The sequence below is a fragment of a genome, unplaced genomic scaffold (genome assembly GCF_019419815.1).
Source record: "Pyrus x bretschneideri cultivar Hongxiangsu unplaced genomic scaffold, Pyrus_bretschneideri_v1 Contig49, whole genome shotgun sequence".
NCBI lineage: Eukaryota > Viridiplantae > Streptophyta > Magnoliopsida > Rosales > Rosaceae > Pyrus > Pyrus x bretschneideri.
In genome coordinates this window covers 1,676,010-1,798,042 of record NW_025999786.1, presented here as the reverse complement: position 1 = coordinate 1,798,042, position 122,033 = coordinate 1,676,010, and the positions used below count along the sequence as shown (strand labels likewise).

At 37.7% G+C, this 122,033-nt stretch overlaps 9 protein-coding genes and 2 long non-coding RNA genes across 21 annotated transcripts; 9 read left to right on the top strand and 2 right to left on the bottom strand.

The window, feature by feature from the left end:
• Positions 1–3,692: 3,692 nt before the first annotated feature.
• On the top strand, positions 3,693–12,083 carry LOC103931337 (protein HIRA). Of its 8 annotated transcripts, none has more exons than XM_018643527.2 (12): positions 3,693–3,878; positions 4,773–4,963; positions 5,101–5,230; positions 6,471–6,749; positions 7,087–7,338; positions 7,414–7,814; positions 7,948–8,923; positions 9,591–9,801; positions 9,981–10,221; positions 10,328–10,450; positions 10,940–11,057; positions 11,430–12,083. In XM_018643527.2, exons 3-12 carry the CDS (start codon positions 5,123–5,125, stop codon positions 11,820–11,822), a joined length of 3,102 nt encoding a protein of 1,033 aa, XP_018499043.2. In that variant the 5' UTR covers positions 3,693–3,878; positions 4,773–4,963; positions 5,101–5,122; the 3' UTR covers positions 11,823–12,083. The 8 variants fall into 8 exon arrangements, with proteins under 8 accessions (XP_018499043.2, XP_048424679.1, XP_018499042.2 ...); XM_048568722.1 differs by having other exon boundaries at positions 5,083–5,230; XM_018643526.2 differs by having other exon boundaries at positions 4,773–4,971.
• Positions 12,084–40,081: 27,998 nt separating this feature from the next.
• LOC103931939 (putative 1-phosphatidylinositol-3-phosphate 5-kinase FAB1D) lies at positions 40,082–49,974 on the top strand. Of its 4 annotated transcripts, XM_009341468.3 has the most exons (14): positions 40,082–40,315; positions 40,646–40,668; positions 41,265–41,497; positions 41,602–41,635; positions 41,727–42,434; positions 43,056–43,200; positions 43,275–43,610; positions 44,206–45,045; positions 45,700–46,031; positions 46,409–46,535; positions 46,684–46,839; positions 47,378–48,754; positions 48,825–49,091; positions 49,259–49,974. In XM_009341468.3, the coding sequence occupies exons 3-14, from the start codon at positions 41,266–41,268 to the stop codon at positions 49,592–49,594; spliced, it is 4,890 nt and encodes a 1,629-aa protein (XP_009339743.2). In that variant the 5' UTR covers positions 40,082–40,315; positions 40,646–40,668; position 41,265; the 3' UTR covers positions 49,595–49,974. The 4 variants fall into 4 exon arrangements, with proteins under 4 accessions (XP_009339743.2, XP_048424755.1, XP_009339742.2 ...); XM_048568798.1 differs by lacking the exon at positions 40,646–40,668 and having other exon boundaries at positions 41,214–41,497; XM_009341467.3 differs by lacking the exon at positions 40,646–40,668 and having other exon boundaries at positions 40,083–40,315.
• Positions 49,975–51,369: 1,395 nt separating this feature from the next.
• Positions 51,370–51,966, top strand: LOC103931959 (protein DMP5-like). Its single transcript, XM_009341489.2, has one exon. The coding sequence runs from the start codon at positions 51,370–51,372 to the stop codon at positions 51,964–51,966; it is 597 nt and encodes a 198-aa protein (XP_009339764.2).
• Positions 51,967–52,037: 71 nt separating this feature from the next.
• LOC103931340 (probable arabinosyltransferase ARAD1) lies at positions 52,038–54,492 on the bottom strand. Its single transcript, XM_009340796.3, has 3 exons — positions 53,767–54,492; positions 53,086–53,339; positions 52,038–52,720 (listed from the first exon to the last, which is right to left on the bottom strand). The coding sequence occupies exons 1-3, from the start codon at positions 54,422–54,424 to the stop codon at positions 52,169–52,171; spliced, it is 1,464 nt and encodes a 487-aa protein (XP_009339071.2). The 5' UTR covers positions 54,425–54,492; the 3' UTR covers positions 52,038–52,168.
• Positions 54,493–57,183: 2,691 nt separating this feature from the next.
• Positions 57,184–61,114, bottom strand: LOC103931341. The gene is made up of 2 exons (XM_009340797.3): positions 60,939–61,114; positions 57,184–57,769 (listed from the first exon to the last, which is right to left on the bottom strand). The coding sequence occupies exons 1-2, from the start codon at positions 61,073–61,075 to the stop codon at positions 57,433–57,435; spliced, it is 474 nt and encodes a 157-aa protein (XP_009339072.2). The 5' UTR covers positions 61,076–61,114; the 3' UTR covers positions 57,184–57,432.
• A 27,182-nt stretch (positions 61,115–88,296) lies between these two features.
• Positions 88,297–90,210, top strand: LOC103931349 (LRR receptor-like serine/threonine-protein kinase GSO1). The gene has a single exon (XM_009340811.2). It carries the CDS (start codon positions 88,297–88,299, stop codon positions 90,208–90,210), a length of 1,914 nt encoding a protein of 637 aa, XP_009339086.2.
• Positions 90,211–94,195: 3,985 nt separating this feature from the next.
• Positions 94,196–97,353, top strand: LOC103931342 (GDSL esterase/lipase At1g29670-like). The gene is made up of 5 exons (XM_009340800.3): positions 94,196–94,697; positions 95,400–95,636; positions 96,001–96,247; positions 96,893–96,943; positions 97,032–97,353. Exons 1-5 carry the CDS (start codon positions 94,281–94,283, stop codon positions 97,217–97,219), a joined length of 1,140 nt encoding a protein of 379 aa, XP_009339075.2. The 5' UTR covers positions 94,196–94,280; the 3' UTR covers positions 97,220–97,353.
• Positions 97,354–100,029: 2,676 nt separating this feature from the next.
• On the top strand, positions 100,030–102,735 carry LOC103931350 (G-type lectin S-receptor-like serine/threonine-protein kinase At1g34300). Its single transcript, XM_048568699.1, has one exon. It carries the CDS (start codon positions 100,030–100,032, stop codon positions 102,565–102,567), a length of 2,538 nt encoding a protein of 845 aa, XP_048424656.1. The 3' UTR covers positions 102,568–102,735.
• A 272-nt stretch (positions 102,736–103,007) lies between these two features.
• LOC103931344 lies at positions 103,008–116,870 on the top strand. Its single transcript, XR_007252407.1, has 3 exons — positions 103,008–103,022; positions 115,284–115,342; positions 115,646–116,870. It is a non-coding gene; the product is annotated as an uncharacterized LOC103931344 (long non-coding RNA).
• LOC125470169 lies at positions 103,032–103,765 on the top strand. Its single transcript, XR_007252408.1, has 2 exons — positions 103,032–103,467; positions 103,548–103,765. It is a non-coding gene; the product is annotated as an uncharacterized LOC125470169 (long non-coding RNA).
• LOC103940045 (G-type lectin S-receptor-like serine/threonine-protein kinase At1g34300) lies at positions 111,409–114,442 on the top strand. The gene has a single exon (XM_048568766.1). It carries the CDS (start codon positions 111,588–111,590, stop codon positions 114,123–114,125), a length of 2,538 nt encoding a protein of 845 aa, XP_048424723.1. The 5' UTR covers positions 111,409–111,587; the 3' UTR covers positions 114,126–114,442.
• Positions 116,871–122,033: the final 5,163 nt, after the last annotated feature.

The window sequence follows — 122,033 nt, the reverse complement described above, 5'->3', positions numbered from 1 at the left end:
ATAACCCTTCCAGCCCCATTGAATAGAGCTATGATAAGGTGAGTGAAAGAGAGTAGATGATCATTTGTTTACGCTATAGAGTTGTAACGATACAAGGGGAGATGCAAACATTCAGAAGATTGCTCAACGGAGGTTCTAATCCAGATAAGTGTTTTTAGTTGATTATGAATTTCATTCCAACAACAATGAATAGCAATAGTATAGTTCAAATTCGTCTTTAACGAGAATTGAACGTAAGACTCCTCATTTACAATTGAACATGAATACCGCTAAACCAGTACTACGTAGCTTGTTGGAAACTTCTTTTAAAACAACTAAAATGTTAAACATGGTTTAGACACTCATGAGTGATTTCGGTTGAAAGCGCTTTTATTAGAATACCACTAAACCAGTACTAAGGAGCTTGTTTGAAATTCCTTTTAAAACATCTAAAATGTTAAACATGGTTAAACACTCATGAATGATTGCGGTTGAAAACGCTTTAATTAGAAGTGAATTATTTTTATTTAGATGAGATTAGACCATGACCATATATGAAGTAAATTCATTTCTTTGTTGGAAAATAAAATAACAGGATAATGTTAGAGAAATTAAACCTATGAATTGAATTTTGTAAACAAAATGACATACAAGCTGATGATTTGATTATTACTTAAATGTTGATTAATGTGCTTATTTCTTAGTGGTAAAACATCATTTAGTTTGTAAATTTAGTCTACCTAACATTACCCAAAATATTAAGATTCTCACCTTAAATCTTAACGTATGATAAAAAACACATCAGGAAAGATAAAAATTATAAATAAAAAAAGGAGTTCCAACAAGCCTCAAACCGGTGACCTCATAATGCAAAAAAGCCTCAAACATATGTACAACAAAGAAAGAAGAAAGACAAATACAATGAGAGCTTGGATGAAATATGAATGAAGGATTAAAGCACCTGAACGGGCTTTGAAAATCCATGAATATTGATATGTATATTCCATAAAAAAAAAAATTAAAATTTCATAATTATTTGTTTCTGAGTCACCGATTTTTTTTTTAATAGACGATATTACCTACACCAATGGGGTGGAGCAATGGGCTAAGGCCTCGCAATGACTAACAATAATTTGGCTCAAATTCGCCTTTGTAAAAAATCGAACCTAAGATCTCACCCTTACAAATGGAGAGAAATACTATTACACCGTAGTACTATGTGGCACTGATTCTTATTTCTTTTCTTTAAGAAGTTCAAACAAGCCTCAAACTGGTGACCTCATAATGCAAGAAAGCCCTAAAGCTTGCACTTATTTTCACAACAAAGCCCTAAAGCTTACACTTAATAGCCACATAATATTGTGACACAAGGCAACCACGACCTCATATAGCCAACATGAAAAAAAAAATCCACCTCTCTAAAAAGTCTCCCATTTTCTCTCTATAACTCTCTTCGTGAACCATAATCCCAATAACTTTTGCCGCTGGCCCTAGCCTTTGGCTTAGGTGCCTGAGGCATCCACCCCTCATTCCTTCCTTCCTTCCTTATTTTCTTCTATCCTCTCTCTTCTTTGTTTTGTCCTGAGTTTTTCTCAGTTCTCTCTCCTTTGCCCTTTCTCTTTTCCTCTCATTTCATCTCCTTTGTTTCTTTTCCCCTTTCAGCTTCCTTCCTCATCTTCCTTCACCTTTTCTAGTTTTCTCACTTCATTTTTTAATTCTCAGTTTTCCCTTGAGTTTAATCTTAGTTTTCTTTAGTCGAGTCTCAACTATCCCTGGCTTCATGCCCTTTATTGCTTTATGTCTTTTAATTTTCTGTCCTCCCCTCTCCCTAGTTGTGTTGCTTCATCATCATTCCACCATGTCCCTGGATTGACGGGCTCCGATCAGATATTGGATACCAGATCCACTTTCCTCCCTTACTTCCCCTTCTTCAATTGTTATGTTGGATCCCCATCGAGGCCAAGTGTTGGTTATTTTACATACCCCTTAACCTCACTCTCTATCCATATGTTACTTTATTTGTATATATTTGCAGGAGTTCGTGAAGGGACCTTAGATCTGGTGTCTATTTTCTCGATTCTAAGTTTGGCTTTCTCCGAGGATATGACAACGGCGGCGATGTGGTCTTTGCTGCTTGAGAGTAGGGTTTTTATTGTTTGTTTTTGCAACCTTTAGGCCCAAGCTGATGTGGGCCTCTTGTTGTTTCTTGGGTTGTCGCTCACATTTTGCTTGAGCCTTTTACTTTCTCTGTAGTTGTCTACCCGGTTCTTTTTGGGCCTGTACTAGTTTTTAATGTAATGAAAGTTATCTTCATGATAAAAGAAAAAAGAAAAAAAAATTCACTTTTTGGTTTTCATATTGTAATGAGTTCGGAAATTTTAAGCTCAAATTAATGTGATAAGGCACAATTGACCTAAACTATTAGGATGAGAATATTTTTGCTCACCATTCTTAAGTGAATGTGATACTCGTTACTTTATTTGTCACAGTTGTTTGAATTTAAACTTTGAGATCTGTGTAGTGAATAAACATAAATCTCAAAATTTAAACTCATTTAATGATCATAAATAAAGTGGTGAGTATTACCAACACTTGAGAATGCACTACAAGACAACAACTCATCTACCAAGACAATTTTACCACGGCCCTTACGAGCACCTTATAAAAAGTACAAATTAATTTTTTTACCACAAATTAATTTCGCCTGTTGTAAAATAATAGCGAATGATTATGTGCAAAGTTGCACGTTATAAATATACTAAACCATCATGAGCAATGCTCGTAGTCAATATTGTTATTATCCACATAACCATTTTGTTATATACAACATGCATATTGTGTGATAAAATCATACATGCTTATGAGCTCACCTAACATGAATTAGTGGGTTAAAGTTTTACAAGTCATTAGTTAACAGAGCAAAGTTAATGGTTAAGTTAACAAAATATCAAAGTGGCGAAAAAAATCAAAACCTAAGTATAAAAGTGAGATGAAAAAAGTAAATGTAGTAAATTACGATTGTAACAAACAGTAGTAAAATGCACACTAATATGCCTCAAAATGAATTTGCATAACATATACTAAAGAGTGAACTGCTAATTTAGTTCTTAAATTATCATTTGAGTGAAAATTAGATCTTTAAACTATTTTTTTTCTTCAGAAAAATTAGTCATTGAATTATAAAAATCTACTAATTACATCCATAATATTATATTCAAAGCTACTGTACTCAATTTTCCGCGAATTTAAGTCACGTTATTTGCATGCGATACACATCAGAGAGTAGATTGGTGATTTTACAAATAGTGTGTGGAGTTAACTTGGGAGGATAAATTAAACGTTAGATTTGCAACCTATATGAAATGTTAAGAGCTTATAGGCGAAAAAAGAGCGGTATTACACTCCAAATTGTGTCTAGTGACTTAGGTTGACAAAAAATTGGATAAAATAGTTTTGAATATAATAGTCAATATGAAATTAACAATTTTTAATGAATTTAGGAACTTATTTGACCGAAAAAAAACTAATTCAGAATCTTATTTTCGTTGAGATGATAGTTCAATAACTAAATCGACACTTCATCCTATACTAATTATCAATAAGAGCAGAAAATCACATGTGCCAAAAAGTTTAAGAATATTTAAACACTTGTAACATATATAAACTTTTGAATTCTGTTCACAACTTCCAATATTATTTCGATTCCGAAAGTTCTGAATTTCAAAATTGTAGAGGATCCCGTTCCCGAAATTTTGGATGGAAATTGAAAACGTTGTTTAAATACCAGAAACACCCGTTTAAGAGAAAGAAAGAAAGGACCTCACTCTCACAACAGTCTCTCAGAATCTCTCAAATCTCCCAATCTCTCTCAAATCTCCAGCCTCTTCTGCCACACAAAGGTATGCAAGCAATCTCTTCAAAACTTTCGATTCTAGGGTTTCAAATCCTCTCAATCTTCCTTATTTTATTTATTTTTTATGCGCCTTTGTTTTTTTCTGTGTTTTTTCGTTTCCTTTTTGTTGGGCGATTTGTTCAGTTCTGTAAACTTAAGGTTCAATGGTATTGTAATTTAATCGATTTGTGCTCAATGGTGCTCCTCATTTCGTTTGTTTTGATGCCAGACCCTAACTCCCACGCTAGGGTTTCCAAACAGGTTTGAAATTTTAATTTTTAGGGTTCTTGCGGATTCTAGGTACAATGCTTCATGGGTATTTTTTACTTATTGGCCTGTGATCGACCTTTTGTGGCGTTCTTCGATTCGTCAGCTTTGAATTTAGATTCAACGTTGCAGCACAGTGAGTTTTTTTTTTTACTGTGGAATTGAAATCCAAGGATTTCCTTGTTATTAATTAAGCTTCTCTATGGTTTCCTCAAGTTTGTTTTCAATTGAATTCGTGTTAAGCTTCTTGTTACCACATGCACGTGACACGATTCAGTTTAGTTTAGAATCCTATGCTGATTGGCGAAATTGGTAGGAAGGGATCTTCTAGGGTTACTTCCTTTCACAAACATATTCTTTTGTTATCAAATTTTGAATCCTGCCTGATGTGTGTTTTTGTGCTCTTTAATCTTCTTGTAATCAGAAAGCATATGAGTAAATAACTATGATGTTAACAACTCTATCCCTTCTATTCCTACGCAAATAAAAAGTAATTGACCCCAAAAATATTTCTATGATGCAAAAAATTCATCGTGGTTTGCAATTTTCCAAGAGCGGTTATCCCTTGATTTTCTCATCCTTACTCCTCTAGCCCAAGCACTAATGTTTGGCTTATTATATGTCATTAATGTAGGGTTTTCCAGCTCCAAACCACTGAATCTTGCATAACCTTCTGGCTTGGTGCTATGCCACGGCAACAAGTTAAAATCCTTTCTTGAGCGAGATCTTGTTTCTTTGTCTCAGCTGGCCCTTTGTGAGGCACTTTATAGGGCTTATGTTGGTTTAAAAACCATGAATTTGCATACCTGTTTTATATGATGTCAAGTAAGGAGGTGGTTTTTTTGTTTTATTGGCTTATGTTTTTGGTTTGTTAACTCAAATATGTCTTTTTTTTTATTTTTTTGTTGTTTCCCCTCCAGTAGTCTGAATTTTGGGATCATCAGGTGGTATTGTTTTGTTAGGTTCTGGAAATAAGTAGCAGAGATGATTGCAGAGAAGCCCAGTTGGATCAGACATGAGGGAATGCAAATTTTTTCCATTGACGTCCAACCTGGTGGACTTAGGCTTGCAACTGGTGGGGGTGATCACAAGGTTCAATTCCTCTCCTCCTTTTACTCTTGCTTAGGAAATGTAGGAAATAGGTTGTGATGTATATCTAATGATGTGTTTGGATTGTGTTTTTAGAAGGGGTCTGAGTTCTTATTAGGAATTGTGTTGTGTTAGTAAAAAAAAAAAAAAACAAACTGAAATAGGGCAGAGCTCAAATACACAGGAAAACGGTGGTTAATTTTATTGTTTGAATCACACTTTGGTTTCCTCCGAATCAGTGATAGATAAAACTAATTTTTTTATCTTACGTAACGTTTGATGAAAACAAATTAAACCATGTAGTCAAATATAAATCCACCATTCTAAATCTACGCAGCAGGATGCAGACTAACTTTTAAATCCATAAACTAAGGATCTTATAATTTTTAACGTTTTAGAGCATAACTTGTTTGTAGGGCTGCATCATTTTCCAGTTTGTGTTGGTAAAAGTTTCAGCAGGTATTTATTGAATATTTTTTATTTTCATTATGTTTCTTGTCTGCTAGTATGAAACCCTTTTGTGGGTTTTTATATATATATATATTTTATTATTTTTAACTAAGTTTTTCGTATTTCAAAAATGGTTATTGAAGAATTCGCAATTGAAATTGAAATGCAATAGATGAAAAACATTAATAGTTCAAGGTAGAATCTCATGTATGGCACATAACTCGTCTACTCAAAGTCTGAAACTGGTGTGGCAAAGGTCTACCATAGTTTTAAAGTAATATCTCCACTTTAGTTGTAGTCCATGCTATGTGCGTTCTTTAAGACCATGACGCTATTTCGGACAATATATGTTTTTCTTTCACAAAGTTAGACAAATATAAAATAAACTTCGTGTTTTTTATTTCCTTAATTGTTTTTAGTGTTCTGGACCTGAAGTAAATCATGTCATTGTATTTGTGCTATCATATTCTAGTACTAGAATTCATTGAAAATACTTTTCCATGAAAAATTAGAAAAACAACTCACTCCAAATACTTGAAAGGGTGGCGTCAATAATATTGAGGGCATTGTGTGCATACATTCAAATTTTTCATAAAACTATGTTTTATAATTCTTTATTGCACATGGTGTTTGAACACCAACATAATGTCATTGACGGACATCTTGTTTTAGACAAGTTTGGTCATAGTCACGTTTATATTTATTTTATGTTGACATTTGTTGCAAAAATTTACATGATATCATTTGTTATACCATGGAAGTGATTTATTCCCCCCCACTTTACTAATTACAGGTGCGGGTATGGAACATGAAATCCCTTGGCAGGGATTTGGATAATGAAGAATCATCAGCCCAGAGGCTACTTGCAACTCTCCGTGATCACTTTGGTTCTGTGAATTGCGTTAGGTGGGCTAAGCATGGTCGGTTTGTTGCATCAGGATCAGATGACCAAGTGATTCTAATTCATGAGAGAAAGCCTGGTTCAGGAACCACTGAGTTTGGCAGTGGAGAGCCACCTGACCTTGAAAATTGGAAAGTTGCAATGACTTTGAGAGGGCATACTGCAGATGTGGTAATGACATTGCTTTTACTATTTGGGAGTCAGACCACCTAAATAATTTCTTTCATCTTATAGTTTGTTGAAATCGAGTATGGTTTGCTTCATGAATATGATCCACCTTTTGCTCAAAAAATAAGGTCATCTTGCTTTCCGGGGATTATCTTGAGCTTCAGTGAATTGGGTCTTTGAAGTTACGTTGTATGATTACAGCTGCCCTACCAAAGAAAAAAACATGGATAATTTAGTTGTGTTTTATTTAAATTTTCCTAAAATGAATGCTATGGAATCCCGTTATAGTTCCTGGTGGGTATTGTCTTACTGAGGTGCTGTTTTTCCATGCTTAAAGTAGGTGGATCTTAATTGGTCTCCAGATGACTCAATGTTGGCCAGTGGAAGTTTAGATAACACTATACACATCTGGAACATGAGCAATGGTATTTGCACTGCTGTTCTGAGGGGTCACTCTAGCCTGGTTAAAGGAGTTACTTGGGATCCTATTGGCTCCTTCATAGCAAGTCAGTCAGATGATAAGACTGTAATTATTTGGCGAACAAGTGACTGGAGTCTTGTGCACAGGACAGACGGCCATTGGCAAAAATCAGTATGTCAATTGTGTCACTGAGGTTTCTTTATACAAGTTCAGATATCATTTTCTAACATGCTTGTGTTTCTTCAGCTTGGATCTACCTTTTTCAGGCGGTTGGGATGGTCCCCTTGTGGCCACTTCATTACTACCACTCACGGATTCCAGAAACCAAGGCATTCTGCCCCTGTTCTAGAGAGAGGGGAATGGTCTGCTACATTTGACTTCTTAGGACATAATGCCCCTGTGATCGTAGTGAAGTTTAACCATTCAATGTTTAGGAGGAACGTTTCCAATGCTCAGGAAAAAGCTGCACCTGTTGGGTGGACTAATGGTGCTTCAAAGACTGGTGGAAAAGAGAAAGAACCACAACCTTATAATGTCATTGCTATTGGGAGTCAGGACCGGACTATAACAGTATGGACTACTGCAAGTCCCCGACCCCTCTTTGTAGCAAAGCATTTCTTTACTCAAAGTGTTGTGGATTTATCCTGGTATGGTTTCCGTTTTCCTATAAAGATCTACCATTTAGTACTTTTTCATATTCTACATCATTTTAATTAGCTTTTTTATTCATTTTATGTTTATTCCTTTATATAATGTGTTTTTTTTTTCTCGTCGAAACAGGAGCCCTGATGGTTATTCACTTTTTGCGTGTTCTTTGGATGGTTCAGTGGCAACTTTCCATTTTGATGTTAAAGAACTTGGCAACCGTTTAAGTGATGCTGAACTGGATGAATTGAAGAGAAACCGTTATGGCGATGTTAGGGGTCGGCAAGCAAATTTAGCTGAAAGCCCAGCTCAATTATTGCTTGAAGCAGCATCCGCTAAGCAAGCCCCAAGCAAAAAAGTGGTTCTGGATGTTCAGCAAAACCAGACAGTTGTAAAACCTTCTGTCGATGCAACGGTTGCAACCAAAACTTCTGCAGATGGCTTAAATAAGGTTTCTATGCCTGCCAGAATTTCCAGTCCTGTGAAGCAGAGGGAATATAGACGCCCTGATGGTAGAAAGAGGATTATTCCAGAAGCAGTTGGGGTGCCTCTGCAGCAGGAAAATATTTCTGCTGGGGTTCAGACCCAGGCACCTGACTTCCCTTCTATGCCTTCTGATAGAAAAAACGATGAGAATGGGTTAATTGCAGCTGATAGTGGCATCAAAGAAACATCTGTTAGGGGAGCAATTGGCAGAAGCGCGGAAATAAAGGAGGGACATGGGGTAACTGCTAGAGCTATGATTACCAAAAGCCTTGTTATCGAGAAGGTTCCTGCCTCCACAGGTGGAGATGAAAGCATAGCTGTGGAACAGTCGGGGAATTTGAAGTCTTCTACTTCGGCAGGTTCTTCATGTTCCACTCTTTCAATTAGGGTGTTAGATAGGAAAGAAGGAGAAGGCAATGCACCGATTTGCTTGGAAGCTCGACCTCGGGAACACGCTGCAAACGACATTGTTGGCATGGGAAATACATTTATCATGAAAGAAACAGAAATTACTTGCACAAGAGGGTTGCAAACTCTTTGGTCAGATAGGATATCTGGGAAAGTCACTGTTTTAGCTGGAAACGCTAACTTCTGGGCTGTTGGGTGTGAAGATGGATGCATACAGGTGAAATCTATATTGGTTTTGCACTTGTATACGTACAAGTTTTCTCCTTTTCTTCGTTTTTTTCCACCAAGTGTTATTAGTAGATTTATTTCTCATTAAGTTCAAAACTCCACATAATATAATTCGATTTGTTTTCTAGGCAGTTGCACTCCTCATATCTCATTTAAAGTTTAGCATACTTATTACTAGAATATTTCTTTCCACAGTGACTTTGTGATACATTATGACAAACACCTTGGTACTAGGATTCTGATGCCAACTTATTCTTTTTAATCAATCTTTTATACTGAATTACCCTTAAGCTATAGCATTTTATTTCCTTTGCAGCATTTGATTTTTAAGTGATTGTAACTGACAAAGATGCTAATGTCCCATAGGCCAGAACTTAGCATTCGTTTTCTTTCAAGGTAGTTAAGAAAATCCATAAAAAAAGGTTTTGAACAATTAGTTAGCTTAAGCTCTTGGTTGGGCATATGGTTCATTCAAGGGGGCGGAATACCCTAAGGTCCTAATTCTCGAAAGTGAGTTCAATCTCCTTAACTATTCTGACAAGCATCATGCCATTTATGTTCATTATAGATTTTTAGATACAAATATATTACCACCAAGCTTGTTATAAGTGGTTGAATTTATTTAACTTATCAACGTTTTTGGTTCCCTTGAGTAGGTTTACACAAAGTGTGGGAGGCGTGCTATGCCAACTATGATGGTAGGATCTGCAGCAATATTTATAGACTGTGACGAGTGCTGGAAATTATTTTTGGTCACAAGAAAAGGATCCTTTTATGTATGGGATCTATTAAAGCGGAATTGCCTCCTCCATGACTCATTGGCATCTCTGGTCGCTTCAAACCCAAACCCATCTGCAAAAGACGCAGGTACAACATTGCACTTGTCTTTTCAACCCTTGAAGTGTCTTTTTGGATCTCTAGTTGGTGGATAGTCATAATCCATGTCTTGTCAGCATTCGGTCTAGATGTGCTTAACATCCTGACCACTGTGGCTGTTGGTATTGTTTTCTCCTTTTATTTCTGATCTTTTTATCCATGCTTTCCAGGTGTGATCAAAGTTATATCAGCAAAGCTATCAAGATCTGGTTCTCCTCTTGTTGTTCTTGCCACTCGCCATGCCTTCCTCTTTGACATGGGCCTGATGTGTTGGCTTAGGGTTGCAGATGACTGCTTTCCTGGGTCAAACTTTGCAAGCTCTTGGCATTCGGGTTCAACTCAGGGTGGTGAGCTGGCTGCTTTGCAGGTTGATGTTAGGAAATATGTGGCCAGAAAGCCAGGTTGGAGCAGGTTTGTACTGATAAATATGGAATTGTTAAGATTATAATATTTGCTGACCTGCATACTACAGTCTAGTATCCTGCTTTTGGAATTGATCTGTTTTACTTTCCTGTAGGGTGACAGACGATGGAGTGCAGACACGTGCTCACTTGGAGGCTCAGTTGGCTTCCTCGCTAGCATTAAAGTCAGCTAAAGATTATCGCCAATGCCTTCTATCATATATACGCTTTCTTGCAAGGTATTTCTTTTCTTTTGTGCTCGTATTATTAAATATAGGAAGACCTATATGTCCTTGCACTCCTGCTGCCCCTTTTTTGTGCTATATGTGCATATATTTCTACTAATGTTGAGTACTCTTATTATTATAATGTTCCTTGGTGGTTCTTCTCTTAAGTAATACTCGTATGCTATGCTTCTGCTTTTTCTTTTGTTGTTGGCATAATCTTTTACCCTTTATACGGCAGAAAACATGAGGGATGAATTTGGTTTTACAAATTTGACGCTAATTTGCTTATTTGGTATCTTGAAAAATGAGGTATATTTATGTCCTTGCAGTGGATGTTGCATGGGGGCTCTGCATGTCTGTTCTTAAGATGTGATGCCAACATTATATATGTATGTGTGTGTGGGATGTTTAACAATTTTAAAACTTTTGATGCATAATAACTTTAGCTTCTGCAGCAATATATATATATATATTATGACTTTTTGTTTTCACTGGTTTCAGGGAAGCAGATGAGTCTCGTTTACGAGAAGTGTGTGAGAGTTTTCTTGGACCTCCAACTGGGATGGTAGACGATACAACTTTAGATTTAAACAACTCGGCATGGGATCCTTGTGTACTTGTAAGACTTTCCATACAGTTCTTTAGGTGTCTTTTGCTATTTTTCAACCCATTTTTCCCCTAGTGTTTCTTACCCCCATTTGTTCTGTTATATGGCATTAATGATACACTTCTTGAGTCTAAATTTCTGCTGCTTTTACTCATTCTGGTTGCATGGTGAGGGTTAAGCAGTATGTGTGAGCAATTTGTAAATTTCACATGCAGTTTGGTTGATTGCAGGGCGAAATTTCAATGGTGTATATAACATGACACATACTCTTTTAACAATTGCCATCCAATCTTTGCGACTCGATTGTTACTAGGCTTTAGCTTTTTATTAAGCCTTTGGAAGGTTGTTTATACATGTTTTTCACTTGTGCTTTTGCTTTTGCAGGGAATGAGGAAACATAAACTTTTACGAGAAGATATCCTTCCGGCAATGGCTTCAAATAGAAAAGTACAGAGATTGCTTAATGAATTCATGGATCTCATTTCTGAATATGAAAGCGCTGAAACAAATATAGAGAAAAAGATTCAAACTTCGCTGACAGGACGTCAACCGGCAGCTGATGAAATGGACTCTGCTCCTTATAGGACAAATGAAATGGACATTGTACCTGCAGCACCAGAGAAAACGAAGTCTGTTCCTGCTTCAACTGACCAAAAGGACTCTTCCCAGCTAGCAACAGATGAAGAAAATTCTGCTCCGGTAGCAGAAGACAAAGTTAATTCAGATCCACCAATGGGCAATCAAGTTGGTGAAGCTGCACAAGATGCAGGTTCTTGAGTTTTTCATCTCGAAGTGCAGAAAATCAGACTTTCCAAATGAAGTGTATCATATGTAGCCAGCTTGGTGGATCTTGCTTGTACATTATTCGGCGTTATCTGAATTAAGGTGGTTTTCTCCTAAAAAAAACTTGTTGAGTGTCCTACTAGGAGAGCCTGCCATAAGGCGCCGATGAACACCTCTCTCTGTACGATTACGTTGTGTAATTTATTGATAATATTTTTTCTTAAATTATTCATAATATTTTACTCGTTTAAGGAATCAGGCTTTTTGGTTGCCAATAGTGGTTGGAAGTAGGCTGTTAAAAAGTTGTGATGGCTTTGTGGCTTCGGGTTTTAATTGAACTCCAAACGGGAAAGCCCCAAACCTAAATTGATCATCGTGGGTAATGATGCAAACTCCCAATTGAATGGTAACCACAAGCCCATGAACCTGCAAGCCATCAGTGTCACGTAGCTAGGTTACCACTCTATTCAAACGATAACTTGTGTACCTTATTAAATTTGAATGACAATCTTTTACATCACATGCTAACGTATTAAATAATTAGATAGGCTTAAACCGATCTCATCTATGAAAGCCACTATTGTTGATGCAAATTTTTGCCATCTTTAGTCTTGACGAAAATGCACTTGCAAAACAATCAACACTTTTGATCAAAGACCTAAGTCTCACGCGCCCACGATGTAAGAGGGTTTAGACCAATGAATCTCCAATGCCTAAGTCAGTTTCTCTAAGAAAGTAAAGTATTTAGGGCTTTTTTAGGGGTAGCAAAAGCTCTTGAAAATTGGTATTATATGGGGTATTTATAGGGATCGGGGCGAGCATAGTGTTAGGGTTTTACCCTACATGTGGTGGCATCCTATTGGCCAAGTGTTTTGTGGAGAAATATTCTCTAAATATTCTCAAGATATTAAATAGAAAATAATATCTTGAGATAATGGGGGTAATTATCCCTAATTTATTTAAATTGAGATTACTTGATTGGAGTGAATCTTCAATTGGGAATGTATTAAATATAGGATTTGGGTAATTAATCCATATCTTTAATGCTTTGACTTTTCCTTGCCAAGGGCAGGTGAGCTGTGGGCAGTCGTATTCAACTGCTAGGACCTCCAGGGATGTGAGCTGCGCTTGGGAACATCTGAGAAGCCTGCCCATTTATTGAGAGCAATCTTGTCTTTCTTGAGAAAAAATTCACGTGTCGCGTCTAGAATTTTTTGAATTATTTTAAGCTCCACAACTATTATGTGACACAAAAAAGATCTCAAGATGCACCGTTTGGTTACAATCACAGGAAGCAAATACAATTACTGCCGACCTCAATTCTTTGTCTTTGGATGTCATAAATTAGTATTTTTGAAATATTAAAATGAATACATTTCTCTTCCATATTTTTCTCCAAACCACCATTATTTGAGATTGCTAGTATAAATTATATGTATTTTGCTCAAGCGAGCTTTTAGTTTAAATACCAAATCTAAAGTAACTTTAAGTTAAAATACCATATTTTAAATTTCGATACTAATTGAAAAATCAAACTACTTTGTTGGTTAAAATGGCAAATTGTCCAACCAATCATCAAAAGGCCATATATGCCATTAACTTCCTCACTGAATTGTGGCTAACATGCATACGTAACTCTTTTTCTTTTTAAAGTAAGCCCTAAGCCCTATGCTCCTACCAAAGACATGCTAAAACTCTAACCCAAAATTATCAACACCAGTCCTTGACGAACCTTCTAAAACCGTAAAACATTTCACCCACGCTCTAACAGACTTTTTTGAAATATAAAAGAAATAAGCTTGAAACAAGATGGAAATCTCCCCTATCTTTTATTTAGTTACTGGTCACCTTGCAATAAAGTTTGGGAGTATCCTTTAATATTTAGTGGGGTATGATATCCACACATTTCTTTTTATTTCTCACACACCTATCTAATTTGCAGCCGTCAGATTATATGAATTGAAAATGATCATATGACATAATTTAACAAATGGTGTGTGAGAAGTAACAAGAGTGTGTGGATAGCACACGCTATATTTAGTTAGACTTTATTTTTCCTTAAAACCTATGTCCTACTTGGTATTTAATTTAATTTACCTTTTGTTGAAAGTTGTGTCAATCAGGAACTCGTATTTTTCCTTATTTTCCTTAAACATGGTATTTTTCCTTAAAACCTAAGTCCAACTTGATACTTAATCTGAATTTAGCTTTTGTTTAAAGTTGTGTCTATCAAGAGAGCTGCATAGCTGTTGAGTTTGTGTACAGGGTACTCTGTGATCCAATAGTGTAATTTTAGGCATGCACTTCTCACTTCTCAGTATCCTATATATGTAAAGTAACAGTACAAGTTTCAAAATTTGTCCTTTTGAAAGCATCAATTATGGACACTACAAAATCTGAGACTTTATGTTAAAATTGGATAACTTGCCAAAACATGTGATACCTTGAAATTGAAAAGATGGCCGTGGATCATGTGAAGTGCAACAGATGTCCCCTCCTCTCTCCTGCCACATTTAAAACCATTCCCTCCCTTTGCCTCCTATTTTCCATTTAATATTTTTCTCCCTATATAAATTATGTATATATTTACCCCCTTGGATATCCCTCATTGTGCACCTTCTACTTCTTCTTCCTCTTATTATCTCTCTCTGCTTAGCTTTTCTTTAAGTCTTCCTTCCTTTGTAATGAAATCTCTTCTCAGGGTTTGCCTTTAGTAGTCCAAACTATCAAGTGGTCTGACTTTTTAAACAATTTTTTACCGTTTGGATTTCTTAAAGTCATATCTTCACCGTTTATTATTTCTCAGGCTACTGAGTAGTTCCTCTTATTTGTTAGTTAATTTCAGTCACTATAAGAATTACAAGTTACAAAGAAAGTATGAAGAAGAGATTGCCTGTTGGAGTTGCAGCCCACACAAGTTTCCTCCTTGTGGTTTTCTTCATGCTAATTACGATAGGCAGAAGCCTACGTGTTTGGCCTCCCCACGTCCCTCGTATGGATTATCATTATCTCATTAATTGATATTGGTTACATAAATAATCACTCATGTATTATCATTATCCTATACGTGTTAGGTCTAAACCAAACTTCCTATTTTTTTAATTAATGTCTCCCTTGATGCTTCAGTAAACCTTCAAAGAGATGTCGCAGCTGGTAACAGAGAGAACCTGTACCGAAGCGAGGAAGGAAATGAGGAAAGAGGAAAGGAAGAAGCGAGGAAGGACCTATACCAAAGCGGATCGAGGTTGCCGGACTGTTCACATGCGTGCGGACCGTGCTTTCCATGTAAAAGAGTGATGGTGAGCTTCAAGTGCTCCACTTCAGAGTCATGCCCAATAGTCTACAGGTGCATGTGTAAAGGGAAGTATTACCATGTTCCCTCTAACTAGTATTCATCTTCAGATCTCCACCTTGCGACGGCCTCCGCTACTGCCAGCTAATTATATGCGTGCATGGGGATTCTTTCCTAAGAACAATGTTAACTAATTTGTGCCCTTGACATTTTTGGGCCCCGTGAGGTCGCCCTGCTCACCCTAAGTCACGGCCGGCCCTATGAGGATGCATGTTAACTTGTGCAACTGGATTTTTCTTAGTTACGTACGATTAATTTGTTTAGGGTTTAATTGTAGTTTAGAGTCTTTGGATGAGCAGAAGAAAAGTTGTATTGCAGGGGAGAGTTAATTTGTATATTGCTTATCATCACGAGTTTCTTGCTTTTCCTTTTTCCTAGCCAATTATTAGATTTGAATTTTTTATGTTCCTTGTCACTCTCCCTGTATCTCTCTCTTTCTTTGATTGTATCCATCATATAACAACTTAATTTTGGTAAGTCTCAACGAATTTAGCATGTGAAAGTCATGTGATTTTTTCTACCTCCGAAAAGTTTAATTTACTTTTACATATGCTTTCAGTAAAATAGATGACAAAACTATTGTCCTTAATTTGCAACAATTAATAAGAAACAAGGAATGACAAATTGACGAAACACAATATATGATGAAATCGAACGATAACCCTTAGGCTACAATCCACTAGCAAATCCTAGAATCCACTAGGAAGAAATAGAGAGAAACTCACGTGTATTGATAATAGTTCAAAGATGCTTGAATCACAACCCTAAAAGTTGTTTATATAGTCTTAGGAAATCTTAATTAGCTCCTAAAATATAAGAAACTTTGGAAATATAAGAAACTTCGGAATACATATTTCTGGCAAAATGGTCCCGAGATCGATAATCCAAAAATTAGCATCTAAATTTCTAGAAAACAAGTCTTGAGACTTAAAACCATAAATTTGCCAAATCGAGTTTACTTTGTTGTCTGCTTGTCAAGTTGCTCCATGAACATCTCGGCTAGCTATTGTACATCAGTCTCCTTCACTTTGAAAGAACTCCACCCCGAGTTATATCATCTGGATACAAAAACTCATCACATTGAAACTTGATGACATCATCTTTATACATGTACTATTCCCTTATTTCCTACATTTTATGCTGCTATGCTTTTTTTGTGAGATTGGTTGTTTAATGCGTCGAACGAGTGTTTAGTAGATAATCGACCTTAGAAATGATTTTGGAGCTAATATGGTGATTTTAAGGCTAAAAGGGTCAAAGCTGGGAAGAAATGAAGTCTAAGAAGTATTTCAAACTAAATCATCAGTGTCTAATTGGACGTTCAATCTGCAAATTAAAGGTTGCTGTTTGGAAATTGCAACTGGAGCTGGAACTTCTTCTGCAAATTGTCATATTTGTTGGGCTGTTAGAAATTCATCAGGACTAACTGGATTTTGTGCGTCGGTGCCACGTATTTTGGAAAGTTTTGGATGTTTAGTTTTCACAAAATTTTATACCACATTTCAATACCACTTTAGGTAGCATATAAGTTGGATATGCCCACATCAACTTAATAGCATTTCTCTAAAACTATACACATCACTCGCAAAGTTCAAAAAAACCAAAAACAGAAATCGTTCTTGTCCTTAATTTGCTACAACTAATACACTACAACAGCTTCTAAAAGAATAAAAAAAACTGTAGGGGGAAAATGGTGACAAATGAATTACAAGGGATAATGTTTGTGGTAGCATATCCTCATTCTCAATTTTGATTTACCAGCTTTTTTGTCATGCTGCATCGACTTGTGTATAGGGTGCTGGGTCAAATCATCTATAATTAAAGAAAGATGCTCGGATCTTTCTCGGCTACCCAAGAATGAGTAGATATTTTTACTCAAATAAATTCTGTTTGTCCAATTAATACAATTTAGTATTTATCATCAGAATTTTTCATATTATAAATCACTTTGTAAATATCATATCTGTAAGTAAAATAAAATAAAATAAAATAAAAATAAAACCAAGGTCGTTTAGTAAATCAAGTTGAGCAAATAAATAGGCAGTTCATAATAGGTTTACCAATTTCTTTCATCTGTTTTATACAATTCGATTTCTTTCACACCTTGGACTCAGGGTTGGTAAAAAAAATAATAAATCCTGCATTCGTTCCACAAATACCAGTAAAAATAAAAATAAACAGAATACGAAATTAAAAATAAATGTCTTTTATACAAATAACCGAAATCCTTGTAAGTGTACAAAAAAAAAATTTAAAAAAAAAAAAAAATCTGTAGTCTACCACAAACTCAGCTATCTAGTCCCTATCTTGCCAAATAACTCATCTGAAAAATAAAAGGATGAAGGATAAGTAATAATCAACGTCACTTGGTGAGTTCAATATGTAATATGTCAAGGGATGTTGTTTTACAAACTCTAGAAAATAGAGTACTGAAATAAATTCATATATTACATAATTTCATATCATATCATCCCTTTACATATTCATTATATACTTCATCAAATTTAATTTCCCACGTGACCCCTAATATTCCTTGTGTGCAATTGACATTTATCCCTCGGAATAATACAATACTAAATAAAGTTCTCACGTTCCGTGAATAAGCACAAGAGTTACACACATAATGTATATGTTCTCATGAAAACAATACACGAAATCAACCATGCTTGACTTGAGATAGAGATATTTGTAAAAAGAAAAAAAATCCCAAATTTTCAAGTCATCGAAAAATAAAAAGTTTTAGAACATACTACATACCACTCATCTCGATTATGAGGCGTCCGGCAAGACAACCAACCTATTGGTCCCACACATTGATATCACCTCCTTTATTTCAAGAAATTTTTCATTGTGATAGGAATACAAGTGGTACACCATGTATTTTAATAGAAGTGGTGGAAAATTTTATTTTTTAAGTTATTAACTTTTTAGCACATATATTCTATTAATTGTATAGTGACACGTGGTGTACCACATCGTGTACCGGTCACACTGAAAAATCTCTCCTTTATTTCCCTCTCTTTTCTGTATCTCTATCACTCTCTATGTGCACTTCTTTGCATGCAGTCGCGTGCAATCTCAACTAACACACTCTGATCTCTCTCTCTCTCTCTCTCTCTCTGTTCTCTTCTCTCTTCCCCATATTTTTTTTTTCTTTCCCACGAGCCACTCAAAACCCCAATTAAAACTAATGGTTGAAGTAAATTAAATGGTTAGGAGGAGGATTTGCCACATTTACATTGATTAATCCCAATTACTATAGTGATTAATCTAAAATACAAAAGACAAAACTTAGAGGAACATTTACATTGCCTATTTATTCAACTTCTAACACTAGATTAATTATACATATTGAATGCTATTTAAATCATAGTGTGTAACTCATGTCCTATTGGTATTCACCCTGCGCCTATCAAGCTGTGCTTCAAATTCCTCCGCTAAATGTTCTACGTCATGCCACCTCCAAATAATAGGATTGACACCTCCAAGTTACATGAAATGCTATTATCAGATGTTGACAACTAGCTAAAGGGTGTTGAAAGGTAAAAACTGACACGCCCAACCACGATATCCTCCAAACACCAGGGTAGGTACGTGCTGGCTGACACCTAAGGGTGATGAAACCATATTAACATGCATGTAAAAAATATGAAGAAAGAATGAACGTAAAATAAAACACGTAAACTTAACTATAATGAATATGCAAATGTGGAAACGTGTTCAGAGCATACAACTAATCAAGAATAATGTAGAAGGAATATTATGAAAAGGTACAAACAAAGGAATGGGTCCTACACCGAGAAGACTCGAAGATACCGATGCAGGAGTGCTTTGATGCCGGGATTGTACGCCTCGATTCTAAGTCCTAAAGGGGGCGCAAAACAAAGCGTGAGTGGGCCAAGTTTATATATAGTAATACTAAAACGATTACTCTTCAAATGTACTAACCCCCAATTTTAGAAAAACTCATATAGCTAGTAAGTAATAGGTTTTCCAAAAACCCTAGTATGCCATAAAACCTTCATAAAACATATATCGTATATAGTGTGCTTAGTAGTGGTATCATAATCGCTCAAAGGCCCTGCATCGCTGATAGGAGCATATTTATGCTACTTAGTTATGATGTTTCCTTACATTTAGTGAGTTAATTACTATGTATTTCAGTCTTTTAAGTTATTTTCGTATGTTTTTAGGTCCTAATGGCAAAATGAGCAAGAAAGTGCATTTTGAGGCTATTTGGAGCATTTTTGGGCATGGATTGGATAGCTCAACCATGGAGCAAAGAGGATGGACGAAATTGAAGACAAGAAGAGCTAGGAAAGGCTACAAATCTGGTGGAAGAAGTTCTACTACAATGAAGATAAGGAAGAAGCAAGAAACAAGGGACCTTATCCAACCTTATCTTATCCTATCCTAGAAACCTTATCATATCCTAACTATAACATTATCCTATTCTATCCTATCCAAATCAGGTTGGGACTTAAACCTAGCTAATTAGAGGGAATTAATTACACATCTAAACACCTATTTCAGTTTCTAGAAGACTTATCCATTTAAATGCCGCAAGACACCATTCCTTGTGGGTTTAGGAATTACAATCCTTCTCCTACTCTTATATCACATGTCCTAGGCCCTTTAGGATTAGGAATCTGCCTTAAACACTTCTTCTAGAACACCTTATCCTATCCCTACATGTGTGCCGCACCTAACCTTTTATAACTCCCTAAATCCTAGCCGCACTACCTATTCCAATTCCCAATTGATTTCTGCCTTGAATTAACCCTTTTTCGATGGGATTGTATAATCCTTTTCCTTCACTAAGTGTGCCAAACTAGCCTATATAAACAGCCTTGCCGTGCCATTTAATCACCACCCCCTTTCTCACAACATTCATTCATAAACACATTCAACCCTTGCCGCACCCTTGCAACCTACCTTCCATCATTCCCCTACTTCCAAACCTCTATCCAAACCTCCATACACCACCATCAAACCCTTGCCGCACCACCCCACCTGCCTAAATCCATCCAAAACCCAGAAAATCATCCACAAAACCATCCTAGACCTTGTGCCGTGACTTAGCAAGGAAGAGGAGAAGGAAGACCAAGCCTTGGGCGTTTGTGCATTCGAGTTGGAGTGTTGGACGTTTTTAGGTGTAATCTATCTTTTATTTTCAATGTTTAATTCTATGTTGCTTTGTTTTGTCATGAACATGAGAGGCTAAACTCGTTTTAGCCTAGGGATGCTTTGAAACCATGATTACATTTATAATATGAGTTGATTAAGTCCAGTTGTGATTTCATAAATTGTGAACGCAATTTACTTAACCGTTTGATGGATAACTTATTCTTGTATGTTTATTAGGGAGGCCTACTTAATTTGCATGCTTGAATTTGGGGCTAGAATAGAAGGGTGTTTCACATAATCATCACAAACTTATATTCACAAGTAGTTAAGGTTGTTTTCACAATCATGTTAAGTAAATTCCTAGCACGAGTATCATGATGTCATAGTTATAAGTGCTTTGTCAATACTTATGATTTCTATTGAACGTAATGATCTTTCACAGTATCTCTATTATGATGTCATGTAGGGGACTTTTGAAGAATGCTTTGGGTTGTCGTATGATGTCATCCAATCCACTAACTTAAGGGAAATCTGAGGGTTAATTAGTGATGTCACGGTTAATCTGGGGTGTTGAGGTTCATGGTTTATCGAAAAAGCAACTGGAATGTGATAAAAGAGGGTTTAATTGATACATTCAAACATAAATTGATTTCCAGTTGCTTTTTTGATAAACCATGAACCTCAACACCCCAGATTAACCGTGACATCACTAATTAACCCTTAGATTTACCTTAAGTTAGTGGATTAGATGACATCATACGACAACCCAAAGCATTCTTCAAAAGTCCCCTACATGACATTATAATAGAGATACGGTCAAAGATCATTACGTTCAATAGAAATCATAAGTATTGACAAAGCACTTATAACTATGACATCATGATACTCGTGCTAGGAATTTACTTAACATGATTGTGAAAACAACCTTAACTACTTGTGAATATAAGTTTGTGATGATTATGTGAAACACCCTTCTATTCTAGCCCCAAATTCAAGCATGCAAATTAAGTAGGCCTCCCTAATAAACATACAAGAATAAGTTATCCATCAAACGGTTAAGTAAATTGTGTTCACAATTTATGAAATCACAACTGGACTTAATCAACTCATATTATAAATGTAATCATGGTTTCAAAGCATCCCTAGGCTAAAACGAGTTTAGCCTCTCATGTTCATGACAAAACAAAGCAACATAGAATTAAACATTGAAAATAAAAGATAGATTACACCTAAAAACGTCCAACACTCCAACTCAAATGCACAAACGCCCAAGGCTTGGTCTTCCTTCTCCTCTTCCTTGCTAAGTCACGGCACAAGGTCTAGGGTGGTTTTGTGGATGATTTTCTGGGTTTTGGATGGATTTAGGCAGGTGGGGTGGTGCGGCAAGGGTTTGATGGTGGTGTATGGAGGTTTGGATGGAGGTTTGGAAGTAGGGGAATGATGGAAGGTAGGTTGCAAGGGTGCGGCAAGGGTTGAATGTGTTTATGAATGAATGTTGTGAGAAAGGGGGTGGTGATTAAATGGCACGGCAAGGCTGTTTATATAGGCTAGTTTGGCACACTTAGTGAAGGAAAAGGATTATACAATCCCATCGAAAAAGGGTTAATTCAAGGGAGAAATCAATTGGGAATTGGAATAGGTAGTGCGGCTAGGATTTAGGGAGTTCTAGAAGGTTAGGTGCGGCACATATGTAGGGATAGGATAAGGTGTTCTAGAAGAAGTGTTTAAGGCAGCTTCCTAATCCTAAAGGGCATAGGACATGTGATATTGTAAACACGAAAAATTCCTGAAACAAGAGACAAGAATACGTGTACAAAATATATTTTCTGTATTAATGATTTTGGGGTTACAATCTCTTTGTAATTTGGTCCTCTGATTCTATCTTCGTAGGGTGTAGGTTTGTGGATGAGTTGTTGATCCAAAGGGTCGTCGGGGCTTGATCTAAGGATGAACAGTTGATGAATGGATCTTCAAGGGGCGTTGGGCTTGATCTTGAAGAATGGGTGTATGAGTTTGTTGAGGTTGTTGATCCAAAGGGTCGTTGGGGCTTGATCTTAGGATGAACGGATGATGAATGATGAACACTTTCTTCAAGGGGCCGTCGGGGCTTGATCTTGAGTTGGTGGAAGTTCTTCAAGGGCCGTTGGGGCTTGATCTTGAAGGTTTGATGGATGAGCGGATCTTCAAGGGCTTTTGGGCTTAATCTTGAAGAACGATTGGATGTGTGGATTTGTTGAGGTTGTTGATCCAAAGGGCCGTTGGGGCTTGATCTTAGGATGAACGGATGATGAACAATGAACACTTTCTTCAAGGGGCTGTCGGGGCTTGATCTTGAGTTGGTGGAAGTTCTTCAAAGGCCGTTGGGGCTTGATCTTGAAGGAGGATTTGACGAAGAACGAAGAGTGCTTTCTTGATCCTTCGGGATTTGCTTGAGAGCTTTAGAGTTTCAAAGCTTCAAGGTTTTGGTGTGATATCAATTTCCCTTCCTTTATTTCTTCTTTCTTTCTTCCTTTCTTCCCCCAAAATGAATGCCTTGGCTTCCTATTTATAGAATTCCAAAACTTGATTTTTGGATTTAAATAATCAGATGAAATAAATCATTTCTGCCAGGTATTGACACGTGTCATATTTGATGACTTTTCCAATTTATTTCGATTTTTCGTTGAATCACGCGCTACATGTAAAATTTATGTGACACGTGAGCGTTGAAATTTTAATTATTGGTCAACATTCATTTCACCGAAATTTTGATGTCTACAGATATAAGAGTAGGAGAAGGATTGTAATTCCTAAACCTACAAGGAATGGTGTCTTGCGGCATTTAAATGGATAAGTCTTCTAGAAACTGAAATAGGTGTTTAGATGTGTAATTAATTCCCTCTAATTAGCTAGGTTTAAGTCCCAACCTGATTTGGATAGGATAGAATATGATAATGTTAGAGTTAGGATAGGATAAGGTTTCTAGGATAGGATAAGATAAGGTTGGATAAGGTCCCTTGTTTCTTGCTTCTTCCTTATCTTCATTGTAGTAGAACTTCTTCCACCAGATTTGTAGCCTTTCCTAGCTCTTCTTGTCTTCAATTTCGTCCATCCTCTTTGCTCCATGGTTAAGCTATCCAATCCATGCCCAAAAATGCTCCAAATAGCCTCAAAATGCACTTTCTTGCTCCTTTTGCCATTAGGACCTAAAAACATACGAAAATAACTTAAAAGACTGAAATACATAGTAATTAACTCACTAAATGTAAGGAAACATCATAACTAAGTAGCATAAATATGCTCTTATCAGGTCACGAAGGCATATATAAATCTTATGCCCGAAGGCCCTACATCACCTTCCCGAAGACATATAAAATCTTTCGCCTGAAGGCCCTACATTGCCTGCCCAAAAGCATATATAAATCTTCCACCCGAAGGCCCTACATCACCCCCCCAAAGGCATATATAAATGAATATCCACTAAGTAAGCACAGAAAATCATAAACATAATCTTTCCAAAATATATCTCATCGGAGCTTAATAGCTCAAACATCAAATCATAAATCATATTCATAAAATATCTCAATAACGTAAATTCGATAAAGCATGATATTTCATAAAGCGTAAATCTGATAAGTCATTAAACGTTTCATAAAACATAGTCATAAAATCATGTTTTTAATGTACGCATTTCTAGTAATTAAATCATGCATTTTGGAAGGGGTCCACTCGTAGATACTTCGTCACCAAAGAGCCATTCGAACAAGGGAGGACGAAATCGCCACTAATAAACGCACATAAGCACATAAAGAGACCAAATAAGTAAAACCCTACTAAAACAATTGAATTTGGGAAAATGGAACGTATATTTGGAATCAAGGCGTTGAATTGCCCTAAGAGGGGTCCCGAACAAATTTCATAAAAGTCAACGCAAGGAATATTCCATGAATTTTCTAGAGAATATTCCAGAAATATTCCAGGAATATTTCAGGAATATTATCTAGAGAATATTTTGAAGAATATTCCATCAGGTTAGGATTGAGTTGGAACTGGGCCAGATCTGGTTCAAATCTGGGTCTAGGGTAGTCTGGTTGGGTCAACCCGATTTCAAGCCATCAGTCGGTCGGCTTCCATGAAGAAGAAAGTGGGAGCTTGGAAAGCTCCGTTCATCCCCAAAACTCGACTAAAACTAGTCATTCAATATACCAAATTGAAGCCTAAGGAATAAGGAAGAATATTATACCTATCTTGTGGCCAGCCATGGCCGGAGTTAACCGGAAAATGGCCTAGAAGGCTTGGGTTATCATTAGAATCTTGGGAAGTCTCCTTGAGCAGTTTATGCGATGCTTCGATGTGCAAAACACACATGAATGAGTTAGTCTTCAATAAAAGATGAGGGAAAGACAATTCGAATAGTTTAGAACCTTACCCTTCGTTGGGAACGACACTATCTCGCTGTGACTCGTCGGGGAAGACGATGAACAATGCCTCACTGTGCAAAGGGGGAGAGACCAGCGCGCTCGAGGCTCGTCCATTCATTTCTGGATGCGGGAATGGGTAGGGAAGAAGGGGTTGGGGTATCATAGTCTCGCCGGGGTAGTGAGGGTGGCTCGGTGTTTGCACTTGTAGAGAAATGAGAAGGACGAGAGATGTGAGAGAGTCCAAAAGAGGGACTGTGAGTGAACTCAAAGGAAAAGGGAGAGATTTGTAGTTAGAGAGCAACCGGAGAGGGAAAGATGAGATAGATGAGGAAGTTAAAGAGAAGGGAAATGAGAGAGAGGGCCGGGAGACAAGGGAACATGTGGGCCCCTAGTGGCTCACAAAACAAGGTTCATTAAAGACAAAAATACAAATGTCCCAAACATGAAATTACAAAATTACCTTTGATGTTCCGTGTTTAGTAAAATCTGGGACGAGTCATTACAAAAACTATCCAAAGAGCTTAGTCAAGCTTAATTGCTACAAACTTGCTGGCCTAACTATTACAATTTATAGTGATATTATGTGGTAAAGAGAGAAAATCTTTGAATTTCCATCACTTACAAGGATCCTGCAAATGACAAGCACAACAATGGGCCTTTCAAAAGTTGTTGGCTTGTACTAGTTTTCCCAGCAGACCACACCACTACAACTTGCAATATTAAGATATTATATATATATATATATATATATATATAGGTTGGGTAATGAGTCTTTTTCTTTTTGGTGAAAGGGTTGGTTAAAGAGTCTAAACACCAAAGAGTGGATAATCCTCTTGAATAGCAAGTTGGAAATTGATTAACCCACTTTGAGGGATAATATAGTTAACTTGCATATGTGTAATAATATATATTGGAAGTCAAAATGAGCATAACGAACGACAAAGATCATTTAGAGGTCAATTCGGTACTACATAGCCATTAGATGTTGTAAGTTTAGATGACTTGAATTCACGGAACCAAATGAAATAATCCAACTCAATCCAGATCATTCAAGGCTCGTGGCATTTAATGCCACGTGCATGAAAAAAATTTCCCCTTATTGAACTAACTTTTCATCCAGAATTTCTACCACTTTTTTTTTTTTTTTTGAAAACGAATTTCTACTACTTTGATATTTGGTAAAAACATATGCAAGTGAGGATTTTTTTAGTTTATTACTCTCGAAACGGAGAGAAAAAAAAAATCATTGGGAGTCTGGATGAGGATCAAGGTTTGTGCATGTGCTGGGTAGTAGAATAAATAGTAGAAAAATGATTTGCCATTAGCCTTACCGGAAAATAATTATATACCGTATCATCAAGCTTTTTGTGTTTTCGTAAAACATTTTAAGATGTGCTGAATTGTTTTAGTGAATATAGCATTCCTCCTTAACCACTTTGTTCCGAATTTAAGTTAATAAAAGTAATTATCCACAACATATAAGTACTAGTTTAAAATCAAGCAGCTCGAAACACATGTGTGAAAATTTAAAATATTAGACTATATGCTACTCACATGAAATTTAAAAGTGAAGAATTGAGAAAGGGAGTAAAAAAGAATTTAAAAACTTTTAAGCCAAAAGCCGTCGAGGAAAAGTGGAAAATGCAGACAAAAGCCGTCATTGCGGGCGGCTGAATGACATTGGGCAGCGTCATAAAGCTTTTGACCCTCCAATTTTCTATTTTAATGTGAAAAATCCACTTATGCAGTGGTATCCTCAGAATAGAATAAAGAAATGGAGCAATACCAATCTTATTACAATTCCTGAGTAACATATCAGATTTAGTTTCAACTTAATAAAATATTGGTATACGTCAATGTATATCATGATTGATGAAATTAACCATGTGCATGATAAATTTTGAAAAAGGATTAATTATATTTTGTCCCTTTCAGTTCGGATGCAAAATGCCATACCTCATTTTCAAACAATATGCTTGCATTAAAATATTTGTTAAATTGATGGGCAAATTTTGAGCCCACGTTTTTACCAACGTGGAGACCAAATTTGTTTATGTTGATAATAAAAAATTAAAAGTAAAAAATTTAATTATTGTTGTAGTCTATTTTACTGAAAGGAGAGAGAGCACGGCAGAGCAGGATGGAGAAGGGCATGAGGGTGTTATTGAGCATCGGTATCTACGTTGTGAATAAAAAAAATTAGTTAATTAAATTGAAGAAACAGAAAATTGAAATGAAATTTAAAAAACTTACTAGAAATTTCGGGCTACGACAGTAATAGTAGAGCTAGTGCCACTCGTCCATCCTTTCCATAAATTTCGGAATTGGATTTGTCAAAGCTTCAACAGGAGATGCACAAGTCCTGTAGTACTTATGCAGCTTTGAACTTCACTCTTTGAATCGATTAGCCCTCACCTGGTTTATGTACTCAGGCATAGCCGACTCTTCCATGTCGATCGCAAAGTTAACTTGAAATAGACAAAAAAAAATGTTAATTTAAAAAATACACTAAGTAAGTAAAATTAGTACAAATAATAAATTTAAAAAAACAATACACTTATTGTTATCTCTGTCATCACCCTTCACCTCGGGGCGAGCTTCTTTCATGTAGGGGCAATCATGGGACAATTTGGTGCATATGAAGGCTCCAATGTCGTAAGCCAATAGGTTATGAACTTTGACATTCGCTCGTCGAGTAAATGGATCGTAAACGACCACCATCTTGCCTTGTGTTATGCGGTGATCAATTGCAATGACGATATGTGGAAGAAAAAAAAAACCACAATAAAGAAACAATAATTCACATTAAATTCACAGTAATTTCAAAAGAACTATTGAATGACCTTATTTCATAAGATTCAATATACTAACATTTTTATTAAATGACATTATTTCATAAGGGGATAAGATCTAAGATCTTCTACTATCCTAAACACAATCTACTAATGGTTTACACATTGTGATATAATTAATATCACGACACTCCCCTTGAGTGTGTAAATACCCAAGTAGTTGTTGCATTAGATCTTCATGGATGATATAGAAGGAGTTGATGAAGTCGTCTCGTCTAATCGGCACAAGTAGTGAATGTGAGTCTTTATTGGCGATTGCATATAAGAGTATATCTCATCAAAATCTGCCCATGGTAAAACCTAATGTGATAAACCCATAGTCTAAGGAGTAAAGATGAGTTAATGCAACATGTCGATACTTAACATTTTCAGGATGTAAGTAGTAAAAAACACACACAAGGGTCTGACCACTCTGATGTGGGTGCCTTGTCAACACCTCGTCAAGTAAGCAAAAACACATTGGGAAAATGCTCATGATCTAAGTGAAAAATAATACATTAAGGTATACTTTAGCAAAACCCCTTGAGTTCGACAAAACTCCCTCTAAGAACTACCAAAGTTGCAAATGAGATAATTACACATACCAATTCTTCGAACAAGTTTCTAGAAGGTTGACGTCAGCAATGACTTCGTGAAAATGTCGGCAAGGTTGTTTTGGGATCAGATTTTCTTGACTTCAATATTTTGATGCTTTTCTAATGTGGGAAGGACACAATAACCTTGATGTTGACTGTGGAGCCAAAAATAATTACAAGGCAACACGTGAATTTTTGGATATAAAAGGACAAAAATACCCTTGAGGCATATCGAGATTCCTATGCGCGAGGAGCAGGCAGTCATCCCTCAACCAAGTTAAAAGTGCCCAAAATAGGTAACAATTCAAAACCTATTTCATCCATCCTATCAACTCTTCTCCACAAGTTAACCTCCAAAACATTCCTTTTAAATTATGTTAATTGGCTAATTAATGGATTTATTACCTAATTAATCTATTAATGGCCAATTAAACTACCAATTACACCCCAAAAATACACAAAAGGCTGGTCGCCTTCTTTCCCAAAGGGGCCGGCCATGCCCTATATATTCTACCTCATTTTCTCTAAAAGCTAAGTTTTCACTCTTGATAAACACTAAAAAATTCTCCAAACACTTTTCCCTCAAAATTCTAACTTTGGCATAAGAGGTTCTTATGCCAAAGCCTTATATATTCTACCAAGTACACTACCAATTAAACTACCAATTACACCCAAATAATACACAAAAGGCCGGTCACCTTCTTTCCCAAAGGGGCCGGCCATGCCTTATATATTATACCTCATTTTCTCTAAAAAGCTAAGTTTTCACTCTTGATAAACACTAAAAAAATTCTCCAAACACTTTTCCCTCAAAATTCTAACTTTGGCATCAGAGGTTCTATGGCCAAAGCCACCCCCTCCACCATTCATCGTGGGCACGCGAGGCTTTTGGCCTTGAACTAAAATGTTATTTGTTTTGCAGGTGCAATTTTTTTCCAAGAACAAGGAGGAAGAAATTTGCATCCACAAATTGGTGCTTTCATTGAGAGCTTGAGTCCCACACTTGTAGAAGACTTTTGCATCCAAGGTTTTTTCTATTTTCTTGTCCATTTGTAGATTTTTTTGTACGTTTTTATTATTAGAAATTTTTATTTGCAAAAATTCTTAGATAAAATGTAAAAAAGAAGTACAATGGCTAGAAATTTGGAAAATTCAACAAGTGAAAATTCTAATATTCAAGAGATGGGACTGCGGTGATCCACAAGGCTAAATGTGACAATGAGTGAAGCGACACCACCACCATGAGGTTCTACCACAGGAACCATTGTGGTAGCCACCATGGTGGCCATCCGCGGTGAGGTCCATGGTGTCACCACCACGGCCCGAGCCATGTCATCTAAGGCTCAAGGCATCAAAGCCATGGCCCAAGCCATGTCATTCCATTCCCAATGCGAGCCCAAAGCGTTGCCAAGCCGAGCCCAAGCCGAGCACTCGCGTGCATCACATGCCGAGCAGCCTGCTTCCGTGGTCCAGCCTGCAACCTACTCTTGTGGTTTCCCAAGCAGTCCAAGTCGCCCCAAGATTATCTCAACCATCCAGACCAACCATTGAGCTGGGGGCATTTTCACCACATTTCTCTGCCGATTTGACATTTTCCAATTCAAATCTCGCGCCCGGAGTCTACCACCATTCCACTGCTTAAGGAGGCACATTCCTTCGAAGCTCTTCTAATCCGAATGACAAACAACACTTATCCCAACAAGTCATAGAGTTGACGAGCGACCTTGCACAACATGCTACCTTGGTGAATCAACTCTTGCAACGCATCGAGATCTAACGTGCCCCAGACAAGGTGTCCCGAAGTAGGACAACGGCAAACGAGAAACCTTTTCAGCAACATCTTGGCAAACAGCCACTCAACCAGCCACGAACTGAGCATTCAAGTAGCGTACACTCTCAATTGGGCCCCCGAGATAGCGTATATTCTCGTCTTAGCACGCAGAGAAACGTGCAATCTCGATTAGGCTCACGAGCAAGTATACACTCACAGTTGAGGCCACACTCTGATGATTAACATGAGCAACAATCCAGGCGAAGCGTTTATTTGTAGTTAGGCCCACAAAAAGCATCATCCACATCACATCGAAACAGACAGCACGAAGGACGGAAAGAAGCAGTCACTCAATCAGGCTCAAGTTCAACCGACAGCTTACGAAGAATCCCCTCGCCTACTAGGAACGGATCACATGCACCGCTACCATGGCATAGACGAGCCGAGAATATAGAAGAGCAGCCTAGACCAGCAGGTCAAGACTAGGGGCAGCCGAGAGCTCCACTACCTCAATAAAGGCAAATCCAAGAAGAATAGAGAGACTCTTTAACAAACTATGGTGTGATTTCCAACACAACGAAGTGGCCGATGAAGCACTACGGTGGGATATGACCAACATGAGCAGGTCACCCTCCATGGACGAGATAGAATAGGCAGAGCCTTCACACAAGTTTAGCATGCCAAACTTCACATATATCAAAGGAGATAGAGATCTGAAGAGGCACTTGAAGCACTGTCGAAACGTGATGGTCCTTTATCAGAACAACAATGCCCTTATGAGCAAAATATTTGCCACCACTCTACATGGCGAGGCGCAAGATTGGTTTCACACCTTGCCACCACAATCCATGGTTTTCACCAAAGAATACTCATGCTACAGCTCGATCAAGAAAAAGTCCGACCACTTGTTCAACGTGAAGAAAAACCCAAAAGAATCATTCTGCGAGTATGTGAAGAGGTTCAAAGCAGATAAGGAAAAAATCGTCAGATGCGACGACTCGATAGCAAGTGCAGCCTTCTAAAAAAGACTCTTAGCAGACCACACACTGTTTAAAGAAATGATCATGAAAGAAGATTTAACTCTAGCAGATTCCTTTGCCCTGGCAGAGAAGTATGCATTTTGGGACGAGGCTCGACGAGCAGAAAAGGCGCTTGAACAACCTCGAAAAGAGTCGGCAGTGGCTCAAAGGAAGGAGAACGGGAAACAGTCCAACAAGGGCAAGCAAGAGGCCAAGCGTAGGGACTGACCCTTGACCAAAGAAGGCCTGATGACCAAGAACTATTCTAAGTTCTCAATTCTGTTCCATCAAATCCTTTGCGACATTAAGAACGAGCTGTGGTTCAAGCTGTTAAAACAATCAAAATGATATACTTCCAAGTTGAACCACACCAAATATTGCGCATTCCACCGAGGTTATGGTCACATAACTGATGGCTGCTACACTTGGAAGAACTACCTAGAGAAGCTTGTGAAAGAAGGCAAGGTCAACAGATACTTGGACAAGCCAGCTGCGCAGCCAAGAAGGAACGTAGACGACGACGAAGAGCCACAAACTGAGACGATTCGAATCAATGGTATCTTCGTCGAGTCTAAGCACTTAGGGGCCACTAGCAACTTTAAAAAAAGGAAGATCCAGCAAGCTCTACTAGTCTCATAAGTCCAAGCAGTTGACACCCAACCTAGACCCATTATTGGCTTCACCAAGCAAGATGCAGAAGGCGTCGATTTCCCACACGACGACGCACTAGTAGTATCTGTCTAACTAGCCCATGCTATAATTGACAGAATGATGGTTGACAACATAAGTGCAGTTAACCTACTTCAATTTTTAATTATTTAGAATATGGGCCTGGAAATCACAATCATATGCCAAGCAGAGATATTCACCGGATTCAACGGACACACCTCAACTGTCATCGGCCACATCACACTTGACGTGAAAACATCGCCAGTTGTCTCAAAGCAGACGTTCACGATCGTAAGCGACCCATCTCTCTACAATTGGATTCTTAGAAGACCTTGGTTGATCAAGCTAGATGTCGTCACTTCCGTCAAGTATCAAAAAATATGATTCCATATCCCGGGAGGAGGAGTCGGAGAGATCAAGTCTGACCAAGCCGCATCCTGACGATGCATTGTGCAAGTGTTAAAATACTCAAAGAAGAACACTTTTACCTTCTTGGAGGCTACCAAAGTCCAAAAGGACGAAGAAGGTACCAAATAGCAATTACAGCAAATGGATTGAGAAGATGGCGCCTAAGCATACGAGATAGGATGGAAACCCGAGGAGGACGTTGAAGACATCATTCTTGATCATCAGCAGTTGAAAAAGACAGCTAAAATCGGCTCACGTCTAAGCTTATTCGAGAAAGAAAAACTCATGGCTTTCCTTAGAGAAAACCTAGACATCTTTGCATGGTCTCCATCCAACATGCCCTGCATCAGCACCAAAGTGGCCTGCCAGAAGCTGCACGTCGACCCCGCTGCAAAACTGGTGATCCAAAAGAGAAGACATTTCGTATCCGAGCGAGTGGCAATCATCGAGGTGGAAATTGACAAACTATTGAAGGCCAGATTCATAGAAGAGGTAGCACACTCAGCATGGCTTGCCAACATCATGCTAGTCATGAAGAAAGAGAAGGGCAAATTGAGGGTTTATGTAGATTACACCGACCTCGAGAAAGCATGCCCAAATGATCCTTATCCTATCTCTTGGATCGATCTATTGGTATATTCAACTTCAGGGAACTAGCTGCTCAGCTTCTTGGATGCATACTCCAACTACAACTAAATAGCTATGTACGAGCTCAACAAGGAGAAAACCACGTTCGTGATCGAAAAAGACACTTACTGTTATAGGATCATGCCCTTTAGCCTTAAGAACGCGGGAGCTACTTACCAAATGTTAGTAAACATGATGTTCAAAAAGAAAATTGGGGTAACCATGGAGATCTATGTTGACGATATCATTGTAAAGGGCAAGCAGCGGTCAGACCACATCCACGACTTGGCGGAAACATTCAATATTCTTAGAAAGTACAAGATGAAGCTCAACCCCATCAAATGCACGTTTGGAGTATCTTTAGGTCGATTCATAGGGTACTTAGTAACCCAACAAGGAATTGAAGCATATCCCAAGAAAATCTGAGCGATCCTAGAGATAAAGTCTCCAACTACCTTGAAGAAGATTCAAAGCTTGATCGGACGAGCAGCTGCCCTCAACCGCTTTCTCTCGCGGTCCATCGATCGATGCAAGCCTTTTTTCAAGGCTATCAAGAGGGCACAACATAACAAATAGGATGAAGAGTACGGAAAAACCTTCCAAGACCTAAAGAAATATCTTACATCACCTCCCTTACTATCCATGCCGGAAGCAGTGGAGGATTTATACATCTATTTGGCAATCTTTGAAGTAGCAATGAGCTCTACCCTCATACGAGAAAAGCTGAGGGCCCAACTATCGGTATTCTACACTTCTAAATCTCTTCTCGATACTGAAACAAGATATCCGAAGATCAAAAAATTAATTTTGGCGCTAGTTGTTGCGGCTCGAAAGCTCAAACCATACTTTCAAGCTTATACAGCCATCGTCATGACTCAGCATCCTCTACGATTAATCTTATATGATCTAGACGCTTCTCAACGAGTGATGAAGTGGGTGTTGGAACTTGGCCAATACGGTTTAGCTTTCTGACCCCGCATGGCGATAAAGGCCTAAGCCTTAGCGAACTTCATACAAGAATTTATGCCTAGGTTAGGCGACGTAACAAAGCAGCCCAACAACGCACCAGAAGCAGGCGAGCACACCTTAGTCGTACATGCTCCCCCTAACGGAGATTTCTGGCATTTTCATGTCGACAGTGCATCTAACTACAAAGGCTCGGGAGCAGGCGTGGTCCTTGTTACGCTAGACGATTCAATGCTCGAGTAAGCGATCACTCTAGGCTTTAAAACATCCAACAACGAAGTAGAGTATGAGGCAGACCTTTAAATGGCAAAAGACTTGGCGGTGAAGAAGCTTGCAATTCATTCCGATTCTCAGCTAATCACTAGCCAGACTACTAGGGAGTACATGGCAAAACATCCAAGGATGACGCAATACCTAAAGAAGGTACGTGAGTAGCTTGAGGTATTTCAGACTTACACTTTTACACAAGTTTCGCAGGTAGACAATGCTCATGCAGATGCGCTTGCTGGCCTAAAGATAGCCTTCAACCACCAACTCAAATGCTCTATTTCAGTGGAATATCTAGACAAGCGAAGCATAGAGACGAAGTTGATAGCCGAAGTGTCACAGGTTAGTATAACTTCTAACTGGCCAAGTTTTATTATAAATTACTTGGTCAACGGCACACTCCTCTCGGAAAGACTGGAGTCTAGAAAGCTCCAAATCAATGCAGCACGCTACTACATGTGGAATAGCATTCTCATCCGAAGATCTTATACTGGACCACATCTCCACTGCCTAGCGCATCCCGATAACTTGAAGGTTCTAAGTTTAATCCACGATGGCGTTTATGGAAATCACTTCAGAAGTCAATCCTTAGCACAGAAGACTCTTAACACAGGCTACTACTGGCCTACCATACACTAAGATGCTAAGGAGTAAATACAAAAGTGCGACCGTTGCCAACGTTACAAGCCGGTATCAGCACTGCCTGCCAGCAAGTTACACTTGCATACGAGTCTTTGGCCTTTCATGTAGTGGGCAATCGACCTGGTAGGGCCTATGCCGTATGTTACTGGGAGCAGAAACATGATGATTGTGGCAACCGACTACTTCACCAAATGGGTAGAAGCAAAGCCCGTAACGACCACGACTCAGACGAACATAAAGCGCTTCATATGGAGGAACATCATTTGCCGATTTGGCATCCTTCAGTCCATTGTCGATAACAACCTGCAATTTATGGGTAAAGATTTGGTGAAGTTCTTCCAAAAGTATGGCATCAAGCAGCACATGTCCACACCAAGATATCCTCAAGACAATAGGCAGGCCAAAGCATCCAACAATAATTTTTGACTATTTTAAGAAATTCCTCAATTACAAGAAGGGAAAATGGTCAGATGAACTCCCCGGATGTCTATGGGCATATCGCACTACCAAAAGACGAGCAACGGGTGAGACTTCTTTCTCTTTGGCATTTGGTTTGGAAGCAATCATTCCTCCCAACATCATCGTGCTAAGCATCAACACTCTACTACTAAGCATTGAGCAGAACAGTAAAGAGATGGCCACAAGCTTAGTTTTGGTAGAGCAGAAGCGCAAGCAGACCATCATCCATATCTCAGCCTACCAGCAGTAACTCCTCTCTAGCTACAACAAAAGGGCTAAGATCTGGTAATTCCAACCCGGAGATCTAGTCCTAAGAAAGGCTTTCATCACTACTCGCAGAGAAGGCTCAAAAAAGATAGATCTCATATGGGAAAGTCTGCACAAGATCAGCAAAGTAGGCGGCAAAGGTAATTACACCCTCGCCACCATGAACAACAAAGAGATCAAGAAGCAATGGAACATCTACAACCTGAGGAAGTACCATGTATGACATCCCACTATATCAAGACCCGAAGACTCGAGCAACTCAACGAGCACCACCTCGTAAGCCGGGGACTATCCAGTTGTTATACTTTCTTTTACAGCTAAGTTATTCATTCGTTTCACTAGTTTTTCAATGAGGAATTCAGAAGTAATTTACAACTTGGCTTGATTACACGTCCACAACAACTTATCTCTCTTGCACTTCAAAAGAAGACCGAGCCCTTCCTAGGGACTCATCGTAGAAATTGCACCCTTGAGGGACTAACCATGCTCTCCAAAACAGGAAGATAAACTCTACACTCCGAATATACAAACATAGATGAACTTGGCTGCCTTAGTATAACTAGATGCGCGATGGCTTGCGCTGGAATTCCTAGAAGTAGCCACAATGGTATTTTTCAAGGCTTAGCTAACCCAAGGATTTTGGGTTTCTTGGCCTAATCCGCTGGGAACCGGGCCCTAGAGACAGAGGGGGCACATTATGCAAGCTTGTCTACTTATAGAAAAGCAACATGCCTGCTACTGGTCTATAAAGTCTAAAGGTTAGGGCATGAACCAAAAAAAAAAAAAAAAGGAAAATGGAGGAAAGCGAAGGAAACAAGTTTATTAAATTTTCTAGCAAAATTGATAAACAACTAGCAAAAACCGAAGGAGTTCAAGCAAAGCAAAAACAACAAGGAAAAACAAAGAAAATCTTAAAGGCTACCTAGAAGACTACTCTTCAGCAGCTTGGACATCCCACGACTACTCGGTTGCCACACCTTCAGCAGACATGATGCCTTTAATAGCAGTACCATCTGGTGCTTCACCCTCAGCTGCCCCACCATAGGCACCAACCTCTCCGACTACTTCACCAATACAAGACTCAAAAGTAAAGGTGAACAAGTCTTCCAGAAAAATAGAGAATATCTCGAAGTCTTTACTAAAAAATTCAAAGTCAGATGGCCAGCCAAAGAGGTGATCTACATAACCCAAACATGTAGAAATCGCCTTGACTCTAAGTAAGCGAAGCCTCAAACCCAGTCTTCTCACCCTTCAACTGCTCATTCTCCTCGAGCAGGCAAACACGAACCTGATGCAACTCCTCTACTTCCTTCTCATTGATCTTCAAAGCACCTTGGAGTTCCAACACTTGAGGCTCAAGCTTATCAACAACCTTCTTGAAGTGAATAACTTGGTTGTAAGTAGTAATCAGTTCTTCATCCTTTGCATAAGTAGTGGAACGGAATTCAGAGATAGCGTGCTCAAGATCTTGAATTTAAGGTATATAACACTCGATCTTTTTCTCTACACTTTCATATTTTACTTGGATCGCATCAAGCTTAGTCTTCAAATCCACAATATCTTGGCGAGCGGTCTCAAGATGTAGAGAAGTAGGGGCAAAGATATTAGACCCCTCAGATTCCAATTTCTTGACTTTCTCGACCGAGGAGTAAGCTTCTGCTGCCACAGTTCTTGCTACCTCTTTAGCAGCCTTGGTATCCTTTTGATGAAGAAGCATAGAATCGGCTGCCAGAATCGTTGTTTTCTACGTCATGGCTGGCAGAGTAGTCCTCCTAAATCAATCATATGCTTCGCAAAAGAACTTAGGCCAACTTCTTTAATGCTATCAACAAACTTGGCATATACGTCCATGTCCTCGAGCAGGTCTGGCTTCAAGAGCGTGTAAATCTCAGCTGCTTCCCTAGAAACAAACTTGATGGATTTTTCACAACTGCTTGCACAAGCAATCTCATTCTTCTTAGCAGACGAATTGGCCTCAGCAATAAAGGGAACAAATTTTGGCGCCACTTTAGCAGGTGGAGGCACCTTATCAATCTTCATGGTAGCAAGCCTCTTCAAAGGTGAACTAGACTTAGCCCTAGACAGACGCTTTGGCACAAACTTAGGCACTGAAGGCATGAAGGAACTTTTACGCTGGGCAATCCTTTCAGCAATTGAGCTAGTAGCCTTCAGAATGGTAGGCGCCACTGGCACAGATTTAGCAGCCTCCTCTTTCTCGCCCTTGAAAGAAGTTAAGTTAATCACAAGCTTGGGAGCAGCCGGTAAACCCTCACAAGCAACGGAAGAAGTTTTCGGTTTCTTCTCAGCAGGCGTATCTTGGGCTAGCGGGGAAGACCTCTTTTTCCCACCTTCATTTATAGAGGCTCCGCCACAGTGATAGGACGAGCCAACGCCTTAGCCTTGATTTTTTTTATCTCATCTCTTGGGGGCAACCCACATTTTTCCCTACGAAGATGACTAAGCAACCAGTGTCATTCATGGTACTCGGAAGGGATGCCCAGAGCAACATGCACTTTCTTCATGTCCGGAGAAGTCTTGTGAATGGAGCCGAATTCCGAATCTACAAAAGCAGCGGAAACCAATCAGAATATTAAAGAATAGCTTAACACTAAAACAAAGCAGCCAAGAAGATTAAGCAACCTACTTACTAGATATGAAGACCGTTGGTACACGCAGCTCAAGGGAAGAATCAGATTCCCATTCTTCACTTATCTCCAAAGTCTCCTTGGCCCAATCATGATCTCCCTTACTCGAGTTATCAAAAAGCCTATGGCGAGATCGTAGTTGCCCAACTTCATCAATGTGACCTATGTCAAAGAAGTACAAAAATTTGTTGACGGTTAGATCTAAGTCAAAGAATTAGCTTAGATTGTGGAATCCCACCATCATACGGGTCACGTTCGGAGAATATTGGGCGGGGGCACATGTCATGGAGAATAGCACTTCTTGGAAGAAACGCGGCATAAGAAAAGTAAACCCCAACACAAAATAGTAGGGGTTGAACTTGATGGCTTTCTAAGCCCCATCACATGTCTCACGGCTGCTACCATCTTTAACACACTTCACATGCACTCCCAACGGAATGGCGTGCCAATATGCCTCGAGGAAAGTTCTAAACAAGTCATTGGAGCTAATCTTAAAGTGAGTAAACCTTAAAGTAACCAACCTTGCTCAAAGACCCACCTTGACGATACAAGGGCGGCACACCATCATCATTCTTATGGCTCGAGGAAAACATGCTTGAAAAAATTCTACAAAGACATAAGAAGGATTCGTTAGAGGTTGTAGCTCTCAGCCCAAACTTCAAGCAGGCCAAGCCTTTGACCTTTCTCCTTTCCTTCTATATTAGGCACGGGCCTATGCCCAGCAACAAAAAAAAAAAAATGATGAAAGGTGAGGGAAGCCCAAAGCTGCAGAAACCTAGCACCCAAGCCAGGCCCCACGGCTTGGCCTATACTATTTCACCACCCATGGCAACAGTGCCGTAACCATCCCAAGTGCTCTTTCACAAATCCTTGACCCCCGTCGAGCTGAATTTCAAGCCCCAAGGCTTCCAAAAAACTATTAAGACAAGAAAATTAATTTTTTTTTCTTACCTAGAAGCAATGCGAAGACGAAGCAAGCAGTCAAAGATGATCTTTTGCATGGGCAATATGTAGAAGATTGTTAAAGGAGGGGAAACAAATATCCTCTAAGCTCTCTCTCTTCTAGGGTAGAATAAATTGCTCTCTAAAGTTAATTTAATAATCCACTTAAGGTGGACTTAAATAAGTTTTGAGAGAAATTTATTTCCCTTTCTTAGAATGATCTAATTTCTTATTAAAGAGGGAATCTACATCAAAATATGAAGCAATCCTAAGTTTCCTAAAACAATGAAATCTCTACACCTGTTGTCCTTTTCTGCAAGCAGCCCAACATGTGTAGGGGCATTTGTGGAGCCAAAAATAATCACAAGATGACACGTGAATTTTTAGATTAAAAAAAGGACAAAAAAATGATGGTGACTGAGAATCAGGTCTAGGGTTTGTAGTCGATGAGTGAAAAGCTAGAGAGAGAGTCGCTCCCTTTGAGTTATGTCAAATCCTAGATTTATTTTAATCATATAAATTGTTAATTCAAAGAATCATAATTCTACACTTACACACTAATTAAGTATGGGATGATCTCAGTGATTGTTTCACAACTGACTTTCACATATATTTCATGTTCGGAGTGCGATTATTGAGCACAAACAAAAGCAGCGGTAGGTTCCCCAAATACTACACAAAGCGCAAGTCCCTGTAAAAAAATCATCTCAATACATAGTTCTTGCATTATTAATTCAATCAATATGGCCACAATTCTTCATATGGTTGCTTGAATGGATAATAAGTTATGTCATTCAAACTCAATACAAAGTATAGTTCCAACTCCAACCGACTAAAATCAGCCGACAAGAACCAAAGACAAATCTAAACAGTGATGTTGACAAATCTGAATAACACTACCCGAATTCGAAATTGAAAAATTTACACGATGATTACCTATAATTGTAAAATGTCTGGAACTTAATCTCTAAAATCGAACCACTTGAACCAGTTTAAAAATAAAATTTGACGGAATTAATTGTCGTATCTATGATACCATTTACTTACATTCATAAATAAATACCACTAGACGGTGATATCATATTTTTGCTTATTATATATGAACGATGGAGAATCCTTTTTGTAATAAAACTCGGAAAAGAAAAAAAGAATTCTTTTACAGCTAGTAAACACTTTTGCATGGACCCCACTTGTATGAAATTCAATTAATTTCCTTCCATTTCTTTTCTTTCTCCTTGAATTCATCCGTTCTTTGACAATCCCCCCTATTCCCTGTCTCCAAATTATACGACTCTAGTCCGAGTCTCTCTTCTCCGCGTCTGACAGACTCTCTGTGTGGACTCTCACCACCACCACCACCACCACCAACTTCTTCTCTCCCTTCTACAATTCTTTGCTTACTTTTCAAATACACGCCTAATAGTATTATACTCTGGAGTCTGGGATCGCATGGATGTCGCAGCAGACAGCCATCTTTGTTCCTTCCGATTGCTTTAACAGTAAGTAATCAATTTATTCCTTCAGTTTTTTTTTTCTTGTTTAATTATTTGAGCGCTGAAAATGGTAGGTTTTTTTTTTATTTTTTATTATTAATAAATAGTTTATTTCTTTATTTTGTATGTGTAATAATCTTGTCCAGTTGTCGAATATCTTGGTGATTTTAATTTTGGAAACATGAGATTTTGATTGATGATTTTATTTAGTGGATCACTTTTTTCACTTCAAATTCTTTGGTGGGTTTGTGGGGCTTTTCTCTGAATTTTGCTTATCAATTTTTCTGAATCAGTTTTTTTCATATGATTTGTTCATAATCTGTTCTCTTGGTGCAGGCTGGAATTCATTCAAGAATTGGGTATATATCTTCACTTGTTGCTTCTTTTTATTGATTTATTTTTGCATCTTTTATTTGTAATTTTTTTTTTTAACAAAAACAAACCCAATTTTTGGTTTCGGTTTAATGTAAAAATATTTAGGAAGATTTGTGCGTTTTCCGTTTGAATATTCATTTTATTTAGTACCATGTGGTTATTTGATGACCAAATTTTAATCTTGACTTGGTTTATTTGGACTGGTTGTTCAACCTTCTTCTCTTTTTTTTCACTGGGTGATGTAAGTATATGAGCATGTCCATCACCTTGTTTTGTTGTAGTATAATCTGATTATGAATCGATTTGTATTGATCCTCGTAACTAGAATTCGTGTTTAGAAATATCAGATAACCATAAAAGAATCCCGGTTTCTTAAACTTTTAATGGTCAATCTTTAAAGCGTTTAGACTGTTAGCAGGCTGTTAAACATAGATTTTCAACCAGTGAAGATACGATTGGTAACTGGTTTTCCTGTTTTTCCTTGTATTATTGTTTAATTTTTCCTATTAATTTTGTTTGAACCAAATAGGTGACTAATTAGAAGTCTGTTTTCGGTTTCCTTTTGGAATTGGGTGTGCAGTATGTGTCACTACTGTGGTGCAGAATTGACACAGTCCAAGGAAAAGAAGATCAAACAGGAGAATTTGAAATCATTACCATTAGGTACAGGAGGCCCCAATAAGTATTGCAAATTTTGTGCAGAGAAACAGGAGCGAGAATCTATCAAGCAGGGTAATGCAATTTTATATACAATGCCAATGATCAGTCCAGCAACTTCCTTGTCACGCAGTGACAGTTGTGTATCTAGCTGCAGTAAGTGTACAATTTTGTATGATACATTTTGGCTTTCTTAAAATAACAGAAGTTTAGTCTATGCTGATGTGTTTCATAATTTCTTTTAACTTCTGTTCTGTTAGGTGAGTTTTCTGTTGATGTGAGCTCATGCAATAGGTATGTACCCTCCTTTTAAAATTTGTTTCTGGTTACAGTAATCTTTCCTAAGTACTTTGCATTACCAATATTTTACTTTAATTTCCTTTAGGGGTATTCAAGAGGAAAACATGACAGGCAGTTCTCAAGAGGATCTCATTTGTCGGTCTAATGGGAGATTACAACACTCAAGCATTGGACATCCAGTAAATGGAATTGATAGATCAAAAAAACAGAGGCAAATCAACCTGAGTGAAAGTAGTTGTGGCAGTGATGTGTATACAGTAAGAGATGTTCAGATTATGCAGACAAGTGATGACCATGAAGCAAAAGGTAATGTTAATGCAAACATTGGTTCATATAGTGATGGAACTGAGAACTCAAATTCTTTCGAAGATGATACGAATGCTGAGATATGGGAACCCCCTGAACCTGATGATCCAGAGGATGACATGGAGGGTAGTGTTGCTTTCAATGATGATGACGAAGAGGAATGTGGTGATGGCATGAAATGGGGTAAACCAAGTTCTTTGAGTCATTATAGAGATGAAGGAAGTGGGATTTATAGGTTTAAAGAGGAAAAACAAAGAGCAATGGAAGCAGTGATTAATGGAAAGTTTAAAGCCCTGATCAGTCAGCTACTTAAATCCGTGGGTGTTGCATCATTGGGGGAGGGTGGTGAAAGTTGGGTGGACATTATTGCTTCTTTGTCATGGGAAGCTGCTTCATTTTTAAAACCTGATGCTGTTGTTGGTAAAGCAATGGATCCAGATGGCTACGTGAAAGTAAAATGCATCGCAACTGGTGTTCGCAGCCAAAGGTGACAGTAATAAACAACTGGTTTTCTTTTACGTTTCAGTTTTTAACTGTTAATTATCTTCATCTTTTTTTTTTTTTTTAAATTTAGATATTTTTATCTTTGTCGATGTCTTTATATTCATTGAAAGCATCATGGCTGCATGTTTCGGATTTTTTTCTTCAGAAAATTGTTGTTGCTAAATTTTTAAATGCAACCTGAGCTTCTTTTTTTTTTTTTTTTTTTCTCTCAAAGTTATATGAGGCTGAAGAGTCAGTTATTTCGACTTCATCTACAACTACAACTTATAATCTTTATAAATAAATAAATAAATTATTTCTCCTTGAATAAATAAAAAATGTAGCAGCTTGTTGCTCCTTTCCATTATGGAATTCCTGAAAAAGATAATTAAATTTTTGCCTTCTAACTCATTAGATGTATTTTTTAATATAGGGAATGCTTGCCTGGTTGGTTGCTTAGAATCACCACCCAAAATTTCTATTGTTTCATTTTATCGATTTTTAAGACTTTTGAGATGCAATTCAACAGTGTAATAATCACCTCACTATTAATTTTAGTTGGCATATTCTGAGAATACTTGTCATCTGGGAAGATGAAAACCTAAATTTGTGTATGCCACTGCAGTCAACTAGTGAAAGGTTTGGTCTTCAAAAAGCATGCTGCACACAAGCATATGTCGACCAAGTACAAGAACCCAAGGTTGTTGCTAATCAAGGGAGTACTTGGTCAGTCTTCAAGTGGATTGTCATCCTTTGATTCAATGGAACAGGTAACTGGATAATAATTCAGTCATTATATCAGGGCAGTAAACAATTACATGTTCTCATATTTTCTTGCTAACAGGAAAAAGGTTATCTGAAGTTTGTCATCGAAATGTTAGAACTGTGCCATCCAGATGTGATTTTAGTGGAAAAAACTGTTTCTCGTGATATTCAAGAGTCTATTCTTGACAAAGGAATGACACTGATCTTTGACATGAAGCTCCATCGCCTAGAGAGAGTTGCTCGTTGTACTGGATCACCAATTTTGTCATCAGATACAATGACGAGCGAAAAGCTAAAAAAGTGCGACTCTTTTCACATTGAAAAATTTAAAGAGGAACATGCTGGAGGTGGAGGAAAGGTCCCAAGTAAAACATTAATGTTTATTGAGGGCTGTCCTACACGCCTTGGCTGTACGGTTAGTGAATAATCCACCCCATTTTAGTCTGATATTTGCATGATCTATACACACATGTTCCAGTGCTGAATACTTTAAAGACACTCCAGAGTCCTTTTGAATATGAATTTTCCGTATAATATTTGATTCTTACATGTTGCATTGTTCGTTCTGTAACATTTACGTTCAAATAGCTTGAGCTTAACTTAAATAATTGCATCTTATTTTTTCACACTTATTATTAAAAATAGTGCCATACTGAGAACTGCTGCTCAAAGAAGGAGCTGCTGTATTTCCAGAAAATATTTATCTCATCTCAAGTTATATTTAATCAGAGTCAATATGCCTTTTTTAATCTACAATTTCAGAGCCCTACAACTTCTTTAATTCAGTCAATGTGCCTCCTTTTGCCATCATTTTTTTTGAGTCATAACTTTAAATTTGAACTGCCTAGGTTCAGACCACTCTTTTTTCATCAGACTTCTTGAACATTCTTTTGTGATCTGACACTAGCAATCATATGATAAGCATTTTGTCAAATTTGATAAGAGAATGAAAACTTTTGTAGACTGCTTAGCATCTCATATGAATAACTGTGCTTGAATTGACCCTACAGATTTTGTTGAAAGGAGCACAGAGTGATGAATTGAAGAAGGTCAAGTGTGTAGTGCAGTGTGCAGTTATTCTGGCGTATCATTTAATTCATGAGACTGCTTTCCTTGTTGACCAGAGAGCAATGTTCTCTACACTTCCATTTGCTGATGTAGAAACTGATTTGTCCACTGATAAAGAAACCTTTAATTTAGGATCTATTAACGCATGTGTTCATCAGAATACAGAGACTAATGCTGAAACTGGGTCTGATACAGTTGATATTCCCAGTTCCAATGGATTTAATGAAGGATGTTCCCACGATTCTACCTTGGAAATTGAAGGCCGTTCCACTTCCGATGCATCTTACAACCCTGCTGTACTTCCTGGCTTCTCGTCCATTTCAGCATCATTAAGGAAAGTCATAAGGGAGAATTTTCCTCAAGCATCTTCTTCTTATCAGTCTCTTTCTTCATACTTTGGATTCAGTGGAAGAGAACTGAATGACCCGATCACAAGATCTGTTTCTGCTTGTACAACTCCTGAGGCAACTGATCATTGTGATGTTGAAGATAAAGGTAGTTTCCATGAAGAGAGATCGCTTCATGGGCATAATCAGACTTCATTTACATGCTCCGAAGCTTCTCTTGAGGTGAAAGAAAATGGTGGAAATAGTGAAGATCAAATGAAAAGTAAGAACCAAATCAGCCATGTGTTGGATTCTCAGAGTATTTTGGTTTTGATGTCTAGCCAAAATGCTTTAAGAGGCACTGTTTGTGAGCAGAGCCATTTTTCTCATATCATGTTCTACAAGAATTTCGATATCCCCATCGGAAAGTTTCTTCAAGATAATTTACTCAACCAGGTTGCACGTATCTCTAACTTTAGGCATTTTATTGACATTTACTTGTTGCATAGTATGTCGTAAATGGTTAGGTCCAATTTGTTATTATGTATGGGTTAGGATCCGGGGACACACATTTTGACACATGTTTTTGTGGCTCCCATGTAACTTTTTTCAAGGATCTGAACCGTTTATATTTCAATTCATCATTCATTGATCATCCTTGCAAAAATTGGACAAATCCAAAACCATTAAGACATTCATTTGTGGTGAAGAGGATGAACGAACACAGTTCTACAAAGAACACTAAATTTAATCCAATGGTCATGTGTTTCAGATTTGGGTGCTTTTTAGTAGTCATGATCTTTGAGGTAAGACATAAAAGATAGATGGTTGGATCATTGAATACATTACAGAGTGGGCCCCACAAAAAATGTGTCATAGAGGTGTGTCGCCGGATCCTAACCCATTATGTATATATGTTTTCTGGAATGTTTCAGTGTTATCTGCTGAAGGCTGTTATTTTGAGTTTTATTAAATACTGTACCTACTGTTTTCAGTCATTCAAGTACTGACTATCAGTTCCTTTACATTAAGGATTTGATTTTTTTTTTCATACTTAAAAAAAAAAAAGCATTTTTGAAGATGGGACTGAATGAAACTTGTATCCTGCAGCAAAGCCAGTGTACATCATGCGGTGAACTTCCAGAAGCTCACTTCTACCATTATGCACATCGTAACAAGCAGCTTACTATCCGAGTTAAACGGCTCCCTGGAGAAGTGCATTTGCCTGGTGAAGCAGAAGGGAAACTTTGGATGTGGAGTCGATGTGGTAAATGTAAATCTAGGAATGGAATCTCAAAGTGTACAAAAAGAGTATTGATTTCCACTTCTGCACGTTGTCTATCATTTGGAAATTTCCTGGAGCTCAATTTCTCGAACCCATCTTTGTCTAATTTATTTTCTAGCTGCGGCCATTCTTTGCAGGACTTTCTCTACTTCTTTGGGTATAAATTTATTCACTCTCATCTAGTGGTACTTTTGGCTTATATCAGCAGTTACTTAAAGTGTATTTCCATTCAATTACAAGGGGAAATTTACTTAGGATTATGCACTATGGGAGGTCGCGTTTGGCACTTATCTGGTGCATGGGAAGACATTTCCTAGGTTAAAAAGCATTTTGATGCTGTGCTACATTCTGTTTTTATGGTTATTTTAATTTTTAGAATAAAATCATGGGAAAAAAAGTTGCATATTCTTTTGGATTGGATCTGTTAGTATATTTTGGTGCATCTACTTTTATATTAAGTCTGCAAGCAAGCAACTGTACACCTTTTATTTTTTATTTTTTATCCTTATTATGTTATTTTTGGACGCTCTGCAGATTAGGCCCTATGGTTGCTCTGTTCAAGTATTCCCCTGTCACGACTTATACTGTTTCTGTGCCTCCTCTGAAGCTTCCATTCAGCAGTTCAATTAGACAAGACTGGCTTATGAAAGAAACTCAGAATGTATATTTATTTTCTGATTTTTGCGTACTTCTTTGATTTCTGATGATTCATCATTATGTCATATGCCTATGGCAGAAACATTAGCCTTCTCTTACCTAACCTTTTCCTATTTCCTTGCACTGGATGTGACCTTTTTGTTTCAATCCAGGTGTACATGAAATTGATTTACTTGTTCAAAGAGGTTGCAAACTCTTTAGAGAAGATGAGATCTCAGTTTGATGGGTTGACTTTGAAACTTCGAGGCTCATTTAAAGAATTCTCTGACATCGAAGAGATGCTAAAGCAAGAAAAATCTGAGTTCGAGGTCACCTTTCTCTATACATTTTTTTGTCCTGTTAATTTTGTGGCATGTATTGCATAAAGGCTTTGTTAATGTTGTATTGCAGAAAGGATTGCTTGGTAGTCTTTGTTTGAATGTGAATGCATTTGTTACAGTATGTTGCTAACATTGCCCATACTTCTGTAGTGGTTTTTGTGATCAGTGAAAAAGGTTGTATTGCTCGAGTGTTCTTTATTATTTCCATAATAATTGCCTAATTTGTTTGTGTTCGGACATTTGGTCTGGATCTTCTCATTTGTATGTAGTATGACATTCTTGTACAGATTTGTTGTCCTTTTAAAAAATTATTACTTTTCAGATGCATTGAATTCATTTTGTTATTTGTTTTAAACTGAACTTTTAAGATTTCCTTTTTAAACATTTAAGAATGATGTTATGAAGGATGTGAGCTTTGTCTGCTTATAAATCTATAGTTCCCGAATTTTGTTTGTTCTCAGTAGTAAATTCAATTGTAGGAAATTTGCTTTTTATCCTTTTCACCGGATCCTAATTACAAAAACAGGTAGTGCTCAAGAATGCTGTTACCAAGACTGAGAACTCGGACCAGGCTGCCTACAAACTACTTAGCTTGAACAGAGTACTGTGGGAACTGCTCCTTGAAGCATGCATTTGGGAACGGCGCTTGCATTCATTACTGTCACTAGATCCTATGATGATCCATTCTAGAGCTTCTGAGAAGGTAGAGCCAGAAAAAGTTGATTCAGATATTGGTATCAATTTAGAAGTCAAATTGGATACAGCTGCAGAAACTGATGGATCTCCAATAGAAGACATTCCAATTGAAGGTCCTGTTCAAGAATCTAATGGAGCTGATCCAGTTGATGTGTCTGATTTGGCTGAGGCTTTCAAAACACCGAATGTGGATGGTTCAACCCCAAAACGGTTGGACAGGCAGGGGTCCAATCTGAGAAATGGATCCAGCTATGATCATTGTGAGAATGATCAGCTAGCAGAAAATGTGGATTGTGGTGCTTTTTCTGATTCAAATCTATCAATGAAAGGTACTTATTACCGTTCACAATCATTCGACTTGGAAGGTTCACATGACTGGTTTTGGGCACCGTTCTCCGAAATTCGTCAAGTTGGTGTGAGAGATCTACAGAGAGTGTTCTTTTCAAAGTTTGAAACAATTAGTAGCTATACTGCAGAGCATTTACCCACAGCGTATCAGCTGATCACGGAAGAAGGGAAAATGCTGCACATTCCTCTTGGAACTGATAATCATATTGTGTCAGACTATGAAGGAGAACTGTCGAGTATGATTGCTTGTGCACTGGCCATATTGAAAGATCTACCTTTACAAACAGAGGTTCTTGCTGACGATAGCAAGGGAGAGAGTGGAGTTGCTGCGAGAACATTTGAGCATTTACACGGTCTGACTCGACTTCCCACTAATACTACCCTGCATTGGTCTTCAAATGGTTCATTAGATTTAGACTCTGTCCATAATATGGCAAGCATTTCTTCAGATGAGTCGCGCTTCTCCCGTTTTGATGGGTTGAATTTGTTGGATTCTCTGGTTCCGCCCGGAACTGTCAACCCAGTAGTCCCTCTAGGAGTTTCAAAATCACTTGGCAAGGATAAATATACTGTAATATGTCCATATGCCAATCAATTTCGTGATCTCCGCAATCGATGCTTCCAATCTGAAGTTGATTATATTGCTTCCCTTAGCCGTTGCAGAAACTGGGATGCTAAAGGTGGGAAGAGCAAATCCTTTTTTGCCAAAACACTTGATGACAGGTTGATAATTAAAGAAATCAAGAAGACAGAATTTGAGTCGTTTATGAAGTTTTCTGATGAGTATTTCAAGCACGTAAAGCTTTCTTTTGACAATGGGAATCAAACATGCCTTGCGAAAGTTCTTGGGATTTATCAGGTTTGTAGCATTTGATTTTCTTTCCATTGGCGGATTGTTTCTTTCTGCATACTAAAATTTTTCTTTGTAGGTGATTGTGAGACAGACAAAGAGTGGGAAAGAGATGAGGCATGATCTGATGGTCATGGAGAATCTTACCTTTGGTCGGAACATCACTCGCCAGTATGATCTGAAAGGTGCTCTACATGCTCGATTCAATTCTGCTACTGATGGTTCGGGAGATGTTCTTTTGGATCAGAACTTCGTCAATGACATGAACTCATCCCCACTGTATGTTAGTAACAAAGCAAAGCGTATATTGCAGCGGGCTGTGTGGAATGACACGACTTTCCTCAATGTGAGTTGCACATATTTCACTCCATTTGTATGTAGTTCCAGATCTTATGAAATTCCTTTAATAACGGCAGAGGATATTACTGGTCCTACCCTATCTAGAAGGGGTATCTTCCGTTCTATGATAACCTCTGCCAATAAACTGATATGGTTTTGTTCTTAAATTTTCAGTCAATCAATGTCATGGATTATTCATTGCTTGTGGGAGTAGATACTGAACGCCGTGAGCTTGTATGTGGCATTATTGATTATCTTAGGCAGTATACATGGGACAAGCAACTAGAGACATGGGTGAAGTCTTCACTTGTGCCAAAAAATGTCTTGCCGACTGTCATCTCTCCAAAAGAGTACAAGAGGAGATTCAGAAAGTTCATGTCTGAGCATTTCTTGAGCGTCCCTGATGATTGGTGCTCACCAGAATCCTCTGACCCTTGTCACCAATGTGCTGTTGGAAATGATGATTGTTCTGATTCAAAATCCCATAGGAAAGGCGGATTAAACAGTTAGTCAGCCTAAGCCAGCCTTTTATCTGGTATCATCATTTTTCTTTTTTCCATCGACATATATCAATGCTGCTATTACTGTAAATAGTTCATCGTCCGGTTCTGCCCTGTTATTGTGTGATTTTTGGCAAATTTCTGGGGATAGTTTCAGACCACAATATTCAGCTAGAAGTATAATTTTTTTTTTTTGGAAGGCCTATTTAGGAGGTATAGAGTTGCAGTGGACGAAAAGCTGTGAGTAAATTGGAATCAGTGAATCGTAGCCATTATTGTCGTTGACAACATTGTTTCTAGTACATCTGTAAATGCTACTCGCGGATTTCCGGTGCCTGAAGTGCGCAAAATACAAGCTAATGAAAAATCTTACACAATTTATTGCTCTTACTCGAGTTTTGTTTTTGTGTTTTCCGTTTTCTTTTTCTTTCGGCTTTTCTTCAGTTCGGCTTGAAGCTAATTTGGTTAAAACCCTGTATTTGGTATATTAAGTAGATTATATTTGGGCTTGTTTTGGTCTTTACGTACTGCTAAATTGCTAATCCAATAAAATATGGGTGTTGGTCAATTTTGGATATCTAGTTGTGCATGGTTAGTTGGTGACTTCTTTGTGCACTCACTAATCTACTCAATCTACGAGCATCCAAAGAACTTTTGCTGGGATCGCATTTAAGAGGGGCTGGCCACCACCACCCAAGCAGCCAAACCACATCGCGAAGCCGCCGCCATTGAGAAGAAGACCTGACAAACCAATTGGATGAAACGGAAATTGGAGGTGGAAAACCACCTGCGTTGTGAGCGCTCCTATAATCTTACCAAGTAGTGCTAAAATCATTTTAAGAGCCACCCAATCCAAAGCATGTCTCCCAATGAGATCCATGGAGGAAACACAAGATGAGTCGAGTGGCTAAGGCTGGTGGATGGTAACTCGCGACTAGGAACAATCATTGGAGTGGAAGAAAGCATGAATCCCGAACCTGAGACGAGAATCGTCCTAAACTGAGACAAAGCCCCAGAGAAACTGAGACAGAGCCCAAAGAAACTGAGATAGAACTCAAGGAAACAGAGGCTGAGCTCATATACAGAACCACCAGACAAGGATCATAAGCACAACAAAACAAAAAAAATGTAAGGAAAGCCGAGAGTTGCTAAAAAGGGTTGCCACCAACCCCAATTTAGAGGTGGGGCTGGCGGCTGGGAAGAGTTTGTGGGTAAAAACCTTGGCGAGGGAGAGAAGAGGGAGAGAGAACAAGAAATTTTAGAGAGAGAGTCTCGTTTGTGTTTTAAGTAGGTACTTGTTTAGAAAGAAAAAAAAACATTTGAAAATGCTTTTACAACTCATAAACACTAACAACTTTTTTTAATACAGTAACTAAAAGTATTTTTGCGCTAATATATTTAAAAGCACTTTTATTTCATCAAAAGTGCTTATGATAATGCTTGGCAAGTGCTTTTGGGTTGAAAAAAAAAAAAAAGAGCCGTTGAAGTGCTTTTTGGAATAAGCATATACTGTGTATTTCCTTAATACAGCAAAGCACTTGAATTTATCTTAAAATTTTCGATGTACTCCAAATAAAAACACTTTTATTGAAAGTGATTCTGAGCAAAAATGCTTTTTAGAGAAGCAGTTCCAAACGGAGTCGACGAAGAAAACCTTCCAACAAGAAATTCAATACTTAACAAACAGAGAATTGCTTGTCTCCCTCACTTGAACAAAGAATCCTCCCTTTCTGCAGGGCAGTTGTTATAAACTCCCTTCCATCTAAATTGCCTCCTTGAGAAACGATGGAAAACAACTCCATCATCCAAGACCTCATTGAAAGCACCGAAGAACATGATGACGATCAACATAACGAATCCAAGTTCATGTTTGCTATGAATGCAATACTAAGTGGCACTGTACGTCTCAATGCTCTCCTGCCCACAGCCCCCATTCTTGCCTTCACCATTTTCACTCCTCTCTTCACCAACGACGGCGTATGCACCCCTTTCAACCGCTGGCTGATGGATTTCCTCATCGCTCTTTCAGCAGCATCCTGCATTTTCTTTACATTCACCGATAGCTTCAAAACAGCGACTGGCAGGTTATACTACGGAGTGGCCACATTTCGGGGAATATGGACTTTCAATGGCGGCCAGAAAAGGCCAATCATGCCCGCCGATTATAGGTTGAGATGGGCTGATCTCTTCCATGCATCGCTTTCGGCAATCGCGTTTCTAACGTTTGCAGCGTCGCATAATGATGTTGTGGGTTGTTATTATCCGGCAATGCCTAGGAGGGTGACCAACAGTCTTCCTCTTGTGGTAGGGTTTGTAGTTAGTGTTTTGTTTGTGTTGTTTCCTTCTAAGAGAAGGGGAATTGGCTACCTTTCTTGCTGCTGAGGGATACTTTTTTAGTACCCTAGATGTTGACAAACTTTATAAAAGTAAAGGCAGCTTAACAGGGAACGAAAGGAATATAATTTGTGTGTGAATAAATTTGTAACCAATTTACCGTTCTCACAAAGAATAAAATGAAAAAGTTATGACAAAAGCTATTGCACAACAAGAGATACAACTACGTATAAGTATAGGCCTGTAAAAGTCACGTACAGTGGCAACGGCGTGGAACTGAAACACCGGGAGGTTTTCTCCTTTCACGAACGATTGATTCCTTAATCATTGGCAACTTTTGATGAACCTTTTTCCACATGTGGTTCACTGCACCGTCGGGAGGAATTGGCCCTATGCCACCAGAATGACCATTGTCATACTCAAACATGGGCTGAAACTGTGCCATTTTCTGACGAAATCTAGTCCTCTGCTCTCTAGTAAAGGTCCTAAGATGGCTCACAATCCAGTTCGTTTTCAATGCATCATCAACTGCCACAAAAACTGAAAACTCGGAATAATCTACCATTCCTTCAAAAGGAAGTTCTATGTTGTCACTGACAATAACGGGTATACAGAGACTTTGAATTGCATCAAACAGCCGACATGAAGTGGGAGTGTCCCCAGCTGGATGCAAGCAAAACTCTGAAGTTCTCATCCCTTTTAAGGACTGCTCCCTCCCAGTGGCGTTAGGGAAGCCTTCTTCCATGATAACATCGGGCTCATTAACCAACAAGTCCCACAATTTTTCTCGAACTAAGCCCCCCTGTTATCAGCAAACTCAGTTATGTTACAAACATAATTACACAACAAACATAAATTAGGTTTATACCAAACCTGGATTACGTCACAAACGTAGTATCCCTTTTCATATGAAGTAATTATAATGATTGTTCAACTTTACAACAACAACCCATGCAATGAATGACATGAGATGTATGCAATGCAGTTTAAACAAACTATTTTAAGACTAATTGCAGTTTAAACAACGTCAGTTCAATGATGAAACCGGAGAAGAAAGTGCAATTTACAATGTGATAAATTACGAGCAATCAAAAAATAAAGGCAATGAAAATCATATCATGTGTCAGATACAATGGGAGAAGTAAGATTCAAATCTTGCGTACTGACCCGGTGCCTATGTTTAGCTCCTTTGAAATAAAGTAGAGTATGACGCTTCTTGTTTTCTGTCAGTTGCAATCGAGGAAGTAGATGGGTGTAGGGCACAATGACATCTTTGAGTAGTGACACCTGTGTGTGCTGAATCACATCTGATGAGTTGCCATTTGATGACTTCGATTCGAGTCTGTACCACCCTCCAAAATCCACAACTAGAAGAACCGCCGGGGCAATCTCTGCTCGAAGGTGCCACATTGCCACTGGGTCTGCCAAAAATGCTTCAAGTTTTAACACAACCTACAAACCCAGAGACTAAATCATAAGCTGCTATAGCACATACTACATTTACATTGTGCTCCAACATTTTAATGGGGCTCCCAGTTTGCTCCAACTGATCAAATGGTATCCAAGAAAATAAAACTTCAAAAGTCACAACAGCTTAATAAAAGGACCAAACTTTCTAAATTCCAAGGATCAAATGGAGAATGCAGATGGATTCATTGCAAATACTAGAACACATTTAAATCTACAGACCCACATAAATAATCACAGTAATCACATCAAAGCCACCACCTAATCATCAAATCCAGTGAACAATCCCAGAAATTACTCAATAAGCATTAGCACAAATCGAATTTAAAATAACACCAATTAAATCCCAAAAAAACAAAATTAAATAAAAACCCAACATACCTGTAAGCACAAACACATGGTCTCTTCCACCTGACCTTTTCCAAGCCTGAGTGTTCTTCACAAAGTCCATCACTTGCCTCTGCCTCTCATAGTCCTCATTCCCAGCCTTCTTCCTAAACACCCCTTTAGCCGTAGCCAGCTGCAATTCTGCGCTCAAGGTCGCGAAGAAGGGCACGAAAACAACGTCGGCTTCGTCGGCATCGAGAACCCTGGTGGCAAACGACCCAGTTCTGTGCTCCTGGGGGGTCATCAGGTCCCCCAAAATCCAGTACTCGGCGCTGTACTGTTTGATCAATGGATTATCTGGATAGGGTGGGAATTCAAGGTTTTTGGGCAAATGGGCGTCTGGGATTTGGTGGTCGGTGTCCGTTTGGAGGCGGGAATCGGGGCCGGAAGCCCAGTACTTTTCGAGGAGGCCATAGTTGAGGGATCTGGGGAGGTCTGCTAGGTAGACTTTGAGGGAATTATGGGGAGAGAGAGGGGCGTTTAGGGAAATGAAAGACGAGCAAGAAGGAGAAGGAGAGGAAGAAGGAGAAGGATTGGAGAGGAAGAAGAGAGAAAGAGAAAGAGCGCAGAGGAGAGTGAATGCGAAGAAGAGAGTGGGAACAGAGCATACGGAGGAAGAAGGTGTCGTTGTGGCGGTGCCCTTCAGTGCCATGCCTTTTGCTTTCCTTCTCTATCTTTGGTTTGGTCGCATAAGGAAATCGATGAAAATCAAACCCGCACTTAGACACACAGGCATTTTTTATGTTGTTTATTAGATTAAGCATCTAAAATCTTTCAATTTTTATTGTCATTTTAAATTGATCTTAATCTTTTTAACAATAAAAACTTAATGAAAATGATTTTAAAATTTTGCATTTTAACCAAAAATCATCTAATAATTTTATTTCATGATAAGGACAAAAAAACATAAAATATAAACATGAGTGCCCAATTAAGTTTCATAAGCAATGTAGTACCGTTAAGTTCCATAAACAATGTAACACCGTTAAGTTTTATAAACAATCTAGTAAATTTCATGAATAACATAGTACCGTTAAATTTCATAAACAATGTAATACCGTTAAGTTTTATAAATAGTGTAGTAAGTTTCACAAACAATGTAGTAAATTTCATAAACAATGTAATACCGTTAAATTTTATAAACAATATAGTATGTTTCATAAACAGTATGTGTGACAACACGCGCTTCCTACGCGTCAGTTTTTTTTTAATATTAAAATTATGTATTTTTCATTAAAATTTAGGGTTTTTTTTGTCCTTTTTATTAAAGTTTAAGGGCTTTTCATTAAAATTTAAGTTTTTTTTTATTAAATAAAGTTATAGCATGATTTTTTTTGTTAAAATAAATTTAACTCAAGTCTTTTTCATGAATGTTCTCTCGATATTGTCTATTCTAAAAAGGTGGAAGAGTGGGCAAAGCCTTACAATGGATTACCAATAATATTGTTCAAATTCGTCTTTGGCGACTAGTGGTATTCCTCTTCACTTGTAAATGAGAGGTTTTAGGTTCGATTCTCGTTAAAAGCAAATTTGAACCACATTATTGCTAGCTCATTGTGAGGCTAAGCCTACCCCCTCTCCTTTGGTGTAGATAATATCATTTGTTCAAAAAAAAAAAAAATCGCCTCTGATGAGAATCAAACTTAAAATCTTTCACTTACAAGTGAAGAATAAACCTAAACCCTGTTTATTTATACTTAAAAGTATTAGTTTTGTAAAGTTTGTTGAATAATTGGTATAAATTAAGACAACAGGATCCTCTCCGAATCATTTTGATGAGGATCCTAAAGATTTGTGAATCGTGTCAGTTTATCGTACATCGTGCAGTCAGTTTTTGTCAAGTACTTTTATGTTTATTTTTAAATAAAAATATTTAAAATGATTTCTAACCGTACGATATACGATTAACGAATACGATCCATAAATTTTCGAGATCTTCACAAAGTGGATCCGTCGAGGATCCGGAATCTAAATTAAGCGCGTTATGGGGACATGTTCACCGAGGCACATCTGCGTTACAGCTAGAGCCCATAATTGCATGTTTTGGAGGATCCCAGGACTATTATATCGTATTATTATTTTATCCTGAACTTCCGAAGCTTCCTTTTGAATTTGCTGTTGGACTATACTAACCTCGGTGGCGCGTGGCGCGTGGCTGGCTCAATTTAGCGGTTGAATGCTAGCCTCAATGCTACTATCGTCCGGGCACGTGCGGTATCACGCAATTTATGACTTGTTTGATCATAATTTTGTTTGCAGCTAATACTTTTCAGTTTTTGAAATTTTTTTTTTTTCTGGAGTACATCGATATTTTTCTACTAGAATGAGAGGGAATTCGGTTAAACCATGCAATGGACAATTTAATTTGGTATCAAATTTGCCATCCACAAGATTCGAATCTAAGACCTCTTACTTTTTAAGTGAAGAAGAATACCATAAAATCGTAGTACTGAATGACTTTTTAGTTTTTGAATTAGATATAGAAGAAAAAAAATAAGGGAGAAACGAGGAATGCTATAGAGGGGTAGAATGCTGTAGAAGAAATGCACAGACAAAATATAAAAACAAGAATGGTTTTAGGGGTGGCCTTGGGTCGAGCCAGGTCCATTTTTGGTGGATCTGGACTCACCTTGTTTTTTTTTTTTTTTTTTTTTTGGGTAAATGAGTTTAAGCCAGTCTGAATTATGCATTTTTATTGGAATCAACTCATTTGGATTTGTTTGATATGGTCTAGTTCCTACGGGTCAAACAGATATGTTTTCAGTCATGTCCTATAACAAAACAACAATATAAAAGGATCTCTATGTGTTCTATACAAAAAAATTATGTCTAACAAAGCCAATACAACAATCGTTGTTTTACTTCTTTTTAGGGTTAGATGGATATGAAATTATGAATACGCGCTTCATTGTAGACCACCAACCCTTAATAGTCTAGGCTAGGTCACCCACACATAAGAAATGACGATTCAATTTTGGACTTGTTTTTACACATGAAGGGTCCAACTTGGATCATTTTAAAAATTAAAAGTAAGAACCAAATAGTTTTATATCAGGTCAAGTAATACGATTTAGATATTTTGCTTTTGCTTTCTTGCCTGCCCATAATTTTAAGTTGCTTTTGCTTCCAGTATTTTACTTACATGCATTTTCCTTCATTTCTTTCCTTCTCTCCCATTAAAAAACTAATCTTACTTCTGAAGCACAAAAATTAAAATTTAAAAACAAAAAATCTATAATGCTTCGAAGTATAAGATAATCCGAACATTGTAACCGTCTAGTTTTAGAGGCCCACCTTGAAGCTGCAATATGTCCAAACTGTTGGTACCTTACATTCTTTCGGGTCTCTTTTGAAGTATAGTCCAAAACAGAAATCCCTCAAATCATGTGGTTTTTATCACCAACATTTCCATGTCGGAAACACATCATTTGTTAGTATGTTTGATTGGAGTTTCATAACTAAATGGTTTTCAATACGACTGATGTGCGAAGGACATTATAAACAAACGCGACGATTTTCGATGGTTACAAATGGACAAACTTTCCTAGAGGGAAAACTGTGTTCAATGTAGCCATATCTAACAAAAATAGACTGCAAGATTGTCTCCTACAACTATACCATGGAAAGAGCTTTCTATTCTCCAGTCAAACTGGAAAACTCTTAATGCCCCATCACAACCTCGTCAAAGTTCCAGTCCCTCACGATATCCCTTCTCACAGCCCGGCTTCGAACTAGCCTTGGGGTACCTGGTATGGAACCGCTGTTTGAAAGAGTTGGTTGCGGGGTTACTTTGGAAGAAGCAATGTTGGAATGTCTTGGCAATGGGAGAGACGGCCTCCGTGTTAAGCAGTTGGCAATAGCAGAACATCTTCCATCATTTTCTGTGCTCGAGACAGAGTAACTCCTAAAAGAGTGTGACGGACTTTCTACACTGCACACAAGGCATGCCAAACTCATATTTAGATTTGCAAGCTGCCACCGATTGCAGAGTTCAAATCTGCAATTTACATCAAGATAGAACCATAAAGTTAGCACATTCCATTTAGATGATAGATTAATAAATAGTACACAATTACAAGAGAAGAATACAGATGGAAGCAAAAAATGAAAATGTTTTTTTATGAAAAGATGGAAACTGTTTTTACAACTACTATAGTCATAGAGAACAAGTAAATTCTGTATCCAAGGAATGCAAAGGACCAGGTAACCGAAGCACTAGAAACTGGGGACTGCACATTATGCAAGTTGTATAAGAGATCAAAGCTGTATTCTCAAGCTTTTGAAGGGTGAGTATTGTTCTCATGTTGTAAAGATTATGGTAAGGACATGCAATCACAAAGTAACAAACAAGCAACGTAGAATAGAGTGTCAAAACTACGCATTGATTCAGCACAATGCTTCTTTATGTGTGTGAGCAACAACAACAAAGCCTTATCCCACTATATCGGGTCGGCTATATGAATCCTAGAACGCCAACACGCTCAATTTTGTGCATGTCTTCCATTTTATCCAAGTAGTCCAAGTCTTTTCTTAGAGTCTCTTTCCAAGTCTTCCTAGGTCTTCCTCAACCCCTTTGGCCCTGAGCCTTTGTCTCACAATCACATCTTCTAACCAGAGCACCTGTAGGCCTTCGTTTCACATGTCCAAACCATCTTAACCGATTTTCTCTCATCTTATGTGTGTGAGCACTCACAACAAAACTAAGTTAGAACTATTACTCTGAAGGTTTGGTCAAATACGTCCGTAAGTTCACTCGGTAACTACAAATACATAACCCATAATGTTGCCAGACCTCACCTAAGGGTTAATCAAGTTAAGTTTCAACAGTCATACGCCTTGCACTTTGATTTCTCTTTCAAAACATTAATTTTGAATCTAAAGGCCAAGCTTGTTATATGAACTCAGTTATGAACATTGAATGTGCGTACATGACCATGTATGATATTTGTTCATTTCTTAAAATCTCGTACTTATTTGGATCATCTGGTAGCTACACTACACCTTTATTACAGTCATGTCTTAGTTGCATGAATATGCATGCATGAAGTAAAGGGTCCAGGTAACGCAGGTCCAACAGAGGCCCATTCCTTTCAATTTATTACAAGGGAAAAATATACAAATGAAAAGCATCATCATCCTTTGATGCATCTACAAGGAGTAAACTAAATGAAATAGCGAAATCTTAATATAACACTCAGAGAAGCACATGAATAGGGCTAGCATAATAGTTCAACATAATTGAAGGACCACGAAACAGTCAAAGTAGAAAATGTTAGCTGGCTAAATGAAACACTAAGAGAAAATAATATCTGTCCTTCACAAGAAGTCAGTACGGTTCAGTTCATAGCTCCTATACCATTGACTCTAATCTTGATGATAACTTAATAGAATTACATTGTTTTTGTTCCTCCTCTAGACAAACACTTGGAGTATTATTATTAAATGCAGTACATAACCAGTTCTTATCTTCTAGTAGTGCTTTTTGATACAACGATAAGCCACACAAAGGGCCAAGGTATCAAACTCATCATTTGCAGCAATGCTAACTGTTGACCAAGAGGTTATCGCTTTAGCTTAAATGTCACATGAAGGAACTCAATTAATAGTGTTGACAACTGTGAGATTAAAAGATGCAGGACGACATAAGGTCAGTGTGGCCTGTGATTGCCATGAGCGTGGGGTGATAGAAACTTTAAGTCACAAGGCATTCTTAAGGAAACTGAAACTTAATGATCTATAATTACTTTTTGGTCACAAGCAGAATCAAACACAAAACACACCCTATCTACATCAACACACACACCCCACCCCCTCTCCCTCCAACTTTGGTGAAAATTGTGCAATTAAAGAATACGATCCTTGATTTCCATTGCCTCATCATTTTAAAACCAAAACCGTAGAAAAAATTGGTCAAACGATATTAAAACCAACACATATGCTATATGGAAAATAATGTGTCTAGGCAGTTAGAAAATAAAACATCATAAAGCGCACTCCCAAAATCTCAATGTGCACTCCAAACGTTCTATATTTCTTATTTAGAAAGAAAAATACACTTATGAGGAGTGCCCAATGAAATTTTCGGAGTGCCACCAACAATACCCTAAAACAAATGTGCCAGAAGTAGGATGTTTATATGGAGGTGTCTGGGGGAAGAGAAACAATTTGGATGATCTCAGAGAGAAAAAATTGAAGTAGCACCAGTTGAACACAAAATGAGAGAGAACTTATCACGGTGGTCGTTTAACAAAGACCAATAAGTGCCCCAATAGATGCATCAAAACTGACCTAATCAATAATGAGGTTGGTGCCAGGGAAAGAGGAAAATCAAAATAATATGGTTAACGGTAACTAAGAAAGATATGATAATGTTACTCTCACAAAAGCATGAGTTATGATATGATGGAATGTAGCACTAAAACTCATGGCCATTGCTTCTGTTTGTTGCGTTCTAGTGTTTCAAAGTATGTCAAGTATTTGTTCACACATATGCACAACTAGTTATAGATTTTCATATCACTTGTCTAATTCTTCCAAAATAGTTATTTCAAGTTAAAATTCCTCTATTTATTTTCTAACTGATTAAGAATTTTGTACACCTCGAACATTACAAAGGTTCTCACCTATAAAGAAGGCTTCATTCACTTATACACTTACTCTTTCGAACAGAGTCTAACTTCAATAGCCGTGCACCAAAAGACCCTTCGGAATAATAATACTAATAAGGTACAATAGGCTTCTTCTACTTCCTACCCCGGAAATAGAATGAAATTAGGATTCTAATCAAAACAGGATATAAAACCAAATTAAGAAACTGAATCAAGTTCTAAATTCGAACACTGTGTATTGAAAAGCCAGCCCCACAATCCTCCTAGCAGCAACAATTTGTTACCCTCCAGATCCTCTATTGCTAACCAAAGAGCAATCAAAGAAAACCCTTATCTGATTATTCCACAGGCAATTGAATAAACATGAATTCCAAGATATTTGGGAGTTAGAGCAATTCAATTGATAAACACCCAGAACACGGTAAACCAAAATTGACATAGACAAACGCAGAAAAAGATCAACATATGCAAATAAAATAAAAACGCTTTTGTAAGATCTAATCAAACAAAATAAATGGAGGTAAAAGAAAGGATCTGAGATCTGAGAGACATACTTACCTTCTGTGTTCTGAGTTTGATGCGCAATGCTTGCTAAGGCGGTGGTGGCTGGCGGCGTTGATTCTTTCAGCGAGGGAGAGAGTGGAGGAGAGTGTTGTATTTATAGGCGGTAATTGGTAAAGGCAAGGGAGGATCATAATATTCTACGGTTCTGGGAAATTTGTGCGACTTCTTTGGGATGTAGTCCGCGTAGTGGTGGCCCACACGGAATCTATCTCCATACAGGTGGGCTTGTACTGAATTATGTACAACTCTATCCAATACCTTCAGTTTTGATTTTTGAATAAGAACCAGTAAAAAGATGGAGTTTAAATCTTCTGCACTTAAAAGAAGGGTTGTAGACTTGTAGTCTCTTTGTAGCCTTTTTAATTTCGTGATGAGAACACTTAGGTACTTATTGGTGAATATATTATAAACTCATTTTTGACACATGTCCATTCATAATAAATGAAGTACCTAAGTGTATGAAATACTCATTATTAAGTAGCGAAGTATTATCTATTTCGTGACAACTCTTCATTTATTAACTCTTACTTTAACAACGATACTATCTCTAAATAAAAAATAAAACTCTAAAAAGAAAAGGGAAAATTTTATTGGAACCCATTCAACATTTTTCTACACCCAATACAAAAAAATATTTTCTTAAGATTCCTAATTCACCCTCTGATTAAAAGTGGTAAAAGAAATAAACAAAACTGAAATCTTTTTCCACGCCCAGTGATTCTTTTCTACCTCAAACCCCACGAAAGCTTCACCAGCGGTTCTCCATGGCAACTTCAATTCAAATTCTTTTAGCATCACAACCGCATTATATGGCACACCATTCAGTTTCCACAAGTTTTGACTTCGAACTGTCCATACAAGATAAATGATCCCTCTTCGGCTCAACACCTTCCTTGTCGGTGACTCCATCATCCCTTCTCGGCCATATACATTTGTGGTTCTCCGCATTGCTGGCTCTGTACCACTCGGAAACTTGTAACTAGAGAGGAGGTTCTACACCTGGGTTTTCTCAATCTGCTTCTCCTCTGCATTATCAAGCACTGCGCTTCTACTTGTTACTCTTGATCTTCACATCTTCGACTGTTTGAATGAGTTGCGGGAAACGTAGCTTCAAGTAGTTGAACGGCAGCAAAAGCACCACACTCATCGACATACGACTTTTGGTCTCTATTTGTACGGACTCGACGACGTATGTCAAATGCCCTGACATGGAAGTTGCAGGAAGGAGCTCATTCTCAGCCAAGGACTACCACGACACACCACCTGTGCAAGCTTCAATCAAAGTGGCCTAGGCATGTTTTCTGGCGAATGGAAGGGCGGCCGCCACTCCTTGCCCTCACGTAGCTTCGACTATGCTTGTAGGCCTCCGATGTCGGCATTATGATTGAAGAGCGTGAGAAATAGAAGAGGGAGAAGGACAAATGAGGAGGGAGATAGTACGAAAGAGGAGGTGGTTAAGAGACGCCGACGTTAGCGAAGAAGACACCAAAAAGTGGTGAGTAGATATGTGGGTTCATGTTCTTTTAATTTATTTTTACTTTCTAAATATCGTCGGGGCAAAATGGAGATTTTAATGGCAAAAATATGTAAGTTGGGCTTGAAGATAAGATAGTTGGGTTTAAATAAATTTTTCCAAAAAAAAATCATAAAAAATGAATTTGAACCACATTATTGGTATTTATCCTCCCTTATAAGTGAAAGGTTTTAAGTTCAGTTCTCACCAAAAGAGAATTTGAATCACGTTATTGCTAGATCATTGTGAGACTAGGCCACTCCTTCTTTTAGTGTAGATTATATTGTTTATTCAAATAAAATAAAATAAAAAACCGCCCCCACCCACCCAATACTAACCACCACCACCTCATCACCATCACCACCCCTCTCATCTTCCTCCTCCTCTCTCTCTCTCCTTCTCCCTTATGATTATTTCTTAGAAAAGTCCACATACTTGGCAAAATTTTTCTGATTCCCACCTCCTATAACTTTCTACCTAAACCATGAATTTGGTATTTCCCCTCACTCCTCAAGCTTTTCTATTCTTTTTCATTTATGTCAGCGATACTTTATGGCACAAAATGTTGGACCTTGAAGAATTAGTCGGTATATAAAATAATTGAAAAAGAGATGAGACTGCTTCATTGAATGTGGGGGCACATCAGAAAGGGCAAAATTAGTAACAAGGGGGAATTAGGAGTGGCTGAGATTGAAAATAAGATGAAAAAAAATCGGTTAAGGGGGTTTGAACATGTGAAATAAAGACCTACAGACGCTCCAGTTAGAAGATGTGATTACGAGACTGAAACTCAGGGTCAAAAGGGTAGAGAAAGACATAAATACTTGGAAAGAAACTCTAAGAAAGGACTTTGACTATTTGGATCTAATGGAAGATATAGCACAAAATCGAGCGTAATAGTGGTCTAGAATTTATATAGCCGACCTCACTTAGTGAGATAAGACTTTATTATTGTTATTGAGAATGGTGGACTGGTGGTGATGTGCCCAATATCAGCAAAGCTATGGAGGGTAATGAAAGGACTGCTCCGTGTGTGACTATGAATTTGATCAAAAGTTAATGCTAAAAAGACAAAATTTGTAAACAAAATGATATATCACTAATATGAATGAGCACGTTTATCAATGCTTAAGTAATAATCCAGTCATCAACTTTCATGTAATTAGTTTATCAAATTTTACCTACAAATTTAGTTTCTTTAGCATTACCGTTTGAAGAAATTCAACAGATAAGGAAGTGATACTGTTAAGTTGGACTAAGTGAGTGACAATTGTCATGAAATTGGAGATCACAACCTATATGAGTGGAGAAAATTTGAACTCCTTACTAGTCAGCTTTTGTTTAATGCATACAGTTCCAACGTATGCTACTGGTGATAGTTTCAAACAAAACGGGTCAGCCGTAGGTAGTAAATAATCTGATGAGTAGTAGATGATATAGCATTTGTAGTCTGTAATGTGTCTGCTTCAATGTCGGGAAACAGTGACCAAGTCAAGAAGAACCATTTACAGTCAACAACCACACCGACCATATTTAATCATTCAAACACGACAAGGAGAAGACATGTTCTTGTAATCGAAATACAAGCCGGTACAGAGAGTATAAATCTCACGTCAGAAGAAAATGAATATTATATATGTTCATAAGTAGTTAGATTATTCTTTATTTATTTTTTATATTGTTAATTTATTTTATGGTGAGTCCTCAAATTTTTTCCATTTTGTGTTATTACAGATGCAATGAAAATTCTTTTAACAACAAGATTGAAAAAAACACTCCCCTTGAATCAATAACACAATCAATGACATAAATATTGTTACGTAACAAATAGAGTACGACATTTATTCTTTATATCTATTTCGCTTGGTGTCATCAGTTGAAAAAAAATCTACAAGGCCTCCTTGCTTACAAGGTTTTTCAATGATTAGTATTACAACCTGCATATATATGATCATTTGTAAAAATAACATTTAAGATTTCTCCTTTTATGGTAGCTATTAAAGCTTTATTTATATACGACATGGAGTGCAATCAGATAGACTAGTAATTGATAATTGTTGGAAGATACATAGACAAACATAAAGTTAATCACTCAAACCCCCCAACACACTGAATTTTCTCTACCTACATGCCCTCCGTACATTGTGGCGGATTTCATTACAGATAAAGATTGTCTGCCCTCCCACTTCAGGTGCCCTCCCGTACTCTTCTGTTTGTGTGATCACAATTAAGCCACGTCAACATTTTGTATTACTATTCATTTTTGTCTTATTATCTATATAAAAAAAAATATAAAATGTTAACGTGACTAACTGTGACCACACAAAACAAGAGGACACGAGAGGGCACCAAAAGTAGGAGAGCAAACAATCCTTGTTCTTTCATTACTTCTAAAAGTGTTATACTTTAAGGGTGCGTTTGTTGCACCGGACCGTCTCGGACTAGATTAGCTTAAGGGATTAAGCTGGACTGGCTTAGACAAGATTAAGCTGAACTAGTTTAGTGAAGCGTTTGGTACAGTGTCGGACTAAGAAGTTGGATAATTATCTAACTCAAATATTATATTATTTTATCTATATTTATTAATATTTTATTATTAATTTATCATTTTATTTGTTTCTAGAATCATATATCCTTCTGTAAGGGCCAAAATCTTTTTATTTATTTATTCCTAAAATTATCTATCTAGCCTATTCCTCTTTTCATTCGCCATTCTCCCTCTCATCTCCCTCTTTTTATTCTGTTTCACCATTTTTCTAGAATATTCTTCCTCTCTCTGCATACTTCTCCCTATTTTCTTCCGGCAACTCTCTCCCTCCCCTTTCCTTTTTTTTCCCTTCGTCCACTTTATCCCTAACTTCTCCCTCTTTTCCTTATGCAGAAGATTCGCGTGGAGGATTCATCCAAGCTCTCCACGTAGCGCCTCCTCTGATTTTCTCAAAAAATCTCAGGATTCTCTGCTGATTTTGCCTTTTTGTTTTGAATTTATGTGGGGATTCGCAGGTGCTTGAGCATTCAGTACGCTTTCGGTCCCGACTTGCGTCTGGGTTGCGCGTGAATGCGGAGATCGACGGCGAGCTTCTAGTAATGGTTGTCTGGTGGTGGTCTGGTGGTTGCAACCATGACGATTTTGCTGAGAAAGATAGTGAATTGAACTAAGAAGAAATGAAGGGAATCAGTGGATTTTTTTTTCAGTTTTGATAGAGGTCTGGGTTTAGGCTTTTGGGTGGGATAGTGAAGGCCCAAAGGAGTGGGCGAAGGTGCGAATCAGAGGGGAGAAGTGAAGGAGAAGGGAGACGACGAGGGATCAGCGGCGGGGGAGAGAACGGTACTAGCAGTCCGCTTGAAATCGAGGGGTCTCCTTAAGAACGTTTAGTGAAACGTTCAGTCGGGGCAAGTCCCCTTTAGTCCCATTAAACCTAATCCTTATCCAGACCAAACAAGAGACTACAGTCTAGTCTAGTCCAGTCCAGTACCCTTTAATCCGGTTAAACAAACGCCCCCTAAGTGGCTAATAGTGTTTAGCTTTACACTCGATATCAAATCTCCACCTTCTAATATGGCTCGTATAAAAGCAGCTCTCGTTACCGACTTTTGAATCACCAGGTGTGGTTCATGGATGGATGTTTAACAAGGTTTTATCCGTGAGTGATTATACTTATTTGAAACTACATTGATATAAGACACTATACAGATAAAAATAGTGATCGAGGCTTGTATACCATAATATTTTTGAAATAGAATTTCGTCCCTACTCAGAGCTTGTAGTTTTATGGACATTTGATTCATCAGGATTTGACGATCAAACTAGGATTCCAACACCGGAAAACTTGCATTATGGCGAATATCTTTGTAATTCTTTCAGCAAGAAGGTTTTGGGATTTTGGAAGGAGAATTCGTTTTTTCTTTGTTCTAAATGTCATGCATGCAGATGGATACACACACACACACACACACACACACAATTCACATATACCTGTTCGCAACAAGTATGAATATGGGATGCAACTTTTGGAAGTCATTTGCTCAGAGGTGTGTGTTGCTCTTGACGTTCCTTCATCGTCTCAGACTCTATTGATTAAAAAAAATTAAGAAAAAAAAAATTAATTATTAAATTTAATATTAGAGTCCGAGCCCAAAGTCCATCTTTTGACAATTAAATATATTTTAATTATATATTAAATTATCACAGACCCAAGCCAAACCCAAGGTTTAAGCCCAATATTGCTTCCGATAGTCCATCTTTCCAATCATCACTTTGTATTATGGACAAGATGTTATAAAGTGTGTAAAACTTCCCAACTTGATTAATATAGGACAAATGAAATGAAAGAAAGTTTTCACTCAAAAATTCTGACATATACTTGGTTAAAAGGCTAATTCAAAAAATAAATTGGCTTGTAAAAGTAATAACTTCACCACATTTTGCAAGATTTTTTTTTTTGTTTGAGAAAAGAAATTATTTTTCTACATTCACAAGCTAGACAACAATTATATGCATATAAATATGTCATCAATTTTGGTGATGATTGCAGAAGTTGCACAGTTTGGGAACTCGAGAGTTTGAGGTGACGATGTAAAAGAAATCCAATTGGATGTAATCCTATGGTGCGGATGAGCCGACCAACACATAATGGTTGCATGCAGAAAATGAACCGGCCGGGCAGCTCATCCCTTCAATACTCACTTGAAGTCGTTGGTTGATGTTATGAGGACACAGAGACCGGGCTCCGCTCTTGCATTTGTCGACTCCTACAAGATCATCAAAAATCCCATCTCCAAAGTTACGTATAGAGATCTCTCTTCCAAACATTCATTTACCTATTTATCCATCTGAGGTTTTGTCTTCGAAATAAAATAAGACGATCAACATTAGACACATAAACACTCTTTAATAAACTATCATATATGATGATGTTCTTAGCATGCATCCCTGCTTGGAAGTTGCCCATTAACAATTAGCACCCGTGTAAACCAAAAGCATGTATTTATATGTGAAAAAAAAAAAAAATGCTAAGGAGACTCTTGAGCCAGGGAGCACGCGAAGGGAGGGGAGGTGTGATATGCATAAATGTGAATGCAGAAGCTCAAAAGGGTGCACCAGCGGTTGTCCTCTCTGTTTTTATTATTATTTTTTTAATTTATGTATTTGATAGAAGCATATTTATGCGCCTTAGTTAGCTAGTTCTTATGCATTTTTGTTATGTTTTCTTCCTTAAAGTAGTCTTTTAAGCTACTTTCATGTATTTTCAGGTTTAAAGGACATATTACATGAAATGATGCAATTTGGAGCTTTTGGAGCAAAACTGAGCTGGAATGTGGTGTATGTAAATGGAGCACGAGGAATGAACGTGGTTGAAGGTCAAAGGAGTTCAAGAAATGAAGAAATGAAAGTGAAGAGCAAAGAAGTCGGAATTGGCAACCAAGTTTCTAAAGTTGGAAGTTTCTATTCTTGGAGGTTTCCATTGTCGTGAGTTTCTATTCTTGGCTTTGGGCTTTTAGATGACTTAAACCCTAACTCTTTGTGGACCCTAAGCCTATGCCGCACCTAAACCCTAACCTTAGCCCATTTTAGAGCCATTGCCGTGGGCTTTAGGCCCAAATCCATGCATTAAGCCCTTCACCCTAATTCTTCCTCCAAATCCATGCATCCACATTCACCTAAATAAACCCTAAACTACATCCACTAAACCATCCATCCACCATAATTCCCATTATTGCCGTCCCCCCCACCATTCCATTCACACTTAAATGCCCATTATCCCATTTTTTTAGCTTTTAATTCCACACCATCCCATTATCATTTCCTAATCCATGCATCCACATTCACCTAAATAAACCCTAAACTACATCCACTAAACCATCCATCCACCATAATTCCCACCATCCACACCTTTTCCCTTCCACCAAATACCTTAAACAAACATCCATTAACACCCATTCTCTTCCTATAAATACCCATTCATTCCATTCACCAAATCATCTCATTTTCCATTGCAATACACAAACACTTCTCCTTCCATTTCATACCATCACACAACCTATCCTTAAACCTTGTGCTACAACAACGAGGAAGAGAAGAGTGCCTAAACGTTCATACAATTCAAGTTTGAGTTGTTGGAATGTTTAGGTGTTTCTTTGATTTCAAAGTTTCATTTTAATTCTCTTTGTTTTGTACGTATAAGGAATGGAAGAGAAGAGTGCTTAAACGTTCATACAATTCAAGTTTTGAGTTGTTGGAATGTTTAGGTGTTTCTTTGATTTCAAAGGTATGAGGAACTAAACCCCCTTTAGCTAGGGGGTGATTCGAAACTATGTTTATATTTGCAATATGAATTGATTAACTTTCGTTGGAATTTCATAAGTTGTGAATTCAATTTGTTTAACCGTTTGATTGATAACTTATTTATGAATGTTTATTAAGAATGCGCGCTTAATTTTCATGCATAAATATGACGCTAGAATATAAGTGATTTTCACCTAATCGTTATGAACTTATATTCACAAGTAGTGGAGGTTGCTTATAAACAATCGTGTTAAATGAATTCTTGGCACGAGTTTCATGCTCATCATAGTAACGAATGCCTCGTCAACACTTATAGTTTTCATAATACTTAATGATCTTTGATTGTATCTTTATTGTGCTGTTCACGTAAAGGACTTTTGGAGAATGTTGTGAATTGCGTTGCGCAAACCCATCCAATTCATTAACTTAAGGAAAACTTGACGGTTAATTTAAGCGGACCTAATTAATCCGGAGTGTTGAGTTTCATAATTTATCGAAAGACCAACTGAGAATCAATCTTGTATGCAAGTATAACATGTGTGGAGAAGAACCCCTTAGCTAGCCTTCATTCCATTCATTCCATCACAAATTCATATTTACATTCCGCTTAGTTTGTTACTTTGTTTTGTTATTTCAATTTTCGTCAAATCAAAACTTTTTCCCCCCCCCCTTTTACTTTCTTGTTCTTTAGTGCTTAGAATCTGTTTAGTTTATGTTTTAAAGTATTTTGAATCAAGCCATAATCTTAAATTCGTCCAAAATTAGTTTTGAGTCTTTTGGTTTGTCTTAATGTTTTAAATTTTAGTTTTGCATTCTTTGAGTCTAGTTTAGTGTTTTATATTGTTTTTACGTTCTTAAGTCAATTTAGAAGGTTTTAGCAAGCCCTCCTAATCCCCGGTCTAGAACGATCCCTCACTTATCCATTCTACTACAATTGTCAAACGAGGGTTTAATTTGAGTGTCAAGTAATTCTCACATCAAATTTTGGCGCCGTTGCCGGGGATTAGCAACTTTGCTAATCCTTTGTCTTTATGTTTATTTTTTTTTATTTTTTGTTTTTCGTGCATTCTTATTTTAGATTCTTAGTTTGTTTGTTTTCTTGTTTTTCAGGTACTGTGTATGACTCGTAGCTCTCAGCCTATTATAGAGAACATCTTCGACTTTGACGGTGATTTTGAACGCACTTTGAGGAGAACGAGGAGTCAACAAGAGCCACCACAACCTGGGCTTAAAGAGGAAGAAGTAGGTATAGAAGAAAAGCCCACGGATCAGATTTTTGAAGAAGAACAAGCCATGGCAGCAGATAATAGAACCATCAAGGAGCTTTCGGCCTCGGGTTTGGATAATGCATTGCCTCTTTGTATCCAATACCCCACGGCTGCAGAGGGGACAACTGAGGTGTTTGAACTCAAATCCAGTTTGTTACACCATATTCCGAAGTTCCATGGCTTGTCTATGGAAGACCCCAACAAACACTTGAAGGAGTTCGAGGTGGTTTGTTCGAGCATGACCCCCGTCACTGTGGATGGGAGTATATTGAAGATGAAGGCCTTTCCCTTTTCACTTATGGACAAGGCCAAAGATTGGCTCTATGAACTAGCCCCGGGAACTGTGACTTCGTGGGAGAGTATGAAGCGTGCTTTCTTGGAGAAATTCTTCCCTACTTCGAGAGTGATTCTCCTACGGAAGAAAATTAGTGGTATTCAACAAAATCATGGTGAGACATTCCCGGCTTATCATGAGCGCTTCAAGGGCCTTGTAGCTTCATGTCCTCAACATCAAATGAAGGAGGAACTTCTCCTTCAATATTTCTATGAGGGCCTCCTTCCTATCGAACGTCAAATGCTTGATGCCTCAGCGGGAGGAGCATTGGTGGACAAAACACCAAGGGATGCCAAGATTCTCATAGCCAACTGAGCGCTCAACGCTCAACAATATGAAGGAGTGGGCCAAAGCGAAGCCCCACGGCAACAAAGTGTAAATGAGGTGAGTGCTATTTCTGAAATTCAATCACAACTTGCTAATCTTACTTCTCTTGTTTCTCAGGTTGTGATTGGTCCAAAAGCACAAGAACACCAAGTTTGTGGCGTGTGCTCAATTCAAGGGCATCCATCCGACAAGTGCCCTCAACTAATCGAGAATGGTGGGTGGGAATCTGCCAATGCAATTGGTTTCCAAGGACAAAATCAAAACAACCCATATTCGAACACTTACAATGCCGGATGGAGGGACCATCCAAACTTCAAATGGAGGGAGCCACAACAAGCTGCCCAACAAGGAGGATTTAGGCCAAACCCCCCTGGTTTTTATTCCAAGCCGTATGCACCCCAACAATCCCAACAACCTTCGACATCATCTCATTCAGGTACGTCCTTGGAAAGTAATCAAGCTATGCAATTACTAACCTCTATTTCGCAGGGGTTGCAAAATCAAAACAACCGGATAGAAAATAACGAGAAGGAGATGATGGATATGAAGAAACAAATAGGGCAGATTTCTGAGTTCCTTGGACAGATTAGAGATAAAGGAAAGCTTCCTAGCTCAACCACAGTCAATCCAAAGGGAGGATTCGAATCCGCCAAGGCCATCACCCTAAGGGGTGGAAAAGAAGTTGGGACCGAGCCAAACAATTCCAAATCTGCCCAGGAAGTAGATGAAGAGACGACACAACCTAAGGAAGTGTCTAGCTCACCCACGGAAAGAGTGAAAAACCCAATGCCGCAGGCCTCCAATCACCCTAACTCGGCCAAATCAGGTAATTTAAGTTCAAATTCATGTACTTCACGTCCTAATCTGCCCAATGTACCTTTTCCTCGCAGGTTCATGCAAGAAAAAAAGGAAGAAAGCGAGAAGGACATTCTTGAAACGTTCCGGAAGGTGCAAGTGAACATACCGCTTCTCGATGCAATCAAACAGGTTCCAAAGTATGCTAAATTCCTCAAGGACCTATGCAATACAAAGAGAAGAAGGGCAAACAAAGAGGTAGTGAAGGTAAGCGAGAATGTGTCCGCTGTTTTGCAACGTAAACTACCTACCAAGTGCAAAGACCCCGGTAGTTTCACGATTCCTTGTTTGATTGGACATAATCGTTTTGAACATGCCATGCTTGATTTAGGTGCATCCATAAATGTCATGCCTTATTCCATTTATGCATCAATGAACCTTGGTGAGTTAAAACAAGATGGCGTTATAATTCAATTGGCCGATCGTTCTAACGCTTATCCCAAGGGAGTCCTTGAGGATGTTTTAGTGCAGGTCAATCACCTTATTTTCCCCGCAGATTTCTATGTTTTAGACATGGAGGATTCAAGCCATGCTCCATCATTGCCAATCTTGCTAGGCCGTCCCTTCATGAAAACAGCAAGAACAAAGATTGATGTGTATACGGGAACATTGACCATGGAGTTTGATGGGGACATTATTCATTTTAATCTTTCTGAAACCATTAAACATCCAATTGAGGACCATTCTTGTTTTGCTATTGATATTGTTGATTCTTTGGCACAGGTGCATTTGGATCAAATGAACGAAGATGCACTTGAGGTAGCCTTAGTCCACGGCATAGGAACAAGAAATAAGTGTGAGGGAGTCTTGGCAACCCACGGCATGCAATCTGACCATATTGCCGTGCCCCCTTGTGATGAAGTACTTGAAATGGTCGCTGCCCTCGAGTCATTGCCCTTCCACTCTGGTAAGTCTCCAATCTCACTTTTAGATTCGGTTTTGACTAACAAGTTACTTCCATCAACTGAGCAGCCACCTACACTTGAGTTAAAGCCATTACCTAGTCACTTGAAGTATGTGTTCTTGGGCCAAGATCAAACGCTACCCGTCATCATTTCAAACTTACTCACGGCTCAAGAAGAAGACAAGTTGATAAGGGTGTTAAAAGAGCACAAATCTGCCATTGGATGGACTTTGGCGGATATCAAAGGCATTAGTCCCACCACGTGCATGCATCGCATCCTTTTGGAGGAGGAAGCCAAGCCATCTCGTGAAGCTCAACGTCGCCTTAATCCACCTATGATGGAAGTAGTGAAAAAGGAGGTTATAAAATTACTTGATTGTGGTGTTATATATCCTATTTCTGATAGTCGTTGGGTGTCACCTGTGCAGGTTGTTCCAAAGAAGTCTGGCGTCACAGTGGTGAAGAATGAAGAACAAGAGCTTGTCCCCACTCGTGTTGTGACTGGTTGGCGTGTTTGCATTGATTACAGGAAGTTAAATGCCATGACAAGGAAGGATCACTTTCCATTACCATTCCTCGACCAAATGTTGGAAAGGTTAGCCGGTTATGAATTTTATTGCTTTCTTGATGGATATTCCGGATATAACCAGATTGTGATCGCTCCGGAGGACCAAGAGAAGACAACATTTACGTGCCCCTTTGGCACTTTTGCATATAGACGCATGCCATTTGGCTTGTGCAATGCTCCGGCGACGTTTCAACGATGCATGGTGAGTATATTCTCTGATTATGTGGAGAAGATTATTGAGATATTCATGGATGATTTTAGCGTGTTTGGCAATTCATTTGATCATTGCTTGAATAATCTGACTTTAATCTTGAAACGTTGTGTTGAAACTAATCTTGTACTTAATTGGGAAAAATGCCACTTCATGGTTAAGCAAGGTATTGTTCTAGGCCATATCATTTCCGAAAAAGGCATTGAAGTAGATAAATCTAAGGTAGACCTTGTTCGCCACTTACCCTCTCCAACTTCGGTTAGAGAGGTACGTTCGTTTCTTGGCCATGCAGGGTTCTATAGGCGTTTTATCAAGGACTTCTCCAAGATGTCCAACCCTCTTTGCCGATTGCTTCAAAAAGATGTGCCATTCAAGTTTGATGAAGAGTGTAATTCGGCATTTAACCAACTCAAGGAGAAGCTAGTCTCGGCCCCCATTATTGTACCTCCAGATTGGAGCCTTCCGTTCGAGCTCATGTGCGATGCATCCGACTATGCATTAGGAGCTGTTCTAGGACAAAGAAGAGACAAGCGGCCGCATGTCATATACTATGCCTCTCGGACTCTCAATGATGCCCAATTGAACTACTCCACGACTGAAAAAGAACTTCTAGCTGTGGTTTTTGCTTTAGATAAATTCCGTTCATATTTAATTGGTACTAAAGTAATCGTTTATTCTGATCATGCAGCTTTGAGGTACTTGCTCACGAAAAAGGAAGCAAAGCCGAGGCTTATCCGTTGGATTCTTCTTCTTCAAGAATTTGATATTGAAATCAGGGATAAGAAAGGAAGCGAGAATGTAGTGGCTGACCATTTAAGCCGAATGATCCACGAGGAGAATGAACATGCCGTACCTATCCCTGAAACTTTTCCCGATGAGCAGCTGCTATCCATTGAGGTAAGTGAACCATGGTATGCAGATTTAGTGAATTACTTGGTGGCTAAACAATTTCCAAATGAGCTCAATAGGCACCAACGTGACAAACTTAGGCATGATGCACGGTTTTATGTATGGGATGATCCGTACTTATGGAAATTTTGTCCCGATCAGATTATACGTCGTTGTGTGCATGATTCTGAATGTCATTCAATTTTGAGTTTTTGTCATACATATGCATGTGGAGGGCACTTTGGCACACAACGCACGGCCCTCAAAGTGTTACAATGTGGATTTTATTGGCCTAGTATTTTTAAGGATGCTAGAACGTTTTGCCTAACATGTGATAAATGCCAAAGAATGGGTGGTATTAGTGCAAGAGACCAAATGCCGCAGGTTTCTATCCTAAATGTTGAAATTTTTGATGTTTGGGGTATTGACTTTATGGGTCCCTTTCCATCATCTTATGGTTTCACTTATATCTTGCTAGCCGTTGATTATGTTTCTAAATGGGTGGAAGCAAAAGCCACCCGTACTAACGATTCTAAGGTGGTTGCAGATTTCGTGAAAACTAACATTTTTGCTAGGTTTGGAATGCCGAGAGTAATCATAAGTGATGGAGGGTCTCATTTTTGCAACCGGACCATTGAGGCATTATTGAGGAAATACAGTGTCAACCATAGGGTTTCTACACCTTACCATCCTCAAACAAATGGCCAAGCCGAGGTTTCCAACCGAGAGATCAAGCAAATCCTAGAAAAGACCGTTGGGCCAACAAGAAAGGATTGGAGTTTACGGTTAGATGATGCACTTTGGGCGTATCGTACGGCATACAAAACCCCCATTGGGATGTCCCCTTTTCGACTTGTCTATGGCAAGGCGTGCCATCTTCCCGTGGAGTTGGAGCATAAAGCTCTTTGGGCCGTCAAGAAGTTCAACATGCACTTAGATGAAGCGGGAAGCCATAGGAAATTCCAATTGAATGAGCTTGATGAAATACGGCACGAGGCGTACGAGAATGCAAGCATTTACAAGCAAAAGACCAAAGCTTTCCATGACAACATGATCCGTGGGAAATCCTTCTCCATTGGGCAGAAAGTGCTATTGTTCAATTCCCGTTTACGTTTGTTTCCCGGTAAGTTACGTTCTAAGTGGATTGGACCGTTTGTTATTACTAATGTTTTTGTTCATGGTGCAGTCCAAATCCAGAGCTTGAAAACGGGACAGGAATTTAAGGTGAACGGGCATCGTTTGAAGGCCTATTATGAGAACTTTGTGGAGCACACCGTGGATGACACCCCCTTGGGTACCGTGGGCTCCAATTTGGAGTAAATGGATTCTTCGTCCGGCTGCAAGACGTAAAAGAAAGCGCTACTTGGGAGGCAACCCAATACAGTGAATAAAACTTGTTTATTGATTTCCGAGTGATTACAAAAAAAAAAAAAAAAAAAAAAAAAAAAAAAAAAAAAATTGGCAGAAAGATGGAGTCTTCACAAAGGTTGTGTACTTGAGGCCCCACTACGTGGCAACACTCTCGGAACAGGAGGTATCGGAACAGGAGGTATCGAAGCGGAAGGCATCGGAGCGGGATGCACCGAAGATAGATCATTCAAGGCCCCAAACCTTGGTGGAACGCTGGATGACCCAGGAAAGAGGTGCCTCTGGAAGAAAGCTGCAAACCGTTAACGGTCATCAAGCTCATCAAGCTTCCTCTTCATGCCTGTTGAATAATTGTTGGCAAGCACGTGCAAACTTCGGTTCTCGTACTTAAGCTGTTTGATCTCCTGCTTAAGACTCTCCACCTCCGCCATCAAGGATTCAACCTGTCGGGAGCGAGCAAGAAGGCGTTGGCCCATGTTGGACACAGAGCCAGTGCACTGAACACTCAGAGCCAGGGATTCTTGAACGGCCAACTCATCGGACCGTCCTGAAAGCAGCTGACTGTCTTTGGGAGTGAGGAGGTTCCGAGCCACTATCATAGCCGTTGTGGGATCCGTCATCACAGAGTCCTCATCTGTAAGAGGGCCATGGGAAGATAAGAAAGACGGGCACCATACCTTACCCTGACGAGACGCGACCGGATCACTGCTTAGACTCAAATCTAAGCAAAGGTTCGATGGGTTGGATGAGCTAGCCATTGTTCACGAAGTTAAAAGAAAAGGGGTGGACGGAGTAGATTTTCAAAAGGGCTGGAGACGAGTTTCAAGAATGGAAAATCTTCAGAGTGTGTAAGTTGGCGGTGATCGATAGCTCTATAAAAAGCCAAGGCAACGCGTCCACAAATTCAAAAAGCCTCGGCTTTTCAGAAATCGCGTTCAACACGTGGAGGCCATCATCGCAACTACACGTCTTTAGCCGACAAGCGCAAAGTTCGGCGACGCTTTATCTGCTTTTCAGAAAACGCGTGCAGCTTTATCGAAGAGGCGTCTTCAAAGATCGAAGAGTCGTCACTATTCCAAAAAAGCCGGATTTGCGAGATCAAAATGTTTGTCGACAACGGTAAAAGAACAGTATCACCACTTGCTATTGAATTCCCTATATATGTCGACCTTCATTTTTTTTTTGGCAAGACAGAACTGAAGAAAATGCCCAACTCTTTCTCACCTCTGAAGGCGCACTCCCAGCAAAGCCTTTCGAAATACTCCATTCTTTCTTCTTCCCCAAAGATGATACCAGATGCCTGGAGTACAGATGACCCAGGAGGAAACAGCACCACAAATACATGTGCTGATTCATTCACCGCTTCTTCAAAAGCAAAGGTATCTCATATCATCAAGGGCAAAAGCAAAGGTATCTCATATCATGCTCTTTCCCTGTCTTTTCCTTTGTCCTTGATATTACTTGCATGACAAAGTGAAAGAAGCAATCAGCCGGCACTTGGAGTCTATCTGGACTCTATTCCCTGGTTGCTTACCTAGCTTTGCCGAGCTATCCTCTAACCCTCTTCAATACGAATTGGAGAGATTGAACAAAGAAACAGATAAAAGGAGGAAGCTCAGACCTTCGGGGGAGACCAAAGGAAGCCTGCTACCCAGTTCACGAGTAGCACAAAGGAAAATCAACGATGGGAGCAGCGCATTTCAAGAGTAAGCCTGTGGAATCACTCAAGATGAAGCCTCACTGCAATCACCAAGGAGAAGATGGAATTTACACTCCACAACCAGATTTGCATCTCTAAAACTCTTCTCTTTGATAGATACATTCTGCCATGTTTAGTATGTTTAGTATGTTTAGTTGTTGTTTTATATGTTTTCTTTTGTTTGGTGTGTTTTAAGCTTAAAACATTGAGGACAATGTTTGATTTAAGTATGGGGGGGTAACTAAGTATGTTGATGCAAAATTGTTGGATTTTATCACCCATAACTTCAAGTGTTGTTCCTTGCTGTTTTAAAATGTTTTTAAACTGTTTTAGTGTGTGTTGACTTAAAAATCCGAAAATACCATAAAAATTTGAAAAATTGTTTTGAAAAACCCAAAAAGAGTTGTTTTTGTGTGTTTGTGTCGTAGGTCACCTTCCAACACAATGATGAGGATTTGGTTTTTAATTGCATGATGGTTAAAGAAAGTTACAAACATGGATGGACGTTTGATATACTCTTTGGTTTATGCTTGGTTGTCGTTATAGTTTACGAATTCACATGTAATCACAAATAATAAAAATTAGTTTTTGTAACATGCTTGAAGGAAGGAACTCAAACAAACGCTACATCCCTGTGAGACTTGAGCCTAAAAGTTATTTGGAGAGTAATAATCTGTGCGTCATTGTTTTCTAAAGTCGTTGCATGATCTCATTATTCTTTGTTTGGTTACTACTTAGAAGGCGTTTCATCACTTAGTTCCAAATGCTAGAACTCATGCCCATTTCATTCAAAGCATGTCATTGATTTGCATACCACATATTCAAGATGAAGTTGTGTAGTGACTACCATCAAAGCCAAACAGCCATGTGCCCTTCACTCATTTTGTGTTTAAGTTTAACCCCATTGAGCCGTGTTAGCCCATATTCTTTGTTAACCCGCATTATCCTCACCTAGCCTAGATTAGGACCATCCTTACCCTTGTTCTTGAAGCATAGTAAGCAAGGAATTCCTTTTGATTAATGTGTTGCAGGAAATAAGTGTGGGGGAATTTTTATTGATGTGAGTTGATGTGCCATAGGCACGGCTAGAAAAAAAATAAAAAATAAAATTTGAAAAAGAGTTCCAAAGTATTGTTTGTTGAAGTAAGGGCCCAAAACAATGAATTAGGCCCGACGAGTTGTTTGAATCTCCCCTAATTGTTTAAAAGTTGATTTCTGCATTCTAAGGGAATTCTAGGTCTTAATTTCATTACTTTACTTATTATTGCTGAAAGAACTTTTGTTTATCCCTACCTTTCCTTGTTAGCCAATACCCCAAGCCCCGTTACAACCCTCTACTTCTATCTTGAGTGTTGTGCATTTCAATTGTGGAGTTTGAATTTGGTATGAGCATATGGTGTCACTGGTTCTCGCATCTAAGTAGTAGCATTCCATTCATGAGATCATATCTAAACACGTTTAATTACTCCAGAAAGTGCATTCTTTGTTATAACCTATGTGAGTACTAGTCTTTCATGTTTACATCAATCTTCTCACATATAACTAGTGTAGGGTGTGTAGTCAGAAAATCTGAGTAAAAATTGAGTGCATAACTAGTGAGGAATTGAGGGAATTCTCTAAGGCATGTTACTACATGCAAAATGTGTTTTAATTGATTAAATGCGAACTAGTGAATGGTGACTATGATTAAGTATGTGCTTGAGGGGAAGTAAGACTAAAAGCTATGTGAGTAATGATTTTTGACATGTCATGTTTCATTGGAAATCCCTGAGGCAACTGTTGGAAGGTTTAGGTTATGTTTTGTTTATTTTGTTTCAGCTTGTTTACTTTAGTTGTTTTGTTTTGCTCGAGGACTAGCAAAAGCTAAGTGTGGGGGAATTTGATAGAAGCATATTTATGCGCCTTAGTTAGCTAGTTCTTATGCATTTTTGTTATGTTTTCTTCCTTAAAGTAGTCTTTTAAGCTACTTTCATGTGTTTTCAGGTTTAAAGGACATATTACATGAAATGATGCAATTTGGAGCTTTTGGAGCAAAACTGAGCTGGAATGTGGTGTATGTAAATGGAGCACGAGGAATGAACGTGGTTGAAGGTCAAAGGAGTTCAAGAAATGAAGAAATGAAAGTGAAGAGCAAAGAAGTCGGAATTGGCAACCAAAGTTTCTAAAGTTGGAAGTTTCTATTCTTGGAGGTTTCCATTGTCGTGAGTTTCTATTCTTGGCTTTGGGCTTTTAGATGACTTAAACCCTAACTCTTTGTGGACCCTAAGCCTATGCCGCACCTAAACCCTAACCTTAGCCCATTTTAGAGCCATTGCCGTGGGCTTTAGGCCCAAATCCATGCATTAAGCCCTTCACCCTAATTCTTCCTCCAAATCCATGCATCCACATTCACCTAAATAAACCCTAAACTACATCCACTAAACCATCCATCCACCATAATTCCCATTATTGCCGTCCCCCCCACCATTCCATTCACACTTAAATGCCCATTATCCCATTTTTTTAGCTTTTAATTCCACACCATCCCATTATCATTTCCTAATCCATGCATCCACATTCACCTAAATAAACCCTAAACTACATCCACTAAACCATCCATCCACCATAATTCCCACCATCCACACCTTTTCCCTTCCACCAAATACCTTAAACAAACATCCATTAACACCCATTCTCTTCCTATAAATACCCATTCATTCCATTCACCAAATCATCTCATTTTCCATTGCAATACACAAACACTTCTCCTTCCATTTCATACCATCACACAACCTATCCTTAAACCTTGTGCTACAACAACGAGGAAGAGAAGAGTGCCTAAACGTTCATACAATTCAAGTTTGAGTTGTTGGAATGTTTAGGTGTTTCTTTGATTTCAAAGTTTCATTTTAATTCTCTTTGTTTTGTACGTATAAGGAATGGAAGAGAAGAGTGCTTAAACGTTCATACAATTCAAGTTTTGAGTTGTTGGAATGTTTAGGTGTTTCTTTGATTTCAAAGGTATGAGGAACTAAACCCCCTTTAGCTAGGGGGTGATTCGAAACTATGTTTATATTTGCAATATGAATTGATTAACTTTCGTTGGAATTTCATAAGTTGTGAATTCAATTTGTTTAACCGTTTGATTGATAACTTATTTATGAATGTTTATTAAGAATGCGCGCTTAATTTTCATGCATAAATATGACGCTAGAATATAAGTGATTTTCACCTAATCGTTATGAACTTATATTCACAAGTAGTGGAGGTTGCTTATAAACAATCGTGTTAAATGAATTCTTGGCACGAGTTTCATGCTCATCATAGTAACGAATGCCTCGTCAACACTTATAGTTTTCATAATACTTAATGATCTTTGATTGTATCTTTATTGTGCTGTTCACGTAAAGGACTTTTGGAGAATGTTGTGAATTGCGTTGCGCAAACCCATCCAATTCATTAACTTAAGGAAAACTTGACGGTTAATTTAAGCGGACCTAATTAATCCGGAGTGTTGAGTTTCATAATTTATCGAAAGACCAACTGAGAATCAATCTTGTATGCAAGTATAACATGTGTGGAGAAGAACCCCTTAGCTAGCCTTCATTCCATTCATTCCATCACAAATTCATATTTACATTCCGCTTAGTTTGTTACTTTGTTTTGTTATTTCAATTTTCGTCAAATCAAAACTTTTCCCCCCCCCTTTTACTTTCTTGTTCTTTAGTGCTTAGAATCTGTTTAGTTTATGTTTTAAAGTATTTTGAATCAAGCCATAATCTTAAATTCGTCCAAAATTAGTTTTGAGTCTTTTGGTTTGTCTTAATGTTTTAAATTTTAGTTTTGCATTCTTTGAGTCTAGTTTAGTGTTTTATATTGTTTTTACGTTCTTAAGTCAATTTAGAAGGTTTTAGCAAGCCCTCCTAATCCCCGGTCTAGAACGATCCCTCACTTATCCATTCTACTACAATTGTCAAACGAGGGTTTAATTTGAGTGTCAAGTAATTCTCACATCAGTATTAATAGGTAACGATGTTAAGTTGTGATTAAGATCTCGTTTGGTATTGTTTTTTTTTTTTTTTTTACTATAAACTGTGTCATTTTAAAGTTAAGCAGTAAAACAAGTATTTGGTAAAAGTAAAATAATCTGCTTATTTAAAATGTAATGGCCTTTAACCATCAACTTTTAAAAGCAGCCTGTAGGTTGCTTTTAAAAGTTAATTTAATAAAAAGCGGACTTAAGCCTTTAATAAATATTTTCAATTGCTGTAATACCTTCATTATTTTTTTTAAATGACATTATTTAGCCTTCCACACACATTTAAATTGACCGCTACGACCTACCATTACAAACACACCTTACACCATCAACATCATTACAACCACCATTGTTGTCACCACCATAACTATAACCATAACTGCCACCATTGCCAACATATCATTGTCACCACCATCATTGCCGCCATCATCACCACCATAACCACAACTGTCATCACTACCACCACAACCACCACCACCAACACTACCACCACGCCTAACACCATCGATACCTCTACACCCCAACCACCACATCCCATTACTAGCACCACCACCATACCTTCACCATAACCACAATCACTACAACCATAACCGTCACCACCGACACTACCACTGCCACCACCACCATTGTTACCTCTACACCTCAACCACCACATCCACTATTAACACCACCACCATGCCTCCACCATTGCTACTACTACCACTACCACCACCACTACCACCATTGTCCCCACCACTATTGTCGGCTTCCCAACTTCTACTACTATGTCCATTTTGTCATTGTATACAATTATATTACTTTTACACTAAAATTTACCGAACATTTTTACACTGTTTTTCTTACTCACAACACTTTTAAAATATAGTTAACCAAACGCTCATCTGCTTTATTTTACAGCTGATTATTCCTAAAGTACAACATATGCATTTTTTTTTTAAAGTACAGCAATCCCAGACTGGCCCTCAGTGATGAAATTTAGAAGGACATGTGTCAACAAATGAAATAAGCCATAGAGAAGCACATGGAGTTCTAGGTGCAGAAGATTCGGACTCCTCTGATCAAAAGTAGGACCCTTCATGAACTTTCCGTAATCTCATCTTTGTAGCATTCCTGTGCCATTATTATAAAACAACGTGTCAAAAAGATGAGGTGACAAGTTCATAGAGAGTCCGACTTTGAGAAAATCTCTTTAGCATTTCTCATTAAAAAAAAAAATTAATGGAATTTTGCAGGATCCAAGGATGCTAGCACCAATTATTGTGAATTGGCATCAATACATGATGGAAGGATTGGAATTTTGTGCAATAAGGGAGGGCAAGTGTGCCGAAACAAAAGCAGTCCGTGTTCCTTGATGGTTTGCATCCAACGGAAGATGTGAACGTTCAAATAGTAACCAAGGCCTTCGTCTCTTCCCTTAAAACTGAAGTTTATCCCACTAATACTAAGCGAATGACCAAATGCAAAATATAGGCTTATCATCAGATCAGATCAGATCAGACTCTCCAAAATATATATGTATGGACTACTACTATGTATCAAGTTGGATTATGAATCTAAGTATGAACTTAATTAAAATATACGAGTCGAATTAATTTGTAATATGCTACGTTGTTTTCTATTACGTTTACAATAAATGTGTCGATAATATTATCAGGTTTGGATAGTTTAGTTTAGACTGTAGTTTCTTGGATTAAAAACTCGTCGTTAATTGCTAAATTGCCCCTAAGGTCTCATTTCATATGAACGATTTGATTGGATTGGAATGGATAAACAACTATTTTCAAGGTATATTAAAAGAAGAAAGGAAAAATGTGTGGCTAACTTGGACGCGGGAGATGGATTAATACTCGATAAGAAAAATTATCCTATTCAATTCTCCCCAAAATGGGAGGATTAGAAAGGAGACGTTTTCTTCATATCTAATATCCTCATCTAATCCCTTGGAAACGAAAAATCATTCTCCTTTATCTTCAAATATATCGAATTTAGAGGGTTATCTATTCCAATCCAATCATTTGGAAGAAATAGGAGATGAGAAGGAAGACAAAGCATGAAAGGTGGGGGTGGAAAAAAGGGCAAGAGGGGAGTGAAGAAACATAGGGGATGAAGAAGTGGGAGGAGGACATAGGGGAGGAGGGAGAAAGGCTAGAAAGAGGCATGAAGGGCTGTTGCCGACACCAAGTTGGAGGAAGGGATTGCAGTTGTGGAACTCCTAAATCTAGGGTTTTTTTTTTTTTTTTTTTTTTTTTTATTAATTTTTGCGAAGAAGGCAGAGGATTTCGAGTGGTCTTCCATAATAATTTAATATCGAGTTCGTCATTCAAATCAAGAGGATTACTACTAAACCTTAAATACCATATAACATAAAAAGCCAAACTTTAGACCATAAGAAGTAGAGGGGGAGTAAGTAAGACAAAAGGAGGAAAATTATAACAGGATTGAGGCAAACCGACCTTGGTCATTCCAAAAGTTCCCCTCCCTCTGACCCCACTCTCATCTTCAGCTTTGGAGATTGTAGTATATTCTTTATTGAAAGTTTTTTTTCCTTTTCTTTTTTCTGCAACAATAATTATAACTGAAAGTTAAAAGGAGGAACTTTAACGAAAAACTTCTGGTACTGTTCATTTTAAGAAAAAATCATATTTTTACACTAAAAAGTCAATCCTGGTACTATTTACTTTACCCTTTATTTAAAAAGTCAATCTTAGTACTATTCACTTTACCCTTTATTTTGTCCTTATTGTTAAAACTCAAAGTTTTCAAGTCATGTTCATTAGTTTTCCTGCAAAAGATGCCTTCTCTCTTTGCCTCCGCCTCCCACAGTCACTCCCTCAAAAGAAAAAAAAAATGTTCCTTTCCTTCTTTTAACACAAATATATTATTCCCTTGTGATGGGTTGACCACTATATTAAAAACTACAGTGGACATAGCCTCGTTTATGGATGAACCACTATATATATTTGTATTAAAAAAAAAATATATATATATATATATATATATATATATGTTACAATCCATGCGCTAAAGAGTCTCTCATCTAAGGGTGGTGAAACGTGAGTCAACGAGTCTTCCATCCAATAGTGATCCAGTTCATGATCAAAGAGTCTTTCCTCAAAATCATGACATGGCAAACATAGGACCGGGTCACACAAATATCCACGTCAACACTTTTTTTTTTTTTTTCTCTCTTTCGTACCAAACCCCTAAGTTTCAAGTTGGTTCTCTCTCTCACTTGTATCAGGTAAGATTTGGGATGAACATTTGCCCTTAGAAAACTAAAATCTGGCCATACTGAATCGACAGTACATATTTATTTATTTATTTATTTTTATTTAACACTATCATATTGAAAAGTTTAATGTAGAAATATTGAATTGGTTGAATTCGTTCATAAAGTAAACTTTTTATGTATACATCACGAGCATTGTGACTCAAGGATTAGCACTCTTTAAAAAATAAGAAAATCTAATTTACATATAAGTATAATACTTGTGGAACAAATAATCTTTGCGTGCTCACGGTTCACAGCTCCTGAAAATGCAAGAAAATCTGTAACTTAATGACATCCGAAGGACAAGTTTGGCCAGTAAAAGGATGAAAACAAAGTTTATGAAGCTCTTTGGGTCCATCTTTACGCGCTCACGGTTCACGTAAAAAGTTTAATTCACTATGTTTGGTGTGAACAAAAAATACCAAATTAGTAGCCATATATGTGGTACGAAGGTTCTCACAACACATAGCCAAGATTTTTAAATAATGGGGTCATAATATCAATAAAAAATAAAAAATAACTTTTTTGGGCAATTACGTTGAGCACCTAATAGTCAACTGCCAATTCCTGTCAACATATTCCAAAAGTTTATGCCAACATATGTCGACAATTACTATTATTTGTAGAGGTTTGCCGATAGTATATGCAAGATACTGTAGAGTAATGTTGACGACTGCCAATGTTTTACAACTAAAGTATTTCATACAAGAAGAAAAAAGAAAAGAAAGACAAATATGATAGGAGAAAATAGAAGAAGTAGGAGGAAGAAGTTGTAATTTAATTTGCTTTAGTTGTTTATAAAGGTCAAATACAATATAGAAACGAACCTATCTTATTAGAGTCAAAGACAATTAATAACCCCATATTAACTTCGTCACTGTGCATAATAGTGCCAATACAAAGCAAGATGACAGAGCTCGCGTTACAAATAAGATAGATGTAAAATTTCAGCACAAGCATGGGCCAAGATACGATACTCAGTTTGACCCAAAAAAACTTAGTAGGGCTCCAGGAGATCAAGTTCGACCTAAGAAAAACTTAAAAACTCCGAGGTGGAAGGTTTTAAATTTTATTCTTGGATTGAGGAGGAGACGTCGTACTCCTTCCTTGTAAAGTCACAAAATATTTTCAATACTATTAACACATAATAGTGCCAATGCAAATAGAAGTCTTCATTTAGTAATATGGTTTAGTGATATTCGTCTTCATTTGTAAATAGAAGTCTTAAATTTAGTTCTCACCAAATACGAATTTGAACCACATTATTATGGTTAACCCAATATGAAGCTTCGCTGATTCCTCATCTTTTTAATATTAATAATATCGTTTGTTAAAAAAAATTTTGAAGTTGATATTCTAATAACAAATTGATTGGGATATGATGAGAAGACCAAACTGATTTGAATCCATGTCACAACTTCTACTTATTTAGTCCTACCTTTAACGTATTTTTACTTTTCTTCAAAGCAGCATATGTTTTGCTAGGGTTAGTCGAATTTCCATATCATTTCCTCAAAAGCTGGTCCTCCTACTTCTAGTCAAGCTTTCCACAATCCACACTTCCACGGTCCACGCCCATTGAGGGAAGGGGAATGAGAAGACAACATTACTCAAACTAGTCTCAGTTCAGCTCGAGTCTTTATGTAGTAAGTCAACTGACGTGATCCACCTGCCAACGCAACCCCTCATTCACGGAAACTTATTCCATCCGGCACCCGGAGATGGCGACCATGGGTTGACGTGAGAGGGGGGTTAAAGTCTAATTGTGGGGTAGAGGTGGGTCTCAAATTAAAGAGTGGTGGGCCATGAGTTGTTTTTTATGTCTAGGCTGGATTTATGAGGTGGTCTGTGGGAGTCGATGGGTGCGGTTTGGTACGGTTTTGAGTGAAATTGTAATTGAAATTGAAATTTTTTGCGGTGAGGTTTGGCGGGTTTTGAAGCCAAAACTGAAATAAACCCAAATTGTTTGGTTCAGTTTGGTGCGGTATCAAACAGTTTCAGTTCGGTTTTTGAGAAAAGAATGTACAATTTAAAATATACACCTATTTACGCATAAGACAGTCTTATTTTCCCAATATATTAATTAATGAACCTGCAGCAAAAATGTTAAATAAAAAAAAAGCAGCAAAAAACAGCGTAAATGGATCAAATGCTCAGATGTTGCAAAAGAAAACAAATTAAAAAATGAGCCTCTCTGACCAAAAAAACCAAATTAAGCTTCTCTGACCATATGCAAAGGAATTCAGAGATAGATTTGTCTAACCATATGCAATAGTAGCACCAATCTACAACACACAAGCATTAAAGAAAGTGTATATGTATACATCTTTCGTAATGCACAATTTGTTTAAGTTATATATCAAGATAAGCATTGTTAAGCTCCTAGCACATCTATTTCCTTAAATTATTGACGGGTCATGCACTCATACAGATTCTATCATGTGTTTTAGAATACTTGTAGATTTTAAATATACCAAATTTTAATTACGATACTTGGCAAACTCCAAAGTTTGGAGTCCAAACAAGACAATTGTGAACCGAATCAATGCAATATAGTAAAATATGAACTAGTATGAGGATGTGAGTAAATAAAGAAAACAAAATCCAAAGAGAAGCAGGTGAAAACAATGGAGGGTGGTTCCTAAAGAAATTAATAATTTAGAACTTAAATTGATACTTGGGTGGTTCCTAATCTAGTTCCCCTTTTGATTCACAAACCCTATCCCTAAAATTAATTATAAACCCTAACCCAGTACCCCTTTTGAATCTTTGATTCAAACGAACCGTAACTCTAAAATTAATTTAATTACAAATTATTAACTAAACTAACTAACACAAGTTCTAAGTTCTTACCATATTAGCTAGAACGAAGAGCAGGTGATTGATTTGCCAAGTCTGCTTTGCAGAGCTTTTGACTTGCAGAGTTCAGGGCTTGCGGATGAAGGGGATCTGGGGATGCAAGTAGTGAGGTCACAAAGATGCAAGCATCGAGGGCACTGATGTCGACCGTGGAAGAGATGAAGATGAGTTTTGAGAGAGAGATGAAGATGAGTTTTGAGAAAGAAAGAGACAGACTGATGTATCATGTATGGACTCGAATAGTGGTGCAAATTTGGATGACGAGTGTAGTTGAACTAATTAAAACATAACATTCAATATATGGTGCAGTTTCAGTTTCGATGGGATTTTGAAACCCAAAACCAAAACCAAACCGTTTTCTTTGCCGCAGTTCGGTTTAGAAACAACAACCGTTTCAAAATCGCAAAACCAAACCGTTTGGTGAGGTCTAATTCGATTCGTGTTTCGGTTTCGATTTTCGGCTCCAAGTGCCCACCCCTAGTGGTTTGGATGCCGGCCCTAAGAATCTCTCCTCATTCACGCCTAACATTTCTTCTCCTTTCCACAAATTTTCATAGACGAAAAACCCCCACAATTTATTTTTTTAATTTTTAGTAGCAATAACAAACTTGACTTGGAGAAAGAAAGGGGCGCGCTAGCTTACATTGGTGGGTTAGATGGTTGTTAAGAGAGAATAATCAATGGAAATTGAATCCACACCATGATGTATAAATATGATTGTTTTCCGTTACTGATACAATGCCATTTGCAAAAACCTGACAATTTAATTTCTTCTCACTTATCATTATATAAAATCCCTTATGTTTTTCTTTAGTACTGTCTTCTCCCCTCTAACAATATTAGTCCCTGACATGCATGCATACATGCATATTCATAAAGAAGAAAATCAGTCCTAGAAATCAATCTTTTCCTCGGATCCCTGCCATAGATTTCTTGATTCAGTGCATGTCATACATCGTAACATAATAGCCTTTATCCCAAAAATGAACAGGTATGGCCGCCAAACCACCTCCCTTGTCCTGTATTTCAACTTCCATTTCTTCTTGTCCTTGTTCTGCTACCATCCTCTTCCCATGGTCTTCTCTCAACTCTCCTCAAACCAGAAAACCGCCATGATCCATCTCTCCAACAACCTCAACACTCCAACTAGAGTTGTTCCATGGGACGTCAACAAAGAACCAAACCCATGTTTGTGGACGGGAGTTCGGTGCAATCCCCCGACCAATTCATCCGTCATCCAGATTTCTCTGTCCGGGTATTCTCTATCTTCCTCGGACTTTCTGCCCCTCGTTTGCCGGATTGAGTCACTGCAGATTCTAGATGTGTCCTACAACCGTCTGACCACAATTCCGTCTGGGTTTTTCTCAGATTGTGGAAAGCTAGGTGGGTTAAAGCTGCTCAATTTTAGTGTGAACAATTTGGTGGGTCGTCTGCCCGATTTTGTTGGGTTTTCGGGGTTGGAGGCTTTGGACTTTGCTCGGAATAACTTGAGTGGAAACATTGACTCCGAGTTGGACGGGTTGGTCAATCTCAGAAGCTTGAACCTTACCTTCAACCGTTTTACTGGGTCTGTTCCAACGCGTCTCGGAAAGTCCAAGGTTTTGGAGGAGCTTGAGCTTTCTATGAATATGTTTGATGGTCCCATCTCTGTTCAAATTGTGGGATATCAGAATTTAACTCTCATTGATCTTAGTGGAAATCAGCTTTCCGGGATTGTTCCTGCTGGAATCGGAGAGCTCTCCAAGTTGGAGGTTTTGATTCTTTCGGCCAATAAGTTATCCGGCGGAATCCCACAAAGCATTTCCAATATCACCAGCCTCTGGAGATTTGCGGAAAATTCTAACAATTTCAATGAGACGATTCCTGGTGGCATTGCAAGGCATCTGAAAACCTTGGACCTCAGTCATAATAACTTGAGTGGGTCGATTCCATCGGACCTCTTGTCATCATCGAATCTGCAGACACTGGATTTGTCGAATAATAGATTGGAGGGACAGATACCGCCAGTTGTATCTCCGAGCTTGGTCAGGTTGAGACTGGGAAGCAATTCGCTCGATGGTGTAATACCTACCGCGACGATTGCAACACTGAAAAAACTAACATACTTGGAGCTGGAAAACAATAACTTGACTGGATTGATTTCTCCTGAATTGGGTGATTGCCGGAATTTGGCGCTGCTGAATTTGGCTCACAATCACCTGTCCGGGGCTTTACCAGCAGATTTGGGTAACCTTGGCAGTCTTGAGGTCTTGAGACTTGAATCGAACAATTTGAGTGGTGGAATTCCAATTCAAATTACACAACTACCCAAGTTGTCCGTTCTGAATATCAGCTGGAATTCTCTCAACGGCTCAATACCACCTTCAGTTTCACACATGCGGAGTCTTATTATCATGAACTTACAAGGCAACAAGCTCAGCGGTTCCATTCCCGTCGGTATTGCCTCCATGAATTCTCTGATGGAACTCCAACTTGGAGAAAATCAATTAAGTGGTGACATTCCAAGAATGCCGGCGAATTTACAGATTGCTTTGAATCTCAGCAGCAATCTTTTTCAAGGACCTATTCCGGAAACTCTTTCGAGGCTCAGTGGATTAGAAATTGTGGATCTCTCAAATAACAAATTCTCAGGAAAGATACCTGATTTTTTTACTGGAATGGGAGCCTTGACACAGTTGTTACTATCTAACAATGAGCTCTCTGGAGAAATTCCGGATTTCGCTTCTTGGGTCATGGTCGACACAAGTGGGAACAAGGGTTTGACTAACAGAACAACAAGAAGCACTCCAACCCAAACGGAGAAGAAAAATTCATATGCAGTTTTGACAATTGTTCTTGCAGTTGTAGCAGCTGTGATTACCTTTGGAGGAATTGTTGGTTATTTTAATTATATTTAATTTTAAAGATTCAAAACTGATTATTGTTTTATTTATTTTTAATATTTAAGAGTTGTGTTTTGTTTGAAGAGTCATAATCCCTTTACGAAGGGGTATGAGAAGTTCTTTAAATAAGAAACCTCAGGCAGAAAACAGAATACGTTAAAAATTATTCTGTCTCATTCACTTCTCAAATCTTTGTCAGTGAATTTACATTCCTACAATTTCTGTTTTATAATTCTTGGACAATTGATCACTACTTGGCAATTCCGTCTGCCGTTGACGTGCATAACGAATCAGATATCCTGTAAGGCTTTGGGTTGTATCTTTGAGTTGTAGGCATCATCATATCCTGCACGTGAAGAGGCGTCTACAACTTTAGAGCAGCAGCTTTTTCTCTTCTTCCCTTTCAAACCAACACGCCCAACATTTTCTCTTCTTCCCATTCCCACAACGTTTCCATTCCTCTAAAACCCCATAACCCAAACAGACATCTCTCTGCAATTCTCTCTCTCTCTCTCTCTCTCTCTCTCTCTCTCTCCGACCTCCTCCTCCCACCTGAAAATCACATAAACTTTATATACAAATCTCCCTTCATATTTATACATAAAAAAAGAATCAATTACCGAAATTGTAAAAGCATATGACTAAAAAGTAAAAACTGTCTTTTAAACAGAATGGTAAAAGCATATGACTAAATTGTAACAAATGTTTGAAGAATTAGTAGACCTCTTCTTCTAGCTGCGTTATCATAAATTCAAGTCCAATAGTGTACGCCAAAAATCGCAATTAAAACACAATTTCAATATAAAAATTAAATTAAAATCGACTTAATTAGTAATTTATTTTGCCAATATCATTTTAAGTAAATGATTATGATGATGTAGAGGGGATTGAATCGATGGAAACAAAAATTAAGAGTGATGAAGAATGAACTGAACTTACAGTTTTGCGGAATAAAACACTCAAAGTTAGAAGTAGGAACGAAAACATTCAAGTTGTAACTTAATCATTGAGACTATTATTTCTGTTCAATTATTTGTTCACAGGACGGGGGATTTGAACTTGACTTCTTCCAACATTAGGAACAGAATAACATGAGAATATCACGGGATGGAACACACCAAACCAAGACAAACATAAGCAACCGTGGTATTCACCGGTGACCGCTCCCTTGGTTCTTCTTTGCTTTCGTTTTGTTTTAATCTTTTTTCTTTTGGGACCCCATCGGGTTAAATTACTATACAAATGTCGGTTCATTGGCATCTTTGTACTCAAATCATCATACTAAAGATAATATTTTCAAACAAACTACAATCCCATTTTTTATCACCAACTTAGCAATCTCAAAGTAAGATAGCACTTCTGCTTTCTATAAAACCCTTTTCAAATTAGACAATGCTAGGGAGATCAAATTTTTTAACCAAATTTGCAAACCAAATGATGTGTCACCAATAGGAAATAAGCACGTCAATCAACTCTTAAGTAATAATCCACATCATTTGGTTGAAAAATAAATTAAAAAATAAATCGTAATATTATTCATAGGGAGGCTGTTTTATTCTTGGTGCACATATTCTCACATCGGCCGTATTAGTTTTTTTTTCTCTCCTTCTAGCCACTATATAACAAGGGCTTTGGATAAGGGAAAAGAGACACCAAGAGGAACAATTTTTCTGGCTTTATTTGTTTATTCTATCATCAAGTGAACATTCAACAGAACTCATCATGTTCATCAACATCAGCCATGCATTGTTTATTTGTTTCACTTTTATTTCCTTGTTAAGCTAATTCCTCGATATTCACCATTGATGGATCATTAGAGCTGTTGACCCTATGAGATTCAGTGAATGAGAATTTATTGTGCTAAGAAATTTACCATCTGGCCTCCATATTTACCCAGTCCCCCACTTTTCTGTATGATTATATCAGTTTACCTATAACAACGTAAGTTTGCTTACATTTCGCATCAATGTACCAAAACAACCTACAAAAGTTAGGTTAGTTAAACCAAACATAGAAATCAATCATGTTTATGCTCTTTGGTGCGGGTTCAATCCACACCAGTCTCCCCCTTTTCCAACAATTTAACCCACTAATGCGCTATCATTTGTAAAAAAACCAAACATTGTTTGTGTTTGGGCCATAAATAAAAATAAGGTCTACTAGGAGGGCAATATATTTTTATTCACTCAAAGCCACGCAACACGGCCCACTAACTTCAAGGCCCAACCAAGATCCTATCCTAGGGCTCGGGCGACTAACTCACATAACTCCAAAGCCATTCGACGATTCCGACTCGACCCTCATCAAAGCTCATCTTCCATGCAGACGACCAGACCTAGAAATATCTCATCTCTTTAATTGTCGATGAACACATCATTCGATGAGCTAATGTCATTGCAATAATCATGGGAAATGCCACAAGACAAAGCTAAAGACCACCATCCAGGAATTACAATCATTGTCAGCGGCAAATGACCGATCTAGTCTTACTCCAGCTCAATAAGAAGATTGAGGCTGCTCTTTCCCCCATTGCCTATAAATAGAGCCAAAGGCTCAAGCTCTGGACCTTTGTCAAATTCAATCTCTACGATTATGCAAACCTCAAGCAATTCTTCAATCAACCCAACTGCTTTTCAGCATAACCTAAATTGATCTTTAGCAAAACCTCTAGTTCTTTAGCTACAATCTCAAAGTCTTCCTTCAAAGTATACACTACCTACGATCCCTGATGTTTGAAAAGCTTTTACAGCTCTGCCACCCCGTGGTATAACTCGATTCACGTGCAATTCCAACCACCCTAATCACCTCTTTGAGGCATTGTTTCATTTTTACAGTAACCTCGGTGGATTCCTTTAACATTATCTTGTCCTGACATGGCCTCAATCTTGCTGGAATTTACTACTTTCTTTACATTTTCAAGTCTTATTAACTTTTCAAGTCATGTAGGCTGGCTCATTAGCCCAGAATCACTTCTATAAAACGTTTTTAATCTTGATTCCATCATGAAATGATTACATCCAATTTCCTGGTTTTACTTTCATTTTCAGTTATTACTTAGGCATACATTTATTTCGCACTGGATTTGAAGTCTTCATTCACTCAAGACATAAGATAGAACTTAATCGAATTAGCATCCTATTTGGTGCACATTCAATTGGTTAAGAAGTTAGATCTACAAACACAACATAACCTTATACACATTACTCTCTATTGGCAGCCTCCAACAGTGGCACGTCCATTCTTTCTTTCCCTTGACCCATCTCGTGGTACTAAGACTGAAAGTAACACTCAAGACAAATACATGTTGAACACAACCAAAACTCCGTCCGAATTTCGATACCAATAATTAGGCTTAATCTACTAATTACGTTCGTACAGTTAGCTATATTAACTTTTGCATGTCGTATTGGTGCGTTAATATGGAACGGTAATCAATTGCATTGACCCTCATCACGATAGGGTGGGTGGGGGGCTAAACTATTGTACCAAATTAGAAAAGCACAAAAAGTGAGATTGCAGCACGAAGACTTTTTGTTTCTTTTATCTTTTGTTACTGGAACCATTTGGTCCATTTCTGAATTGAACAAGAATTGATAAAATGAAATAAAAAAGATAAATGAAAAAAACTCTTAATTAACGCGAAGGAGATTCAAATGAGCTATATATACATAAGGTTTTGCACATAGTCGTGTTTATTTTATTTTTTGAGAATGTATTGCGCATAAGTTTAATCAGCATGCAAATAATTTGTAATTCAGTTGATTAAGAACATTTATTCTGAAATTCGAGATTCTATGTTTGATTCCCCCACCTTTTTAATATTACTTGCATCAAAACAAAAACATAAACAAATGTGGGTGAATATACATAAATCCATTTTTTGGAAGAAATTATTGCACAACCAAACTCAAACAAATGTGGGTGAATATTAATTAAGACAGACTTTACGGTCAACAAATACCCGTTCACCAAGTTCTTCTACTCATACTTTGGGAAAAAACGAAGATTTTGTTCCTGGAAATAAGCCAAATTTAAACCTTTCCTTTGTCTCCTTGTAACAAAAATAATAGCAGAAACCACTTACCATGCAATACCACTATCTGGAAAAACCATACAAACCACTTGTGGTTTTGTTCTCATTGTTTGCCTGTGTATCTCCAATCGGTTCCGATTGTGATTTCACAGAAGATCATGGGGCTGCAGCGACGATCGAAGGCATTTTTGTATTTGGAAGCTCTTTGGTTGACAATGGCAACAATAACTTCTTCGAAAGCACGGCGAAGGCCGATTACTTGCCCTATGGAATAGATTTCCCAAGTGGATTACCTTCTGGGAGATTCACAAATGGTAAAAATGTGATTGACCTTCTTGGTGAACAACTGATGCTTCCTTCCTTCATCCCACCATTTAAGGACCGTTCAACCAAGGGGTCTAACATTGTTCATGGTGTCAACCATGCCTCTGGCTCTTCGGGTATCTTAGATGATACCGGCTTTGTTGGGGTACGTACGTCTGAACCTATACTAATGTGTTTTTAGTTATTTTTATATAGTCGAACACAAGAAATTCGATAAACAGCTCATATAAATATTTACCCACATATTGATCCAAGGTTTTTGATAAACAGTATACATATTTAAGGGTGTATTAATTCGTTTAGGTCATCATTCAAGGGGAGTAAACTTCTACGCCAAGAATTTGTCTATTAATTGACGAGTACATTATAAAAACCTTCAATTGGTCTTGACTCTATTCACTTTTTCCTTCTTACTACAGTAGAGATTTGTGAAATGTTAGTCAATTCGTATAATCGTAGACACTAAATTACGAGATTAAGAAAAGAAACATCTTGTACTTAGATTGGAACATATATTAGCTACACTAGCCAACCCACCTGGGACGTATTCATGTAAGTAAAAGATTTAAATTCATATGTAACATGTGATCGACAACCATACACAAATTGTAGTACTCACGTGTTTCACAAGTCACCTATATATAGTTGCATCTGCTTGCTTGATCTGTATGACAAAATTAATGATTCTATATTTCATATATATAGTAAATAATTTTCCTATATATAAAGTCGAGAAATTTCCGATTCGAGTAAATTTAATTTAAAGTTATATTTACCATGCATAGTTAGTAATTTAAATTAAGAATTTAAGATAATCAATCATTAAGCTAGCTAGTTAATATTTCAGGGAAATGTTGTTATAAGTTTGAGTCAGCAAATCCGGGACTTTCAGGAGGTGACATTACCAGAGTTAGAAGCTCAGCTGGCGTGCAATAGCTCTCAATCTCTTCCAAGATACTTGTTTGTTGTGGGAGTTGGTGGGAATGATTACATGTTCAATTATTTCCTCAAGAGATCCTACTTCCAAATTGATCTCCAAACCTTCACAGCAACTCTCATAGCATCTCTAGCTCAAAAACTCAAGGTGCATTTACCGTATCAATAAAGCCATTTGGACACGTAATTTTTTTTAAGGGGTGGAAATTAATTGGTATTGAACTAGCGATTTACAAGATTTAAACCTATGACTTTTCACTTGTAAGTGAAGAAGAATATCATTAGACCGTAGTAAGTATCATTTGGACAAATAAAGAGAACACACTAGTTGACACACTTTCTAATAAAAGTGAGTCCTATCATTATATGTAGATCTCACATATAATAGAGTATGTGTCATCAAGTGCGTTGTTTTTTCTTGTGTTCAAACATCATCCCTTATAGTGTGACTATTTTGTTTGAGCAAGTAATTTTTACACAATTTTAATCATGAAAGCGATTTAGTTTTGCAGAAATTGTACATTTTGGGAGGTCGAAAATTTGTGGTAATGTCGATAAATCCACTAGGGTACAGTCCTGTTGTTAACAGGCCAAATTATATTGGCCGTCCTCAAGCTCTGAACCAAGCAGCTCATCTGTACAACACTCAACTGAGGACACTGCTGGATGCTCTCAAAAGTGATATGCCTGACTTCAGTTTTGCTTTGGTCAATACATATAACATTATGACTAACATCATCCAGAATCCTACGTCCACAGGTAATTCAATCCTGAATTTTATTTCGTTTTGATTAATCAACAACTATCATCCTCGAGAGATATGAAGTTAGAAAATTGATCCTAAAAATGACAGGATAATTAAGTTATGAGAATGATTCTAATTCTTGAGTCAATATATTACACTTCTTCTATACAATAAATGATCAACTATCTACGAGACAGATATTCGGGGTCGTTCAATAATCATTTCGTTTTTAGTTTTCACTAAAACTGAAATCTTGTAATTTCAATTTTCAAAAAACCAAAAAGTGAAAACTCAATAGAGAGTAGTTATCAGTTTTTATTTTTATTTTTTAGAAACCTGAAAGCAGTTACCAAATAAGATTTCCATTTTCAACTTTCAAAAAAGTGAAAACAAAAAATAAAAACTGAAAACGGAATGGTCATCAAACGGTCCAAAAAATAACCAATCATAAAATAGGAAAGAAAAAATAAATGGTCCTACAATTAATAGATAGAACTCATATTTACCAAATCACATAACAATAATGTCACATGAATCAAACTCAAGATGTCTAATTCTTATATTTAGGACTCGAACTCACCTAAACCATTGTTGAACGTCTTATAACATAAACAACAAAATGTTATGTCTTAATTTTTTTGGTGCCTTTATTATAACAGGCTTTGAAGACACGAGCAACCCCTGTTGCAAAGTGAAATCTCAAATTGAAGGTTTTTTTCATTCATCTTTTGATGACCTTCTTCTAGGCTTCTCTATCGATATAGAATCTCTGGTGAAATAACAAATTAACAAATGCAGGTGGAAATGGAGTATTATGCGAAAGAGGTGGAGAAGCATGTGAGAACAGAAACAGGACGACAATTGTTTTCTTTGATGGGTTGCATCCAACGGAAGCGTTGAATGTTCAAATAGCAACCAAGGCTTATGCTTCCACTCTTGAATTTCATGTTTATCCCATTAATGTCAAACAACTTGCCCAACTTTGATTATATATCCTCGTATTATTATCTTAAATAATTGAAATTTCACCTTGAAACTTGTCACAAATGTGTTTGTCATATTACCCATCTTAGACCAAAGGGGGTGTTGAGGGGGAACGAAAGGTACGGTCACACAGGGCCCCAAATTTGAAGGGAGCCCCAAAATTTGTCATCTAATATTATGTAATAATGTTCTATATTTAAAAAAAAAATTGATTTTGTTAGTACTTTAAAATCTCTTTGTACACCACTTATAAGAGTAATTTTTTTTCCTTTCTAAATATAAAAATTTAGAATAAAATGAGATATTTTGTGTGCTAGTAATAACACCTAAAAAACAATATATATATTAATATTATATGTTCAAGTGAAACTTCGAAGTTAGAGTTTTGAAGTTTTTTGTTTTTCATGTTTGGTTGTTTAAGAATGAACTGCTTTTGATAGTTTAGTGAAGGTTATGTTTGTAACTCTTTTTACTTATAATTAATATCATTTGTAAACTTGCATTCAGTGAGTGATAAAACTTGTTTTGATTTAAGTGACTGTTTTCTAACATCACTGCATTGTTTTTTTTTTTTTTTTTAACCTATCTTAAGGAGGGGCCCTCTTTCAAATTTTCCACAGGGCTTTCAAAATCTCAGAGACGGCCCTATCTTAGACTATATATTAGATGATAACATAAGTTAACTTTTCTTTACTAGTTGCCTCTGTATCTAAAATTTGAAACATAGATTATATAATATGGGAAAAAAAGAAGAGAAAACACACTCAATATTAGGAGGGCAATCTCCAAACAAAGAACATGGTTAAAAATAAAGATAAGGTTTCAAGGAACTTGTTTCTTCTCAATTGATTTCCTCATTCGCCAATTCTCGGCTTGTAAAATTTTTAGTTCTTCTTTGTGGCGGTGAAGATGGTAGTGGCTGCAACATGGTTGTCCATACCATTTTTTGGCAACCTCCATGACCTTCTTCTCGATGTTGGTTACTTGAGTTGTAGGGTGGAGTTTGTGGTTTTGTGTTGGGTTTGGAGGTGATGGCATGATGAGGGTGGTGGTGACCATTAGTTGGTAGAGGCTATACTTCCATGACTTTCTATTGAGACAAAGTAACCTAGTCCATGTAACAAATTTTTAGCTGGACTTAATGGATGTGACGTCTTTAATAGGTTGATACTTGTTTGGAATGTGAGTTTGTATGACATAGAAGAACAATCCACAGATGACTACCAAAGAAAAAGAGGAAAAGTGATGGAGGAGAGAGACAAAGCGATAACGACATAGAAGAAACGAGTAAAAGTATTAAGGGTTAATCTCATATTATTATATGAAGTTTCTTGATTTTCAACATTTCATAGGTTTTTTCTTTTCATCCCAATCTGATACCTAAAGTGTTAAAAGATTAAACAAGTTTAGGAGAAAATAAATTAAAATTTAAAAACCGTATATAGTATTGGGATGTGGTCCAATCAAAACTCTAATTATAAGGCAAAAACGTAACCACTCATTTTAACCAAAACTCAACAAATGTGCAATAATGTGAAAACTACAATACGTGTAAGACCATAAGCATGAAATATGTGGTCGAGTTTTTTATAAAGTTTGTAAATTGGAAGTAAAGTAAGAAGAAGTCAAAGATGAGCGTTACATTAATAAAAGAAAAATTGAACATTAGTTAGTATGATGTCCTTTTCTCAAAAACCCAGCCTGAAATTGAACAGCGTAACTTTGAGGCAGAGGATTTGTTGGTCAACTGGGCCCCAAAACAAAAAGAAAAACGACAAAAACAAAATGAGACAAGTCCGAGAAAACAGAGATCCCGCGACTGTCAGATGTTGAATTCTTGTCAGGTTACCGGTTCCTTCCCTCACGTTGTTTGACTAAACCTTAACGCCGTTAACGCACATTAACAGCTGGACTTTTCTTCTCAAACCCACGTGTTCAATTCTTGAAAATGTACCTTCCCTAAATAAAAAAGAATTAATGGCTGGAAAACACAACAACCAAAAGCTACGAATTTAATAATGATTTGGTATTTATTTTGAAAATTGTTATTACTAATATAAAAATCTCATCGCCCGGCCTTTACACTATCCTTCTTTTTATAAATATAAAAAATTTAAAATGCACAGTAGGTATTTTAAAGTGTTAGGGTTAAAGTTGGAGTTGCGTTTAAAAAATCACAAAAGAGTACTAGTGATTTTCAATAATTTATTTTTTTAATGCAAAATTTTTTAGTAAGAGTTAGGATACGTTACTCTTAAATATGACCAGCAGAAACAGTGAGACATTGACGAGCTAACACATTAGCTACAAAGTTAACATCTCTAGAGATATAGTTCCGCTTAATATTGATGAACTTGAAAGAAAAATTCGGTAATATTATTTTACGTAGTGTAGTGTTGTTGGTTGGTTATCCTCATTTGATTTAGATTAATCTTCGAGAAAAATAATAAACTTCCAATAAATAAATCAATACTTTATAGATTGATGAGAGATAATACTAACAAAACTAAATCTTTTTGGTCAATAAAAATATTTGAAACTCTAACTTGAGTTTTCCTCATATTTTTACATATGTTAACGGCGTTTATATTTTGCTATGCGTTCAGAAGAAAAACCGGGTGGAGCAGATCTAGGCTGGCATGAGTCAAACGCCGTCGCCCCAAATTTATTAGTCAGAGTCTTCCTTTCCACCCTCACCTGATTCGCTCCTCCCTCCTCCTTCTTCCTCCTCCCTCCTCCTTAAATACACTGAACTTTCTCCTCTGCCCACCCACCAATGAACTGATACCCAAAATCCAAGGCTCACCTAAAAATGGCGCTCCAAACCCACATCAGTCTTTCACACCTCTTGATCGCCTTTCTCCTCTCCGCCGCCGTTTCTGCCGCTTCCGCCGCCACGACAATCTCACCAGGCTCATCTCTCTCCGCCGCCAACCCAAATACCACCTGGTCCTCCCCATCCGACACCTTCTCCCTCGGCTTCATCTCCTCCGACCCCCCCACTTCACCGCCTTCTTACATCGCCGCCATCTCCTACTCCGGCGGCGTCCCCGTCTGGTCCGCTGGTGCAGGAAAAGTAGTTGACTCCGGTGGAACTCTCCAGTTCCTCCAATCTGGCACCCTTCGCCTCGTCAACGGCTCCGGCGCCACTCTCTGGGACTCCAACACCACCAGCCGCGGCGTCTCTTCGGCTGAGATTGACGATTCAGGCAACTTGGTTCTCCGAAACGGCACTGTTACGGTTTGGTCCAGCTTCGACAACCCCACCGATTCGATCGTCCCCGGGCAGAACTTCACCGTGAGTAAGGTTTTGCGATCTGGGTTGTACTCGTTTAAGCTTGTGAAAAACGGGAACCTTACACTTTTGTGGAATGATAGTATTGTGTATTGGAATCAGGGATTGAATTCTTCTGTTAATACGAATTTGAGTTCGCCTACTCTAGGATTGCGGTCAATTGGTATTCTGTCAATTTCTGATCCACAATTGTCCACTGACGCTATTGTTGCTTATAGTAGTGATTATGCCGAAGCGGGTGATATTTTGCGGTTTTTGAAGTTGGGGAGTGATGGGAATCTGAGGATTTATAGCTCTTCTAGAGGTAGTGGGACTGTAACAGAGAGATGGGCAGCTGTTACTGATCAGTGTGAGGTTTTCGGGTATTGTGGGGACATGGGAGTTTGTAGTTATAACGATTCTGCTCCGGTATGCGGATGTATGTCTCTTAATTTTGAGCTTGTTGATCCCAAGGATAGCAGGAAAGGGTGTAAGAGGAAGATGGAGATTAAGGATTGTCCTCAGAGTGTGACTATGTTGGACTTGGAACATACTCGGTTCTTGACGTACCCTCCTGAGACAGAGTCGCAGATTTTCTTTGCGGGAATATCGGCTTGCAGGTTGAATTGTCTTGGAAGTAGTGCTTGTGATGCTTCGACTTCTTTGTCTGATGGCACAGGGCTATGTTACTCCAAGACACCAGGTTTTCTGAGTGGGTATCACAGTCCAGCTATGTCCAGTAGTTCATATATCAAGGTATGTGGACCAGTGATTCCAAATCCATCATCATCACTGGGGACTGCTGGCAACAAAAAAGATCAGAAGTTGCGTGCTTGGATAGTGGTCGTTGTAGTTATTGCCACCCTCTTTGGTTTGATGGCATTTGAAGGTGGTTTGTGGTGGTGGTTTTGCAGAAACAGTCGCAGCTTTGGTGGATTGTCTGCTCAATATGCCCTTCTTGAGTATGCTTCTGGTGCACCGGTTCAGTTCTCGTATAAGGATCTCCAACGCTCAACCAAGGGATTCAAGGAGAAGCTTGGGGCCGGAGGATTTGGGGCTGTTTATAAAGGCATTCTTGCTAATAGAACTGTTGTTGCAGTTAAGCAACTTGAGGGGATTGAGCAAGGGGAGAAACAGTTCAGGATGGAGGTTGCAACAATTAGTAGCACCCACCATTTGAATCTGGTGAGGCTGATTGGTTTTTGCTCCGAGGGGCGCCATAGGCTTCTGGTATATGAGTTCATGAAAAATGGGTCCCTTGATAGTTTCCTTTTTGCAACAGAAGAGCAATCAGGAAAGTTGTTGAACTGGGAGTCTCGGTTCAACGTTGCCCTCGGCACTGCAAGGGGGATCACATACCTTCACGAGGAGTGCCGAGACTGCATTGTGCATTGTGATATAAAACCGGAGAACATTCTGTTAGATGAGAATTACAATGCCAAAGTGTCAGATTTTGGCCTCGCAAAGCTCGTTAATCCAAAGGACCATAGGTATCGAACCTTGACAAGTGTTAGAGGTACTAGAGGGTATTTGGCACCTGAATGGCTAGCAAATCTTCCAATAACTTCCAAATCTGATGTTTACAGTTACGGTATGGTTTTGCTAGAGATAGTGAGTGGGAGACGGAATTTTGAAGTTTCTGAGGCGACAAATAGGAAGAAGTTCTCCTTATGGGCTTTTGAGGAATTTGAGAAAGGTAACATCACGGGAATTGTCGATAGAAGGTTAGTCGACCAAGATGTTGATATGGATCAAGTGAAGAGAGCAATTCAGGTAACCTTCTGGTGCATACATGAACAACCATCTCACAGGCCGACGATGGGAAAGGTTGTGCAGATGCTGGAAGGAATTACAGATATTGAATACCCCCCAGACCCAAGGGCTGTCATCGAAGGGTCTGCGAGTGGAACCAGCATGAATGTGAGCAGTAATATCAGCCCTTTATCCACTGCCGCAGCCTCAGCCCCAACTCCCTCCTCATTTTCATCATTCCAAATTTCAGGAGTATCGCCTCTAACATCAGGGAGGAATACGGAGAAGGCAACTGCATCCCTTATACAGTCAGACCCAAACTGAATCTCATTTCCACACATATGTTTTCTTCTTGTATTCTAGTTCTATTTATCCAATTCGATACAGTGAAACTAGGAAGTCATAGTCTTACATTAATTAAGACAATATTTTTTGAGATGCTATTGTGTAAAAATTGTTTACAAATGATATTATATGATGCCTTGAAGTAGAGCTTGCTATTGGACTCGGTTCATTGCAGAGATTTTATAATTTAGTTGTCATATAATTGTTGCCAATGTGATACGCTTACAGATTGGATAAGCAGTTCGGTATTCTTATTTTCATAGCATCGTATCCATCGTTTGTTTGCCCAAGTACTATGTCTTGGTTGATTTTTTACTTCTTACTTGGTGCTTTTCTTTTGTAAAAGAAGCCCGTATCTCTAACCATGCGTGACATGATGTAGCTGCTTTGCTAAGAGGGAAGCATGCAGGTGGTTGAGGAAAAATTTTGTGAAGGTAAGGCTCCTTAAATGAATATTCTTTTGAATTTTTTGGAATTAGAAACTATCATCTTCGAGAGATATGAAATTAGAAACTCGATCTTAAAAATGACTGAAAAATTAAGTTATATGAGAGTGATTCCAATTCTTGAGTTAATATATTAAAAAACTGACAACAAAATGGTCTTCAAATGGTCCAAAAAGTAACCAAACTCAGACAAATGTGGGTGAATATTAATAGATAGACTCACATTTACCTAATCACATAACAATAATGTCATACGAATCAAACTCAAGATGTCTAATTCTTATATATAGGACTCAAACTCACCTAAACCATTGTCGAACGCCTTAACAAAGACAACGAAATGTTATGACTTAATGTTTTTTGGTGCCTTTATTACAACAGGCTTTGAAGACACGAGCAACCCCCTGTTGCAAAGTGATATCTCAAATTCAAGGTTCATTTCATTCCCTTCTTCTAGGCTTCTCTGTGGATATATATATAATCTCTGGTGCAATAACAAATTAACAAATGCAGGTGGAAATGGAGTATTGTGCGAGAGAGGTGGAGAAACATGTGAGAACAGAAACAGGACGACAATTGTTTTCTTTGATGGGTTGCATCCAACGGAAGCGTTGAATGTTCAAATAGCAACCAAGGCTTATGCTTCCACTCTTGAATTTCATGTTTATCCCATTAATGTCAAACAATTTGCCCAACTTTGATTATATATCCTCATATTATATCTTAAATAATTGAATTTTTACTTTGAAACTTGTCACAAATGTGACTGTCATATTACCCATCTTAACCATATATTAGATAACAACATAATTTAACTTTTTTTTTTTTACTAGTTACCTCAATATCTAAAATTTCAAACATAGATTATTTAATATGGAAAAAAAAAATTCAATGATCTGAAATTATATTAGGACAATCTCCTAACAAAGAATAGGGTTAAAAATTCAAATAGGATTTCAAGGAGCTTGTTTTTTCTCATGCAATTTCTTCATTCGCTGATTCTCAGCTTGTAAAATTTTCAATTATTCTAGTTGAATATCAGAGTGTGCGACGAATAAGATTACAAAATAATAAGAATTTTATGAAACAAACAAAAATACCGAAACGGCTACAAAACTCCAACGGGTTACATCCTGACGTATTAATTATTCATACTGAACTATAAGCTATATTTATAAATAGCAAAACCTAGAAACTCTAATTCGAATGGGCTATGCCCTACTAAACTAACAAGCAAACCCAAATAATCAAATAAACATAAAATACTAATATTTTCCAACATCCCCCTCGTACTCATGGCGGTACACGACATGAATTTGCCAACAAGTAGATGCGGATGCAAGTTCCATTATGCTAATTTCCGATGCCAATTTCAATACGAAATTTCATTGGTGCGAGTGCAAGATTCCAAATGCCAATGCCAATGTAAGATTCCAGTGCCGGTGCCAGTGCAAGATTCTAATGCTAGTGCTAGTGCAAGATTTCAATGTCAGTGCCAATGAAAGATTTCATGCCAATGCCAATTGTGAGCTTCCAAACAACTTGAACAAACAAGCAAAAAATCCAATTTGTTATGTTTACAACGTCACCCAAGTGGTCATTAGTTCAAACACTCGAATGCTCGTTAGTCCAACAAAACTCTTGCGTCGGCAACAATTGGCCCAACAAAACGATCCTTCTCACGGGTAAACAAATTTACTTTTCCTATTCTTTGTCCTTTTTTTTTATTTGTTGTGATCTTCTCCACTGCAAGCAAAACTTTTATTCTTTTTATTTTTTTATTTTTATTTTTTTTCTCTTTCAATTTTCTTTTCCTTTGTTACTTTTTCCATTCTCCTGGGACTTTCTTTAACTTGCGAAAAACAAGAGCAAGTGCTTACTGCAGAGGTGACCCCGAGTGCACTGCAGATACGGGTTCAGGTTCCAGACAGCGGGTGCAAATTCAAATCAAGGTGACGATGCAGGTTAGATCGCAAGGGACGGGGAGTGATGCAGTGAGGTGGATTTCATGGGATCTTGTCTTTGGTGCAGAAGGGATTGCAGCAGATAGTTCGTGCAGATGCTAGTGCGGGTGAGTGACAGGTGGTGCGGGTTCATGGTTCAAGGAGCAGACGGGTTAGGTTGTCTGGGCAGATTGCAGTGCGGTGGTGGCGACAAGAACAGCTTCGACTACGGATGCTATGCACGAAGAACAAGCAAACACATTCTTACCACAATGAACAACGACAATTTTTAAGATGAATCTAAAACATAAAAAAAAAACAAACAGCGGAAGACGACGGACGAAACTGATACCTAGTAAACTGACAAACAAAGCTGATACAAATAAATTGACACCAATCAAGAGCAGATTAAATCCCAAAGGATCAAACCTGGTCTGATACCAAGCTCAATATCAGAGTGCGCGATGAATAAGATTACAAAATAATAAGAATTTTATTAAACAAACAAAAATGCCGAAATGGCTGCAAAACTCCAAAAGGCTACATCGTGACTAATTATTCATATTAAACTATAAGCTATATTTATAGAGAGCAAATCTTAGAAACCCTAATTCGGATGGCCTAGGCCCTACTAAACTAACAAGAAAACCCAAATAATCAAATCAACATAAAATACTATTATTTTCCAACACTTCTTTGTGACGGTGAAGATAGTAGTGGCTACATCATGGATGTCCATACCATTTTTAGCAACCTCCATGACTTTCTTCTCAAAGTTGGAGGCTTGAGTTGTATGGTGGAGTTTGTGGTTTTGCATTGATTTGGAGGTGATGGCATGATGGGGATGATGGTGACCATTAGTTTGGAACAGTGTTCTAAAAAACGTCCTAGGTGGCACCTTGGAACTGAAGCAATTTTGTGCAAAACGGCTGGAAAAATCAGGGTGGCTCTAGGCGGGCTAGGCGGCTAGGTGGTTTTTTTTTTTTTTTTTTTGTGAAATTTGTTTAAAGTCTAAGTTCTAATTATACCTTGAAATTTTGTTAATTTTATAGAATAGGTGTGTTGTGTATCAACTTAAATTCCGGGATGCTAAAGATAAGTATTTTACATTACTAAATTTCCTTATTTTCCATTTTATGTTGTTTTAAATTGTGAACTTGTTGTACATATGTCATTCTACAATACTCCTCACTATGGTTATATGACATATATGCTTAATGTGTTTTTAAATTTTGGACTTGTTGGATACTCTTTTTGCATTTTATCATTCTTTTATTATCTCATCCATGGATTTCATACAAGTATAATTTTTTGTAAGTGTCAATATGCACTTATTTACAAGATATACAAGAAATTTACCTAAATCCGCCTAGGTGCTAGCCCGCCGCCTCACTAGCGTCTAGCGTTTTTTAGAACCTTGGTTTGGGAAGGCTATACTTTCATGACTTTCTATTGATTTTGGACAAAGTAATCTAGTTCATTTAACAAATTTTTAACAAATTTTTAACTTGGCGTAATGGATGTGACATTTTCAATTGGTTGGTACTTGTTTGGAATGTGATTTTTTATCTAGTATAGTGACATAGAAGAACAATCCATGGATGACTACCAAAGGAAAAAAAGATAAACGGATGGAGAAGTGAGACAAAGCGGTAACAATATAGAAGGAAAGAGTAAAAGTATTAAGCGCTAATCTTAGATTACTACTCTAAAGTTTCTTGGTTTTCAATATTTCATACATCAAGTTTTTTTCGTCCTAGTCTGGTACATAAAGTTATAATTCTAGGACACTTTCATACATCCGTTAAGTTTAACGTCAGAACCTTCGTTAATTAAAGACGTGGCGCCCACGTGAACCATGATTGGACACCACGTGTCAACCTAACCCACGTAAACATTAAAAATAAAATAAAATAAAATAAAACTAATAAGTGTTCGACCCCTTTTATGATTTCAAGTCTTCATAATGACCCCATTTGTTATGCATTATGAAGACTTCTTATAAGACTTAAATTTAGGCATTATGAAGATTTTTTTTTGATGATCTATTGATTCAAACATGAATCCTAAGCTTACTAGAGCTTACTTTGGTATTTAGTATATGCCTAATTTTCTAAAACTTATTTGTTACAGTTGATGAAGCAAATGTTTACTACGGGCGATTTATGTTGTTTTTAAACTTTATAGAATTACAAAAATCATGAATGTATTGTTCTGATGGAAAAACTAGTTTTACATGCCACCAAAAACACTGAATAGTCATCATTTACCCACCACACCAATTATTTTACCCTCTAGAATTTTGGTTCACAGGTTGTCCCCTAATCTGCACAGTTGGAGACATTTCCGTTTTCGCTAGTTTGCGCGGCTTTTCGACGGTAAAGTATATGTGAAGACGCTATAAAACCCATGTTCTTATAGGGTATCTGATGGATGACGATATACTATTTAGAACATGTTTTCACACACTTCTTTATAGTATAGATGATGGATGACTTTATACTATGAAGATACTTTTGAAATATATATACTTATGTTTGGAAAGTCTATATTCAATGTTTTTGTGTGTATCTAGATGTTACTATTATATTGGCTTCGTGCCGGTTGTAGGTTGGTGCCTGAGGGCGATGTTACTATTATATTGGCTTCGTGCCAAGTGTAAGTTGGTGCCTGAGGGCGATGATACTTATATTGGCTTCGTGCCAAGTGTAGGTTGGTGGCTTCGGCCGTATGATACTGATATTGATATCACTAGTTAGCACATTATATATAAGATATGTTTTATGAGATGTTTTATGGCATGCTAGGGTTTTTGGAAAACCTATCACTTATTATGCCATTAGTTTTCATAAAATTTTGGGGGTTAGTATCTTCATAACTGTTTTAGTATTATATATATCAACTTGGTCCACTCATGTTTGTTTTGCGCCCCCTCAGGATTTAGAATCGAGGCGTATAATCTCGGCGTCAAGGCACTTCCACATCGGCATTTTCGAGTTCTCTCGGTGTAGGACCCATCCTCTTATTCATTCAATTTTATATTAATTTCTTATAGTGTTCTAGTTAGTTGTATGTTCTGAACACGTTCCTTAAATGCATATTCATTATATTTAAAATTTTAAGTCCTATTTATTTCTTGTTCTTAGGATTTGCATTCAATAAATGGCTTTCGTCACCCTCGGGTGTCGCCCAGCACGTGCCTATCCTAGTGTTTGAGGAATATCAGGATCAGGGCGTGTCAGGCAATCTTGTCTTTCTTGGAGAATAATCCACGTGCCCGCTTCATAATTTTTGAGATTATTTTATGCTCCACATAAGTTTCTTAATAAATTTGTAAGTTGCAAGTAAAGTAACAAGAAGTCAAAGATGAGCATCACGTTTATTTTAAAAAAAAAAAAAAAATATATATATATATATATATATATATATATATATAACATTAGTTAGGGAAATCTTTAAGGGAACAGATTTCCATTTTTATATAAAAATAGGGATTAGTTGTGGGGTCTACATTACATCGAATTTTAAAGGACCGCCAAATCGGAAATATTTAAGACATCTAATTAGGTTCAAAGAAATTAACGAATACTTTGTTATATAAGAAATAATGAAATTTTATCTTGATAACTAAATAGGCATATGATTTCGGATTAAATTGAATTTTTGTAAGATGATCTATGAATCGTGACTTACAAAATAGACAATTCAGATCGTTGAAGTTCAATAATTTCAAATTAAATTAAATTTTTGCAAAGATGATCTATTATTTATTCAAACCCAAATGATACGCGCAGAAATTGAACAGGTTAACTTTGAAGAGGATTTGTTGGTCAACTGGACCCCAAAAAAAAAAAACGAAACAAGTCCGAGAAAACAGAGATCCGGCGTCTGTCAGAAGTTGGAGTCTTGTCAGGTGACGGGTTCCCCCTTGGACTTTGAAATGCCTTAACGCCGTTAACGCATATTAAACGCTGGAACTTTCTTCTCAAACTGTCAAACCCACATCTTCAATTCTTGAGAAAGTACTTTCCCTAAATAAAAAAGAATTAATGGCTGGAAAACACAGCAACCAAAAGCTGAGGAATTTAAATTATTTAATAATGATTTGGTATTTATTTTGCAAATTGTTATTACTGATTAAAAAATCTCACCAGCCACCCTTCCCAATGTTTTATTTTTTATAAATATAAAAAGTTTAAAATGCAGAATATAAATTTTGAAGAAATGTTAATTTATCGTTAATGGTCAAAATTTAATACTCAATTTCATAAATGTCACCTTTTAATACAAACTTTCAAATACATCATAAAACTCACCTAAATAGACCTAGATACCCTCAAAATTCAAAATCCATTTGCATATAAAAGCCAAAACACTTGAATAGGTCTCTTGTACATCTTTGTTCAAAGTATGAAGCTGCGAGGAGAGTCGGTAGTATCAAACTTGTGCAGATCAGTTTGTGATTAGTTTATCATTGAACATGGGAGGTCAATAAAATTATGGTGGGAGTTGTAGAAAGCAACTCAACCGCTCTAGCAGGGAAGAATTATTGTACAAAGTTAAATCAATAATATATATTACTAACTCCAACTATTAAAATTAAAACAAAATTCAAGTTTGTGTTGAAATTTAATTGGGTTTGTGCAATAATTAATAGCTCAAACAAATAAAATTTGATAAAATGAATTGAGGATATCCATTAATACAACATGCTTCTTTTTCCATTCATTATTGTGGCCAGCTATACTTAATGTTTTATCTATTAAATAAAAAATAAAATTTAGATAGCTCATGGCTCAGATCTTATCCTGGATTGCTAATAGAGGAGATGAGCTTTGCAATGTGAAGAGATTCATCCTTCTCATTGTTAACTGAGTATATAGTAGCTTATGTAGATACTTTAATTACATCTTCATGTTCAAGGTTGAACGGTTGAAGAACTCCTTTTTGTGTTTAATCAGTAGCGTAAAGACACATTGTTTTGAAATTACAAAACAACGATAAAATGGAGATATTACAGCTTTTGATAATATAATTTTGCATAAGAATTTGTGTTAAGAAGATATTAGATGCTAGTCTCAAAAGGGTATGTTCCACGACTTATAAGAACTGTTGTTATCCTTATGTTTATTTGGTTTTAATATTGAAGGTATTTAAGTCTATTTAAGTGTATTTTCTATTATTTTTGAAAGAATTTATAAAAAGTGACATTTATGAAATTTGGTATTAAATTTTGACTATTAGTGATAAAAACTCATAATTAAAGTTGGAGTTGCGTTTAAAAAATCACAAAATAGTACTAGTGATTTCCGATATTTTTATCTTTTTTGATGTAGAAAAATTCATCAAAGAAAAAAACCACAAATACACCTGTTTCCACTATAAGCAAGGATAAGCGCAGAAAAAGTAGAGTTTGAGATACAATACTCCCAAATATGACTACTAGAAATAGTGAGACTCTGACGAGTTAACGCATCAGCCACAAAATCAGTCTAGTTAAAGATGTGATTCCACTTGATATTAATGAATTTGGAAGCAAAGTTCGGTAACCAATCATGAAGAGGCTTTAGCAACCGTTGGTTGACATAGTTGCCAATGGCAAATATCATACGTAATATGGTCGATCATTCCCATTTGCTTTACGTTAATCTTCGAGAAAAATAATGAACTTCCAATAAATAAATAACAATACTTGGCTACTCAAAGATGAGTAGAAATTCCTACTCAAAACTCTTAGTATTTTAATCACAGAGCTTTGTGCTTATGATCATAACCGGTCATACTATGAATCACATTGTAAAGATCATCTTTGCAAAAATAAATTAAAACTAAGGTCGTTTAGTCAATCTATTGTAGCAAGATATATATACGGTTCATAATACTTTTACCAATTTCGTTCATTTGTTTTTAAACTGTTTGATGACTAAACGACCTTAGTTTTAATTGATTTTTAACAAAGACGATCTTTATAGGTGATTTATAATATGAACGATTCTGATTATAAACACGAAATTTTATAAATTGACAACGAATAATTTTGAGAAATTTTGAGTATGAATCCTTACTCATTTTTTATTAGCCAAGCATTGTTGATAAATAAATCAATGCTTTACGAATTGATGAGAGATCATATTAACAAAACTGAATCATTTTGCTCAATAAAAATATTTGAAAACCTAAATACCTAATTTGAGTTTTCCTTATATTTTTATATTAATTTTTTGAGTAATGAGCAACCTAATTTAATATCAAATTCGTCATCAACGAGATTCAAATATAAAACCTCTTGCTTCTGTAGTAAAGAAGAACCAGACCTTATCACTTCTAGGCTCGCATGAGTCAAAACACCGTACTTCCCCCAAATTTGTTAGTCAGAGTCTTTTAGTCAGAGTCTTTCTTTCCATCCTCAACTCACTCCGTCTTCCCGCCGGAGGAGGGAAAGGAAGACTCTGCCTAACAAATTTGAAATTGTCCCTTTCATTAATGAAGCCTCCTTTGTTCAAAAGAAGCTCACTCCCTCCTCCCTCCTTCCTCCTTAAAAACACCCCCAACTTTCTCCTCTGCCCACCCACCAATGAACTGATCTCCAAAAGCCAAGACTTACCCAAAAATGGTGCTACAAACCCACATCAGTCTTTCACATCTTCTCTTGATCGCCTCTCTCCTCTCCGCCGCCGTTTCCGCCGCCACCACAATCTCACCAGGCTCCTCTCTCTCCGCCGCCAACCCAACCACCACCTGGTCCTCCCCAAACGACACCTTCTCCCTCGGCTTCATCCCCTCCGACCCCCCCGCTTCACCCCCTTCTTACATCGCCGCCATCTCCTACTCCGGCGGCGTACCCGTCTGGTCCGCCGGTGCAGGCAAAGCAGTTGACTCCGGTGGAACCCTCCAGTTCCTCCCATCCGGCACCCTTCGCCTCGTCAACGGCTCCGGCGCCACTCTTTGGGACTCCAACACCACCAGCCGCGGCGTCTCTTCGGCTGCGATTGACGATTTGGGCAACTTGGTACTCCGAAACGGCACCGTTACGGTCTGGTCCAGCTTCGACAACCCCACCGATTCGATCGTCCCCGGGCAGAACTTCACTGTGAGTAAGGTTTTGCGGTCTGGGTTGTACTCGTTTAAGCTTGTAAAAAAGGGGAACCTTACACTTTTGTGGAATGATATTACTGTGTATTGGAATCAGGGATTGAATTCTTCTGTTAATACGAATTTGAGTTCGCCTACTCTAGGATTGCGGTCAATTGGTATTCTGTCAATTTCGGATCCACAATTGTCCACTGATGCTATTGTTGCTTATAGTAGTGATTATGCCGAAGCGGGTGATATTTTGCGGTTTTTGAAGTTGGGGAGTGATGGGAATCTGAGGATTTATAGCTCTTCTAGAGGTAGTGGGACTGTTACAGAGAGATGGGCAGCTGTTACTGATCAGTGTGAGGTTTTCGGGTATTGTGGGGGCATGGGAGTTTGTAGTTATAACGATACTGATCCGGTATGCGGATGTATGTCTCTTAATTTTGAGCTTGTTGATCCCAAGGATAGCAGGAAAGGGTGTAAGAGGAAGATGGAGATTAAGGATTGTCCTCAGAGTGTGATTATGTTGGACTTGGAACATACTCGGTTCTTGTCCTACCCTCCTGAGACAGATTCGCCGATTTTCTTTTTCTCTGCGGGAATATTGACTTGCAGGTTGAATTGTCTTGGAAGTAGTGCTTGTGATGCGTTGACGTCTTTGTCTGATGGCACAGGGCTATGCTACACCAAGACACCAGGTTTTCTTAGTGGGTATCACAGTCCAGCTATGTCCAGTAGTTCATATATCAAGGTATGTGGACCAGTGATTCCAAATCCATCATCATCACTGGGGACTGCTGGCAACAAAAAGAATTGGAAGTTGCGTAGATGGATAGTGGTTGTTGTAGTTTTTGCCACTGTCTTTGGTTTGATGGCATTTGAAGGTGGTTTGTGGTGGTGGTTTTGCAGAAACAGTCGCAGCTTTGGTGGATTGTCTGCTCAATATGCGCTTCTTGAGTATGCTTCTGGTGCACCGGTTCAGTTCTCGTATAAGGATCTCCAACGCTCAACCAAGGGATTCAAGGAGAAGCTTGGGGCAGGAGGATTTGGGGCTGTTTATAAAGGCATTCTTGCTAATAGAACTGTTGTTGCAGTTAAGCAACTTGAGGGGATTGAGCAAGGGGAGAAACAGTTCAGGATGGAGGTTGCAACAATTAGTAGCACACACCATTTGAATCTGGTTAGGCTGATTGGTTTTTGCTCCGAGGGGCGCCATAGGCTTCTGGTATATGAGTTCATGAAAAATGGGTCCCTTGATAGTTTCCTTTTTGCAACAGAAGAGCAATCAGGAAAGTTGTTGAATTGGGAGTCTCGGTTCCACGTTGCCCTCGGCACTGCAAGGGGGATCACATACCTTCATGAGGAATGCCGAGACTGCATTGTGCATTGTGATATAAAACCAGAGAACATTCTGTTAGATGAGAATTACAATGCCAAGGTGTCAGATTTTGGCCTCGCAAAGCTCGTTAATCCAAAGGACCATAGGTATCGAACCTTGACAAGTGTTAGGGGTACTAGAGGGTATTTGGCACCAGAATGGCTAGCAAATCTTCCAATAACTTCCAAATCTGATGTTTACAGTTACGGTATGGTTTTGCTAGAGATAGTGAGTGGGAGAAGGAATTTTGAAGTTTCTGAGGCAACAAATAGGAAGAAGTTCTCCTTGTGGGCTTTTGAGGAATTTGAGAAGGGTAACATCAAGGGAATTGTTGATAGAAGGCTAGTCGACCAAGATGTTGATATGGATCAAGTGAAGAGAGCAATTCAGGTAACCTTCTGGTGCATACAGGAACAACCATCTCACAGGCCGATGATGGGAAAAGTTGTGCAGATGCTGGAAGGAATTACGGATATTGAAAACCCCCCAGACCCAAGGGCTGTCATCGAAGGGTCTGCCGGGGGAACCAGCATGCCTGTGAGCAGTAATGTCAACCCTTTATCCACTGCCGCAGAATCAGCCCCAGCTCCTTCCTCATTTTCATCATTCCAAAGTTCAGGTGTATCGCCTCTAACATCAGGGAGGAATACGGAGAAGGCAACTGCATCCCTTATACAGTCAGACCCAAATTGAATCTCATTTCCACACATATCTTTTCTTCTTGTATTCTAGTTCTATTTATCCAATCCAATACAGTGAAACTAGGAAGTCATAGTCTTACATTAATTAAATCAATAAAAATTGTTTATATTGATATTATATGATGCTTTAAAGTAGAGCTTGCTATTAGACTCGGGTCAATTGTTTAATATATCAAGTTCATTGAAGATTCATAGTTTAGTTGTTATATAATTGATGTACTGAAGGTTCCGGTTTGATTAGTGCATTATTTTCTTTGCTAATGTAATACGCTTACAGATTAGGTAAGCAGTTCAGTATTCTTATTTTCACAGGAGTGAGGTGTTATTTGAGTTAAAAGTTTCTTTTCACAAGGGTCAGTATTTCTGGATTCATCAGTCGTATTGAATTCGCATATCTCCTAGTTAACCTTTTACTTATATGAGCTCTTATTTATGATTTCTGGAGCGGAATAAACCTTTAGTTTCCTTTGTACTTGTGTTTGAATAATATGTGTATATACTTGGTTCTTCTAGGTTGTCCTTGTACCCAATCAAGCTTGGTACTTGGTGGTTATGATTTCGTTTTCATGAAGGTTCCATCATGTGCATATTTCTTCCTTTCATAGTATTTTATCCATCGATTTTGTACTTTTCAGGAGATTGATGTGAAACACTCTGGCTGATTACTTGGTGCTTTTCTTTTGTAAAAGAAGCCTGTATCTCTAACCGTGCGTGACATGATGTAGCTGCTTTGCTATGAGGGAAGCATGCAGGTGGATAAGGAAAAATTATGTGAAGGTAAGGCTCCTTAAATGAATCATTCTTTTGAATTTTTTTGAAAAATAAGTGGCCTTTTGGTTTTACAAGGCATTATATTCTGCTATGATTTCGTGCAAAACCTTATATTAGTTTGATAATTTATTTAAAGTCCACCAAAGAGGCAGTCTAAACTACATCTACTATGACATATGACGGTTTAGACCAAATTTTGTGCTCCTTTTGCTTCGTACAATCTCATAAGCATTTGCAAGTGGGTGTTGGTGATATAGGCTTTTAACATCAGTTAAGATTGAGCATATGTTAAAGACTAATCACTAGAGTTTGGTTTAAGTGATTCTGTAGCCTCAGTTCTAATTTAGCAAGCTAGGGGCAGTTGATCTCCACTCTCCAGTTTCAGAGATAAGAGGAGAGGGGGTGGGTCTCGTTAAGGCGAACAGAGTTTATTTCAAGGTTAGTAACCAGAGTTTAATTTCTCTATTTGCAGTGCTATGTAAATATTATATAGACAGTGCATCAGTCATTTCTATACTGTAATAAGCATGATCTTCGTCTCCCTCTTTGCAGCATATGAGTCATGGCGTGTAAAATAATTATTGATGTAAGAATGTTCAAGTGCCTCTTACCAAGAGTTTTGTAGGCCATAATCGAGATAGTCTCCATGCCTTAAGTGTTCACACATACATATGATTAAGTTATAGTTTTGATGTACAGAATGCCTTCCATTGATTGATTGATTATTTTCTCCTACATTAGAAAGCGAGCAAAATATTGTCTGAACTGTGCAAATACAAGCCTGTCGTCGTTGTTGATAGCTACTAAGTCTTGACGGTGACTTGTTTGTGAGTACGGTATGCCTTTCTGAATGGAGTATGCTTTGTACAACATTGCTTATGTTTGTAAAAGGATTTCACTCACTCCTTGATTATTGATGGATGTCGATGTTATTAAAGTCATCATAGCATGTATGTTTTGCTACTCCACTGATGTTGTTTATGCCTCTGCAGAGAATCTGATATTTCAGAAGAATGCACTGAACAGACGACATGGCATTAACGGCACTCTTTTCCGCTTCATTATTTCATTTTCTGTGCTTCAAGAGTCAAGGCTAAAGTTCGGTCTTTCGGTGACATGATCCAAATGTTGACTTTAAACTACGGTCTCACTCTATTCTGATGCTGCAGCTCAAGTGTTACTCCTAATACAGGTGCCTTGCATTCTGAGGCTACCACGGAGTTTTCCGCTTTTGCTGCTCCTGCAGATGCAAATGCCTGGTGAATATGTCTAATCTATACGAAAGTCTAAGCCTTAGAGGAAGTCTACCGTCGACTCTCAAACAGGCAGCAAGGAAAGGAGCAGTGGAGCACGAGAACTTTTGAGAGAAGGGGGAAGCTTCTCTTCTTAAAAGTCAAGTTATTTTTGTTGTTTCAAGGTCTTTGTCCGCGTCTGTGTGTTTTCCACTAGCTGATTAGTCATTTCGTTTTAAAATCTTAAGAATTAGACGAGTGAAAGTGCTCCATTGCGACGTGTGATTCATTTCAAATGATTACGAGTATTTATTTGTGCATCCGAAATATCAGACTCACTTTATGAACAAAAATCTGAAGCCGTCAATATTAATTACAGTAATAAAATATTAATTAGGGAGCCTATTGTTTACTACTAAAATGCAATGCTTCCAGTACCAAACCACTAATCAACCTTGCTTAAATTTAATCTAATTGCTCCACTACAACTTTGGAATAATTTCCTTTTCAAAAGGAGATCGTACCCGCTGCACCAGTAGACCATACGTCAAAGTTCTTAAATATGAAAAAATAGAAAAAATAGTCACAACATAAAAAACACAAATAAAAGAGATGCATTATTTTGAACATAGTTATACAAGGACCAATAGAGTGAAAAACAAATATACGTACGTCTAGCCAAGCTGACTAGAGCATTATGTTTCTTCTCCCCCACTTCTTATCCCCCTATGCATGTATGTTCAAAGGTTAATTTGTTGATTTGTCTTTTGAAACTGTCAAAATAGAGTCATTCATCGCCAACCATAATGGCTCTCTCTAGATGCCCTCTCATTTAACCTTTATGTAGACAAAAAAGGATGGAAATGAGGCAAAATGGCTCGACTTTGGCAGTTTTAGGAGTAAAATGAGACAAATTCAATTTCAAGGACAAAGTGAGACTAAAAGGCAATTTCAAAGTCAAATCAACCAAAAACCAATGTCCAAATTCTTCTCCATCTAATTTAAATTAGATTATAATATAGTTTGATTGAGAAATGGAATGAAAAAAGAAAAATACAAGTCTTCTCACTTAGAATAATTTGATTTTATCTCGATTACGATGTTCTCGTCTTGGTTGGATGAAAAATACTAAAAATAATTTGTGTATAACAAGATTTTGTGCTTCTTTTAAGTTGGATTTGATCTGGACAAAGGGGATAAAGGTTGTCTCTCTTGGTTCTTTTGATGCCCTACTCACTTAAACAATCTTTCTAATTTGCTTTATTAACGATGTGCTTTTGGGTTGTTTTAGTATAAGTTCCTTTCCCTACCTAACTAGCTAACATTGCTCATCATCTTTTTCGCAAAACTCTCAACTCTCTCTCTCTCTCTCTCTCTCTCTCTCTCTCTCTCTCTCTCGTAAATGCGTATCATATTATGACGAAGAGTTATTTTAGGTTGACGAAATTTATAAATTAAAGTTGCAAAATAAATGATGTGTCACTAATAAAAAAAATAAGCATGTAATTAACATTTAAGTAAAAATCTAATCGTTAACTTACATATTATTTAGTTTACAATGTTAGTCTACATATTTAATTTTCCTAACATTACCCTATGACCAATGCTTACAAACTTTTCAATATTAAAATACTATTATTATTAATTATTAAATAATTACTATTATTATTTGGTCAATTTTGAAATTTCAATCGTGTATGATATTGTCATATATAATAGAAATAAACATTAGAGCGCAATAGTGGATATGTCACTTACTGCCTTCATAAATAAAGTATCACAGAGTGCACGCATGCTCATGCTTGTGGAGTGTACCTTTGTGTCTTTTCCTTTTGATTTTTTTTTACAATCGATCACAAATTTGAAAATTTGAAGAATGTAAACAAAAAATCTAAAATTCAACATGGCATAATATCCCAAATACAATAAGTTAGTATTACAGTCTAGAAGTAAAAGTTCATTTCACAAGTGAGAGGTTTATTTGATATTATGTGTATTTAGATCACCGGAAATCATGTTATCCTTAAATCTGTCCCGTGTTCCATAATGTTTAATGGTTAAGTGCAATGAGTTTGATGACGACTTTACTTTAGGTGTTGGCAATATTGTTCTAGGGGTTTGGTTGTTTTGGGGTGTAATATTTTTTTTTATACAATAGATATTAGGAGGTGAGGGAATTAAACTCAAGATGTACAGGTAAATATTTTAAATCAATTGAGTTACAAACTCTTTACAACTTATGTTAAAAACATCTAAACTTAAAAGGCTAACTGCATTTTGCACTCTTTAGGTTTGAGTTGGTTTTCAGAAAAAGGTTTCGATTTTCTCACATTACACTACGAGATTTTGAATCTATTAATTTACACTGTTTGTCTGTTTGAAAATCTAACATCTATTAAATTGATGATGTGTGATATGTGGAATTTGTTTATAAGATAACGTATAAGCCCATAAGGAATGAGTAGATGAAGACGGACACCCTTTGCTCGGGTGGGAGAGAGGGTGAGCCCCTTTTTACTTTGTTTTAATATATTTTATATTTAAATTATTTTTTATATTAAATTATTTTCTATGTCACGTCATTAAAATATGTGAGTCATGAATTTGCTATATCATCACTTAGCGGTTAAATTGACGGTTTAACTAACAGATATATGAAAGTGCAACAAAATTTAAGTTTGTATATCAGATGAAATGTTTTAAAGATGTTGTATGAGATTGCAATTTCACCTAAACCTGAGGAGGTAGAATATAATTTACCCTAAATTTAATGAACGATCAAATAGTCAGTCTATTGAAAATTTAATTTGACACAATTTCAAAACCTTATGGTGCAATATTAGAAAATTGATACTTTGTGATCTAGCTTGAAATTCAATAAAAACTTTAAAATGTGCGAAATGTTATTAGCTTTTTTTACATAAGTAATAAAGTGTTTCATTACCAAGAAAACCTAATTACAAGATGCACCATATGGGTACGTTTTTTCCAGTGACCAATTTCTTAGTCTGTAGATAATTATCACATAACAAAAATGATCTTAAACCTCTATGCAACCACCACACGAGACCATTGGAACCAAGAGTCACAAAGATGAACATGCCTAGCACCAAAATCCTCACATAACCATTAAAAATAGCTCGGCCACACAAATCATTGAAGCGACACAAACAAAATTTACTACCTAACCCATTCTAGGCAGTATAAACAAAGCATAAAATGTAAACTGAAAAACAAAAATTAGAGCCGATGATGTGTCCACAGAGGAGACCCGTGTACAAATTTCTCAGGAGGCACGGGTAGCAAAGGCATGTATGACCCTAGTTGTAGCCATGATAGTGCACAAAGGGTTGGGTGGTAATGGGATCCCTAGCCTGAGACCTGCATAAGATTTGATAGCACCAGTGATGCAAAAAAATTTCGCCAGTTGGTGTGAGTTATAGCTTTAGCAAGGACAATGGCAACAATATGTGCGGCAAATGTTACCAAGACAAAACCAACAACACACTACATTATCGTAACTCGCCAAAGAAAGTTATCGCTTCATATATGCACACCAAACCATTGTCAGGAACAACCAATAATCACCCCCATCCATTTACGTTTAAGAGCAACAAAATTGGTACATTCTCGTTAAGAATACTAATGACCAAATTCAACCACACTACATAGGATTGTTGGAGATTTCGTAGAAAAAGAATGAGATGGGAGGGAAGACTGAGGCGTGGAAGGTTAGGGACGGGATGGGAGTGAAGAAACATAAGGGATGTGGAAGTTGAAGGAGGACAAAGGGACTGAGGGAGAAAGGAAAAGTTGACAGATAAGTCACTTTTACTACCACTCTATAAAACTATACATAAGATTCAGTTCTTTTATTTTGATAATATATGCGATTACATGCTAGGGGAACGCCAGAAGGGGGACATGTCCTATGTCCACTAACTCTGCTCTTAATATAGTATAGGAAGTCCTTGTTTAAGAACTTACCATCCTTAGCATTTCACACTAAGCAAGTAAACAAGTTAGGATGGAGGCATGAAGGGATGTCACTGACCCCAAGTCGGAGAAAGGGGCCTGCGATTGTGGACTTCCTAGATCTATGATGTTGGTACTAAATTCGCGCACCATTGTATGTGAAGAAGATGCACAAACTCGATTACATGTAAAAGAGCAAACAATCGTAAGATAACCTTGGCCCCAGGTGAGGTACCATCCAAAAGCTCTTTGACGGTCAAGTTAGCAAGCAATTTATGTGACTCAAGTAGTAGGAAAGAGAATAGAGTATGTGATAATTGTGTTACCAGAGATTGACGCTAGAAGAGTATATTTATACTAGTCGAGAGAGAATTATTTTAGGATACATAATCCGTATGAAACCTAGGAGAATCCAAAAGGATATTAGGAGTAGGTATTGCATCATTTTATGAGTGTGATTACTTGCAGTCCACGCCAATCCTTAGATTGTAGGAATCTCCAAGAATATAAGAAACTTATCTATCTCCAATCGGATCAGGTTTCTATATCTTGCGAAATAAGAATGGTCAATCTCGGTGAAGTTGGTTAACTTTGCGTATCATTTGAGAACACAAGATCATGGTGGCATCACTAGTCCACTTGTGCAGCTCAATTGATAAGAGATGTTGAGCTCATGACCAGATCTTTGAGGTATTTGTATTCCGATTCGTGTAACTCTGGCCCTGAAAAAATCATGATCCCACATCGCGTTTTTTTTTACAAAGGGGGCAGAAAGCTTCGAGTGGGTCTTTTATAATAATTTGGTATCGAACTTGCCATTTAGATTTAGAAGAATATTACTAAACGTAATAGTAAATAATGTAAAAAGCCAAACTTTAAACCATAAAAAATAAAGGAGTAAATAAGACCAAAAAAGGAAAATTACACAATGGTTGAGCCAAAACCAACATGGTCGTTCCAAATGTTTCCCTCCCTCGCGCCTCTCTTTCATCTTCAATTTTGGAGATTGTTGTATTTTCTTTTACTAAAAGTCTTTTTTTTTTTTGTTGCAACAATAATTATAACGAAAAGCTTAAAAATTCCTTCTCTCTTTGCCTTCACCCGCACACTTAACTCCCTCAAAAGAAAAAGAAAAAAAGTTCCTTTCCTTGTGGTAACACAAATATATATTCCTTGGTGAAGGGTGATCCACTATATATATACACACACAATGTACACATACTACAATGGACGTGGCTTGTTTATGGGTGAACCACTATATATGTTTGTGTTACATGCACCAAAATGTCTACCATTTAAGGGTGATGAAGCGTGGGTCAAAGAGTCTTCCGTCCAATGGTGATCTAGTTCCCCTTCAAAGCGTCTTCCCTAAAAATGATGACACGGCAAAAATGAGACCGGGTCAGACAAATATCCATGTTAACACCTTGTCTTTCTTTCTCTTCTGCTCATCTACCTTGAAATTAAAATACCACTCACACCCACACGGGCTACACCCAGGTAGTCCATATATATACTCTATAGCCGCCAATAGCCTTGCTTCTACAGCTTTCTGAAATTTCATACAACAAAAAAATGTGATAGTTGATGAGTACAAGAGAAAGCTTATAAATACATCTATTTGAATTATATGAATACAAAAGAAAACTGGGCTAGAAAGAAACTGATTGTTGGTGATGTCTTTTCATATATGGATTAAGTGAATACTTAGTGTGAAAGATCATTTTCATCACTTTATGTGGTTACTATATTTGTTTTATCACTTGATGTAATTATTTATACGAGCTTTCTTAGCGGCCTTATTAGCAAGATATATCTATGCACCAACCAACTTGAAGACATTTGAACGGTATTATGTATGCATTATGTTATTTTCATGAAACAATTTACACGAGCTAATTTTATTCAAAAGAATCAAAATT

Coding starts and splice junctions, on each gene's coding strand:
- LOC103931337 (XM_009340792.3), top strand. CDS start 5,123: ATGATTGCAGAGAAGCCCAGTTGGATCAGACATGAGGGAATGCAAATT. Junction 9,802..9,980: donor CCCATCTGCAAAAGACGCAG/GTACAACATTGC, acceptor CATGCTTTCCAG/GTGTGATCAAAGTTATATCA. Junction 10,222..10,327: donor AGAAAGCCAGGTTGGAGCAG/GTTTGTACTGAT, acceptor ACTTTCCTGTAG/GGTGACAGACGATGGAGTGC.
- LOC103931939 (XM_048568798.1), top strand. CDS start 41,266: ATGTGTCACTACTGTGGTGCAGAATTGACACAGTCCAAGGAAAAGAAG. Junction 46,032..46,408: donor GACTTTCTCTACTTCTTTGG/GTATAAATTTAT, acceptor GACGCTCTGCAG/ATTAGGCCCTATGGTTGCTC. Junction 48,755..48,824: donor AAGTTCTTGGGATTTATCAG/GTTTGTAGCATT, acceptor TTTTCTTTGTAG/GTGATTGTGAGACAGACAAA.
- LOC103931959 (XM_009341489.2), top strand. CDS start 51,370: ATGGAAAACAACTCCATCATCCAAGACCTCATTGAAAGCACCGAAGAA.
- LOC103931340 (XM_009340796.3), bottom strand. CDS start 54,424: ATGGCACTGAAGGGCACCGCCACAACGACACCTTCTTCCTCCGTATGC. Junction 53,340..53,766: donor CCATGTGTTTGTGCTTACAG/GTATGTTGGGTT, acceptor CATTTTTGGCAG/ACCCAGTGGCAATGTGGCAC. Junction 52,721..53,085: donor GAGCTAAACATAGGCACCGG/GTCAGTACGCAA, acceptor TGCTGATAACAG/GGGGGCTTAGTTCGAGAAAA.
- LOC103931341 (XM_009340797.3), bottom strand. CDS start 61,075: ATGATCCTCCCTTGCCTTTACCAATTACCGCCTATAAATACAACACTC. Junction 57,770..60,938: donor TCAAACTCAGAACACAGAAG/GTAAGTATGTCT, acceptor TGTAAATTGCAG/ATTTGAACTCTGCAATCGGT.
- LOC103931349 (XM_009340811.2), top strand. CDS start 88,297: ATGAACAGGTATGGCCGCCAAACCACCTCCCTTGTCCTGTATTTCAAC.
- LOC103931342 (XM_009340800.3), top strand. CDS start 94,281: ATGCAATACCACTATCTGGAAAAACCATACAAACCACTTGTGGTTTTG. Junction 96,248..96,892: donor CCAGAATCCTACGTCCACAG/GTAATTCAATCC, acceptor TTATTATAACAG/GCTTTGAAGACACGAGCAAC. Junction 96,944..97,031: donor AGTGAAATCTCAAATTGAAG/GTTTTTTTCATT, acceptor TAACAAATGCAG/GTGGAAATGGAGTATTATGC.
- LOC103931350 (XM_048568699.1), top strand. CDS start 100,030: ATGGCGCTCCAAACCCACATCAGTCTTTCACACCTCTTGATCGCCTTT.
- LOC103940045 (XM_048568766.1), top strand. CDS start 111,588: ATGGTGCTACAAACCCACATCAGTCTTTCACATCTTCTCTTGATCGCC.